At 38.1% G+C, this 144,179-nt stretch overlaps 1 protein-coding gene across 4 annotated transcripts; it reads left to right on the top strand.

The window, feature by feature from the left end:
• Positions 1–69,119: 69,119 nt before the first annotated feature.
• Positions 69,120–133,989, top strand: CLINT1 (clathrin interactor 1). 4 transcript variants are annotated; one of them, XM_082649869.1, is made up of 12 exons: positions 69,120–69,340; positions 105,586–105,690; positions 106,228–106,324; positions 107,881–107,989; positions 108,941–109,105; positions 111,946–112,123; positions 115,691–115,937; positions 118,002–118,071; positions 125,306–125,380; positions 129,151–129,443; positions 130,917–131,067; positions 132,266–133,989. In XM_082649869.1, exons 1-12 carry the CDS (start codon positions 69,300–69,302, stop codon positions 132,610–132,612), a joined length of 1,878 nt encoding a protein of 625 aa, XP_082505995.1. In that variant the 5' UTR covers positions 69,120–69,299; the 3' UTR covers positions 132,613–133,989. The 4 variants fall into 4 exon arrangements, with proteins under 4 accessions (XP_082505995.1, XP_082505994.1, XP_082505997.1 ...); XM_082649868.1 differs by having other exon boundaries at positions 130,863–131,067; XM_082649870.1 differs by lacking the exon at positions 69,120–69,340 and adding an exon at positions 92,397–92,450 and having other exon boundaries at positions 130,863–131,067.
• Positions 133,990–144,179: the final 10,190 nt, after the last annotated feature.

Raw genomic sequence — 144,179 nt, 5'->3', positions numbered from 1 at the left:
AGTTCTAACTCAGAACAGTTAGGCAGAGCTGCCAAAGATAAAAATGCACATATACCCGTACAGCACTATGGAAGTTTATTCATCCACGTCATTCATCTATCCATCCAACGAATATTCATGAAGCATCTACTTTGTGTGCTGGGGATTCAGTAGTAAAGACAGAAATGATCTCTGCCCTGATGGAGCATTCAGGCTACTGTGGGTTAAGAGAGACAATGAAGGAGTAATTCATGAGTGTTACAAAAGGGGAAGCCCAGGATGCTTTGTCAGATAATAAGTCAAATGTCTTTTCTGGGAATTTCTTAAAGATACATTCCCCTTAATTAGTAAGAGTCTTTTAGATTCTGGCTCTGTTCCAGACATACAAAGCAAAAGAAAAGATATAAATTTACAGGTTCAGCAAACACAGGCTTCTCTGGGTTACAGGGGGTTTTGGTGGCTGCTTTCAACTGTGGCAGTCAGCTGTCCTTTCTCTGGATCAAACATACATAGACAAGATGCTAATTGTATGCTTTGTTCTGCACCTACTTTGAAATTAGTTATAATGAAACTATACGTCATCTTGTCTAAGAAACATTGCTGTTCAGAGTGGCCATAGTTTGGTTGCAAATCGAAATTACTCACAAGATCTATATCAGAAGCTAAAAGCTTTCTCATCAGGCTGCTGATAATGAAGCTTGCTAACTATCCTGGTGCATAAAGTAGAATTATGAAAACTGATTCAGTCTAATTATCAAAGTGTTGGAGTTTTTCCGCTATTCTCAAAATGTAGCCATTGAAGCGGCTTGAAAACTCGTTGTCCAGAATTTAAATTGCCTATTGCCAAGGCTCAGTGACTGCTCCAGGAGTGAACGAAAGTGCTTAAAATCTCCGGACTGTTTGATTACAGGTACCCATCCATCGTTTGCTCAGTCATGTACAACTGTGTAATTAAAACAAATGGTGGCACATAAAAGGCTGCCTGAGGTAGATCTGGCCTGTGGGCAGAGTGCCAGCCTGTTAGAAGAAAGTGCCAGGCAGAGTGGGGGAAACAGTGAATAAAAAAGACACAGGCCCCCATGCAACATGCATGCCTTCTTGGAGCTCACAGTCTAGTAGGGGAGAAAGACAAGTAAATGGGCATCAGTAACACAATGCCTAAGAGCTGTGTTTCAGGATAGTGTGGGATCAGGGAAAGCTAACCCAGGGATGCAGCCTCTAAGCTGAAGGTTGTGTAGGAGTCAGCAAGGCCAAGGTGGAGGGAACATGGGGAAGAAGAAAACATGGTTCAGGCTGAGTCAGGTACTGCTAAGACACTAGAGAGACAGAATGTCAGAGGAACTAAAAACATTCAGAGTGGTTGAAATATTAGGAGGTAAAATGATGAGAGATAAGGCTGGACAGGTAGGGAAAAGGGTCAGTCAGGTCATGGAGGGCTTTATAAGCCATTTTAAAGAGGTTCAACTTTCTATTTCCTAGATTTTATTTTTAACACAAAAGAGACATGTTCAACTAGCCTCAGAAATGTTTTTAAGAGATTCACTTTTATGAAGATCTAGAATAATGAGAGAATCAGTTCTTCCCTGGTCTTACATCAAGAAGACAGAGAACATGGAGTTCCCATTCTCATGCTCAAGTGTTTTTCTTCTGAAGACCAGTAGCTATTTACTCATTTACCCACTTAGCCCTGATCTCTCTGCCAGGCAGATTGGAGAGGGAGGGCACAGAGTGAAAAATACCATTGTTCATTCTCAAGAGAGAATTATCCGGCAAAAAGGATAAGGATTACTGTTTCTAACAAGCACCAGAGGAGGTAAACATTGAGAGTTCAGAATTGTCAAAGATTTTCTTTTTAATGTAAGAAAGATTCCTGTGTAGAACATTTATGCCTTTTCTCCAAGTCTCAGAAAAATCACATATCTTATAGTTTAGTAATGGGCACATGTGACTACACTACCAGCATTTGGTAGTGACTATTTTTACTATAGACGAAGTGGTTACACATATGAAAATTTACTAAGTAATAGAATGACCATCATGTCTAAAAGTTGCCCTGTTTCAGAAGGGACACAAGCCAAGTATAGGATGTCTCCTAGATTGAGTGCTAGGCATTAAGTATACCCAGCATGGTGACAGGGGGTGAGAATTAATGAATGAATTATGATGGTTTAAATAATGATGAATTAATGAATGAAATATGATGGATTAATTATGATGAGTTAAATACAAGTTACAGTCTGTTTAAGGTCCGGCACAGGCCTGATGACATGAGGCAGGCAGGGCTTCTAGAGCAAACACAATTCTGTGTTCTGAAAAAACTTCACACTTTCCTGAACCAACCAGGCAAAACTCACAGTTAAGGAACCCCTTAACTTAAAACTGACTAAGCAAAAAGACAAGTGTGTTAGTTTTCTATTGCTGCTATAACAAATTACCACAATCTTGATGGCTTAAAACTACCCAAATTTAGTATCTTACAGTTCTAGAGCTCAGAAATCCAAAATGAGTCTTACAGGCTAAAGTCAAGGTGTCAAGAAGGCTGTGTCCCTTCTGGAGACCCTAGGGGAGCATCCAATCCTTGCCTTTTCCAATTTCTAGAGGCTGCCCACATTCCCTGGCTCATGTCCCCTTCCCATCACTCTGTTCTGTTGTATCATCTCTTTTTCTGACTCTCCTGCTTCCCTCTTTCCCTTATAAGAATGCTTGTAATGACACTGGGCCCACCCAAATAATCCAAGATAATCCCCCCATGGCAAGATCCTTAACTTAATCACGCCACAAAGCCCCGTTCTGCCATGCAGGGTAACACAGTCACAGGTTCCAGGGATTAGGACATGGACATTTTGGGGGGCCCTTATTCTGCCTCCCACAATAAGAAGAAAACAGACTGTAAGATCTGAAGGCCAAATTTCATCTGATTTATTCAACATCATCTCCAGCAGAGTACTGGCTCATCATCAGTACTTAGTCACTAGCTGTTGAATAACTGAGTAAATGAATAAGAAAATATAAATGATGTGCTATTTCTGCGATAACTCCTCATGTGAATAAGGTATGGATGGTTTCAAAATCTGTAATTTGCTGTCTCTTACAAATGAAGGATTGAATGGATACCAAGTTTCAGTTTGGGAAGATGAAAAAGTTCTGGAGATGGACGATGGTGATGGTTGCACAACAATATAAATGTACTCAATACCGATGAACCGTGCAGTTAAAAATTGTGAATGTTACATAATATACATATTTTTACCACAATAAAAGAATCTAAAGGACTAATTCAAAGAGTATATAAGTCAAGAAAAAAGTTATATAATGGCCCTTGACCAGAACCATACATCTGACTTAAATAAATATCCTTCTAATAATAATTCCCCGAAGAGAAAGGTATGGAATATCCTCAGTCTTAGGGCTGAATCCTCTTCTCATTATTTTATTTGCCTCCTAAAGCATTAGAATTTATCACGGGTTATGTTCATTAAGCCAAAATGTTTTCATTATGCTTTTTAAGTTAAACTGATGCAGGAGAGATCAGTCAAGCAAGCAGATGTCTACTTGGGCCTTTGGTTGGTTTATTTTTCTAAGTGTCCTCATTTGTCTGCATCATGGTTTTAAACTCTCTCTAAAACACATTCTAACACACATACATGCACACATGCACACACCTGCATACAAAGTCAGCATCCACATGGTGCCAAAATACTCTGTGGGTTCATAGATGAAATCCAGCCAGACTGCTTGGGCGGGCTTTCCGCAGACTCAACAATCAGGATGTGGAGTGAATCTTTCACTTATTTATCAGTTCATTTGGGCAAACTGTGGACACAGACTCAATCAGATCGCTCTCAGAATAGAAGGTCAACTTTTAACCCAAAGCAACAACTAGGAACCAATTAGAGCCATTCTCTTCAATGGAGCTTATTATTGGTGCTAACCTGTAAATAGAAGAGTCCAATTGTGAGGAAGGTTAGCAACCCCAAATAACACTCCCATAAGGTTTATTAGGCTTCTGCCAACAACCTTCGGGCTGCCTTAATTGCTTCTTCAGGGCTGGTTTCGCACAGAGAATGGAGTCATTTCCAGTGCTCTAGTCTAGTTCTCCCAGCATCAAATGTAGGAGATGGGAAAGAGCACAGAAAACTTGGGTCACTCTACTAAACCTAGAAGAGAGATATTTTTAAGTAACTTACACAATATTACACAACTAAGATCAGTAGAATAGAACCTGGAGCCCAAATCTGTCTTAAAGTCTACCACGTTTCTAGATTCACCACACACTGACCCACAGCTATAGAGGCAGTCCTCAGGAAAAGAACTAGCCAATATTTGTCTTTAACAAATATTGAGCAGTTCTTCCTGTACCCTGCCCTCCTTTCAGCAGCCATGTCTCTCATGCTCTTAAGGGAGTCCAGTCCACACACCACACACCCCTATTAAGGAAGAAAGCATTATGGGGAACAAACTTTCATGCCAACTACAGCTAGAATTTACTGGGTGCTTACTCTGTTGCCTGGACCTGTGTCAAATGTCTCACGTGCATTATGACATGAAAAATCTTTTTCTGAGATATGATTGGATGAGGCTGAAGACTGAGAAGTCATTAGCAAAACCAAAGCCTGAACTTATGATGTCAAACTGAGTTCCAGGCCTTTGGGGCCATGACTGCATCTTCCCTACCTTAGTGAATGTCAGTAAGTGGAGTACAATATTGACTTTATCATCTAAACAAAGCAGGGCAGAAAGGCAGTGGGGATAGCAAAAGAACAAGGAGCCCTTAGCCAAGGGAAGAAAGGACTTTTCTACAAACAATGCTCTCTTACATTTTGCTTTCAAAGAATTTCTTTATAGCAGCAAGGACTCTATGAAATACATTTGTGTTGGAAAGCCCAAGAATGCATCAATATTTCTTCTGTGTTTTCTATGCCTTGGGTTGAAGGAGCTTGCTAGAAATTGTTCCTTCCAGGGTAAAGCTAACCCTGATGCTGAGAGATACGGAAGGAAAGACAAATCCAAAGTCAGTCTTCATAGCATCCCAGGGCCCTCTCACTCCTCTAATCACCATCCAACATCTTAGAAAATTAGGCTATATGGTTCCTAAGAGATTTGCTCACAAGAGGTTCATTATTTTTTGAATGAGCGTGGAGTAAAAATCCTCTTGTGAAAACTGCCTTCCCTTGGACAGCTTAATGTTTTTTCCTGTCTCAAGATCTCCAGGGCAGAGAGCACCCCTTTGCAAAGTCAGGGAGGGATGTGGAGTGCAGGGAGAAAAGACTTTTTATAGAGACTCAGGTCAAAGAGCAAGAGAAAATTCAAGCTGGATCTTGATTTTTCTTCTTTTCTTTTTGTTTTTTTTCTCAGCCAGTAAAACCATCCAAGACATTGCTGAAATCCTTCTACAGACCAAAAGACTGAAGTTTAAAAGGAGGGATTCTACACTCTTAATTTTTAGCTTTCTGAAAAGAAATCTTTTTCTCTGAAATTAAGCAGAGAAGCAAGGTAATGCCACACAAACAGTGCTAAACAACCTTGAAAGAAACTGGGGCAAATCAGTGTGGCAGGGATATTTCTTCTCCTTTGAAAGGAACAGAAAACCATACAGTTGTCAGATAGTAAGTCTCTAGCCTCCAACACAGGACAAGGGAGGAAACTTCTCATGGGTGAAATTAATACAAGAAAATCCCTTGGTGGGCAGTACATACTTTCCAGGGAAGTTGGTGCCTGAGCTTAGAAAGAAGCAGAGTCAAAAGCAACGAACAGCTCCAGGACAGAGCTAAGCTGATCAACAACATGGCTTTTGCTTGAACTTGTAAAATTTAAAGAGTTGAAGAGTTCAGTCTTCCAGTGGCAAGTCTCCTGGAGAGCTTATTTCTGTTCCCCTGTTGGTTACAGCATTTGAAATCCCCCAAGTTGAGTGGTCCTAATGGGATGTGCAAAGAAAATTCCACTTCATCTAACTGACACCAGGCTAAGGTCAAGTTGTGAAGTTAGCCAAAGAGTTATGGTAAGTCTAGAAAATAAGCCACATGGGTTTCCTGCCACCACCTCCACAGGGAAATCAATTCTATACCTTAATTTTCTCCTCTGCAAAATGAGGGTTTGATTAGATCATCTCTAGCATTCCGTTAAACCTTCACAATCTAGGTTTCTAAATTTATCTCTGGTCCCTTTTTATTTCCATTTCAATTCCCTCTCCCCCAGTTTTGTCACTTGCCTACACATTCCAAGGCAAAAGCCTGTTACAGGCACTTCTGTAAATGACAATGTTTGTAAATATTATCCAATTTAAAATACACACACACACACACACACACACACACACACACACAGTCAAAAGGATAAAGATGAGTACCTTCATTTAGTAGATGCAGAAACTGAGATTCAGAGAGATTAAAGCACTTGCCTAAGATCAAAGATCAAGAAGAACTCTTGTGTCTAGATTTGAATCCAGGACAATCTGACTCTTAAACTCACATTGTTGCTACATTGTGCAGTCTCCCTGTGGGCCTGGATCTCTTCTATGAATCCCATGGCAAATGGCTCTTTTACTCAGCTTGAAAACCCTAAGTAGTGAGCCTCTGTTCTCCATCAAAGTTTACTTGTCCTAACTCTCATTTCCTCCAATGCCTATCACTATTGCATTTTCTTTCTAACTGACAGAGGACTTAGCACCTATTCCAATTCACCTATAAAAAAAGAGGAAGAAACCAAAGACAGAGGGGGCAGCTTGCACAATCTCACAGAGTATTTACAGGTACGGCCCAAATATAGCCCATTAAAACCCACCTCTTTTTAAGCTATCACATAAAATCATTGACAACTAAAATATCACTGAATTCTCTTAATGTATTAACTCTCATGGATATTTTCTTTTAACAAAAAAATATGTTTTCTTCTTAATAAAAAGAATATGAGTTTATTTTGGACAATTTTGAAACTAAAGCAAAATAGGACAAGAAACAAATACATTCATAATTCACCCAGAGAAGAGCACTATTAATTTTATCAAATTTACTTCCAGTACTTTTTCTTTTTCTTGTCCTTGGCATCATTTCAGTTTTATTTGTTTTTAAATAAAATCTATTATTTTATCATGATAAATATGTAGTCCACAATGAGATACCACTACATACCCATCAGAATGGCTAAAATTTTTTAAAAGACTGACACCATCAAATATTGGCAAGGATATGGAGCAACCAGGACTTGCTTACATCGTCGGCAAGAGTACAAAAATAGTACAGCCACTGCAGGAAAATGTCTGGCAGTTTCTTCTTTTTTTTCTTTTGAAAGAGAGATGGGTTTGGGGAGGACCTTTTTTTTTTGTAAATTTTTTGGTTGCGTTGGGTCTTCTGTTGCTGCGCGCAGGCTTTCTTTAGTTGTGGCGAACGGGTGCTACTCTTCATTGCAGTGCATAGGCTTCTCATTGCGGTGGCTTCTCTTGTTGTGGAGCACAGGCTCTAGGCGTGCAAGCTTCAGTAGTTGCAGCATGTAGGCTCAGTTCTTGCAGCACACGGGCCCCAGAGCACGCAGGTTTCATTAGTTGTGGCACATGGGATCAGTAGTTGTGCCGTGTGGGCTCTAGGGCGTGCGGACTTCAGAGGTTGTGGCTCAGGGGCTCAGTAGATGTGGCTTACGGGCTCTAGAGCACAGGCTCAGTACTTGTGTGCACGGGCTTAGTTGCTCTGCGGCATGTGGGATCCCGGACCCAGGATCGAACTTGTGTCCCCTGCATTGTCAGGCAGATTCTTAACCACTGCACCACCAGGAAAGTAGTTCTGGCAGTTTCTTACAAACTAAACATACACCTACCCTATGACCCAGAAATCCTACACCCAGGTATTTATCCAAAAGAAAAACATCTACACAAAAAAGAAAAACTATAACATCTTTATTTATAACAGCCAAAAACTGGAAATAGCCCAGGTGTCCATTAATAGGAGACTGGAAATACAAACAGTGGTGTAGTCATACCATCCCCAGCAACAGAAACAAACTACTGATACATGCAACAGACTGGGCAAATCTCAAAAACGTTATGTTGAATAAAAGAAGCCCTACATAAGACTATATACTATATGATTCCATTTACATGAAATTCTATAGCAAGCAAAATTAATCTATGCTGGAAAGAATTAGAACAGAAGTTGATTTTGGGATAGGGATTGACTAGGAATGAGGGAACTTTCTGGGGTGATGACAATGTTTTTTATCTTGATAAGGATTTGTCAAGTGGATGCGTATGTCATCACCCACCCACTGAATGCTACATAGGATTTGTGTATTTCATTGTAAGTGAATCTCATAAGAAAAAAGTACAGAAATATTGAATTTTAACAATATGTATGATGAAGTAGTTGGGAAGAAGTGTACTGATGTCAACAACTTATTGTGAAATACATCAAAAAATAAGAAGAATTGGGCTTCCCTGGTGGCACAGTGGTTGAGAGTCCGCCTGCCGATGCAGGGGACACGGGTTCGTGCCCCGGTCCGGGAAGCTCCCACATGCCACGGAGCAGCTGGGCCCGTGAGCCATGGCCGCTGAGCCTGCGCGTCCGGAGCCTGTGCTCCGCAACGGGAGAGGCCACAACACTGAGAGGCCCGCGTACCACAAAAAAATAAAAATAAAAATAAGATGAATTAAATAAAAGACTGGATAGATATGTGATAAAGCACATGTAGTAAAACGTTGATTGTAGAATCTAGATGGTGAGTATATGAATACTCACTGTAAAATTTTTCCAAATTTTCTGTAGATTTTGAAATGTTATAATAAAATGTTAGGGAGAAAAGTTTAAAACATTATAGAAAGTATGGAAAATTCGAAAAGTTCAAAGAAAATGAGACTCTCCCAAAACACTACTGCCTAACAGCAATATTGAAAACAATAGTGAACTGCTTTCCAACCTTTTTTTCTATATTTATGGGTGTGGGTGGGTGTTTCACAAAATTAGTATCAAACAGATTTATATCTTCCTATTATGAAGTAGCGTTTTATCAATGGTCCTTTTCCAGATGATTAAATATTTTTCAAAAGTATTATAATTTATTTAAACATATTTCAAATATTCTAGGTTATAACACTTGGATGAACACACACAAGTAAATATACATTTTGCCCAGGGCCTAACAGCTACCTAATGCTTTTACCAAAGGAAGTGTTTTTTTAGGTCAGTACAGCATTGTGGTTTAAAGAGTGCGTATGAGCCCAACTCCCGCACCTACTCCACTGTTACCTTGGGAAATTTGCTAAATGTTTCTAGATCTATTTCTTCTCCTGCTCTCTGAGGTAGTTTGTGGAAAGTGCCTAGCACTGTGCCTGGCACATAGCTCCCAGTAAATGGCAGCTATTATTATTTCACCCAGCCATGTTACTTGTGTACTGTGACAGCTAGTGAAGAATATTTCGGACAAAGGAAATATTCAGGGTTACAAAGAGAACCATAGATATAACAAGGACCATATCTAATTTGACTTAGTATCACTATGCCTTGCATGGTTTCAATCACATAAGAGGTGCTCAATAAATATAAGCTGAATAAATAAAGAATGAATGTATAAATAAGAGGATAGCTACCTGGCTTTAATTCATCTAGGCATGAGGCCAGCCTCAACCTCCCTTGTAATTTTATCCTGCCCCATCCCCTGGAAGCAGCTGAACACATCTCTCTTTTGTTAGCTGAAATTGTATAATACACAATTAACTAACTGGGAGACCAAGGTTCAAAGTCTTGCTCCATCTCTAACCAGTGGTGTGCCAGTGAACCAAAACATTAGTAACAACATTCCCATTATTCTATTAGACTCTTAAAATAGTCTCCAGTGAGGGAGGGGAAGCAGAGCATGTCATTCTACCCCCTGTTCAGAGGAAGAAACTGAGGCCCAGAGAAGTGAAATGATTTGTCCAAATACCCTCCTCTAGACCAGGAGGCAGTCAGGTAAAAAACCTCTACTGGCTGGTTTGGCTCTATGGGTCTTAAACTGCAACATTTCCTCTTGACCACCACCTGACTGCAAATAAGTTCCCTGATTCTATTGTCCTTTCTGCTACATCCTTCGTTTTTAACTCCCCTCGGGCCTCCCTTCCCCAAAGCCAGCTGTGCCAAGCTGCGCTAGGGATTTTTGACAGCAGAGGGGGTTGCTGAGCCAAACCGGGCTTTCTCCAAATAAGGAAGCGAAAGAAGTATGCTTGCCTGCTGAGATGCACCCTGACTTCCTCATTCTAACCTGAGTGCTGAGAAGACTCATAGGTCGCAGTAGTACAAAATACTCTAGGGATCTGTAGTACAAAATATAATCCATGAGGAACATGTGCTCTGGTCCTAGCTCTGCCAATAACAATTTGTCACCCCAGGAAAGTCCCTTCATTGAAATATAAAAAAGTTCTGGCTCAGGGGTTCTCAAACCCTGAGCTGCACATCAGGATCTCCAGGGCTGCTTATTGAAAATACACAATCTGGGGCTCCAAGCCAGACCTACTAAACCAGAATCTTCAGGGGCGGAACCAAGAAATCTATCATTTTACAATTTAAGATCCCGGGATTTTCTAAAGCACAGACATGTTTGGGAACCACTAAACTAAATACATTTGAAGGTTCTTTTTTTCATTCTAAAACTAAAAACTCAAAATGTGTTGATCTCCTTCCCACTTCCATAAAACATGACTGCTTTTATTTCTGGTTTATTGGTAATTGACTGCCTAAAGAACTGTCTTAAGAATGATTTGAAAGCAGGACCGTACTCTAGTAATAAAACACGAGCCACAAGTGTGAATACCACATACAATTTTACATTTTCTAGTAACCACTTTAAAAAAGTTTAAAGAAACAGGTAAAATTAATTTTAATAACATATTTTGTTTAACCTAATACATGCAAAATATCATCATTCCAACATGTAATCAATATAAAAATTATTGAGATATTTTATATTTTTTCTTTTGTGCTAGGTCTTCATGATCTGGTATGAATGTTACCTATAAAACATACGTCTATTTGGACGAGCCACATTTCAAATGTTTGATGGCTGCATGTGACCAGTGGTTACCAAATTAGACAGAGCTGTGAAGCCACATCAATAGGAGAAAGTGGGGCTTCCCTGGTGGCGCAGTGGTTGAGAGTCCGCCTACCAATGCAGGGGACACGGGTTCGTGCCCTTGTCCAGGAAGATCCCACATGCCACGGAGCGGCTGGGCCCGTGAGCCATGGCCGCTGAGCCTGCACGTCCAGAGCCTGTGCTCCACAACGGGAGGGGCCCCAACAGTGAGAGGCCCGCATACCACAAAAAAAAATTTTTTTAATGAAAAAAAATAATAGGAGAAAGTGCAATAATCAATTAGAAGCATCCACAATGAGCAGGGAATTGGAGGGGAGGCACTAGTGCCATATCGTTGTCATCGGCGGGTAGTGGACACCAAATGGCCTAATTACTAGTCCTCTGAAGATCAGGAAAAAAAAAAGAAAGATCAGGGGTGACTCGGTCTAGGATTCAATCATGAGGAGGAAAAAGGAAATTCCACACTAGTAATTAGTGGTTAGGAGCACTGTAATTGAGTATAACGTTAAAATAAGAAAAAGATTTAACCAAAACAAGTGTAGAATAGACCCAAGCACCAGTACTTGAGAATATATGTTGTATTCTTTCTATGAAAATAATCTTCCTGACTGTCAGTGTCAATATAACGGGCCTATTCAAGGGCTAATATAGATTGATTTATAAGGAGCATTCACAGTGTGGTTGAATCTCCACTATGAGAAACAGCCAGCTGATGTACTACAGAAGAAGTAGGGGAGGAGGGTATGTATGGCCATGAAAATAATCATGTAATCAGTAATAATAATAGGTCATATTTAAAATTTATGATTTTAAAAAGCACTTTATCCATTCTCATTTGTTCCTCATGACATATGGGACAGGCAGGTGAGATGCATGCCCCCTTTTAGACTGGGGAACTGAGATTCTGAGTGTTTGCCTAAGTCTCATAGGCAGAGAATGAGTAGCATAGTTTCTCCACATGAAGCTCTCTGGTCCCTATGGGAATTCAACCTTGCCTTCATTATCAGCGAGCTCTTTCCAGCTACTTACCTGATGCAGCTATAAATATCGTTAATTCACTTTTCAAAGGCCTTTCCTCTTCTAACAGATTAAGTTCCTGTTAGCCTCCTATCCACCCCCTCCTCTGTGTCTGTGTCTGCATCTCCTCTGCCAGTCTCTAATCATATGTGTCCCTGGAAGGTGTAAATGCCTTTGCCTCGGGCAAGGATGCCTTTTCTAAAGCACCATGTGGAGCCGCCAGCAAGCTTCTAATGCGGGAGCAGCACTTTTCTCTGATGGCATAGTCCAGATAACAACTTGCAAAGTCACTCAGGAGGCATGGAAGGGTTTCAAGCTTGAAAGTGATGTGATGAGATAGGATGGTGCGTGAGGCAGGTGTGTTCACCTGCCTCACATACCTATATAGCACTAGAGCACTGTTGTTGAAGTGGAAAGAGAGAAATGGAAATAAAAAGAGGAAGAAGAGAATCATATCATCATCATCAATATCGGCTCATCTTTCAGCTCTCAGTTTATATCAGTTCCTCGAGTCCCATCTACCTGTCCAACCTACCTAAAGTAGCCATCCTATCACTCTCTATAAGATCATCATCCTTTACTTTCTGCACAGCATCTGTCACTCTCAGATGTTTTTGTTTGTTATTATCTGTCCCCACTCCAGGTTGACTATCGGGTCCATGAAAGCACAAACTCTGTTTTATTCACTGGTCTTTCCACAGATAATACAACTACACCTGGCCCTAGTAAACACTAATTAAATATTAGTTTAATGAATTAATGAGGGGCTGAGCTAAGTACTTAACATGGTTTACAGGTTATATCACTGAATCCTCACATTAATCCAGGGAATTACGTCTTATCATCTGCACTTTACAGGTTCCTAACCTAAGTGTGAGATGATAGGAGTTTATAATCTGCATACTGTAAAGTCACAAGTAATTGTCTAATCCCCAAATCTAAAATCCTTTTCTCAATGAAGCCTTTCCTCATTCATTCCAGCCTTGCTTCAACATTGGAGACTGTCAACCCTAGGTTTCTCCTAGAAAATCTCTTTTGGATTCTACTCATTCCGTCATTCAACAGAAGTTTGTTAAATACCAATTATGTACCAGTCACTATTCTATCGGCTGTGTATGCAAAGTTTTGATGGCCAAGCAGGAATGGGGAAGGGTCCCAATGTGGCGATGCTGCTTTTCTCCCCATCGTTTCTTCTCAACCTCCTCTATTTTTCCTCTATCCCTCAAATGTGAGTGTCCCCAAGGTCCAGCTGTAGGCCTCTCTCTGTGTACATTTCCACCTGTGATGGTGATTTCAATCTACCATAGCCTCTTAAACAGTCACCTATGTGTAAATGCCTCCTAAATCTATAATCTCTAACATGGACCTGTCTCCTAAACTCCAAATCTGCAACTCTTTTCTACCTGGAGATCCCATTACCACCTCATCTCAACTCAACGACCCTAAAATGAAATCTATCCATGTACCTCACCCTCCCAAACTAGCTTGCATTCCTGGCACCTATTCTCTCAGAGAAGTCACAAGAAAGAAACCAAAGGGGCAAACTATCGGTAGGAGTATTGACCTCACAGGATGACAGATTGGGAGAGTCTGAAGTAGAGCGCCCTAGAAATCAGGGCTGTAAGTACAATGGACATATTTTCAGCTGCACCTAAGGGTCAGCAAAAGGTCTAAAGGCTTCAGTGTAGAAGGTGGGATCAAGGGCTCCTACAAGAATGTTCAAATCCTTGCAATTAAGTCATTATACACTATTTAAAGCTCCCATTGTATTGATTCCACTTGAATCTGCATGCAGGGACGGGCTAGAGTCAATAAGGAAAACCTTTAACCAAATACACTTTCTTCAAACGTTGCCCAAAGCGTTTGAGTTGCAAAAACAAATGGAATATCCTTGGCCTAATGGATCCAGGTGAAAGGAATGCAGAGATTGCATAAGACTTTAGCATAAGAAGTCAACTCAACCCCCATCAGTGGTGGAGGAATTCCCTATGCTGCAGAAAAGACAAACTGAATTCATTGAGGACAACCGCTAACCAAAACTCAGTACCTGTGTGCTGCACATTCTTTGAGAAAGAATGCTGTGGTTGATGAATGATTTCTGCCATGGTGGGGAGGAAGACACAAGGTAATAACAGGATTATTTCACATATTTGCCATCTGGGTGGTCAGACAGTTTTTAGACGTATTCTGCTAATCATACTCAACAAACATCAACATTTTCTTTTTGTACAATGCAAAAAAGTAGATTTAATTTTGACCAAACATGTTTTATTTGAATTAAGCTAAGGAATAACTGCTAACAATACCATACTTCTAATGTCAAAGCCATGAGTTCAGTCCCTGTGGGCAAGATAACTTTGCTCTATGAGCAATTCCTAATTTCATCCCTTTTCAAAGTCACATATTTACTTATAACTACGCTATTCAGTTATGTAAAAACCAAATCAAAATGAAATGCACTGTTGGTATTTAGACGTAAATTCTCCCCAAATTAACCTATAGATTCAATGCAATCCCAGTCATAAATCCCAGTTTCTTTACAGAAATTGACAGAAGTTGATTTTTAAATCTAAACAGAAATGCAAAGGATAAGCAAAATAATTTTGAAAAAAAAAACCAAAGTAAGGGAACACACACTACCTGATTTCAGGAGTTATTATAAAGCTATCTTAAAAAGAAAATGTGGTATTAATAAAAAGACATACTTACAGATAAGTTGAACAAAACAGAGACTCCAAGAAGAGATCCACACATACAAACTCAATTAACTGATAACCAGAATGTCAAGGCAATTCAAACAGGAAAGGATAATCTTTTCGACAAATGATACAAGGGAATAAACCTCATCCTTCCTTTATACCATACACAAATAATAAGTCAAAAGGAATCTTACAGCTAAATGTAAGAACCAAAACTACAAAACTTCAAGAAGAAAACATAGGAGACTTTGGAGTAAACATTTAACTCAGACCCATGAATACAATCAAAATGAAAAACTTTTACTCTACAAAATAAAAAAGAAATTATTAAGAAACTGAAAAGGCAAGTCCCAGACTGGGAGAAAATATCAGCAAAATAGTTACCTGATGAAGGATTGTAACTAAAAAATATAAAAAACACTCAGAACTCAATAATAATAGCTTAAAAATGATAACATATGTAAATATTTGAACAGTCATTTCACCAAAATAAAAGATATACAGATAGCAGATAAACACACAAAAATGTGCTCATCATTATTAGTAATTAGGAAAATGCAATTTAAACCACAATGGGATGTCATTACACAATTCTTAAAATGGCTAAAATTAAAAAGATTGACACTACCAAGTGTTGATAAAGATGTAACTGAGGGCTTCCCTGGTGGCACAGTGGTTGAGAGTCCGCCTGCCGATGCAGGGGACACGGGTTCGTGCCCTGGTCCGGGAGGATCCCGCATGCTGCGGAGCGGCTGGGCCCGTGAGCCATGGCCGCTGAGCCTGCGCGTCCGGAGCCTGTCCTCTGCAACAGGAGAGGCCACAACAGTGAGAGGCCCGCGTACCACACACACAAAAAAGATGTAACTGAAACTTGCATGCATTGCTGGTAGAAATGCATAATGGTAGGACAACTTTGAAAAAAATTTGACAGTTTTTTTAAAAAGTCAAATATATACCTACCATAAAATTCAGACATTTCTCTCTCCTAGGTATATACCCAAGAGAAAAGAAAGTATATGTCCAAAGAAAAACATATGCAAATGTTCACAGCAGCTTTATTTGTAATAGGCAACTGGAAACAACTCAAATGTCTACCAATATGTGAATGGATAAACAAATTGGAATTCCATACAATGGAATACTACTCAAAAATAGAAATGAACAAACTGTTGATACACATGACAACATGGATGGACCTCAAAATCAAACTGAGTGAAAGAAATCAGACAAAAAAGACTAATACTGTATGATTCCATTTATACAAAATTCTAGAAAATGCAAAATAAACTATAGTAAAAGAAAGCAGATCAATGGTTGCTGGGGAATATAGTAGGGGACATAAAGAAACTTTTGAGAAGTATGAATATGTTCATTACATTGATTTCAGTGATGCTTTCACAGGGGTAGGCATATGTCAAACTCATCAAATTGAGCACTTTATATATGTGCGATTAATTTTATGGCAATTATACTAAACAGTTGTTTTTAAAAGCATGAGAAAAGACTAGAAATTTAAATAAAATGTTTAAGAAATTATATTTGATTACAGAAGTACAGACACTATACATTTTCCTTTGCCCTATTTGTATTTTCCAAAATTCTAATATTTATTATTTTTGAAGGTTTTTTCCCTCAAATATACCTTTATATTTGCTCATTATAACAAAGTTAAACAATAAAGGAGTTTAAAAGGCAAAATCTATTCATCACTCTGACTACCATCATCAAATCCCAATCCCAAATTAACCACCATTAACAATGTGGTGTGAGGCTTTCCAGACTTTTTTTAATGAATGAATTAACATGAATTGTGTGTGTGTGTGTGTGTGTGTGTGTGCGTACATACACATATATAGATTTTTTCCCACTTCTGTGGGAAGTTAGATCATGTAGTTTTAGAGATTACTGAACTAACACTAATTCTTGGAAATGCATGATGCATGATTCTACCAGTTAAAAAAGGGACTTATGACTCAAGTCCATTTCACAGTGAGTCCAGTGGTTCCTTGATTCCACCCCATGTTAAATACAAAATTTCTTGTGCACCCAAACTTATAAATGTGACTGGATCTGGCATAATATTCCTTTTACCCTCACCCATCCAGATTCATTCCCTAACATATTCCCTGGATTTCCATATATAAAAAATATAGAGAGACAAAATCTTCCACAATTTTTGGCACTTATGATCCTTCCCCATGAGTTACACTTTGTACCTGACCTCCTGGTACCTGCCAAAACTAAGTCTGGGTTAAGTCTATAGGCAATGAGAGTGGTGAGAGGTAGGTATTGAGGAGGATCAGTATTCCACTGTAAAGCTACCACCTCAAGAGAGGCTCTTACAAGTTCTTCAGTCAAGGGAAACTAGACTTCTCCAATATGGAAGGTCACTGCTACTGACCAAAAATGTTCAGCAAAATTTGGAAGTTCAACAAATAACAAATGCTGGCAAGGATATGGAGAATAGGGAACCCTCATACATCGTCAGTGGGAATGTAAATTGTGGAAAACAATATGGAAGTTTCTCAAAAAAACTGAAAATAGAACTACCATATGACCCAACAATTCCACTCCTGGGTATATATCCAAAAAAACAAAAATGCTAATTCGAAAAGATACATACACGCCAATTTTCATAGCAGCATTATTTACAATTGGCAAGATAGGGAAATACCTAAGTGTCCATCCACAGAGGAACCGATAAAGAAGATGTGGTATATATATATAACAGAATACTACTCAGCCATAAAAAAGAATGAAATAATGCCATTTGCAGCAACATGGATGGAACTAGAGATTTTCGTACTAAGTGAAGTAAGTCAGAAAGAGAAAGACAACCACCATATACCACTTATATGTGGAAACTAAAATATGACACAAACGAAATTATCTATGAAATAGAAACAGACTCATAGACATAGAGAACAGACTTGTGGTTGTCAAGGGGGAGGAGGGATGGGGGAAGGAAGGATTGGGAGTGTGGGATTAGCAGACGTAACCTATTATATATAGAATTGATAAACAACAAGGTCCTACTGTATAGCACAGGGAACTATATTCAATATCCTGTAATAAATCATAATGGAAAATAAAATAAAAAGGAATATATATATATGTATATCTACATATAACTGAATCACTTTGCTGTACACCAGAAAGCAACACAACATTGTAAATCAACCATACTTCAATAAATTTTTTTAAAAATTAAATTTCGCCATTTGCAGCAACATGGATGGACTCAGCGGGCATAATGCTAAGTGAAAGTCAGGCAGAGAAAGACAAATACTGTATGATATCACTTATATGTCGAATCTAAAAAATATGGCAAACTAATGAGTATAACAAAAAAGAAGGAGATTTACAGATATAGAGAACAAACTAGTGGTTACAGTGGGGAGGGAGGAAGGGGTACTATGGGGACCGGGGAGTGGGAGGTACAAACTATTGGGTGTAAGATAGGCTCAAGGTTGTATTGTACAACACGGAATATAGCCAATGTTTTTGTAATAACTGTAAGTAGAGTGTAACCTTTAAAATTGTATTTTAAAAATAGTATTGTAGGGCTTCCCTGGTGGTGCAGTGGTTGAGAGTCTGCCTGCCGATGCAGGGGACACAGGTTCGTGCCCTGGTCCGGGAAGATCCCACATGCCGCAGAGCGGCTGGGCCCGTGAGCCATGGTCGCTGAGCCTGAGAGTCCGGAGCCTGTGCTCCGCAACGGAATAGGCCACAGCAGTGAGAGGCCCGCGTACCGCAAAAAAAAAAAAAAAAAAAAGTATTGTACCAATATAAAAAAAAATTTTGGAGGTTCAAAGTGCTGAGCTTTACTGGAATCTACCCATATATCCCCATCTTAATTTTCAGGATCCCACTCCTGCCAACACGAAGCATAAATTTAACATACGAGACCTTGTGAGACTTGCGAACTCCATTTGTGTTGTAATTCAGCCACTCACAGGATTAGACTTCGGGTCTGATTTTCAAAAACCTAAGCCCATGGCTACAAAAGATAAGCTTTTTTCTTTTTTTCAGAGAAGTCATAGAAGATTTGTGTTTCCTTACTTGGCCTTTGCGCTAAGAATTAAAATCCCTGAGCTTATTATTTTCTTTCTCCAAATTCTCTGGTGACCTTGAAGTAGTTAATCAACTGCAGTCCTTAAATTTTTACTTCCACTACAGTGTTTTATGGTAGCAGCTACTTGGTTATCTTGCCTTCCATAGGCACTTGGCTCCAGGTGACTACAGGTGATCAGTAAAGTAAGTGATTTGCCACTATATACCACATACTATCAGTGACCCATTTACCACTGGCAACAGGCTCATTTATGCCATAAAATCAAATCTGATCAAACAGCTAATTCCAGACTCCAATCTTTATGGTTTGATTTCCTGGAACCATTCCAGTACCAATAACCGTATCAGAAAGGGTTCGGTCGGGGAAGCAAAATCACTCTGAGTATATAAAATAAATACTTTATAAAATAAATACTTTAATATAGAAATCGGATCTTACACAATTGTGAAAGAAATAAAGGTCAAGTAGGGAAAACCAGATGATCAGAAGAACCACTAACCTGTTAATCTGGGAAGCCAAGAGCAATCAGCCTCTGAAGTATGACCACAAATAAGAAGCTTGTGGAAAGGTCTATGGAAAGTTGTTGTTTCTGTGTTACTACTGCCTCTGTGGGTCCACAGCCAAGCATCTAGTGCTCAGTCTGGGACCCACAGTTAGGAAGACCTGAGAGCACCAACGACAAACTGGAACCCTACCAGCACCTGTCTGTCACCACGACTGACCACAACAACCCTCTGAGAGTAATGGCCACTTCTTCACTGCCACCTGCCCAATCTCACAAAATCTCCTCTTTCAGCCAACTCTTAACACAGAACCATACAGGGAAGGGAAGTCTGGGAAATGATTCCCAGTTAAACCAAGCTGACCCAGCATAATCTAGCACGTATAGTATACTACAACATAGGCGTATCATGCTTTCTTTGTTCCTTTATTGATTATATGTACTTAAGTTGACTCTATTAGGTGTTTAAAAGTGCTCCAATAAATATCCTTGAGTATATATCTATATCTATATCTATCTATCTATCTATATCTATCTATCTATCTATATATTTTTTTTAACCAGTATTTTTTTAGGTAAATTCTTAGAATTAAAGTTGCTGGGTCAAAGGACATATGCATTTCAAGTGTTTATGGATGAGTCCAAATTGTCCTCCAAAATGGTTATGTCAATTTATACCCTTTTCTGCCTTCTTTCCTTGTCCACACTGAATATCATTTGCCAATATGATAGAGAAAAATGGCATCTTGCTTTTTTATATCTTTCTATCTTTCATATGTCAAGAGATTTACATTTCTTCTTTCAGTTATGATTATAGTCTTTGCTCTTTTTATACAGAGTTATCTTTTTCTTGTTGATTTTAGGAGTTCTTTATCTTTTAATATATTTTAGGTAAATATTTACAAATATTTTCACTCAGCCTGTAGTTTACATTTTAATTTGGCTTATACTGTTTGACTTTTTGTTTTATTTTGTTTTGGTTAGGATCCTATCACTTAATAATGAAAAATGTCAATGTGTGCTTGTGGGCTTAGTGAAAATATGACTCTATCAGTGTAAAAATTCCCCACTTCAAGAAAAACCACAGATGTATAGATCCAATTGATGGCAGGTTAGAAGCAAAGCTGTCCTAAATGAAGCAAAGAATTATAGCTATTTCTCTGCTCTAAACAACCCAACTGTAATTTTGAGAAAGTTCACAGAATCCCAATTCTGAATACAGAAAATCTCTTTGAATATTTAACAAATAATCGCATTAGGTTTCAGAATTCCAGTTGGAATTTCTTAGAGCCTATTTGACCAAGGGATATTAAAAATGAGGCACCCATGCTATCATCACCACCACCGTCCCTTTTTTTCACCCATGGTAGACAGTGCTAATTGATTATTCTTTCTTTCGGAGCCCAGATGTGTTCTAAAAAGCTTTCTCTATGAAGCGTTCAAGGGAGCTGTTCCAATCAGCCAGATAAAATCTCTTTTGCCACCCTTTTCTAATCTACCCATTTTTAGAGGAATAAATGGGAGTCCAAGGCAGGGATGTGACTTACAAAAGAACATTCAGCAAGTTAGTTGCAAAGCCAGAGCTCAAAGCTAGCCTTCTGCCTCCCAATCTAACACTCCTTCCATGGGACCACTGTATCTTGCCACCACTAGCAAAAGCCCTTCACGGAGGATTTGGTGAAGACCTTTTCAAAGAATGAACACTACATAAATGGTTAATCACAGTATATGTGTCAATAGTATCCTGATAGCTTTAGAGCTGGGTTAACAGGGGACTAAGTTGGGCAATTAATAATCTATAAGAGGCACTGAAATACAATGACAAATCAAAGAAAGTGGAGACCTTGTCTCACTAAAAGCTCCACATGGAATTGGTTGAAACATTGAGGATAAGTTGCTTGCAGAGGGCAAAGGGAGCAAGGGTCCCATCAAAGAGCAAGCTCAGTACCAAAAGATCGTCTCTAAACTACTGCTCTAGGGACTTCCCTGATGATCCCGTGGCTAAGACTCCACGCTCCCAATGTAGGGGGCCCAGGTTCCATCCCTAGAACTAGATCCCACATGCTGCAACTAAGAGTTCGAATGCCACAACTAAAGACCCTGCATGCCCATCCTGCATGCTGCAAAGAAGATGCCGCGTGTGACAATTAAGACCCCGTGCAGCCAAATAAACAAGTAAATATTAAAATAAATAAATAAATAAACTAGTGGTGTAATTAACTTTTGTTTTGCAAAGTGGAGCAATAATAAATTGTTGGGGACAATCAAGGAGAGACTAAAGGCTAACAGAAGCCAGCCTCCTCTGATCCTCCCCCATGGCATGTTCCACTTCACCTCTGAACTGATCCTGAATAAATATTTAAGGACTATCAATTTAAAGGATCACCATATTATTGGTCTGCTCTGAGCACCAAATCACTGATCCTCAGGAGGCAGTCCCAGGTCTCCAGCTAACTCCGTTTACCCCCGCCCCAAACTCTACCCATCCTTGCATCTTAACTACTCTACAAAAGCTTTCCTGATTCCCACCCTGCCCACTGTTATCCGTTTCTCCTTTTGCTTATCATCTGCATCTTGATTAGGCCCTGGGAATGTGCCACCTGTTATCAGCAAGTAGCCCTCTATGGAGGGACAACCTGCTTCTTCTTCTCTACCAGGCACAAACTGTGCCTTTTCCTTATTCGTATGCCATGCAGCACCTGGTTGACACAGTCAGTGCTCAAAAACTGTCTGTTGATTAAATGGCAAAAAGGAAAATTCACAGTGACTCCTGGGCTTGACTTTCAAAGGGTCTGTGGAGACTTTGGAAGCACACAGAGTTCCATTTCCTCAAAGGCCTGACTGGGTCCTGTGCCATTTGTGGAAGAGTTCTGCTTGGAGAGGAATGATTTTGAATTGCCTACACTGTTTTTTTGACTGACTCCCATTTTATCATAATACTACACATACAGTAGTAATTTGTTTCTATTTGCTCTCATGCCTAAGTCTAGCAACAATTTGTCGTGAGACCCACAAGGTAATTTATGTTATCGTGTATCATAAGGGCTGGAATTAGGGAGAGAGATGAGAAAGAAAGAAAAGTGGGGCAGGAATAAGAAGAGGATGAGGTTGTTGGTAATGTGAGTTCACTGATAAATGCAAATCTTTATCTAGAAGAGTGGCTCTTAACTAGGGGGAGACTGTCCCCCCAGGTAGGTTACCACATTAAATATAGTATCCAGTTAAATTTACACATTCTAAAATTTATTCACTGTTTCTCTGAAATTCAAATTTAACTACGCACCCTGTATTTTTATTTGCTAAATCCGGCAATCCTACCCAGGGGACACGTGGCAATGTCTGGAGGCATTTTTGATTGTCATGACTTAGGGGTTGTTAAAAGATAAACTGAGGCATATTAAAATTCTTAAGAGTTTATTTGAACAAAAATCAATTCGTATTGGGCAGTACCAAATGGGAAGTGATTACGAACCTCCTCCAACAGGAGCTGGGGGCAAGACTTTCAGAGATAAGACCACAGAAGCAACACAAGGAAAGTATTTGATTGGCTATGGCTTAAGTGGTTGCCCTATTTGGGAAAGCCTAGGTTAGCTGTTTGTGCTTGGTTAGCCTTAGGTTTTGATACCTCAACCTTGGGGCACTTACAGCCTTAGTCGTGGTTGCTTACATAGACTAAGTAAGGCATTAGAACCACCTCAGTTTAACGGCTTCCTTGTTTAATTAATTTCACAGGGGGCCACTGGCATCTACTAGGTAGAGGCCTGGGATGCTGCTAAACAGTCCCCCCCATAGCAGAGAACGATCTGGTCCAAAATGTCAACGCTGCCACTGCTGAGAAGCCATGATGTAGAAGAATAATTTTCATCCCTAAAAAGTACCTAGTATGGCTAAAATAGCACCGTAGGAAAACAGTATGCATATGTACACATAAGCATGCATATATATATATATATAGTACACAGAAAACATGTATGCAAAGCTTTTCTAATTTAAATCTACAAGCTGTGATGTTCTACAGTTTTATCACAATAACTTCTCCAATTTCTCCCAGGGGAGATAAGACAAAATTCAGATCACATTTGGGGGAAGAATACTTAGAAATAGTAAGTGATTCTCCAGGATCCCACAGAGCCCCAAGGAAAATAGAACTAACGCTCACAACTGCTAAACACACTACTCATTCCAGTAAAGCCAGCCTCTCTGCACCTCCCCTGTTCAGCTCTCACCACGCTCAGAATAAGGCAATTGCAACGGGGTTTTCGTTTCCAAGAGATCAAAAGTTTTCACAACTGATTAGTATCCAAAAAGCAACAGCCTCCTTTAACCTTGAGATGCAAATAGCCCAAGATTGTCAAGGGATCTGAAGAGCTGGAGGATCTGATTAGTTTCACATGCAGAGTCACAGGATGGTCCTGCCTACTCTCCTCGAGCAGGAAAGCTGTAATAAGACTCTGAGCTTTATAAACTTGGACTAATTGGTCTGTACCCATCCAGCAGAGTTCATTATTGTCATCCCCATTTCATAAAACACAGAAGGTGGGTAGAAATCTTTTTACTCCACCACCACTGGGCACGGGCTTCTTTATTTCCCTCTTTGGATCACTATACATAAACTCCAGGTACCAAAGGTGGGGATTGCTCTGCTAATTATTCCTACTAGAAGGAAGGAAAGGTCTAGAATTAAGTCAAATCTCATTGCATGTGCCTCTTAACATTCCACTTGAAGGTGAGTCCTGGCCTCAAAAACGTTTAAAACAGTTCACCACTCTTATCTAACAGTTCAGGAAACCAGGGAGGAAATTGCTGTCAATTACAGCCCGGACTTTGGAGCATGAGCTAAACTGATTTTGAAAGACCTGATTGCTGAACCACTTCCCGCACACTGGCGGCCAGGACTGGAGCCACGGCTGACTTCTCCAGACATGCCGTGGCAATCAAGATCCAGCCAGTTGGCCAAGTCCATCCTGCAGCCTGTTGTCACAATGGATTTTCCACTCACATATGTACAGTTATGTCTGCATGTCTTTTGTCATCACCTCGCTCTCTGAAGGGCAGCATGTCAGCCTGCTCCAGGACCATTTAATGGCTGGAGAATCTTCTACCAGGAGACCCTGCCTGACCAACGAGGTTTATGACAATCCCAGACTCTCTAGGGTTTTCACCTTGATGTTTCCCTTCCTCCGGCACTGCTGAGGCTTTATCTTATGCAAGCTGGCAGCTCGCTTTCTCAAATCGGCCAAAGGATACTGGTGGCAAAGACTTGCCCGGAGAGAGTGTGGCCAGCCAAAGATGCTGGTGGTATCCTCGCTGCCAGCATTGACTCCGACTGAACAGCTCGGCACTGACTCCCTCACCCTTTAGGCTTTTCCCTACCTATCAAGAAAAAGGCAAGCCTGATAACAGGAGGTCCAGGCCCTAGAAAGATTTCTGTCCCCCCTTACCTCTCGGGGATGCTTTTAACAGTAAGGTGTGGTGGTTAAGAACAGGGCTCAAGTTTCTGCCACTTTGCTAACCTCATACAAGTTACTTTTTAACTGCCATTTCCTCATCTATAAATAGGGGATAATGATACTGAGACCACAAAGAGTTGTAGGGAGCAATAAATGAACCATGGGCACATGGCAAGGACTCAATAAATATGACCTTGTATAGTGGCGGTGGCGGTGTGGGCTCCCCCTGTCAACCAAAGTCATAGGCAAATTTAAGCCTCAGGCCCACTCTATGACACCCACGAAAATCCATCACTCATGGAAAAAACAAACTCCAAGTGGCCTCATTTTCTTGTTAGCCTGTTACACTCTAAAACCACTCTCTATCCCCACCGAGTCCCAGTGCCCTACTCCTGCCCTGTTTTTAACAGAAATCTACACCACCCTTTGACCTTCACTCAGACAGCCCTTTTACATGCACCCTGGCACACATTAAAATCCTGCTGCCCATTCCATCAAAACTCCTGTTGTCTCCATCACTCTAGTCTCCTCCAGCATCACAGCATACACACTGGGCTGGCCCTGGGCACTGGCAGGTCACACCACTACCTTCAAAGGGTGACTTGAGGAATGTCAGGAGGCCATGCTTGTCCAAGGACCTCCCCGCAGTGGTCAGTCTCAGAGCCTTCCTTCTTTCCTTACTGGCCTAAAAGGCCCAGTGTGAAACTTCTAGTTTAGACAACATCAAGTAACCCATGAGTTACTATGGAGATGTTCATTTATTACATGAGAGGTGAAGGAAAGCCACTTCTCTTACTAGGTACCCAGTAAGTCATTAGTTCACCAAAATTGATCAGATTAGTGCATTGAAAAGAGAGCAGACTGAGAGAGCTGGGGCACAGATGGGGAAGTTTTGCTGGGATCATCGGGGAAAACATTTTACTGTATGAAGAACAGGCAGCTCTGGAGACCATAATTATTGGGGGAAGAATGAGGGCTTGATATCTAGGAACTTAGGAGGTAAGAGGCCCAAGACTGTAGGACAGAGATGTAGGAAAGGTCAACTTCTCCCACTTCGTGTCCTGTAGCCTGAGTCCTGCCTCCCTGAACCAGAAGGCAACAGCTGACTGGCTGGATATGCATGTTCATGAACCCATGCTGCTGCGGACAGAAAGGCATGAATATTTTAAATCTACATTTTCTGTTTCTGTCAGGAGCTTCAGAAACTTTTGCAATCAAATTGTGGAAGGCAGGAAATCTGAGGGTAGAAGTCATTACCTTATTGGGCTTAAAGAACGATAAACTTTTTTACCTGCAGCGTCTGTTGGGTAACATATCAAAAGAAAGGGGTAGCACAGGGAACTCTACTCAATACTCTATAATGGCCTATATGGGAAAAGAATCTAAAAAAGAGTGGATATATGTATATGTATAACAGATTCACTTTGTTGTACACCTGAAACTAACACAACATTGTAAATCAACTATACCCCAATAAAAATTAAAAAGAGGGGCTTCCGTGGTGGCACAGTGGTTAAGAATCCGCCTGCCAATGCAGGAGACACGGGTTCGAGCCCTGGTCCGGGAAGATCTCACATGCCACGGAGCAATTAAGCCCATGCGCCACAACTACTGAGCCCGTGTGCCACAACTACTGAAGCCCGTGTGCCTAGAACCCGTGCTCTGCAACAAGAGAAGCCACAGCAATAAGCCTGCGCACCACAACGAAGAGTAGACCCCACTCGCCGCAACTAGAGAAAAGCCTGTGTGCTGCAACAAAGACACAGTGCAGCCAAAAATAAATAAAATTAAATAAATTAATTTTTAAAAAATTAAAAAGAAAGGAAGGGAGGGAGGGAGGAAGGAAGGAAGGAAGGAAGGAAGGAAGGAAGGAAGGAAGGAAGGAGGGAAGGAAGGAAGGGGTAGGGAGGAACTCCGCACTTCCACTGCAGGAGGCGCAGGTAATATCCCTGTTCAGAGAACTAAGATCCCACCTGCATGCCGTGCAGCGCAAAGAAAGGGTCAGGGGAGGGTGCTCCATGTGGGGCTTTTATCATGTGCCTGTGGTGGGTCACTTTATATGGGAAAAGAATCCAAGAGTAGAAAGAGCAATAATAAATGCAGGTGAGAATAGCACATATTGTAAAGCATCTCAATTTATAAAGTCATTACTTTAGGTGACCTGAAACACTTGAAGTATCAAACGTAATTTTTTTGACTTCTACAGATGCCATTAATATTTGGCATCTAACTCCCTGATGTCTGCACACCTAAAACTAGAGGAAAAAAAGTAGGCAGACACAGTAGGGTAAAAACTCTCCCCCCACCTCCCCAAATCTCAGTGATTTGAGAGGTAAAGGTTTATTTCTCATTCCCATCACAGTCCAGTGTGGAATGCAGTTCCTCAAGCACCCAGATCCTTCCAGTGAATTCTCTCTTTGGAGCTGGTCAAGAAGGGAGAAGGAGAGAGCCCAAAGAAGGCTTCCTTGTGCTTAACCGGCTCAGCCCATAGATGACTTACATTACTTGAGCTTATATTACATGGGTGGGAACTAGTCACATGGCCCAGACTTAATACAAGGAGCTGGAGAAACATAGTCCAATATATGTGCCCAGGCAGAAGAGAAAACGGATTGGCAAGCACCTAGTCTCTACCATAGCAAGCGACATTAATTTTAGCATCTAGTCAGTTTCACATTTGGTTTTCCCTTCATTAGCACAATATATAGTGCAGATTATGGTTGGGTTGAGCAAGATTCTAATTCAAAGCAGTCAGAGGAATCATCTTTCCCTAGATTGCCACATCCTTGGCAGGTTTGCTGTCACTTCCTATTTCCTGACCATAACAGACATAGCTCATTAATCATGACATTCTTCCCTATAACTCTAGTCACAGCCCCACAATCCTTCTCAGTATAGAACTACAGATATTCAGGACCAATGGATCAGAGGCAGCATGCAATACAAAACGTATTTTCATCAAGAATCATTGGATTCTTTCCACCCCTTACATTTTATAGATGAAGGAACAGAAACTCAGGGAAGTAAAATAACTTCATTCACTGACAAAGTTCTCTTTTGTCCCTACTATATATTACACATGCTAGGTTTAAACAATACTCCTTCAAACAAGATACAGCCCTGCCTCCAGGAATTTAAAGGACAGTGGGAAGTCAGATGAGAGGAGGGTAATTACAATACAGTGTGACAAGTGCTACAAAAGAGGTAGGGGCAGGATGCTATGGGAGAACGTGACTGACATCTAACCTGCTCTTGATGAGGGTTAGGCAAATCTTGCTAGAGGAAGAGCCATCTACGCTAATCATAAAAATGAACAGACTCTAGCCAAGGAAAGGGTGAAGCTGAAGGATAAGAACATTTCAGGCAGAGGAACCAGCCTGTGCAAAGATCAAAAGGTAAAAATCAGGGCTTCCCTGGTGGCGCAGTAGTTGGGAGTCCGCCTGCCGATGCAGGGGACACAGGTTCGTGCCCCGGTCCGGGAAGATCCCACATGCTGCGGAGCGGCTGGGCCTGTGAGCCAGGGCCTCAGAGCCTGTGCGTCTGGAGCCTGTGCTCCACAATGGGAGAGGCCACAACAGTGAGAGGCCCGTGTACCACACACACACAAAAAAATCAGGATGGCAATATATAGAAAACTGCAAGAAATTTAGCCTGACTGGACCCCACAATACAGAGAGATTAAATTAAGGGTGTATCAATTAGCTGCTGCTGTGTAACAAACCACCCAAAACTTAGTGGCTTAAAATAATAACATCATTATTATTGCTCATGAGTCTGTAGTTCAGCTGAGCTGTTCTTCTAGTCTTGGCTGGCTCATTCATGTATCAGCAGACAGCTGAGAGCTGGGCAGGTAGTCTCTCTCTCGCATGTCTAGGCATTAGCTAGCTGTAGACTGGTTTAGGATAGCCCTGGCTGTGACAGCTGGGCTCTCCTCCAAATAGTCTCTCATCCCCCTGCAGGCTAGCCTGACCTTGTCCACATGGCAGTGGCAGGATTCCAAAAGAAAGAGCAAAAGCACTCCAAGCCTCTGATGCCTGGGCTCAGAAATAACACAGTGCCACTTCCAGTGCATTCAGTAAGCCAAAGTGACAAGGACAACTCAGAGTCAAGAGGTGAGAAAACAGACTCTACCTCTTGATGGGAGAAGCTACACAATCTTTTTGCAAAGCATGCGCATACAGGGAGGAAGAATTTAGTCTATTTTTTAAAAAGTCAACCTGCCACAGAGGGAGAGCAGTGGCAAGAGGTAAACCTGCAAAGATAGACAGGTCCAAGACATAAAAAGTCTTGTTTTTCAAACTCAGGTGTTCAGAGAGGCAATGGAGAAACAGGGAAGGGCAGCATGTTCAGATGTGAACTCTAGAAAGGTGTTACTTTAACCCAAAAGATAGTTGATGAAGGCCTGGATCATGGCAGGAGAGATGGATTGCACAGTGATTAGATTCAAGAGAAAACTACAGATACTACCTGTTGTGGGCATGGAAACGAGGGAAGCACCTAAGGTTTTATAGCTGGTGAGCAGAAGAGCTCAGATTAAAGCCAGGCCTTCTACATCCCAATCTCATGTTACTGCCATTCTTCCCACGAGTACAGTATTTTAATTAAGTTCATGGATTTTTCCATCCCTCCCCTACCAGTCACCGTGTTTCCTTGGCTGCTTTCTGAATCCATTACCAGGAAACAGAGGCACCAAGGCCATTCTAAGAAATAAACCTCATTGAGATATGAAGCCCTGCTTATCAGAGCTAACTATCAGCGGTAGAAAGCCTTTAGAGATAGGGAAATAACAATAGACCCTAATAACAAGGGTGTCCACCTGGTGTGGCCTGGAAAATCATTAACCATTGTTAAAGAAATCCTGCTTATTGCTTACCCAGGAGCATGCTTCTCAAAGTTGCTTATGTGATAAGCAGCTCAGTTGCAAATCAGCACCTGTCATTAGGAGCATTCACCCTTTTGACTTTCAATTTAGGACTCATATTTGAAACCATTTTGTTTTTTTCTCTGCCTACAGCATCTCAGTCCTTTGGCCTGTCTCTCCCAGTCAGCAGTCTGCAGGCCTCAGTTCAATTTTAACTGCTCTAAAGAATGGCTTCTTTAGAGAGAGCTCCTCACAAGTGAATCCCATGCATGCCAAATCAATATTGCCCATATTTTGTCTGATCTTTGCAAACATACCCTCCAAACCTGATGAAATCTACCTAATTGATTTTGTAGGTCATGGTGACAAACAGAAACTACTTCTGCTTATTTATAGTGGATAATTGCCCATACACTGCACTTTTCTAGCAAGGGGCTCAAATCAGTTTTTTTTTGTTTCGTTTCGTTTTGTTTTGTTTTTTTGCAGTACGCGGGCCTCTCACTGCTGTGGCCTCTCCCGTTGCGGAGCACAGACTCCGGATGCGCAGGCTCAGCGGCCATGGCTCACGGGCCCAGCCGCTCCGCGGCATGTGGGATCCTCCCAGACCGGGGCACGAACCAGCGTCCCCTGCATCGGCAGGCGGACTCTCAACCACTGTGCCACCAGGGAAGCCCTCAAATCAGTTTTTGAATCTTCTTTCATTTAATATTACACCTTGACAGGTATGAATCAGCTATCATTATTCCTTTCTCTTTTTCAGGTCCATTGTGACAGTTGATCTCCAAAGATGGTCTCAATAATTCTGCCCACCCTTTATATTGCATACCCTTTTTCAGCAATTCCCACCAAGAAGTGGAATCTGTTTCCCCACCTCTTGAATCTGATTTGGCCTCATCACTCACATGAACCAACAGAATATGACATAAGTGACACTGGGCAACTCAATTGGCCTTGCAGCTTCTGGTGTGGCTCTCCCGGAGCTGCTGCCATGTTAATTAATGGCAGCCTGCCAGATAGCCTGCTAAGCTAGCCAGCTAGCCAGCTGGAGGATTAAACAAGAGAATGGGTACTAAGTCCCTAGCACATAGTAGGTATTCCAGTACATGTGAGTTTCTTGCCTCATTTTCTATAGTAATCAGTTCCTATCTAGGTAAGGCTTGAATTAAATCAGTAATTTCTGCACATTTCTTTTTAAGAGTGGGAGAATGGTTTTTCCCTCTTCCTTGTTCAGATATGTACTAAGAACCTGGTGTGATCGTGGCCAGTTGAAGCGTGTCAAATATGATTACCATCTGAAGGACAACAGCAGGGTTCTTCAGAAACCCTCTGCCCCTTAGTGAGAGAAAGGGTTCACTTTGTAATATGTTCTCATCAATGAGCACAGAGAGGACTTTGAGTTCTGAATACTAAGTATAGTTCAAAAATCCAACTTATTGGAAAGGAAAAAGGAAAATCACAGGTTTTACAACAAAGTCACCCTTCAGGTTCTCGGAATCAGTTTAAAAGACCAATTCTACTGTTTGCCTGCCAAACCTGAGTATTTTCGTCCTATGGCTGCTAACCGCATAGGTCTCCATGGGTCACCAAGGCCTCAGAGACTGGGCTGCTGTAGCAGGAAAAACCAGTCAAACTGGTGGAGGGCAGTGCAGGAGGTGGCAACTTACCTTGGAGTCCTTTGAGGTTTACAAGGAGAAAGGGGCGTGGGAGGTGGGCGGTGGCAGTGGTGAGGGTAGTGTGACATTTTCTTGCCAAGACTGTGTGGCAGCAGCAGTGGCAGAGCTGATAACAGTCCAAAATCTGGAGAGTCATTAAAAGAAAAAAATACAGTGCCTGCTAAAACCTCCTGACCACCAGCAGGAAATACGATCAACCAGGGTCTGTGGTCTTTCAAAAGCACCCATCCAAGACTCCAATGCATGCTCTTCCATTCGCGGAGGCTGTGCCCATATATAGGGTGCTGTGGGTGCTAGGGACTGAGAACAGAGAAGGGAGAAGTGAGAAAGTCAATAAGCCCCACAATCAGGCGGGGAAGGTTACTCCTATGCCAGTCTTCTTTGGCATATGAGTCGATGCTTGCCAATACTTGCAATGAATTGAAGTCTGTATGAAAGTTATTTTAGTGAGTAGAAATTGTGACCCGATTTGAGCAATGTCACATTTTTTTTTTAAATAAATAAATTTATTTATTTATTTATTTTTGGCTGCCTTGAATCTTCGTTGCAACATGAGGGCTTTCTCTAGTTGCGGTGAGCAGGGTCTACTCTTTGTTGTGGTGCGCAGGTTTCTCACTGCGGTGGCTTCTCGTTGCTGAGCACAGGTTCTAGGTGCGCAGGCTTCAGTAGTTGTGGCATATGGGCTCAGCAGTTGTGACTCGCAGGCTCTAGAGCACAGGCTCAGTAGTTGTGGCACACGGGCTTAGTTGCTCCGTGGCACATGGGATCTTCCCGGACCAGGGCTTGAACCCGTGTCCCCTGCATTGGCAGGCGGATTCTTAACTTGCCACCAGGGAAGTCCCAATGTCACATATTTTTATTTTTATAAACCACACAAAATCCACCTTCATGTCCCAGACGACAAGGTCAGTGAGAAGATGACAACTGTCATCAGTCATTTTTGTGGCTTCTCTCTGTCTTGGTTTGTATCAGAGCATGGGTGTGGTGCACTTCTGGAAAAAATGGAGGTAAGAGCTCTGTTCAGTCCCTGCTGGTCACTATCATCACCACTGTGCCTTCTAATATGTGCGCAAGGGTTGAGAGCTGCTCCCTCCATTTGTTGGTACTGGCCACTCTGTGTGCTTACTCCTTCAGCCTTCCTCTCCCTAAGTCCCTAGGCCACAGGGGCTGAGACATTCTTCCCAAGAGCACAGCAGCTACACAACCACCTGCTGGCCAAGGGCCTGTGATTTTTGAAGGGTTTTGTACAAGAGGCAGCCCAGATTTCAGACACCCTACACAGGAGTCTACAATTCCCATCCCGCCCCCGTCTTCAGGACAGAACTTCAGCACAGCGCTCTTATCTGGAAAATAAACAAGGTGGTCAATGCACCCGTGGACCAGGAACCTGAAACTCAAGGCTGCCTGACCTTCCTCAGATGTGAATGGAAAATCTACCTCCTTATTCTTTGGCTCAGAGTCCACCACAATGAATAAAACAAAGCATAAACTAAGTAATTATTAATGACAGCCTCCCTGATGCTGAACCATGGTCATTTCTCTGTCTTTCCACTGTTGGTAAATAACAGTAAACCTTTCCTGATAGACAAAGAAATGCAAAGTCACTTACACAACGTGTCCATGCTTTCTCTGTCCAAGCTACTGTGGTCTCTAAGACAGTCAATTCCCAGGGAGTCATCACCAATTGTTTACTTTCCAGTATAATTACAATATGATGCACAACTAGGCAGTTATGTATAATGATCCCTTCTAATAATCATCATCATCATCATTATCATTATCATATATTATCATTTATTGGGAGATTATTTTGTAATAAGCACTATGTCAAGAGATATACTTGCATTACCTCATTTTATCCTCAGAACAACCCATAGAAGCAGGCATTATTATCCCCATTTTCCAGCTGTGAAAATCAAAGCTCATAAAGATTAAATTGCCCATGATCACTAGCTAATACATACAAGAAGTGGGGTCAAGGATACATTGTCTGACTTGAGAGCCCAAGCTTTGAACCTCTAGGATACGTAGTCTTCCTACCACATACAGGATATGCCCAAGCGTGGCTTACTAAGCCCCCGCCCGCCTCTCCGGACTTTTGTACAGCCACACATCACATTTCAGGTCCAGCAAAGAACATACAACTCCCTGAACACGACCTGCTGTTTTACACCTTGGAGCCTCAGTTTCTATGGATCACTCTGCTAGGATCACCTGCTCCCCACCGCTTTTGCTCATTCATCTCACACAAATCGGCTGAGACGTAAGTTCCCCAGGAAACTTTCCCCAGGCTGGGTTTGTGTCCTCACTCTGTTGTCCCCTAGCACTCTAGGCATTCTTCTGTCATTGTCCTTACCACATCATGTTGTAGTATTATATTTCCTTTTTATTTATCTGTCCTACTAGACTTCAAAAACAGGAGTTATGTAATATATGTTTTTATATAATATATAGTCATATATAATTTATATAATATATATTATATTATATATAATATATATGAGTCCCTTGAGCCACTGTTAACTAAAGCACAGATGAAATGACAAGGTAGCTGTGTCAAAATACTAAAGCATATCTGTATATCAATCAGGTAAATGGTATTTATATATATATACATATGTCCTGTTATATACATTAATGTTATATTTTATGATACATTTGTATTTTATACATATATATATATATATATTTTTTTTTTGCGGTACGCAGGCCTCTCACTGCCGTGGCCTCTCCCGTTGTGGCGCACAGGCTCCGGACGCGCAGGCCCAGCAGCCATGGCTCACGGGCCCAGCCGCTCCGCGGCACGTGGGATCCTCCCGAACCGGGGCACGAACCCATGTCCCCCGCATCGGCAGGTGGAGTCTCAACCACTGCGCCACCAGGGAAGACCCTATATATATTTATATATATATATTTTTAATCTCCAACACGTCGTACATTCCCTATTGTGTATGAGATACTCAATAAATATTTGCTGACTTGTACTTCCAACAATGTTAAGTGAGTTTCCAGATGCTTATCTAAAAGTATTACCCACAGCTTTGAAACAATGTTAAAAATGACCACCATTTAATTCAACCAGTATTTATCACAGTCACTAAAAGAGCACAAAGAGACCTTGGAGAAAATTTAGTTCACAATGGCATATAGATGAAAGACTCTGTCTGGAATGGGAAGCAAGGAGCTGAGTTCAAGTCCCTCTTAGCTACTTTCCAGCTCAGGCACTCGTGACCTCCCTGAGCTTTGGTTGGCTCATCTGTGGAACAGGGTGAATCGTACCTTATCTACCATGAGTGGTTGGTGTGAGGATCAATTAGAATATTTATGAATGCTGAAAACATTATATAATTAAATAGCTTTGTTTTGTTTTTGCTTTGCGTAGAGCCTGGGACATAGTAAATGTCCAATAGTTGCCAATAAAAGGAATTAATGATTAAACTCTTCATTCTCTGGTTAAGATATCAGAGGTCAGATTAAATAACTTGCTTAAGTTTCCCCCTAAACTATAAGCTCACAGAAAGCAAGACATTTTTTTTATCCCCAGCACCTAACACCTGGCCCATGGTAGATGCTCCATGCGTTTGTGGAAGGAAGAAAGGGAGGGAAGGAACATCATACAGCTGGGAGTGACTGAAAAAAGGCACTTCCGCCTGATTATGGCATTAGGTACTCTAGGTCAGTGGTTCTCAAAGTGTGGTCCTGAGAACCAGCAGCATCAGCATCAAGTAGAAACTTGTTAGAAATGCTCATACTTCATCCTAGACCTTCTGAATCAGAATCTCTGGGGGTGAGTCCCTGCAATCTAGGTTTTAACAAGACCTCCAGGAAATTCTGATGTGTGCCAAAGTTAGACATCATTGCTGGAGGAGAAACTCTTCATCATCCGCTTATATTTGACACTAAATGGACAGAAAAGGGTGAATGTATTTATGGCTTTTAAATAATGTCTTCAAAAACCCTAATGCATATTATTTTCATTGTCATTTCCTTCTGACTTGATATATTTATGATACAAGGGGGGTACATTGCTGGAAAGATTGCATCAATAATGCAATATGTTTTTGGTTAAAAATAACATTTACTGAATTGTTTTCTAAGTATAGAAGACTACATGATCGTTGCTAATAATATGGATAATACTGAAAATTGTAATGATACTTACATAGTGTTACTATATACCAAGCACTATTTTATGCACTTTTCCTATCTTAAATAACTTATTACTCAAAACAATCCCATGAGGCAGGTATAGTTTTTATCATCCTCATTTTACAGAGGGAAAACTGAAGCATGTAGAGGTTATGTAACTTGCCAAACAAAGGTCACATGGCTGGTAGAGCCAGGATTTATATCCATGCGGTCTAGCTCCAAAATTCTTGAGATTAACCATGTTATACCATAAATAACCCATAATTTAGAGATAATCACTGATTATTAATATTTACAGAGAATTCAGAATTTTCCTTGAGGTTGGTAAAATATATATATATACATATATAAATATACACACATATCTGTGCATTTACTTATATGTATATAATATATTGATAAACTATTTACTTATTTATAATTTATTTATTTACATGTAACTAATCGTAATACTTTTTACATTTTTAACTCATTTTTATATTTTTTACAAATACATTTATTTACAATTTAAAAAATAAAACTGGCTACAGATTCAATGCAATCCCTATCAAACTACCACTCCATTTTTCACAGAACTAGAACAAAAAATTTCACAATTTGTATGGAAACACAAAAGACCCCGAATAGCCAAAGCAATCTTGAGAACGAAAAACGGGGCTGGAGGAATCAGGCTCTCTGACTTCAGACTATACTACAAACCTACAGTAATTAAGACAGTATGGTACTGGCACAAAAACAGAAAGATAGATCAATGGAACAGGATAGAAAGCCCAGAGATAAACCCATGCACATATGGTCACCTTATCTTTGATAAAGGAGGCAGGAATGTACAGTGGAGAAGGGACAGCCTCTTCAATAAGTGATGCTGGGAAAACTGGACAGGTACATGTAAAAGTATGAGATTAGATCACTCCCTAACACCATACACAGAAATAAGCTCAAAATGGATTAAAGACCTAAATGTAAGGCCAGAAACTATCAAACTCTTAGAGGAAAACATAGGCAGAACACTCTATGACATAAATCACAGCAAGGTCCTTTTTGACCCACCTCCTAGAGAAATGGAAATAAAAAGAAAAATAAACAAATGGGACCGAATGAAACTTCAAGGCTTTTGCACAGCAAAGGAAACCATAAACAAGACCAAAAGACAACCCTCAGAATGGGAGAAAATATTTGCAAATGAAGCAACTGACAAAGGATTAATTTCCAAAATTTACAAGCAGCTCATGCAGCTCAATAACAAAAAAACAAACAACCCAATCCATAAATGGGCAGAAGACCTAAATAGACATTTCTCCAAAGAAGATATACAGACTGCCAACAAACACATGAAAGAATGCTCAACATGATTAATCATTAGAGAAATGCAAATCAAAACTACAATGAGATATCATTCACACCAGTCAGAATGGCCATCATCAAAAAATCTAGAAACAATAAATGCTGGAGAGGGTGTGGAGAAAAGGGAACACTCTTGCACTGCTCGTGGGAATGTGAATTGGTTCAGCCACTATGGAGAACAGTACGGAGGTTCCTTAAAAAACTACAAATAGAACTACCATATGACCCAGCAATCCCACTATTGGGCATATACCCTGAGAAAACCAAAATTCAAAAAGAGTCATGTACCAAAATGTTCATTGCAGCTCTATTTACAATAGCCCGGAGATGGAAACAACCTAAGTGCCCATCATCGGATGAATGGATAAAGAAGATGTGGCACATATATACAATGGAATATTACTCAGCCATAAAAAGAAATGAAATTGAGCTTTTGTAATGAGGTGGATAGACCTAGTCTGTCATACAGAGTGAAGTAAGTCAGAAAGAGAAAGACAAATACCGTATGCTAACACATATATATGGAATTTAAGGAAAAAAATGTCATGAAGAACGTAGGGGTAAGACAGGAATAAAGACACAGACCTACTGGAGAACACACTTGAGGATATGGGGAGGGGGAAGGGTGAGCTGTGACAAAGCGAGAGAGAGGTATGGACATATATACACTAACAAATGTAAGGTAGATAGCTAGTGGGAAGCAGCCGCATAGCCCAGGGAGATCAGCTCAGTGCTTTGTGACCGCCTGGAGGGGTGCGATAGGGAGGGTGGGAGGGAGGGAGACAGAAGAGGGAAGAGATATGGGAACATATGTATATGTATAATTGATTCACTTTGTTATAAAGCAGAAACTAACACACCATTGTAAAGCAATTATACCCCAATAAAGATGTTAATAAATAAATAAATAAATAAATAAACTGGGTTATATGCTGCTATAGCCTAATTATTTTATTTAATAATATATTGTATACACATTCCAATATTACTACAACTCTACAGTAATTGTAATGGCTGTACTGAATTCTCTTCTAATTTATTTAATCAATTCTCTATATTGAACAATCAGATCATATCCAGTGTTTTGTATGGTAACACGGTAATGAATATTTCTGAACTTAAAGTGTGACAATCGTGCACTTCAGTTTTGAATCTCTGAATCACTCTTCTTTATTTATTTATTTTATTTTATTTATTTTGGGCTGTGTCGGTCTTAGTTGCAGAATCTTCGTTGTGGTGTGGAGGCTTCTCTCTAGTTGAGGCGTATGGGCTCAGTAGTTGTGGTGTGTGGGCTTAGCTGCCCCGTGGCATGTGAGATCTTAGTTCCCGGACCAGGGATTGAACCTGTGTCCCCTGCATTGGAAGGCAGATTCCTTCCCACTGGACCAACAGGGAAGTCCCTGAATCACTCTTAAACATGGGCCCACATAAATAAAGAAAAATAACTCTATCCAAACAGAACATACAGTCCATAAACTTTCTCACTTTAATACTTTATGACAGCAAAATCTAATTATGCCCCACTGCCCAGCAGCAAGACTATCTAATAATTGTACATGTCATTTAAAAATACTCTGAGTGACAATTTTATTAGCTTTATATTAAGGAAACCACAGGCACTATCTTCAGAGATTCACAGATGCAGTAAAGGAAGAACTGAATAGCAATAAAAGGTCAAAATATTTATGAAGGAAAATAAAAGCTCTCCTTGCATCTAGATTCATCCCAAAGGCTAGACAGTGTCTAGAACGTAGCAAATGTTTTGTGAATGAGTATCCATCTAATACCAGTAAGTAGATGAAAACATGAGAGAAACTAGAGAAAAGGAGAAAATAGGCCCTTTTTCCAGACTTCTCTGTAAAAGGCTCTTGATTCCATTGTGGCAAATAATTTGGATATGATTCATACACCAACACTAGAGAGAAATATAAATAGCAAAGTGATTCATTTACATACCACCACATTCCTGGTGCAGACTTCTAGGGCCTCGATGTGTTTGGATTTGGCCTGAGGTTTCTCAAATCCAAACTCCCAAGGAACTTGAGGGAAACCAAAATATTTAAGCCCAGGATGTCTGCTGCAAGCTGGTAATAATAGGATCTCTGGGTCCACACCTGTTACAGTGGGAAGGGGAGATGCAACTCTACTAACCCAGATTTAACTGGAGGATTGGAGAAGAAAAAATAATGATTGAAATAGATGTATACTGCCAGGAGTGAGTCAGTCATTTCAGTGTCAGAACCTACCGAGACCTCGTTTCCCATCATTATCTCATTCATACTTTCTTGCCAAAGTAAAATTTCGTACTGTGGAGAGACAGGTTCTTCTGGTATAACTGATCCTTTTGGATCATGTAACTAAATTTTAAAGGCATACTGTTGGCTTAAATATTTAAAAAGCTTAAGATGCTGAAGTTGGAAGGACTTTCATGTTCAACAAATCTCAGTCTAGCATTTCTCAGATGAGAAAATTAAAACCTAAAGAGACGAAGAAACTTCCAATACCACAGAGCAAATTAGTCACAGCCAAGATGAGGGCCACAATTTTGATTTCTATTCCCATACCACATGGCCACTACTCCATGCTTGTGGCCTCAGTGTAATGATATTACACTTCCTCAGACCATCAGCCAACAAATTTTATTTTACCCCAATACTGCTTAATTCCTTTGCATTCTTTTATTCAACACCTATTTACTGAACACTTTCTAGATGTCAATGTTCTAAATGCAGGTGAGAAAGTAAGCAGCAAGATGTGTCCTTGCCTTCACAGATTTAGGGGGATACAGACAAGGAGCAAGTAAAGAAGATAATTTCAGGTCATGATAAATGCTATGAAGACAACATAATACTGTGGCAAAGGGTGTCTAGGATTGGAAGAGGCTACTTTATAGAGAGTAGTCAGAGAAGGCTTATCTGAGCAGGTGACAATTGAGTCAAAACCTGAAATATGAGTAGGAGTTGGTCAATCAAAGATCTGGGTGAAAAGCATTTCAAGCAGGGAAGAAAGTAAGTGGAAAATCCCTGAGGCAGGAGTGCCAGTTCCAGGTAAGATGATGTAAGCACATTCTCTCCCAGTAGATATGGCTAGAAAGCCTGAAGTTTTCTTAACTTAAACCATAGAAGGCAAATTAGAGAAGATCAGAATTTGAAGTACCACCAAACCAGCTGTGAATTTCCCCTTTTTTCCCTGGTATCCCCAACCTGGTTTCTAGACATCCTGATATCCAGAGCTTGTCAGGAGGCAGAGAAAGAGAGGTCCAGGAGAAGTCTTCTAGAGCTGGGCTAATGCTAAGGGAGAATGGAAATTTCTTGGGGGTGGTCCTTTTCTCTGTGCTCTCAAGCACCAGCCCTCAGGCAATCCCACAGTAGCAACGACAGCAACAGTAACAGCAGCCAGGGCCTACAGGTGTCTACTTTCTGAGGAGGGGAGCCTTTCTCTCTCATTAGAGGGACTTTGAGCCTAAGGAGTTGGGGAGAACACCTATTGCTTTTTACTTTCTTACTGTTCTCCCACCACTGATGCAGGCACAGCTGTAGGAAATCCAAGGCTGAGTGTTGTACCTAAAGGCCTGAGGACTGAACAGGGGAACACCAGGAACCTGGAAACTACAGGGAGATCATAGAAAGGGAGGAGTCAGAAAGAATTCTTTCATAAAAAAAAGGAAATGCCAATGACTCTTAAACATATGAAAAGATGTCCCATCTTGCTCATAGAGAGAGAAATATAAATTAAAACCATGCTGAGATACCACTTCTTACCTATCAGATGGCAAAAAGTCCAAAAGATTGACCACATATTCTGTGATGTTACTTTGGGGAAACAGAACTTTTCATTCCTTTATGGTGGGAAGGCAAAATGGTACAACCTCTGTGGAGGTTAGTTGGCAATATCTACAAAATTTTCATTTTCTCTTTGACTCAGAAATTCCACTTCCAAGTTTTGATCCCAAAAATACACTTACAAAAATAGGAAAATTTCTGTGTATGCTGTGCCAAGTGCAAATTGCATTACTTGGAACAGAAAAAGACTGGCTACAACTTAAGTGTTCATCGGTAGGAAGCTGTCTGCATAAATAATAGTCCATGCTCACAGTGGAGTTCTCCAAGCTATAAATATGCTATGAAGTGATTTCCAAGGTATAACAATGAGTGAGAAAACAAGACAGAGAAAAGTTATTGCAGTAAGCTCCTGTTTAAATACATATAGGCTTATACATACATGATATCTATGGTATGTATATACACACACACATATTATATATATATTTGCATATATATAAAAGAGATTACATATATTTAAAACAAAATGTTACCTGCTGGGGAGAGAGTGAACAAGATAGAGGGAATAAGATGAGAAACTAGACTCTGCATATAATGTGTTTTATAGATTTGACTTTTAACCACCTAAATGTCTACATGATTAACTAACAAAAATAAAGGCACCTCCTAAGAAATAAAAACAAAATAAAACAAAAACTAACAGTATATTGAAAGGAATTACTTCACATGGTTTTAAAACATAGTACTTTGGCTATGTATCCCTAGTAAAGAAAAGGAACTGCAAAACTATCTTAAAGTATGTTTAGTAATCATATTGTTAGTAATAATATTGCTGTTATTATTCTGAAACTATTATATTCATGGTAGAATAAAGCAAATAAGTAATTGTTAATGTTGTTAGGAACCAAGATTTTCAGATTAGGAGAAAATAGATACAAATACTATGAAAATCAAAGATATTACATAATACCCTGTAATAATAAATTTGTATTATTATGAACTCACGATGTCTTTCCTTTTTAAAATAAAAAAAGTATTGCCAAGATCTCTCCACTGCAATGTCATAAAAACAATAATAAACCCAATAGAAATGAGCACTGCTAATCTTCAGATCATGGCCTCCAAATACCATTTCCTTGGTAAAATAGTTGACTTGAGGTTGAAGCAGAAAATGTAAAAGACAAGTCTGGATATCGTGTGATAATAAAAAGCGAGGAAGCAGTTAAAGAAGTCTGGTGTTGCGTCAAAAGGACTCAGGAGCCATAGTGAAAAAGTTCCCCTTGGCCAAAGTTGGAATAATCTGAACATTAAATAGAATAACAACTGTAATTAATTCAAACAAGTCAAATGTACTAAACTTCATGAGTTCATTTTAAAAAAGAAGCGTTTCTGAAAGATGCTAGGGAACCAACTCACTATTCTGAATATTGGTGAATACAGAGAAAATCAAGCATTTATTTTTGTTCTCAGAGTTTCCAAACAATTGGTGAAGGAAACATTTCTCTTTAGAAAAACAAATAAATCCCAGTTGAATGAAAAAGTAATGATAGAATTAGAATGTGACCATTTTTGCAAACCCTGAATGAAATAATGGATCTAGTCAATAATCCTCAATGGGGCTTCCCTGGTGGCACAGTGGTTGAGAGTCCGCCTGCCGATGCAGGGGATGTGGGTTCGTGCCCCGGTCCGGGAAGATCCCACATGTCGCGGAGCAGCTGGGCCCGTGAGCCATGGCCGCTGAGCCTGCGCGTCCGGAGCCTGTGCTCCGCAACGGGAGAGGCCACAACAGTGAGTGCGAGGCCTGCGTACCGCAAAAAAAAAAAAAAAATCCTCAATGATAGCTTATATTGCCATAGAGGGAGACGACCTCTCACTATGTGCCTCGTGATAGAAATTCCCAACACCACCTGTGTTCGTTTTCTAGCCTGGGTGGCTGAAACAAAAGAAATTCATTTTCTCACAGAGGCTAAAAGGCTGAAATCAAGGTGTCAGTAGGGTTGATTTCTTCTAAGGCCTCTCACCTTGCCTTGCAGATGGTCCATCTTCTTGGGTTTTCACTCTGTAACTGTCTGTGTCCAAATTTCCTCTTCTTATAAGGACACCGGCCATACTGGATTAGGGCCCACCCTAATGATATGATTTTAACTAAATTACCTCTTTAAAGATCCTGTCTCCAAGAACAGTTCACATTCTTAGGTACCGGGGATTATGACATCAACATACAAATTTTGGGGAGACACAGTTCAGTCCATAACAACATCCATGACATATTCTTGCCAAAAACTAGAATCTGAATTAGATCACAATTAAACACCAGTTTACAGGGAATCCGGGGCGGGGGGAGGGTGGCAGTGTTGTGGGGGTGAGAAACATGTTAAACAACACAATGGGAATGCAGTCCGCAAAATTCAGAATTTGGAAAACTCCAAACTTCCAAGTGACCTGCTTCTGCAACAGATAAATTGCAAGGACAAAAGAAAAGGTACCCACAGATTATCAGAGACCTAAGAAATACATGGATCAAATGCTATCTATGTGTCTCATGGATCCTAATGAAACCAAGCAATTTTTCAAAAGACATAGTTGTGAGACAATTGGGAAATCTGAACATTAACTGATTCTGAGATTTTTTACATTATTAAGGAATTGTTTTTAGGTGTACTAATGTAGGTTGTGTTTTTAAAACAGTCCTTATCTTTTAGAGATAACATACTAAAATATTTACGTATGGGTGATATGATGTCAGGGATCTATTTAAAAATAATCCAGTGGGGAAGGAGGCAGACAGAGTGCAGATGAAAAAAAGAGTGGCAATGAGTTAATGCTCACAACTAGGTGATGGGTACATTGGGCTTGCTTATACCACGCTCTCTACTTTTGGGTATGTTTGAAGTTTTCCATAATAAAAAGCTTATAAATCAATAAATGAATGAACGAATGTGTGGTCATACCACGCATCCCACTGGGCAAGAGCAAAACAACTGAGATGAAAACAGGGAAGATTAACATACTAAGGGAAGCAATTGGGAATAAAATGTAACTAACACATAATAGCAACTGCCCTTTGTTGAGCAACAGGTAGATTCCAGGACAAGCACTAGGCAACATCATACATCTACACGTATAGTCACAAATCTCTACTGCTTTTCATCTTTATAATGTTCCTGGAGCAGGGGAGAAACTGGGTCATTTTACAAATAGAAAATCCAAGATTCAGAGATGCCTGAAACCATACACTGGTAAGGACCTGAGATAAACCAGCACCCAAGACTTTGGTCTACAATGTGTATCCCCTTTCCCTTATCCCACTGTACCTTGGGGGTTCAAAAGGGAATGAAATAATGGCCAAAACTTGAGTCAAGAGGGAGTGGCTTCAATCTGGAAATAAAACTTTGTTTTCTTTCTTTGTTCTTAAGGAAATTAGTTTTAAGAGCTTTCTTAGCTTTGTCCTCTATTAGTACTCTTCATTTTTTTTTTCCAGAAAAAAAAAAAGTACTTTAAATGGTCCTCATCCAACAGAAATGCTTGCAGTCACATTTCTCTGCAGGTTCACTTTTACAGTAATGAATACAAAGCCTTTTCTTCACCCCCATGATGATATATGGAGAGCTATGACACCAACGTGGAAATATAAAGAAAACAGAGATAGTGTGGAAAATATGTGTGCATTTTTTATCTTCTGCTATGAGTTTCTAGGTATTCCTCTCTGCCAAAATAAAACTCTTCAGACATGATTCACAAGCACATGGTATCTCAAATAAAATGTCATCCATCTTTTTCATTTGTAGACTATGTTTTGGTTCTGTTTTTTATTTTCAGTACACTCTTTTTAATAACGTGGGGAAGTAGACTCCATTTTAGAAAGATTTCCATCAAGACAGATGACAGTGAAAGGATCAGTCCATGAAGCTGAAGCCTGGCTCACCTGTGATTCTATACAACCAGCCATTACTCAAGCTACTAGAATGTCAGCTTCTCTCTCCCCTTAGATTTTTATCTTCCTCATGAATGTTAGGGGAAGAGTTGAGGTGGAAGTGGACGTTAATGATTTGTCCCTTCCAGAATCATCTGCTTGACTGCTCCTTCAGGCTACTTGGTCTTTGGCCACTTCTCTCTGCAAAGGTGGTGGGAGGGGTCTGGGGAGAGAGGGCCCTTACTTCCCTTTATGAATCTGCCTTGAGCACAAGGATTGGGAGTAGAGGGGTGCAGAGGGGGCTTTTGGTCTGGCCTCCCATTCATGAACGGACTAAAGTTCTCCTGTAAAGATTTTTCTCAACGGGCTTATAAATAAAGATAGGAAGATAAGGTGACAGGACTGGAAGATACTGATGTTTGCTTTGCCTTTCAGCTTTAGGCTTGTATCCTATCCCTGAGCTACAGTGTCCACAGTACGTAATTTGTATACCATTGTAATTACCGCATAAAGAGCGCAGTTTTACTGCTTGTATTTTTCGTGTGTGTGTTGCAAAGCATTAATTTGTCATATATAAATGTTTAAAGCATACCAATATTTTGCAATCATATTTTGTAATTTCCTTATTTGTTAATACACTGGTAGCCTCAAAAAATGGAAGTAGCTCTGGCTACTTTCGCTGTCTGAAAGGCCTTAAGAGGGACTTCCCTGGTACTCCAGTGGTTAAGACTCTGTGCTTCCGATGCAGGGGCCTCAGGTTCGATCCCTGGTCGGGCAACTAAGATCCCACATGCCACATGGTGTGGCCAAATTAAAAAAAAACAAGAAAGGCCTTGAGAAGAGGAAGAGGAGAAGGTATGGTAACAATAGGCACAACAGTGAACATATACTGAGCATTTTTATGGGCCAAGTGCTGCTGGGTATCCTAATTTAACTCGTTAATTAGCACTTTTTTTAAAAAAATAAATTTGTTTTTTTTTTTTGGCTGTGCTGGGTCTTCGTTGCTGCATGTGGGCTTTCTCCAGTTGTGGCGAGCAGGGGCTACTCTTTGTTGCGGTATGTGGGCTTCTCATTGTGGTGGCTTCTCTTGTTGTGGAGCACAGGCTCTGGGATCACGGGCTTCAGTAGTTGTGGCATGTGGGCTCAGTAGTTGTGGCTCGCAGGCTCTAGAGTGCAGGCTCAGTAGTTGTGGCGCACGGGCTTAGTTGCTCCACAGCATGTGGGATCTGCCCAGACCAGGGCTCGAACCTGTGTCCCCTGCATTGGCAGGTGGATTCTTAACCACTGCGCCACGAGGGAAGCCCTAATTAGCAGATTAATTAACATGTATTAATTTAATCCTCACCTAAGAGGTAGATATTATCTCCATTTTACAGATAAGGAAATTGAGGCACAGCTAATAAGAAGCTGTGTATCAAACTTTACTGAAGGGTTGGAAGAAGCCAAAGGCAATTACAGAGTATGAGGGAAATAGTATACAACTAAATACTAAGTATAACTTTTCGTGGTTAAAAGGAAAAGCACCTAAGAGGTTAAACCCTCCATAAAGGGAATTTCCTTCCTGGAATCCCCCCAGATCCTAACCTTGTTTCTGGACCCTCATATTCTCATATGACAGCACCACCCTCCTCTCTAATCTCTGGAAAATTCCACCCTTTCTCACAAGGACTGTTTTTGCCCCAGCGCCATATCTCTTCCCCAACCAGGGGACGTGTTTCCCCTAGGGAAAATATCTCAAATTCTGAGTTACTCAGTCTGACATAACACTCAGATATTTGTCGAGGAGGTGCGCTGTAGGGGAGGGGGTTGTTGATACTCCAGGTGTCCAGTCCTCTTTTGGTGTCTCTCTTGACATGGTAGGTGACAAAGATCTTCTATCTTGGCCTGTCAATAACTTTTGGACCTACTTGTATCTTCCAAAACTTAACATTAATCATCAAAGGCAGTTAAATCTAAACCAATCCACAGGGATATAGAGAATCATACCCAAATGCTTCATAATTTGCAAATGTATCTTTCTCAACACTGGAGTTAGTGCTCTGGATTACTACGGTTCCTTTATTTGGTTCACTGTCCCCCTCCCCTCAAATAGGGTTCCCTTGAGCAAACTATCTTCCTCCCCATAACTACTTGGGGTGGATGGGAGGTGCGTGGACGAGGGTATGAAGACTTAGGTCTTCCAGCTGCACCACAATGTAAATAAGGTCATCTGAGACTTTTTTTTTAAAACATACTTCCTCCATATTCTAAGTCATCAATAAAAGACTATAGTTGATACTATTCAGTCACATTTTACCCCAGCACCAAAAGTATTCGTTGAGAGTTCCCTGAGAGCTTGGTTGTTAATAAACGCTGTATAACTACTTTCTGTGAGGCAAGTACCAGGGCCTGGCCCTTACCGAGCTAAGTTGTAAGAAATCTCATATTAATGTTTTATTATTGTAAACATCAGTTGGGGCTGGCCCCAAGCACAGGGATAAATTGGTACTATAAACAATTCAAGGGTAGTTTTTAGAATGAAAGCAATGCCTAGAATAAGAAGTTTTCCAAAGCACTTTTACACCTACTGCATTGTTTCAGTCTCAACGATAACTCAGAAAGGTCCTTATACTTGTCATTATTACCTGCGTTCATAGAACAGGAAATTGAGAGTTTAAGTGATTGGGCAAGGTCACCCAGTTAATTAATCAAAGTGCAAAGCTTGCTTTCGGACAACCTAGTCCAACTTTTGCCAAAGCATTGACATTTGCCTTCTTTATATCTGTAATGCATTTCACAGGATTAAAACTCATTTAATCCTTGTGATGGTTAATTTTATGCATCAACTTGTCTTGGCTAAGGAATGCCCAGATAGCTGGTAAAACAGTGTTTCTGGGCATGTTTCTGAGGGTGTTTCAGAAGCGGTTAGCATTTGAATTGGTGAAACGAGTAGAGCAGATGGCCCTCCTCAATGTGGGTGGACATTATCCAATCTGTTGAGGGCCTGAATAAAACAAAACGGTAGAGGAAGGGTGAATTCACTCTCTCCCTGTGAGCTGGGACATCTGTCTTCTCCTGCCCTTGACATTATAACTCCTGGTTCTTGGGCTTTCAAACTTGGACTGGGACTTACACCATTGTCCTCCCTCAGCCACCTCCCTTAGTGGGTTCAGCATTGTGTTAATCAAGAATACAAGTCTGGGACTTCCCTGGTGGTGCAGTGGTTAAGAATCTGCCTGCCAATGCAGGGGATACAGGTTCAAGCCCTGGTCCTGGAAGATTCCACGTGCCACAGAGCAACTAAGCCCATGCGCCACAACTACTGAGCCTGTGCTCTAGAACCTGTGAGCCACAACTACGGAGCCCATGCACCACAACTACTGAAGCTTGCGTGCCACAACTACTGAAGCCCGTGTGCCTAGTGCCTGTGCTCTGCAACAAGAGAAACCACTGCAATGAGAAGCCAGCGAACCGCAATGAAGAGCAGCCCCCACTTGCCACAACTAGAGAAAGCCCGTGTGCAGCAAAGAAGACCCAATGCAGCCAAGAATAAATAAATAAATTAAAAATAAATAAATAAAACAAAATAAAAATTAAAAGGTAGATATGGGGGGAAAAAAAAAGAATACAAGTCTGAGATCCTGGAATGACCTCTGAAACAAAAGTACCCAAATTGAAGGAGACAAAAATTCTTCATGGAAACTAAGAGCCAGCAATAATTCTAGTCATTATTATTGACATTAGGAATAACTTCTGACAGTTATCATCAATCAACTAAAATAATTCATTGGGAAAAGAATAATCTTTTCAACAAATGGTGCTGGGACAACTGGATATTCACAAGCAAAGAATGAAATTCACACCATATACAAAAATTAACTCAAAATGGATCAAGGACCTGAATCTAAGAACTAAAACTACAAAACTCTTAGAAGAAAATATAGAGGTAGATCTCTGTGACCTTGGAATATGCAGTATTTAGGTACGGCACCAAAAGGACAAGTAACCAAAGAAAAAAAATTAATAAATTGGACTTGATCAAAATTTTAAAATGTGTGCTTCAGAGGACATTATCAAGAAAGTGAGGGACTTCTCTGGTGGTCCAGTGGGTAAGACTCTGAGTTCCCAATGCAGGGGGCCCAGGTTCAATCCCTGGTCAGGGGACTAGATCCCACATGCACGCCACAAATGAAGAGTTTGCATGCCGCAGCTAAGAATCTGCATGTCAAAACTAATTAGTCTGCATGCCAAAACTAAGAAGTCCGCATGACACAACTAAAAGACCCTGCATGCCACAACTAAGGATCCCACATGCCTCAGCGAAGATCCGGCATGCCTCAATGAAGATCCCACGTGACAGAACTAAGACTCGGTGCAGCTTAAATAAATAAATAAATACGGACTTCCCTGGTGGCGCAGTGGTTAAGAATCTGCCTGCCGATGCAGGAGACATGGGTTCGATCCCTGGTCCGGGAAGATCCCATATGCCACAGAGCAACTAAGCCCATGTGCCACAACTACTGAGCCTGTGCTCTAGAGACCATGAGCCACAACTATGGAAGCCCACACACCCTAGAGCCCCTGCGCTGCAACTACTGAGCCCACACACCACAACTACTGAAGCCCGCGTGCTCTAGGGCCTGCGAGCCACAACTACTGAGCCCGCATGCTTCAACTACTGAAGCCCATGGGCCTAGGGCCCATGCACCGCAACCAAGAGCAGCCCCTGCTTGCCGCAAGTAGAGATAGCCTGCGTGCAGCAATGAGGACCCAACGCAGCCAAAAATAAATAAAGTTAAAAAAAAGGACTCAATTGACTGGTCTTAAATCATTATTATAAATAAATAAATAAATAAATAGGTTTTTCTTTAAATTTTTTTTTTTTATTTTTAACTTTTATTTATGTTTTTTTTTTTAACATCTTTATTGGGGTATAATTGCTGTACAATGGTGTGTTAGTTTCTGCTTTATAACAAAGTGAATCAGTTATACATATACATATGTTCCCATATGTCTTCCCTCTTGCGTCTCCCTCCCTCCCACCCTCCCTATCCCACCCCTCCAGGCGGTCACAAAGCACCGAGCCAATATCCCTGTGCCATGCGGCTGCTTCCCACTAGCTATCTACCTTACTACGCTTGTTAGTGTGTATATGTCCATGACACTCTCTCGCCCTGTCACAGCTCACCCTTCCCCCTCCCCATAACCTCAAGTTCGTTCTCTAGGAGGTCTGCGTCTTTATTCCTGCCTTATCCCTAGGTTCTTCATGACATTTTTTTTTCTTAAATTCCATATATATGTGTTAGCATACGGTATTTGTCTCTCTCTTTCTGACTTACTTCACTCTGTATGACAGACTCTAGGTCTATCCACCTCATAACAAATAGCTCAATTTCGTTTCTTTTTATGGCTGAGTAATATTCCATTGTATATATGTGCCACATCTTCTTTATCCATTCATCCGATGATGGACACTTAGGTTGTTTCCATCTCCATGCTATTGTAAATAGAGCTGCAATGAACATTTTGGTACATGACTCTTTCTGAATTATGGTTTTATCACAGTACATGCCCAGTAGTGGGATTGCTAGGTCCTATGGTAGTTCTATTTGTAGTTTTTTAAGGAAACTCCATACTGTTCTCCACAGTGGCTGTATCAATTTACATTCCCACCAACAGTGCAAGAGGGTTCCCTTTTCTCCACACCCTCTCCAGCATTTATTGTTTCTAGATTTTTTGATGATGGCCATTCTGACTGGTGTGAGTGATATCTCATTGTAGTTTTGATTTGCATTTCTCTAATGATTAATGATGTTGAGCATTCTTTCATGTGTTTGTTGGCAGTCTGTATATCTTCTTTGGAGAAATGTCTATTTAGGTCTTCTGCCCATTTTTGGATTGGGTTGTTTGTTTTTTTGATATTGAACTGCATGAGCCGCTTGTAAATTTTGGAGATTAATCCTTTGTCAGTTGCTTCATTTGCAAATATTTTCTCCCATTCTGAGGGTTGTCTTTTGGTCTTGTTTATGGTTTCCTTTGCTGTGCAAAAGCTTTGAAGTTTCATTAGGTCCCACTTGTTTATTTTTGTTTTTATTTCCATTTCTCTAGGAGGTGGGTCAGAAAGAATCTTGCTGTGATTTATGTCATAGAGTGTTCTGCCTATGTTTTCCTCTAAGAGTTTGATAGTTTCTGGCCTTATATTTAGGTCTTTAATCCATTTTGAGCTTATTTTTGTGTATGGTGTTACAGAGTGATCTAATCTCATACTTTTACATGTACCTGTCCAGTTTTCCCAGCACCACTTATTGAAGAGGCTGTCCCTTCTCCACTGTACATTCCTGCCACCTTTATCAAAGATAAGGTGTCCATATGTGCATGGGTTTATCTCTGGGCTTTCTATCCTGTTCCATTGATCTATCTTTCTGTTTTTGTGCCAGTACCATACTGTCTTAATTACTGTAGGTTTGTAATATAGTCTGAAGTCAGGGAGCCTGATTCCTCCAGCTCCATGTTTCTTTCTCAAGATTGCTTTGGCTATTCGGGGTCTTTTGTGTTTCCATACAAATTGTGAAATTTTTTGTTCTACTTCTGTGAAACATGCCAATGGTAGTTTGATAGGGATTAAATTGAATCTGTAGATTGCTTTGGGTAATAGAGTCATTTTCACAATATTGATTCTTCCAATCAAGAACATGGTATATCTCTCCATCTAATTGTACCATCTTTAATTTCTCTCATCAGTGTCTTATAATTTTCTGCATACAGGTCTTTTGTCTCCGTAGGTAGGTTTATTCCTAGATATTTTATTCTTTTTGTTGCAATGGTAAATGGGAGTGTTTCCTTCATTTCACTTTCAGATTTTTCATCATTAGTGTATAGGAGTGACAGAGATTTCTGTGCATTAATTTTGTATCCTGCTACTTTACTAAATTCATTGATTAGCTCTAGTAGTTTTCTGGTAGCATCTTTAGGATTCTCTATGTATAGTATCATGTCATCTGCAAACAGTGACAGCTTTACTTCTTTTTTTCCAATTTGGATTCCTTTTATTTCCTTTTCTTCTCTGACTGCTGTGGCTAAAACTGCCAAAACTATGTTGAATAAGAGTGGTGAGAGTGGGCAACCTTTTCTTGTTGATGATCTTAGTGGAAATGCTTTCATTTTTTCACCATTGAGGACGATGTTGGCTGTGGGTTTGTCATATATGGCCTTTATTATGTTGAGGAAAGTTCCCTCTATGCCTACTTTCTGGAGGGTTTTTATCATAAATGGGTGTTGAATTTTGTTGAAAGCTTTCTCTGCATCTATTGAGATGATCATATGGTTTTCCTCCTGCAGTTTGTTAATAAGGTTTATCACATTGATTGATTTGCATATATTAAAGAATCCTTGCATTCCTGGAATAAACCCCACTTGATCATGGTGTACGATCCTTTTAATGTGCTGTTGGATTCTGTTTGCTAGTATTTTGTTGAGGATTTTTGCATCTATGTTCATCAGTGATATTGGCCTGTAGTTTTCTTTCTTTGTGACACCCTTGTCTGGTTTTGGTATCAAGGTGATGTTGGCCTCGGAGAATGAGTTTGGGAGTGTTCCTCCCTCTGCTATATTTTGGAAGAGTTTGAGAATGATAGGTGTTAACTCTTCTCTGAATGTTTGATAGAATTCGCCTGTGAAGCCATCTGGTCCTGGGCTTTTGTTTGTTGGAAGATTTTTAATCACAGTTTCAATTTCAGTGCTTGTGATTGGTCTGTTCATATTTTCTATTTCTTCCTGATTCAGTGTTGGCAGGTTGTGCATTTCTAAGAATTTGTCCATTTCTTCCAGGTTGTGCATTTTATTGGCATAGAGTTGCTTGTAGTAATCTCTCATGAGCTTTTGTATTTCTGCAGTGTCAGTTGTTACTTCTGCTTTTACATTTCTAATTCTATTGATTTGAGTCTTCTCCCTTTTTTTGTTGATGAGTCTGGCTAATGGTTTATCAATTTTGTTTATCTTCTCAAAGAACCAGCTTTTAGTTTTATTTATCTTTGCTATCATTTCCTTCATTTCTTTTTCATTTATTTCTGATCTGATTTTTATGATTTCTTTCATTCTGCTAACTCTGAGGGTTTTTTGTTCTTCTTTCTCTAATTGCTTTAGGTGCAATGTTAGGTTGTTTATTCGAGATGTTTCCTGTTTCTTAAGGTAGGATTGTATTGCTGTAAACTTCCCTCTTAGAACTGCTTTTGCTGCATCCCATAGATTTTGGGTCGTCGTGTCTCCATTGTCATTTGTTTCTAGGTATTTTTTTATTTCCTCTTTGATTTCTTCAGTGATCACTTCGTTATTAAGTAGTGTATTGTTTAGCCTCCATGTGTTTGTATTTTTTACAGATCTTTTCCTGTAATTGATATTTTGTCTCATAGCATTGTGGTCGGAAAAGATACTTGAAACAATTTCAATTTTCTTAAATTTACCAAGGCTTCCCTTGTGACCCAAGATATGATCTATCCTGGAGAATGTTCCATGAGCACTTGAGAAGAATGTGTATTCTGTTGTTTTTGGATGGAATGTCCTATAAATATCATTTAAGTCCATCTTGTTTAATGTATCATTTAAAGCTTGTGTTTCCGTATTTATTTTCATTTTGGATGATCTGTCCATTGGTGAAAATGGGGTGTTAACATCCCCTACTATGAATGTGTTACTGTCGATTTCCCATTTTATGGCTGTTAGTATTTGCCTTATGTATTGAGGTGCTCTTATGTTGGGTGCATAAAAATTTACAATGTTATATCTTCTTCTTGGATTGATCCCTTGATCATTATGTAGTGTCGTTCTTTGTCTCTTGTAATAGTCTTTATTTTAAAGTCTATTTTGTCTGATATGAGAATTGCTACTCCAGCTTTCTTTTGTTTTCCATTTGCATGAAATATCTTTTTCCATCCCCTTAATTTCAGTCTGTATGTGCCTCTAGGTCTGAAGTGGGTCTCTTGTAGACAGCAAATATATGGGTCTTGTATTTGTATCCATTCAGCTAATCTGTGTCTTTTGGTGGGAGCATTTAGTCCATTTACATGTAAGGTAATTATCGATATGTATGTTCCTATTCCCATTTTCTTAATTGTTTTGGGTTCGTTATTGTAGGTCTTTTCCTTCTCTTGTGCTTCTTGCATAGAGAAGGTCCTTTAGCATTTGTTGTAAAGCTGGTTTGGTGGTGCTGAACTCTCTCAGCTTTTGCTTGTCTGTAAAGGTTTTAATTTCTCCATCAAATCTGAATGAGATCCTTGCTGGGTAGAGCAATCTTGGTTGTAGGTTTTTCTCCTTCATCACTTTAAATATGTCCTGCCAGTCCCTTCTGGCTTGCAGAGTTTCTGCTGAAAGATCAGCTGTTAACCTTATGGGGATTCCGTTGTGTGTTATTTGTTGTTTTTCCCTTGCTGCTTTTAATATGTTTTCTTCGCATTTAATTGTTGACAGTTTGATTAATACATGTCTTGGCATATTTCTCCTTGGATTTATCCTCTATGGGACCCTCTGTGCTTCCTGGACTTGATTAACTATTTCCTTTCCCATATTAGGGAAGTTTTCAACTATAATCTCTTCAAATATCTTCCCAGTCCCTTTCTTTTTCTCTTCTTCTTCTGGAACCCCTATAATTCGAATGTTGGTGCGTTTAATGTTGTCCCAGAGGTCTCTGAGACTGTCCTCAGTTCTTTTCATTCTTTTTTCTTTATTCTGCTCTGCAGTAGTTATTTCTACTATTTTATCTTCCAGGTCACTTATCCGTTCTTCTGCCTCAGTTATTCTCCTATTGATCCCATCTAGAGTATTTTTAATTTCATATATTGTGTTGTTCATCATTGTTTGTTTTATCTTTAGTTCTTCTAGGTCCTTGTTAAATGTTTCCTGTATTTTCTCTATTCTATTTCCAAGGTTTTGGATCATGTTTACCATCATTATTCTGAATTCTTTTTCAGGTAGACTGCCTATTTCCTCTTCATTTGTTAGGTCTGGTGGGTTTTTATCTTGCTCCTTCATCTGCTGTGTTCTTCTGTCTTCTCATTTTGCTTATCTTACTGTGTTTGGGGTCTCCTTTTCGCAGGCTGCAGGCTCGTAGTTCCCGTTGTTTTTGGTGTCTGTCCCCAGTGGCTAAGGTTGGTTCAGTGTGTTGTGTTGGCTTCCTGGTGGAGGGGACTAGTGCCTGTGTTCTGGTGGATGAGGCTGGATCTTGTCTTTCTGGTGGGCAGGTCCAGGTTTGGTGGAGTGTTTTGGGGTGTCTGTAGACTTATTATGATTTTAGGCAGCCTCTCTGCTAATGGGTGGGGTTGTGTTCCTGTCTTGCTAGTTGTTTGGCATAGGGTGCCCAGCACTGTAGCTTGCTGGTCGTTGAGTGAAGCTGGGTGCTGGTGTTGCGATAGAGATCTCTGGGAGATTTTCTCCATTTGCTATTATGTGGAGCTGGGAGGTCTCTTGTGGACCAGTGTCCTGAAGTTGGCTCTCCCACCTCAGAGGCACAGCACTGACTCCTGGCTGCAGCACCAAGAGCCTTTCATCCATGCAGCTCAGAATAAAAGGAAGAAAAAGTAGAAATAACGAAAGAAAGGAGTTAGGGAGCGAGGGAGGGAGGGAGGGAGGAAGGAAGGAAGGAAGGAGGGAAGGAAGGAAAAAAGAAAGAAAGAAGATAAAGTAAAATAAAATAAAGAAAATATATAATAGTTATTAAAATAAAAAATAATTATTAAGAAAAAAATTTAAAAAAAAATGAAAACAAAAAAACGGACGGATAGAACCCTAGGACAAGTGGTGGAAGCAAAGCTATAGAGACAAAATCTCACACAGAAGCATACACATACACACTCACAAAAAGAGGAAAAGGGGAAAAAATCATAAATCTTGCTCTCAAAGTCCCCCTCCTCAATTTGGGATGATTCGTTGTCTAAAGGAGGGAAGGAAGGAAAGAAAGAAAGAAGATAAAGTAAAATAAAATAAAGGTATTAAAATAAAAAATAATTATTAAGAAAAAAAAATTTTTAAAAACAAACAAAAAACAAACGGACGGATAGAACCCTAGGACAAATGGTGGAAGCAAAGCTATACAGACAATATCTCACACAGAAGCATACACATACACACTCACAAAAAGAGGAAAAGAGGAAAAAGTCATAAATCTTGCTCTCAAAGTCCACCTCCTCAATTTGGGATGATTCATTGTCTATTCATGAATTCCACAGATGCAGGATACATCAAGTTGATTGTGGAGCTTTAATCCTCTGCTTCTGAGGCTGCTGGGAGAGATTTCCCTTTCTCTTCTTTGTTCTCACAGCTCTCAGGGGCTCAGCTTTGGATTTGGTCCCGCCTCTAAGTGTAGGTCGCCGGAGGGCGTCTGTTCTTCGCTCAGACAGGACGGGGTTAAAGGAGCCGCTGATTCGGGGGCTCTGGCGCACTCAGGCCGGTGGGGAGGGAGGGGCACTGTGTGCGGGGCGGGCCTGCGGCGGCAGAGGCCAGCGTGACTTTGTACCAGCCTGAGGCGCGCCGTGCGTTCTCCCGGGGGAGTTGTCCCTGGATCCCGGGACCCTGGCAGTGGCGGGCTGCACAGGCTCCGCGGAAGGGGGGTGTGGATAGTGACCTGTGCTCGCACACAGGCTTCTTGGTGGCAGCAGCAGCAGCCTTAGCGTAGTATGAGTTCTTTAAATCCCTTGAGTGTTAGAATCATTCAGAGAGCTGTAGTTTTTAACAGCTAAATGTCCTGGATTTTTGAGCAAAATCCATTGTCCCTGGGAGTATACTTGGTACTTTTGGTACTTAACCAGAGTATATATCCTAGATTTGGGTTCATTTATGGCCCTTGAATTTGAGACCCCAATTTATGATGAAATGGCCAGGAAGGGGAAATACCAGGCAATTCTAGAATTCCAGTCTTTGTGAGATATTTAGAACCCTTGCAGTAACCTTTCCAGTTGGCAGGTGTAACCATAGAGTAGAGAAGTGTGGCTTCACTAGGCTTAGATAGCTTGCTGTGAATGTGGTAAGGATTCTTAACATAAACCTGCTCCCTTCCCACCTCCCCACCCCTTTTTTGAAATTATAGAATTTTTTTTGTTTGTTTTTGTTGATATGTCTCCACATCTTTTCCTTACAACTTTATTTATTTATTTTATTGTGAAGAAATTACCATAAAATTAACCATTTTTAAAGGGAAAAAAAATGAGAGAAAGTACTTGCAAATCATATATCTAATAAGGGACTTGTATCTAGAATATATAAAGAAGTCTTACAACTTAACAACAAAGACAAAAAATTCAATTAGAATATGGGCAAAGGACTTGAATATATAATTCTTCAAAAAAGATATATAAATGGCAAATAAGCACATAAAAAGATGTTCAACATCATTATCCACCAGGGAAACACAAATCAAAACCGCAATGAGGTAGCACTCACACCTACTAGAATGGCCATTATCAAGCTCTAAAGAGGATGTGAAGAAACTGGAACCCTCATACATTGCTGTTAGGAATGTATAGTGGTGCAGCCACTTTGGAAAACTCTCTGGCATTTTCTCAAAAAGGTAAACATAAAAAAAAAAAGTAAGCATAGAAGTATCATATGACCCAGCAATTCCACTCCTAGGTTTATACCCAAAAGAATTAACATATGTCCACACACAAGTTTGTACACAAATGTTCATAGCACTATTTATTCAAGGTAACTGAAAAGCAGAATGAATGTGCATCAACTGATGCACGGATATACAAAATATGGTATATTCATACAAAAGAGTAATATTCAGCCATGAAAGAGAAATGAAGCACTGATGTATGCCACAAATGAATGAACCTTGAAAACATCATGCTTAGTGTAAGAAGCCAGACACAAAATGTCACATATTACATGATTCCATTTATATATATTGTCCACAGTAGGCAAATCTACAGAGACAGAAAGTACATTAGTGGTTGCCAGGGACTGGGAGGACAGGGAGATGGTAAGTGACTGCTAACAAATACAGGTTTAATGATAGTGTTCAGGAATTAGTGCGATGTGAATATGCTAAAACTCACTGAATTCACACTTTAAAAGACTAGTATGATATGTGAATTATATCTCAATTAAAAAAATAAATTCCAGCTTCTTAGAGGTGCTACATTAAGGAAAACAGATAAATCAATTCAGGGCATCTAAGCCCATCATCAGGGAACCCAGTGAGGAAAGAATAATGCTCAGAAAATCACCAGGGAGGTCAGATTGGTTGTTATGACTCTAAAAGTATTCTAGTAGCACTCCATGTCAGTCTCTAGGAAATTTGCATCATGCTTTATACGATGACTAGCCCCAAAGTGAAGCTATGGCCTTAGGACCAAGCTGTTTTCATTTCTCATTAACCTCTATCTTGCCATCTTTCAGGTGTTTCCTCTGCAGTATCAGAAACAAGGACCATCAAGTTTATGACTCTCAGATAACTGAACTCAATTCATTCAACACATTTTATTGAGTACCTGGAAAGTGCCAGGCACTTGCTATACGCAGGGAATCAGATGTGATCAGGATAAATGCTCCCTTCCCTTGATGAAACATATTCTAATATGAAAAATGGATAATAAAATATATGCTGCTTCTCTTCAATGGCTCTCCCATCCCCAACCTATTCAATGGCCTTTTCTGACCTGCTTCTGGGGAGGTAGGGTTCACCTCTGAGAACTGTGTAAACCAGGCTTCCTTTTACTAGCAAGAAATTAGGCAGCAGGAAGAGAGAGATGAGGGTATTTCTTCTCCCTGCCTCAGCCTCTCAGTTCTGGCAGTAAATTTCAACTACTACATCTCCTGTAGGATAGACTTCCTCTATAGCACCAGATCTCACTGGAAATTTTACGTTCTTCCTCTATCTTTTCATACTGAAGCATGTGTGGCAGATTATCTGAAAAGACAGCTACTAATGATTCATTTCAACCTATATGTTCAAGCTGATCCTCCCCTTAAAAAGTAGTATCTAGTTCACCTCCCCTTGAATCTGGACTTGCCTTGTGACTCGGTTTGACCAGAAAAATGTGGCAAATGTGATGCTCTGCCTGTTCTGGGACAAGTCCTTAAGAGGCCCAGCAGCTTCCACTTTGACTTTCCCGGGACCCAGCCACCTAATAAGCGCTCAGGCTAAATTATTAAACAGGGAGAGATCACATGGAAAGAGAGACAAGTCTAGCCCACCACTCACCAGTCCAGCCACCCCAGCACAGAGGTACCAGATGTATGAATGTACCTATCTTGGACCCTCACTCAGCTCCAGTGGAATTTTCCCAGCCAACTCTACCAAGTACAGAGCGGAGATGAGCCATTTCTACCAAGCCCTGCTCAAACTGAATAATCGTGAGCAAATAAATGGTGGTTGCTTTTTTTAAGTCACTAAGTTGTGGGCACCTTGTTACATAGCAATAGAGACCTTAAACTGATGGTAATGGGTCCTCAATGCTGCTTAGTCCCAGATGCCTCGACATCCTTATTAATACCCTTAACCCTGACCTTGGCTCCATGAAGGGTCCACTGGCTTCATTCTCTTCAATTAAACCCTCTTGAGTTCTGTTTTATGTTCTGTTTTGAGCTCTGAGACACTGCCCAACACAACAAGTAAATAAATGAATAAGACAATCACAGATCCTTGTTGGTACCAGGATGAAAATAAGCAGGCTGCACGATAGGCAATGGCAGAACCAACTTCAGGCAGAGTATTCAGAGAAGGACTTTCTAACTAACTCTGCTTAAGCCAGCTAACATCTGCAGCAAAGAGGCTGAAGGAAATGCAGTGCTAGTGGAAGCAAGGTTGGTGACAAACTCAGCTGAGGAATACACTTCAGGTTCAAGTCACTTTTTCTGGTGTCTCTGTCCTACGCCACAGAGCTAAGGCTTGCAACTGCTTTCATATCTCTGGGTATATCACTCATTTCATTCATCCCATTAGGCTGAATATTTGAACTAGAGGAAAGACAAACAAAAAGAATGGGAATGGCTCCTTCCCTGCCATGCTTGCCTCTCATCTCCCAACATACCTGAAAATACAAGTTTGAAGGGTGTGAGCCATAATGCCTAAGAAGAACCAGGACTAAAAAATGGGAGGGATGTTAAAAAGGACTTTTACATAAGGTATGAAAACATATTTTTTTCCCACAGTTAGGAGTAATTTGAAATTAAGGCAACATATTTTTACCAATACAATTGGCAAAAATTCTAAAGAGCAATAGCATCTAGTGCTGGTGAGGATGTGACAAAATGGGCTTTTCAATATGTTGCTTGGTGAGAGAAAGAACTGCTATCCTCTCTTTGGTATACAATTTGCCAACATCCTTAAATAAAAAAACATATAACATATCTTTCCCTGGTCCCACTTTTGAGAATCTACTCTAAACACCATATGTAAAGATAGATGTGCAAAGATCTATTTTATTGCAATATTGTTCACAGTGGCAAAAATAAAAAGTAGGAACAACCTGATTATCCATCAATAAGAAAATGGTTCAATAAATTATGGTACATTCATATTAAGGAATCACACCAGTATTAAAAAGAATGAATTAGATCTATATTTATTGAACTGGAGGGCTATCCATAATATATTATTAAGCAGGTATTTTAAAAAGCAAGCATCATGTATAGTATGATCCTAAAGCAAAAGTTACATATGTGCACATATATTTGTTTATATTTATAGGAACATGAAGACAGTGTGGAAAAATACATTTGCTTTTAACAGGATTACCATAGAGGGGTGAAAATAAATGGAAAAGGATCAACTTTTCTTTACATATTTTTGTACTGTTTCATTTATTGAAATGAGTGTATATAACTTTCATTTTTAATTCTGCTGTCCCCACCCTTCTTTCCACCTCAGGCAACCAGTTCTGACTTACTTCACCTTAGATTAATTTTAACTGTTCTAGAATTTTATATAAATGGATTCATAATTTTTTGTGTCTGGCTTCTTTTGTTCACTGTTGTGCCTGTGAGATTCATCCAGGTTGTTGTATACATTGGCAGTTCATTCCTTTTTCATTGCTAAGTTGTATTCCATTCAAATGGTGTATCACAATTTGTCCATATCCTGCTGATGGACATTTGGGTTGTTTCCAGATTTTGGCTATTATGAACAAAGCTGCAGTGAACATTCCTGCATGAGAATTTTTTTTTTTAATTGAAGTATAGTTGATTTACAGTGTGTTAATGTCTGCTGTACAGCAAAGTGATTCAGTTATACATATACATACCTCCTTTTTTATATTCTTTTCCATTATGGTTTATCAAAGGATACTGAATATAGTTCTCTGTTGCACAAGAATTTTGACATAGATTTCCATTTCTCTTGGATAAATACCTAGGATTTGAATTGTTGGGTCAAAGGGTAGATATATGAGGATGTATGAACATATTTTACTTTTGGTAATTAAAAAAAAAAAAAACAGGCTTCCCTGGTGGCGCAGTGGTTGAGAGTCTGCCTGCCGATGCAGGGGACGCGGGTTCATGCCCTGGTCCGGGAAGATCCTACATGCCGTGGAGCGGCTGGGCCTGTGAGCCATGGCCACTGAGCCTGCGTGTCCGGAGCCTGTGCTCCGCAATGAGAGAGGCCACAACAGTGAGAGGCCCGCGTACCGCAAAAAAAAAAAAAAAAAAAAATTTGAAGGAAGAGGATGAATCTGTACTTTAAAAAGATAATAATCCTTGCTATCTTTTTCTCCATCTTTCCCCTCCCAATAGGTGTTTGCATCTGTCAGTTCTTAGGCTTCCCAGGCCAGATCAGTGACCCACTACTTTTCAGGATGAATCATCAAAGATGGGGAAATTCTAATGTTATACCTGCCCAACAGGAACTAGGTTTAGATAACGCCCACCAGAAGCCTTAAGATTCAAATGATAATTCAAGAGAACTGCTAACACACAGGAAAAGCGGCTTCTATAGTCGGAAACTTATTGCAAACCAAACAAAACTCATGACACTCCTTTTCTATAATAACAAGTTGTCACCAGAATAGATACTTAGCATGAAAAAGAAGAAACGAGTCAAATCAATACATCAACAAGAGTAGCAGAAGTAACCCTACTGCAAGGGAGGGTTTACAAACAAATTGTGAACCAAACCTTGGCAACTTTCCAAACCTAAACTGACAGTCCAAGATGCTATAAAAATCCAGTCAATACCATGAAGACCTATTCTAGGAAGGATTGGCTGGAATAAACATATTTTTTAAGTGTATATATATATATATATATATATAAATAAACATATTTTTTAAAAAAAGGGGTACTGCCACACTGTCAATGACAGATTTTAGCACCCTTTTTCTCAGAACCGGCCTTGAGTCTTAACCCATAAGAGGGTCACAGTTTCAGTATATCCTCCAGGATACAGCTGTTTAGACCAGGGATGGACCTCAGACAGTTCAAGTTTGGATTCGAAGTGCCATGGGAAGCCAATAAAGTATTTTGTGCAAGTAGTAACATGGTCTGATTTATGATTCAAAAAGATCTTGGAAGAATAAATTAGCAAGCATTTGCAGTAGTTCAGATGAGAAATGATTATGGTTGACGATGGCAGTGGAGAAGGAGAGAAGTCCTAGGCAGCCCCTCAACATCTACAAGCCAGGGAGAGAAACAAAGGGTTTCTGAAGGTGTCGACATGTAGACCTAAAAGACTGTGGGGTCATGAAAGCTAAGAGAGAGGGAGTTTTTGAGAAGGAAGAAGTGATCAGCTGCAGCTTCAGAAGTACTGACGAGGAGCCGGTTTGTGAAGAAGACAGCCTTCTGTTAAAAGGAGCAGAGAAACGGGGAGGTAGCAGGAAGAAGATAAAGTGACAAGGAAGTGACTAAAGCATGTTTGTAGCTTCTTTTGCACTGCAGATAGAAATCTAAAAGGCCATGTTCTTAACTTGCCATACAAGTCCCTCCGTAGCGAAAACTACTTTTATCAGTCAGGTTCCCAGTAGCAGACACTGGCACACTCAGAGTTTAGCTGAAGAGAACACCGTAATGGGACAATGTACAGCCATGCAGGCAGGGTGAGGAAACACATCATTTGGGGAAGCACCCAGGTGTTAGCTTCAGGGTGAAAACATTGCCACACAAAGCCTGAAGAGAAAAGGGAAGGAAACTTAGAGCTGGAGCCATGGAAGGGGGGCCACCTGACACCAGCAGTGGCCACAGAGGGCCAGAACCCTGTTGCTAAAGCAGGAAGGAAGGAGAAAGAAATATCTCTCCCCCTGTTTTCTGATCCACCCTCACAACATTGAACCCAACTGGAAACCAGAAGCCATGAGAATGCAGATGATGTACTCCACAGAGGTCAGGAGGGCACAGAGAAAGGCAGAGAAATCCCTGGGAAGTTGATTGAGCAGTTGATTCACCAGCACACCCTTGCTCACCTCCCCAGCTCATCTCTGACCAGTTTCCCTCCCCTCACTCCCACACTGAGCCTTCTTTCACGTCCAGGAACATGCTGAGCTGTATGCTACCTTAGGCCTGGGTACGGGCTGTTCTTTCTATCTGGAATACTATTCCTCTCTCTGCCTTGTTAGCTCAAAATTATCTTTCCACCTTCACTTTAGATGTCACTTTCTCAGAGAGGCCTTTCCCTGCCCTTGTCCCTATCCCATCTTCAGGAAACACCACTGTTACATTCTCTCATAGCACCCTGTTCTTTTTCTTCTACAGCATTCTTCATCGTGTGCAATGATAGCTTTACCGCAGCGTTATTTGTTTAACATCCACCTACTCCCTCAGACTAAACATCATGAGAACAGGAATTAGTGTCTGTTTTCACAGGATGATTTTGGCAGTGGGGTAAATGCCCAAACACATATTTATTTAAAGACTTAATGAACCTGTTATAATACCCTCTCCACGTCACCCATGATCTCTGAACACAAATGGTTTAGCAATGATAACAGATCTTATTTAATCCGTCCTTGTTACATGTCAATCAGTGTGCTAGAAATTTAATGTATGTCATCTCATTCACCACCCACAGCAAAGTCCTAAGAGTCAGGGACTCTTTTCAGCCCCATTTACCCAGAAAGGGCGCCAAGGCATGAGAGGTCAAGGAATTCAGTCAAGGTCACACAGCTATGGGTTGTGAACCAAATCCCACTGATATCACAGCCGGTGCTCTGACCTTCCTCCCCCCACCACTCCCACATTAAACATCTCCCTCTGGTTTTTGCTTGTTTGTTTATAAGTCTATCTTCCATATTAGACTATAAGCCCCTTGGGTAACAACAGGTTTTAGTCAACTATTTAACCCCACTGCACATTGCAGATGCTCTATAAACACTGAACGTCAACTCTTTCCTACCAGAAAAGCATGTCTTGCGCTGACTGACCTCTCCCCTCACCTCCAGTCTTTACCCACATTCATTCTGTTTATTAAAGAACAGTGGTCTCTCAGTCAGACTCTTTTGATGTCCACTGCAGTGAGCTCTTCCACTACAGCACAATTCTTTTAATGAACTGATAAAGAGTTCAAGGACCAGCAAAGCCTCCTGTGAACTCTGAACACCTGGGGGCTTTCCCAGGACGCTTGCCCTTATGCAGAAAGACCTTGCCTCAGAAACCAGCCAGCCCATCCTTTCTGACATCCACCCAATTCAGCCCTGAATCTCACTTGACAAAGCAGGATCAGTTCCCACAGTCACAGGCTGCCTAGTTGCTTCACTGACGGCAACTTGGATTCCTGTGAATAGAGCTTTCAGAGGCCCAGCCACTGGGAGCAGCACATCTACTCTGGGCTCCCCTGTGGTCAGGGGACAGAAGGAGGGAGAGCATTCCAGGAGGCAGAAAAATGATTCCAAGAGCACTTCTGCCTCCATCTCACCTACTGCCAGCACCTGCGCATTCTTGCAGAAGGACTTGGAATGTGTTAGCCCTTTAGAGAACCTACCAGGCTCTCTGAATAGGTTCACCCAAGCCCTCTAACAGCCCTGAAAGGAGACTGAATTTCAGCCAAGAAGAGCCCAACTGTCAGCAGAACAGAGAGTTAGGGAGGGCATGCCCTCCTACCAGCTTACCTGCTGCACAGTGCTGCGGCTCCACTTAACTCCTTACTTCTTCATCGCTTCTTTTTCTTTTCAATTATCCCCATGGCACTCTTTTCTCTTTTGCTCTCCACAACCCAACTTCTGTGTGATGTGGACCAAAAAAAAAAAAAAAAAAAGTCAGAGCTAGAAAGAACCTTGTGTCATCTAACCCAAGGCATCCCAAGTCCTGGCAAAATCACTTAAGAGGTTTTTTAAAATACAGATTTCTAGACCGTACCTTAGACCTGCAGTAGTAAATAACTATTGCTTTTGTCTGTCGAGGCATGGCTTTCTTCAGCGTTTCTTCAGAGAACTTTTCTTTCCCCAGTCTACATGGTTCTCCTAGGACTAGCAATTCCATAATGCATGGCCCCAAGATAGGTACATGATCCAAACTGGGCTACTCAGTCATTCCCAGTGCTATCAGACTCAGTGGAGGAAAGATTAACGTGTCCCTTTCCCACTGGTTGCCTAATCGAAAAAAATGCAACCCACTCTCCACACAGTAGTAGCCCTATTTCCTGCCAACTAGAAGAAACTTATCTGCAATGAAGGAAAATGAAAATCAGAGAGAGTTCTGACCATATCTGCTAAGTTCCTGAGGCAAGTTCTATCTCCGAACTCCTCTGTCTCCTGGGTCAACAAATTCTCTTGCTTTGCTTAAGCTAGTTTTGAGAGTTTCTATCATCTGTGACCGAAAGTATAGGGATTAATACATCTACTGAGTCAATAACTCAAAGGTTAAGAAAGAGAATCTGAAATTTTGAAAGATGTGCAGGGATTTCTGATGTATGGCTAGGTTTAGGATATTCTGATAGACTAACCCCTCACCTTATAAGGATAAAAGCTGAGATCCACATAAGGGATTTGATAATAATGATGAGGTAGAATTTAGTGAGCACTTACTACATGCAGGACTCAATGTGAAATGAGTTATATGTATTACTTCATTCAATCCTCAGCACATCACTTTGAATTTAGTATGTTTACCATATCTATTTGCTTGTTTACTGTGTCTGTTTTATCTACAATTATACATCTACCTCCTTACCACCTAGCACAGTGCCTGCAACATAGTAGGAGCTTACTAAATACTTGCAATATTGAATAAATTTTACAGATTAATACAATTACTAGCAGCAGCAGTAGTAGCAGCAAGGTTACTAACATTTACTGAGTGTTTATTTTGTGTTAGATTCTATTCTAAGTTCTTTTTAAACATTAGCTTAATTGTCTGAAAAAGCTTTTAAGGTAGGTTTCTGTTATCCCCATTATGATAAGAAAACTGAGTCACGGAGATGTCAAATAATTTCCCCAAGGTCACATAGCTAGTAAGCAGCAACACTAAGATTCAAACCCAGGCAATCTGGCTCCAGCGTCCCAGTTCACAACCACTATGCTATACTGGTTTAATTAACTTATTCAGAATGGCCAAGCTACTGAATAGCAGATACAGAATTTGGGTCTAGGTTTGTCTGAGTCCAAAATCTGCACTTTTAAACCACTACTTTATACTTCCTGCCTGTGGTTAATTGTCTGACAGTTCATGGTAGTCCACATAAATGGTCCTGGGGTCGTGCAATATACAATCTGCATAGCTCTTGTGGCGACCCTCATAATATGATTCGAAACCAAGTATCCTGACTTCTAGAGAGGAATAGTTAGGTGTGATCAGAAACAGTCCTCGCTGGGCCAAATACTGAAACCAAGGTACAACTGTTTGCCTCTTGTGTCAGTTTGGATACTGCAAGAAGCAAAAGCCAAGATGGAATTAGAAGTATAAGAGATTTATTGAAGGATAAATGGAAGAAGGAACAGGAGTATGTGGGAAGAGTTTCAGACTACAAGGAAGTTCTGTCAAGAGAGAAAGGAGAAGGAAGATTGGGTTGGAAGAGAATCTGTCCAGTTGCAGCAAAGCTCCGAGGAAATGTGGGCCAGGTCAGTGGGGAGCCCAAGGCAATGCTGGCCCAGCAGAGGAGTCCTGCTTTGGGCAGAAACAGCCTCACTCCAGAACACCTTGCTCAGTCATTGCTTGGGAGCAGCCCAGTGACAGCACAGCCTTGGCATAAATGCTGTGGCTGATCCCCAAGAAGTGGCTGTCGGAGCTGCTGGTCATCCACACTCCTCTCAACTGGTTCTCTTAAAGATAGATCTGGCCGGAGCCTTCCCATGGCTGCCACAGCCCTGTACTAGGAATCAAACTCCTCTGGAGGAAACACCAAGGAGCCAGTCATAGGAGAGAAGCAGTGTTTACAATTGCTCCTGTCACATAAATAACACTGCTGAGTACATTTGCTTTCAAACCTTGTGTTGGTTTGGCCTTACTAAAAGCCCATTTAGTGAAAAATATGTTTTCCTGAAGAGGGGTAGGTGGGACTTTTTCTTGTTTATTTTTCTGTGGACACATTTAAATTGCCACAAAGAAGTTACTATGGAAACTGCTCCCAAACTTGCAAGATAAAGGGTAAAAATGGAACACTTTGTTAAAATGCAAATGATTAGTCTTTAGAGACCAGAGCACTTTTTAACAAACTCTCCTTGTCTGGCTCTTCTGAGTCCATTAAGGGCTCTCTTAAATCAAAGGTAGACAGGCAGGTTTTTTGTGTTATATTCTAGATGGCATTGGTCAACTGTGAAAACACCACAGGTGACGACTCTGGAATAAATCTAGACACTTTCAAACTTGTTGGATCAGGCAAAGTAGATAACAGTATTGTACTCTCTGGGTAACTCTGGTGAAGCTGACTATGAATTACTATGAATGTGCAAACAGGCCGAGGGCAGGGAAGGTGGTTATTTTTATGCCAGGCCCATTCTGCTGGTGTACCATGAACCCGCTTGTTTGAAAGTTAACTTGCTGAGCTCTTATTTATGGGAAGCAGTTTCCCTTTCTTATCTCCCCAGGCCACATTCCACCCTTTGAATCTTGAGCTGGACAGTCCTTTCAACACGAAACACAAACTTCTCATTCGAAAGCCCCATTTCTCTGCCTATCTCTTTACCTGCCCCTCCCCACCCACTCTCCAACTCACTTTACTTCTGTCTGCCTGAGCAATCCTATCTTGACAAAGCTCTCAGATAGCTTTGTCCTGATTTCTGCTTTTTGTACTTTTCTGCCTGGCAATTCTTTCAACTTGCTTGTCTTGTTGAAATCCCGGAAGTCTTACTGAAACCCTTTTTCAGAGCTGCTTCCAGTTATTAAGTGGATACAATATGAAGGGGTGATTTGACCTGAAGAACTAACTAAGGGGTCACATGTTCTAGATTCTTGATTTGAGATCATTGTTACCTAGCTTCATGACTAGCAGCAATCAATTTCAGGTCTCCTTTGTGAATCAGAGTCATCATCTGTTCCCTTCACCAGGAATTCTTTTCTTGCAGTTGTTTGTTTTGTTTGTTTGTTTGTTTTTTGCCAGCTCCTTTTTATCATTCAAGTTTCAGCTTAAATAAAATGTCATCAGGGAAATTCCCTGGCCGTCCAGTGGTTATGACTCCAGGCTTCCACTGCAGAGGGCACGGGTTCAATCCCAGGTTGGGGAACTAAGATCCTTCATGCCAAAAAAAAAAAAAAAAAAGTCCTCAAAGAGGCCCTAAATACTCCCTAATGTTATTTTCCTCTAACACCATTCTTCATAACATTATCTTCTGTTTTCTTCAAGCACTTTCTATCTGCAATTATCGTAAATGTTCACTTGATTACTATGTTTTCCTCCAGAGGACCTTTAAGATCCAAGAGAGCTGAGGCCTTGTCTGTCTTCTTCCCAGCTGTATTCCTCACTCCTGGCACATAGAAAATGCTCTGTAAAAATTTGTAGAATGAAAAAAACTATAAAATTTAAGCAGTTGGACCAAATGAACTTTAAGGTTGCTTGTGGCTTTAACATGAACACTGTCAAAAATGAGTAAGTTAAAAATAAAATGACAACAACCATTTAAATAAAACAATGAATGCAGTGTGGATGTATACTTAGGCTTTAAGAATATACACCTGCCAAGTTCTTGGGCCTGTCATAGTGTTGTACTGCTGTTTTTATACAGTTTCCCAGGGAGTATGAACGGAATTTCCGAGCTTTATAATACAGTATTTAACAAGGATATCAAATAGCTGTCTAAATATAAGAGCCCCGTAACACAGAATTAGAGTGGGATAGGTTTTAAAATACAATCTCTTCAATTTACAAGGATGTAAACTAAAGCCCTGGGAAGGAAGTATATTTGGACATTTGGAACCAAATTCAGCGTTGCTTCTGTCAATGAGGAATACATATACCAATCACACTTCCTTATATGTAATCATTATTAATAACATAATAATGCTTTATATTGGAAAAACAAGTTTGTGTGACGAGATTCTATACCGGTGGTTCTGAAATGTGAGCATGTAGGATTTGTTAAGGCACAGACTGCCGACCTCACCCCTAAAGTTTCCGGTTCTGTGGGTCGGGGGCTGGGGAGGGGTGCGGAGAACCCCGAGAGTTTAAGAGGAGCCCTACTAATCTTACCTCAGGAACTCTCTCAGCTTGACTGGCCCGCTTGGCGCGGTGAAAGAACTACAAGTCCCAGCGTGCCCCGCGCGCAGCGGGAGGAAAGTCGGGCACTTCCGCTCCACGCAGAGCCTCTGTCCCCGCGTCTCGACGTGTCACTGGCGGCGCCGCGGCTGTGGCACGATAAGGCGCTGACTGGGGGAGTTTGAGGCGGCGGCGACCCCGGCCTGGATCTGTCCCGGCGCGGAAGGGTTCTGGGGTCCGTGGGGAACAGGAAAGGGAGGTGGCGGCTCAGCCCGCTCGGGGCACGATGTTGAACATGTGGAAGGTGCGGGAGCTGGTGGACAAAGCGTGAGTATCTGGGGTCAGTTGTGGCCGAGGCCCACGCGGGGGAGGGGCGGGGGGAAAGGGGAGCCGGGTCTGCGCGCGGGGCCTCCCGCGTCACGCCCCCCGTCTCGGCCGGCCCCATCATGGCGGCGTCCGGCTGTCTCCTCGGCCCCGGGCCGCGTCCCGAACCGCCAGTCTGGGAAGGGACCCTTCCTCGTTCGAAACATCCTCTTAGCCCCCTTCTCTCCTATGCAGGCCGTCCTCACCCTGCCCCTACCCCCACCCTTCTAGGCACAGACACTTTGGTCGGGGAGGGGGCGGGGTTGTCTAGAGATGGGTCAGTGCCCTGGCCGGAGAGCTGTCTTGGCCCCAGGCTTTGGGCTTTGACACCTGGGCAGCAGCGAAAGCTTGTGGGTGGAGGACTCACTTCACTGGCTCTCTGTGCACCTCAGAGTGTGGTGCAGAGACCTTAGGCCTGGTCGGGAGGTGTTCTTTACCTTGCTGGGTTTCTTTTAATTCCTAATGAGCCTGAAGTGTTGGAGTGGGTGGTAGGTGTAACAAGTGGCCACTGTGGTCAGAGTGAAGTTGCTCAAGAGGAGACTCATCCTTCGCTTTTCTAACATCAGTGAGAGTAGATCACCACATAGCTTACTGTGATTCTTTTCCTCTGTTTCCTTTTCCACTACACTTCATTTTTGGAGGACCACTTGTTCCATTTGGTTTAATTAAGAAGTCATTGAATTAACAAGAAATTTCCCCTAAAGAAGGAAACAACCCAGGTTTATATCCTGTTGATCTACTTTTAACTTCCCTGACAGGTAAAATGACTAATATATGGTTGATTTTCTTTAAGATTTAAGTCGTAACTTTAGTATCTTACACTTAATTGAGTGTATCAGATAGATATAACAGTGGTTAAGTAAGGTCTGCTAGGCCAGCAGGAAATAAAGTTTAAGAATTTTCCCCTTCCTCTCGGGTTTTAGTGACGATACAACGTGTGGTGACAAAAACATTTCATTTGTGCCACTCACCCAACCTAAAATCAGGAAGTGTAGATGGCAAATTCTTGAGGCTTTCTTGACCCCAGAAAAAATAATTCATTAAGAGATACAAACTACTAGGTATAAAATAAATTGGATCCAAGGATGTAATGTACAGCACAGGGAATATAGCCAATATTTTATAGTAACTTTCAACAGAGTATAATATATGAAAATATCTAATTGCTGTTGTACACCCGAAGCTAATATTATAAATCAACTATACTTCAATAAGAAAAAAATTCACAGTGGCTTGGGTAATACGTCAGATAGAATTTAGAGTCTGACCATATTTTCAAGTTTTCTGTGCTACCAAGAAGGCAGTAGAGTGCCTAAGGAGCACAGGTTTGTGAACCTGCAGAGCTGGATTCAAGCTCTGTAACCTTGGCAGATTACTTAACCTTGAAGTGCCCCAGTTTTCTCAGGTGCAGTATGAAAATAATGATAGATACTTAGAGTGTTGTTGTGAGAATTAAGGGCTAAGGACTTAGATAGCATATAAAGCCCTTAATACAGTAGGTTTAGATCAGTATGCTTTTGATAACTATAGCAGATGTTCTGCATCAAGAGTAAGATTAAACTTCATTAAGAGAGAAGCTCCACGTTTGGAAAGTGATTTGGTGATTTTGCTTTATCAACTATTTATTTGACCGTTAAGTTCTCAGTCCTTTATTTTAGGTTTGTTTTGCTATTTATATAACCTTTGCTTTCCAAAGATAAAATAAAATCATGTTGCTTATTTTTTCAGATCCAGGTTCGTTGGTTTTTTAATATTTGGTGTAAGTCTAGGATACCAGCTTAAATAGTCTTTAAAAATCCAAAAGCCTCTACAAAACTATCTATTTCTTAGCCAGAGGACAGTGGAAGAAAAACCACTAAAAAAACACGTTCTTATCTTAGGGGACTAAATCTGTAGTACTCAAAAATTTGAAGAGACTGTACATTTTTCAGGAGACAAATCAAGGCAATATTTCTGCTTTAATTGTTCATTTCATATTGTTTTTAACACCTTTGTTACTAATTTTCAAGTGCTTCAGGTTAAATTTGTCACATAAATAGTTAGCAAGTCAATCTAATGGAAGAGCTGCTGTTGAAAAATAACTTCTCTCTTCCTTTTTACTACCCAATTTAGAATGGAGACTTGAACCAAGTTATTCAAGAACATGTAAGAACGTTGCCACCAAGGACTTTTTAAAGATTTCGTGGGTGTCTGACACATGATATTAGGATTACAACATGAGGTTATTTTACTGATGAATACTCAGAATTTAATTTTCATCTTTCACTGGCAGGAGAGAAGAAATTGTTCCCCCCAAATGAAAGCATTTTACAGAACCAGTACCTGTGGTACTGTGTGCATTTAGACTCTTCACCTTAAATTGCCATAATGAAGGTGAAGCAGATCCATAGAACTGCTGTTCTGATTATCAAGGGGATAAGGTGATGAGGAAACTTGCAAATGAGGAAACAATGAAGTGACTAAGGACTGCTCTGAGAGCTTTGTTGAATAGAAATGAGGCTTTATATGATAGAGCACTGGCTAGAGGTTTAGGAGACCTGGGTTCAGATTCTGATACTGCCTTTTAAATTAGCCGTATGTCTGATCTGAGGCAGACTCATATGACTCTCTAGACCTTGGATTCCTTATCTTTAAATTGATGGGATTGGGCTAGAGTAAGACTTTTGCCAACAATATGCCAATATGCCAACTGGCATATTGGAGGCATGAATTTCTATCAGGGGGCAAAGAAACAGCAGGTATTTCATAAGAGTAGATAAATTTTAGGAAGTCATTATCCTCCAGAGACAGTTTCAGCTGAAAAAGGAATTTTGTTTAAATGTGGCAATCAATAAATGTTATATTTAAATGCTTTATGCAGTAAATAAGTGCAACCCATGACTCTGGAAAATTAGGACTTTCATTTAGCATATATCCCTACCCATTAAGGTTTACTTCAGAAAGAAAAATGTGGTCTTTCAAAATGTGTCCTCTGGAGCTACTGTTAGATCCAGCATGGTGGCAGTTCTTAAGTATAATGATATATTTCAAATACTGGCTTTTGAGATTTTATGGAAGGTTGGGGAGGTATTTTCCACAGTTGTTGCACCTACTGGTGGTATTAAATGGCTCTGTTTTGCAGAACATTGTGGAACTGAGGAAAAGCAGATAAAACCATAGGCCAGCCAGAGCTTGGAGTGCCAGTTTCCTCCCACTTGTACTCGAGTTGCATTAAAGAGAGCTGTGGCAGGAGAGGATAAGTGGCACCACTCCCACCAACTGGGAAAAGCTTGACCATTGTCATCCTTTGACCTGCCTCCCTTTATTTGAGGCTGTAATAAAATTGAACACTTTTATATTTTGTTATCCTGTTTTTGTATATTGTTTATTGTATATTGTATATATATACATTTATTGTATATTGTATATATATACATATACTGTATATATATTGTATATTGTATACAATATACAATTTTGTATATTGTAATTGTTATCCTGTTTATCGTATAAATTTATCGTATAAATTGCTACAGTTCTGTTGTCTTTTTTCTTCAGATTTTGGAAATGCAGTGAAGGTAACCTGGTAGTGGTCAATCAAACTGCTACTTACTGTTCAAGCCCAGCCAATCCTTCTCTTTCATGCAGGGAGTAGTATTAACAGTAAATCTATTTCATCAGTGGCCCCTGTTTTTTTTATGATAGTGATTCAAACAGGGCTGGCCAAGGTCCTAAGGCAACTGCTATAGATACTTCATTTTAAGTTATTCTCTTAAGCATAGCTTGCATTTTTTCCCCCCATAAGTTGATTTTTTTGGTGTTATTTGCATGATTTTAGTTTCTAAATGGTCACATAATGTAATAGAATTGTGGAAACTACTGATCTAGTCTAGCTGACTCCAGAGGGAGGACCCTTTGCTTTACAGAAAATATTTCATTCAGTTATTTCAACAGATAATACATTTATTATTTCTTGGAATAGTACTGTATTTTCTGAACTTGAAAAATACAATACCTGCCTTCAAGAAATTTGCCACTGCAAATTGGTGCACTTGAACTTATCATTGGTTTTCCACTTCAGTCCTCGGATGTGTTCCCCCTATTTCCGTATCTTACCAGTAAATCTCTGTTCAGTTTGCTTCTTAGAACTTGAAAACAAAGGTGATTTTCAGCTTTCTAGTTTCCCCCTATCAACTTTTCTTTAAACCAGTTGTTATTGCTGAAACAGTAAATTCATTATCCTTCCTTCCTCTCTTCTAGTAACTGGACACAAGTAGATATTAAGAATTTAATTGCAAAGAAAGATGATTTTATCTTTGCCAGCATTTCTTAGGAGTGATTTTCTGTAGTTCAAATTAGTCTGTTTAGTACCATTGCCAAGGTGCTTTTAAAAAGCTCTTAGCTGCCTCTTACATTTTCCTGTGCCCTTCCTGTTTTCAAGTAGTTTTTCATTTGTTTACTATGCATCCACTCAAAGTATTTGGCCTTTTTAATTTTAAGTACCACTTAATAGTACTCACTCCTAGGTTTTACAGTATGACTCCACAGTTGAACCTTTTTCTATGCTCTTGTATTATTTTCTTACTTATTTCCAATGTTTATTTAATATTTCCTTTAAGAAAAAAAGGAAGAGTATAGGCAGCTTAAATAACTTTTTTTAGTTTTGAAGAAATTTTATTGTTTAATATTTAGATCTGTCTGGTTGGAATTTACTTTTTGGCTTTTATTATGGAAGATTTCAAATATATCCAAAACTGGAGGGACTGTTGTAATGAACCTCTGTGTACACAGACCTAACTTCAACAGTCTGACTAGTCTTGCTTTATCTGTGCCTCTGCCTCCTACCCCCACTCCGTATTATTTTGAAGCAAATTCCTCACACTGTATCATTTCATCTATAAGTATATCAATCTACAAAAAGTAAAGAGTCAACTTTTTTTATCATAACCATAATACCATTATCACACCTTTTAAAGAGGATGATTACTTAATATCAAATGCCCAGTCAGCATTTGTTTCTCATTTGCCTCATGATTCCTCTTTGATGTTTCTGAGTTGGTGGGTATATCTCTTGATTCTTTTAATGTGTAGGCTCAATCTCTGTCTTCTTTTTTTCCCTCTTAAGGTTTACGTGTTAAAGAAACAGTTTTTTGTACTTTCCTCAGTTTTTGCTAATTTGCTAATTGCTAATTGGATCCCATAGGGTTTTTAAAGTGTTTTTCTAACCTCTGTATTTCCTGCAATTTGGTGATTTTATCTACTCACTTGATAAATTCAAGTTCCAATTTGGGGGGCAGCAAGACTACTTCATAGATTCAAAGTACATTTTTAGTACTTGTAATGGGTCTTATGTATAAAGATTTAGCTCTCTTTAGTCTCAGCTGACATTACTTAACATTCTGGGACAATGTATTTAACTGTTTATTCTTTTTTTTTCCTAACGTGTCACTGCATATGAGCTTTCATTGTTTAGTCTAATTATGTGATTGTGTGCATATATATATATATTTTTTTAAATATATTTATTTATTTATTTTTGGCTGAATTGGGGCTTTTTTGCTGCGCGCGGACTTCTCATTGCAGTGGATTCTCATATTACAGAGCACGGGCTCTAGACGCGCGAGCTTCAGTAGTTGTGGCACACAGGCTCAGTAGTTGTGGCTTGTGGGCTCTAGAGCACAGGCTCAGGAGTTGTGGCACTGGGGCTTAGTTGTTCTGCAGCATGTGGAATCTTCTCGGACCAGGGCTTGAACCCGTGTGGCCCGCATTGGCAGGTGGATTCTTTTTTTTTTTTTCTGACTGGTGACAGTGTTCTTTATTCTTCTCCTTCTTTTCTACTAATTTTTTTTTTTTGCGGTACGCGGGCCTCTCACTGTTGTGGCCTCTCCCATTGCAGAGCACAGGCTCCGGATGCACAGGCTCAGCGGCCATGGCTCACAGGCCCAGCCACTCCGCAGCATGTGGGATCCTCCCAGACTGGGCACGAACCCGTGTCCCCTGCATCGGCAGGAGGACTCTCTACCACTGCGCCACCAGGGAAGCCCTCTACTAATTTTTTTTTTTAACATCTTTATTGGAGTATAATTGCTTTACAATGGTGTGTTAGTTTCTGCTTTATAACAAAGTGAATCACCTATACATATATCCCCATATCTCCTCCCTCTTGCGTCTCCTTCCCACCCTCCCTATACCACCCCTCTAGGGGTCACAAAGTGCCCAGCTGATCTCCCTGTGCTATGCAGCTGCTTCCCACTAGCTATCTGTTTTACATTTGGTAGTATTTGTAAGTCCATGCCACTCTCTCACTTTGTCCCAGCTTACCCTTCCCTCTCCCCGTGTCCTCAAGTCCATCCTCAACGTCTGCATCTTTATTCCTGTCCTGCCTCTGGGTTCTTCATTACCTTTTTTTTCTTAGATTCCATATATATGTGTTAGCATACGGTATTTGTTTTTCTCCTTCTGACTGACTTCACTCTGTATGACAGACTTTAGGTCCATCCACCTCACTACAAAAAACTCAATTTTGTTTCTTTTTATGGCTGAGTAATATTCCATTGTATATATGTGCCATATCTTCTTTATCCATTCATCTGTCGATGGACACTTAGGTTACTTCCATGTCCTGGCTGTTGTAAACAGAGCTGCAATGAACATTGTGGTACATGACTCTTTTTGAATCATGGTTTTCTCAGGGTGTATGCCCAGTAGTGGGATTGCTGGGTCCTATGGTAGTTCTATTTTTAGTTTTTTGAGGAACCTCCATACTGTTCTCCATAGTGGCTGTATCAATTTACATTCCCACCAACAGTGCAGGATGGTTCCCTTTTCTCCACACCCTCTCCAGCATTTATTGTTTCTAGATTTTTTGATGATGGCCATTCTGACTGGTGTGAGGTGATACCTCATTGTAGTTTTGATTTGCATTTCTCTAACGATTAGCGATATTGAGCTTTCTTTCATATGTTTGTTGGCAATCTGTACATCTGCTTTGGAGAAATGTCTGTTTGGCTCTTCTGCCCATTTTTGGATTGGGTTGGTTGTTTTTTTGACATTGAACTGCATGAGCTGCTTGTAAATTTTGGAGATTAATCCTTTGTCAGTTGCTTCATTTCCAAATATTTTCTCCCATTCTGAGAGTTGTCTTTTGGTCTTGTTTATGGTTTCCTTTGCTGTGCAAAAGTTTTTAAGTTTCATTAGGTTCCATTTGTTTATTTTTGGTTTTATTTCCATTTCTCTAGGAGGTGGGTCCGAAAGGATCTTGCTGTGATCTATGTCATAGAGTGTTCTGCCTATGTTTTCCTCGAAGAGTTTGATAGTGTCTGGCCTTACATTTAGTCTTTAATCCATTTTGAGTTTACTATTGTGTATGGTACTAGGGAGTGTTCTTATTTCATTCTTTTACATGTACCTGTCCAGTTTTCCCAGCACCACTTATTGAAGACACTTTTTCTGCATTATATGTTCTTGCCTCCTTTATCAAAAATAAGGTGACTATATGTGTGTGAGTTTATCTCTGGACTTTCTGTCCTGTTCCATTGATCTATATTTCTGTTTTTGTGCCAGTACCATACTGTCTTGATTACTGTAGCTTTGTAGTATAGTCTGAAGTCAAGGAGTCTGATTCCTCCAGCTCCGTTTTTCTTTCTCAAGATTGCTTTGACTATTCGGAGTCTTTTGTGTTTCCATACAAATTATGAAATTTTTTGTTCTAGTTCTGTGAAAAATACCAGTGGTAGTTTGATAGGGATTGCATTGAATCTGTAGATTGCTTTGGGTAGTATAGTCATTTTCACAATGTTGATTCTTTCAATCCAAGAACATGGTATATCTCTCCATCTGTTTGTATCATCTTTAATTTCTTTCATCAGTGTCTTATAGTTTTCTGCATACAGGTCTTTTGTCTCCCTAGGTCAGTTTATTCCTAGGTATCTTATTCTTTTTGTTTCAGTGGTAAATGGGAGTGTTTCCTTGATATCTCTTTCAGATTTTTCATCATTAGAGTACAGGAATGCAAGAGATTTCTGTGCATTAATTTTGTATCCTGCTACTTTCCCAAATTCACTGATTAGCTCCAGTAGTTTTCTGGTAGCATCTTTAGGATTCTCTATGTATAGTATCATGTCATCTGCAAACAGTGACAGACTTACTTTTTCTTTTCTGCTTGGGATTCCTTTTATTTCCTTTTCTTCTCTGATTGCTGTGCCTAAAACTTCCAAAACTACGTTGTATAATAGTGGTGAGAGTGGATAACCTTGTCTTGTTCCTGATCTTAGTGGAAATGGTTTCAGTTTTTCACCATTGAGAATGATGTTGGAGTGAGTTTGTCTTATATGGCCTTTAATATGTTGAGGAAAGTTCCCTCTATGCCTACTTTCTGGAGGGTTTTTATCATAAATGGGTGTTGAATTTTGTCAAAAGCTTTTTCTGCATCTATCGAGATGATCATATGGTGTTTCTCCTTCAATTTGTTAATATGGTGTATCACATTGGTTGATACTAAAGAATCCTTGCATTCCTGGGATAAGGCCCACTTGATCATGGTGTATGATCCTTTTAATGTGCTGCTGGATTCTCTTTCTCAGTATTTTATTGAGGTTTTTTGCATCTATGTTAATCAGTGATATTGGCCTGTAGTTTTCTTTCTCTGTGACATCTTTGTCTGGTTTTGGTATCAGGATGATGGTGACCTCACAGAATGAGTTTGGGAGTGTTCCTCCCTCTGTTATATTTTGGAAGAGTTTGAGAGGGATACATGTTAGCTCTTCTCTGAATGTTTGATATAATTTGCCTGTGAAGCCATCTGGTCCTGGGCTTTTGTTAGTTGCAAGATTTTTAATCAGAGTCTCAGTTTCAGTGCTTGTGATTGGTCTGTTTATATTTTCTATTTCTTCCTGGTTCAGTCTTGGAAGGTTGTGCTTTTGTAAGAATTTGTCCATTTCTTCCAGGTTGTCCATTTTATTGGCATAGTTGCTTGTAGTAATCTCTCATGATCCTTTGTATTTCTGCAGTGTCAGTTGTTACTTCTCCGTTTACATTTCTAATTCTATTGACTTGAGTCTTTTTCCTGTTTTTCTTGATGACTCTGGCTAATGGTTTATCAATTTTGTTTATCTTCTCAATTTTGTTTATCTTCTCAATTTTGTTTATCTTCTCGGCTTTTAGTTTTGTTTATCTTTGCTATTGCTTCTTTCATTTCTTTTTCATTTTAATTTCTGATCTGATCTTTATGATTTCTTTCCTTCTGCCAACTTTGGGTTTTTTTACTTTTTCTTTCTCTAATTGCTTTAGGGGTAAGGTTATTTGAGATGTTTCTTGTTTTTGAGGAAGGATGTATTGATATAAACTTCCTTCTTAGTACTGCATTTGTTGCATCCTATAGATTTTGGGTCGTTGTGTTCTCGTTATCATTTATTTCTAGGTATTTTTTGATTTCCTCAGTGATCTCTTGGTTATTAAGTAGTGTATTGTTTAACCTCCATATATTTGTATTTTTTAAAGATATTTTCCTGTAATTGATATTTAATCTCATAGCATTGTGGTCAGAAAAGATAATTGATACTATTGTAGTTTTCTGAAATTTACCAAGGCTTGATTTGTGACCCAGGATATGGTCTATCCTTGAGAATGTTCCACGAGCACTTGAGAAGAAAGTGTATTCTCTTGTTTTTGGATGGAATGTCCTATACACATCAAATAAGTCTGTCTTGTTTAATGTATCATTTAAAGCTTGTGTTTCCTTATTTATTTTCATTTTGGATGATCTGTCCATTGGTGAAAGTGGGGTGTTAAAGTCCCCTACTATGATTGTGTTACTGTTGATTTCCCCTTCTATGGCTGTTAGCATTTGCCTTATGTATTGAGGTGCTCCTATGTTGGGTGCATAAATATTTACGTTGTTATATCTTCTTCTTGGATCGATCCCTTGATCATTATGTAGTGTCCTTCTTTGTCTCTTCTAATAGTCTTTATTTTAAAGTCTGTTTTGTCTGATATGAGAATTGCTACTGCAGCTTTCTTTTGATTTCCATTTGCATGGAATATCTTTTTGCATCCCCTCACTTTCAGTCTGTATGTATCCCTAGGTCTGAAGTGGGTCTCTTGTAGATGGCATATATACGGGTCTTGTTTTTGTATCCATTCAGCCAGTCTGTGTCTTTTGGTTGGAGCATTTAATCCATTTACATTTAAGGTAGTTATTGATATGTGTGTTCTTATTACCATTTTCTTAATTGTTTTGGGTTTGTTATCGTAGGTCTTTTTCTTCTCTTGTGTTTCTTGCCTAGAGAAGTTCCTTTGACATTTGTTGTAAAGCTGGTTTGGTGGTGCTGAATTCTCTTAGCTTTTGCTTGTCTTTAAAAGTTTTAATTTCTCCGTCAAATCTGAATGAGATCCTTGCTGGGTAGAGTAATCTTGGTTGTAGTTTTCTACTTTCATCCCTTTAAATATGTCCTGCCATTCCCTTCTGGCTTGCAGAGTTTCTGCTGAAAGATCAGCTGTTAACGTTATGGGGATTCCCTTGTATGTTATTTGTTGCTTTTCCCTTGCTGCTTTTAATATTTTTTCTTAGTATTTAATTTTTGATAGTTTGATTAATATGTGCCTTGGCGTGCTTCTCCTTGGATTTTTGCTGTATGGGACTCTCTGCGCTTCCTGGACTTTATTGACTATTTCCTTTCCCATACTAGGGAAGTTTTCAACTATAATCTCTTCAAATATTTTCTCAGTCCGTTTCTTTTTCTCTTCTTCTTCTGGGATCCCTATAATTCAAATGTTGGTGCGTTTAATGTTGTCCCAGAGGTCTCTGAGACTGTCCTCGGTTCTTTTCATTCTTTTTTCTTTATTCTGCTCTGCAGTAGTTATTTCCACTATTTTATCTTCCAGGTCACTTATCCGTTCTTCTGCCTCAGTTATTCTGCTATTGATCCCTTCTAGAGAATTTTTAATTTCATTTATTGTGTTGTTTATCACTGTTTGTTTGCTCTTTAGTTCTTATAGGTCCTTGTTAAATGTTTCTTGTATTTTCTCTATTCTATTTACAATATTTTGGATCATCTTTACTATCATTATTCTGAATTCTTTTTCAGGTAGACTGCCTATTTTCTCTTCATTTGTCAGGTCTGGTGAGTTTTTACTTTGCTCCTTCATCTGCTGTGTGATTTTCTGTCTTCTCATTTTGCTTAACTTACTGTGTTTGGTGTCTCCTTTTCGCAGGCTGCAGGTTCGTAGTTCCCGTTGTTTTTGGTTTCTATCCCCAGTGGCTAAGGTTGGTTCAGTGGGTTGTGTAGGCTTCCTGGTGGAGGGGACTAGTGCCTGTGTTCTGGTGGATGAGGCTGGATCTTGTCTTTCTGGTGGGCAGGTCTATGTCTGGTGGTGTGTTTTGGGGTGTCTGTGGCCTTATTATGATTTTAGGCAGCCTCTGTGCTAATGGATGGGGTTGTGTTCCTGTCTTGCTAGTTGTTTGGCATAGGGTGTCCAGCACTGTAGCTTGCTGTCGTTGAGTGCAGCTTGGTCTTAGCATTGAGATGGAGATCTCTGGGAGAGCTTTGGCCATTTGATATTACGTGGATCCGGGAGGTCTCTGGTGGACCAGTGTCCTGAACTTGGCCTTCCACCTCAGAGACACAGGCCTGACACCCAGCTGGAGCACCAAGACCCTGTCAGTCACATGGCTCCGAAGAAAAGGGAGAAAAAAGAAAGAAAATAAATAAAATAAAGTTATTAAAATAAAAAAGAATTATTAAAAATAAAAGAATTTAAAAGTAATTTTTAAAAATGGACAGACAGAACCCTAGGACAAATGGTAAAAGCAAAGCTGTACAGACAAAAATCACACAAAGAAGCATACACATACACACTCACAGAAAGAGAATAAGGAAAAAATATATATATATCTTTTTCCCAAAGTCCACCTCCTCAATTTGGGATGATTCGTTGTCTCTTCAGGTATTCCACAGATGCAGGGTACATCAAGTTGATTGTGGAGATTTAATCCGCTGCTCCTGAGGGTGCTGGGAGAAATTTCTCTTTCTCTTCTTAGTTCGCACAGCTCCTGGGGTTCAGCTTTGGTTTTGGCCCTGCCTCTGCCTGTAGGTCGCCTGAGGGTGTCTGTTCTTCGCTCAGACAGGACGGGGTTAAAGGATCAGCTAATTAGGGGGCTGTGGCTCATTCAAGCTGGGGGGAGGGAGGGGTACAGAATGCGGGGCGAGCCTCTGGTGGCCAAGGCTGGCATGATGATGCAATGGGGCAGGTGGATTCTTAACGACTGTGCCACCAGGAAAGTCCCATCTATATATTTTTATAGTAATTTGCTAGCTATCCACACTTTTTTTATTAAATTTTTTTTGGCTGCTTTGGGTCTTTGTTGCTGCATGCAGGCTTTCTCTAGTTGTGGTGAGCGGGGGCTACTCTTCATTGTGGTGCACAGCCTTCTCATTGTGGTGGCTTCTCTTGTTGCAGAGCACGGGCTCTAGTCCCATGAGCTTCAGTAGTTGTGGCAGGCGGGCTCAGTAGTTGTGGCTTGCAGGCTCAGTAGTTGTGGCACACAGGCTTAGTTGCTCTGCGGCATGTGGGATCTTCCTGGACCAGGGCTCGAACCCATGTCTCCTGCATTGGCTGGCGGATTCTTAACCACTGCGCCACCAGGGAAGTCCTATACACACTTTTATATTTAGACACCTCCATGTGATGTTTACTGGATCTGGGAAGAAGTGTGGTTCAGAGATCGGAACTGGATTGAAATCTTAGGTCCACCGCTAAGAAATAGTGATCTTGGGGATTGGGACAGTATCTCCAAACTTTCCCATCTATAAAATAGGATGGTATTTATTTTACAGGGTTCTTGTGAGGATTATATTTATGTGAAACACTTAGCATAGCACTTGACATAAAGTCTTGAAACACTGTCATTATTGTATAATTAAAAAAGTAATTTATAACAATTTATAACATGTAGAGAAAAGTGAAAGGAATATAGTGTTTGAAGGAGTAAAGAAAATGTCAAAGTAGATTATTTACAAGTATATAAGAGCTGTGTCTTAATCCATAAATCATCATTTTCAATGTATATTCACCTCAATAGACATGTAAGCAATGTATAGGAGAACTTATAAAAATATCTGTAATATGTGCCTTATGTTGTGTTCACCAAATCACAAATGCCTTTAATATTGTAAAGCATATTACAGAAATAACTCTTTCAAAAGACATAAGTAAGGAATAAAGTCTTTGGAAGGACATATTGCATTTCCATCTGCTAATTTTTATTCAGCTTGTTTTGTATTTTCTCAAGATTTTAAAGATGCTGCTAATCTAAAATATTTCTTCTACAATATAAAAAGATATATTTTGTGAGGGCAATTTGAAGTTGACAGTCTATCCTTAAAAAAACTGAACAAAATCAAGAAAAAGAATCCTCTAAAATGTGATATCCAATTCATAATCTCTGATAATGGATGAGCAGTATATATAAGGAAAGCACATTGCAGTGTGCTTTCCAGTTTTTCGGTACACTCTCCCAAACTGGCAAGAAATTCTTTTGGCTTACCAGAGCCCTTTAGCCAGGTAATTTCATACAGGTGAAATAACATAATGCATTCCCATGTATTGATAGCTCCTCATGACTATGACTATAGTAAATATGAGTGATTTTGTTAATGTGCAACAATAGCCAAGAGTGTTTTGTACTTAAGAGAAGTCTAGTTAGCCAATTATTTTGGAGTGTCTTCTCTTGACATACGAATTGTATTTAGTTTAGAAATTCTTAGGAGAGTAAATTCTACCTAATTCTAATATAAATAATTTTTTTATAACTTCCACACAAACTCACCATTATGTGATAAACGTGTATGTATGCATTTAAAAATGTTTCACTCAAAAAAATTCTCGTCCAGATAGGGTTTTTTTTTTTTGGCCATGCCACATGACTTATGCAATCTTAGTTCCCCGACCAGGGCTTGAATGGGACCCTCTCAGTGAAAGCATGGAGTCCTAATCACTAGCCTGCCAGGGAATTCCCTTAGGTAGCTTTTATTTTTATAATAGAAAGAAGACATATATTTAAAATTCAATTTCTTATTTTTCTTGCTATTTGTTTCTATGCAGTTTTAGCAGTTTTAGCAAATCATTAAAGAACAGTGCATATTCATCACTTGTAATTTTTAAAAGTGACTTAAGATTGTATGATTAAAACTTTTTACTTGAAGTTAAACCATAATGGTTAAAAATAATATCCTTAGTTTGATATGTTTGGTTTATAGTTATAAGTTTGGTACTGAATGGGTTTCTGAAGTGTGGCTCATTTCTCATGAAGCCAAATAAAAATTTTAATCCTATAATCTGTTCCGTCTGCTGCCTCTGGGATATAAGCTCGTTGAGGGCGGGGACTTCGTTTTGTTTACTGCTATATTAGTTACTCCAAGTACAGTGTGTGACGTACAGTAGGTGTTCAATAAATATTTTTTTGAATGAGTATGTTAAATTTGGTAAGTTTTATATTACTGAGGAAATCTTTTAAGTACAGATATTTCTAATAAAAACAAATCGTTATTGAGCATTTGTCATGTGCCAAGAACAATAGTGACAACATTATTATTATTCTGAATTTGTGGTTGAGGAAAATGACCACAGAGAAGTCCAGAAACTTGCCCGAAGTAACACATCTAGAAAATAGAGTCTAGATTTAAATCTAGTGTCTGCTTTCAGAACATATATTTAACAGTTTTTGCTAACTTGTACAAGACATTATTCACTGTAATAGAGGTGAATTACTAGTGTATGCTTTAAACAAGTTAAAAATTACTTGAAAAAAGTTTATAATAAGCTTCTGAACCAAATTCAATGAGTATTTATTCCTTTCTTCCGTATATGTACCAGTCATAAAAGAAAATTTTTCTGGCCTCTTTTAATACTCTGAATAATGTAAGTAGGATGCCCCTCAACGATCGAGAAGCAAACAGTTGTAGGTGAAAAAGGAAATCTTTTTTTTCTTGTAATGAACTTGCTCACTGTAATTAATCCTAAAAAAAAATGTCATGACAGTCATGAGCTGTAGTATGTGTTTCAGAATTAGTCCCCTGTAGCCAGCTTCCACAACTTTAATAAGTTTCACACAATTTTTTGATCTTTATATTGTGGTCAGTTAACTGTGCCTGTAGTGCTATGTCTTATTACCCTGATTTATGTACAACTTTTCCCAATTTTTCTTATGCTCAGATTGAATAATTTGGGAATAATTTTCCTTAGTTCGTTATGTACCTATCCAAGGAGTATGTTTTTGGCATAGGTTGTGTTTAAATGGTATATAATAACTGAAAATACATTACTGATACCCTTACTAATCTTCGCCATATCTTATAAGGATCTTTCAGTGAGTGCTTATTAAATATCTACAACAAGCACTGTACAGTACTGTAAACTGACTGACAGACCTTATGGTTCCAATAGCAGCTTATGATTCTGTGAAGTGGATGCACATGACAAGCACATGAAAAAGAATAATATAAGATGATATGATATCTGAATTTGGGGTATAGGTATATATACTGTAGAAATTCAGAGAATGGAAAGAACAATTCAGACAGAGCAAAGGCTTAATGAAAAAGATAGATCCTGGTATTTCAAAATATGTGTTTGCTGAAAGGAAGATAAGGCCAAATAAGGAATCAAACATGGAGTGAAAAATCTTAAACACAGGTCAAACGATGTGGGCTCACTGATAAGAACCTACTCCCAAATGGTTCCAAGCAGAGGATGACATTACTGAATACTGTCTAAGAAGCTGTTCTGTTGCAAAGGGAGGTCCCCCTTCTACCCCAATCACATAGTCCAGATTAAATAATTTAAAGTGTAGATGTTTGGTGGTTTGTGTTTGTTTGAGTTTGAGAGGAAATAAATTATATAGGCTTCAAAATTTTAGTAGTGAGGTTCTGGAAACAATTTCCTTCATGTCAGAAAAATTGAGCCTAGTTTTTGGGATTTGGAAATGCATTTGAGTAAATCTAAGTTTAATCGATCGTGGATGAAAATGGAAAAAAACTATTGCTGACAATATTTTTAAGTTTTAAATTTTATTTAAAATTTTTTAATTATTTGAGTTCACTTACAGGTAGTTTTACAAACTTATCACTGCTGAGGTGCATGATTTCTCATTTTATTATTCTATTGATAGGATTTCTTAGTTATATACTTTCAGTTAGTGTTTGATATTTGGCAGTGCATCTGAACTTAATCACATAGAAGTGAAAACATCTATAAGTGATGTGATCAAACTACAACGTCAAGCATTTGTGTCTACAAAGATGTAGTTTTCACATATTGTCCCAGTGCAGGATGTTTCATAATTTTGTCATTCTCTTAGAAGGGTTTTATGCTTTTTTTTAAGCTTAAGTAATTTTAGTACTTTCTTTTAGATTTTTTTCCTGAAGGAGTCTCATAATACAGTTAATAAACTTACCTTAATAGGGTATTTTAAATAGGGTGCCACATATTTTAAAAGATAATTTGTTATGAGTATGCCCAAGCTGAGCAAACTTCTTTGGGTTTCAGTTTTATTTTTAAATGAGGGGTGGGAGGAGTAATTTGAGGGAAGACATCATAAGTCAAGAGACTTTTTGTGCATTTCTGTATGAAATGGGCATAAGGTCTACCTTCCAGGAATGTTGAGAGAATTAAATGAGTTAATATATTGTGAAAAGGTTTACCATTGTGTTCTCAGTAAATTCTTGTTCTTTTGTTTTGTTTGGTCATTATGAGATAGCTTTAAAAAGGTGTAACCTAAAATTAAAAGATATAGGTGAACAAAAACTGTCATTCCTTAGATTAGTTCTAAAGAGTAGGAATTTAAAAGTTGGCAAATAATTTTAATAAACTAAACCCCTTTAACAGTAAAATTTTTACTGTTATTTTAGTAGCTACTCTTTTATTATACCTGTAAAAACTAGAATTGGGATTTATAATGCTAACAATTCTTATGCTATACTCTTTTTTTAATACACTGGGTTATTTGATTTGCTTCTGAAACCAGTTTAACATATGACATCTCTTGATAAGAAAAACATCACACTGTCCTTTCTTTTTTGGAAAAAAAAAATTGATTTACTAAGTAACCTGAGCAAGTGACCTTAAGCAACTGTCGGCAATAGGAAAGATTGTTTCGCAATTAAACTTACACACAAAACAATGCAAGTCTGAAGCTGCTTAAAGTAGAGAAGGACTGTTTCTGGTTGTTGAATAGGAATAATATTCCCATACTTTAAAAAAAATATGGACCTCAGGAGCTTACGCTTTCAAAATTTATTAGAAGTTGCATTTGAGGAACTTGTGCTTGAATTGTTAACGTGTGTCATAAGATATACAGTTGAATTTGAAATGACTGGTATTTCCAGAGCAATTTTCAAATAAATATGTTATGCTAAATATTTAACTAAAAGTTTTTCTAGCAAGTGGGAATGGGTGTCCTAGTTATTTAGAGTCATAAATAGAACATGGCTGTTGTATCTAAATATAACATTTAGCTAGCTTTTATTAACTTTTGTTATTAAAAAAAATGGTAATAGATTACTGTTTTTCATGAGAACTTTGTAACTAGAATAATCCTAAGAGAGTCCTTGAGGGTGTGATTGGCCTATTTATAAGTTGTGTGAAATGTTTAACCTTGAGGATTTTTTACTCATATAAGTACTTAACATTGCTTGACATGTTAACGTGGTTTGGGGGGTGTGTGTGGTAGCTGGTGTACCAAAAGAATGATTTGCATATGCTATGCTACTAATTGTTCTTTTTTACTATAATTTAATTATAAAATAGAATGATACTAATTATAAAAAGTCAGGTGAGCCTAAATTTCATAATGCATTTTAACTGTGATAAACTTCCTTTACGTTAAAACTGATGCATTCTGTATCTAAAAGCATAATGTATAGTGTTCACTCTATCAAAACTCTTCGATGCTTTAATGGAGGAATGATTGCACTTGAAAAAGCTAGTTACTGCCTAATTTGACACTGAAATAAATGTTCTCCAAATTATAGAATCAAGAAAATGACAGCTTGAAATGAAAAAGAAATAAACCAATCAATCCTTTCATGAAGTTTGACTTTGTTCCAAGTTATTTGTGTTACTTAGAGGGGTAGTTTTAGGGAAAAAAATGTTTTTTATTGCTGTTAAGATTCATATAGCATGAAATTAACCATTTTAAAGTGTTGAATCCAGTAGCGTTTAGCACATTCACAGTGTTGTGCAGTGAGGCAGATTTTTAAATAACTTTTTATTTTGAAATCAAAGTTTTAAGAATAGTAAAGAGAATACCTGTATACCCTTCATCCATATTCACCAATTTTTAAGATTTTGCCATAATTACTTGTCATTTCCCTCCTTTTCTACTCTCTATTTCTCTGCGCACGCACGCTCTCTCTCTCTCTCTCTCTCTCTCTCTCTCTCTCTCTCTCTCTCTCTCTCTCTTCTCTCTCTCTCACTCACTCACTCACTCACTCACTCATCTGATCCATTTGAAAGTAGGTTACATGACCCCTTTGCCTCAAGTGTGTATTTTCTAAGAACAAGGTTTATTCTCCATATGGCTATGATATAGTTAGCAGATTCAGAAGATTTAACGTTGAAACAATAATTTTATCTCCCTGTAGCCCATATTCCAATATTGCCAGTTATCCCACTCCAGCACAGGATTCTATCCGGGATCATGTATTTAATTGTCATGACTCTTTACTCTCCTTTAATGAAGAGTTCCTTAACCTTTCTTTCCTAACAAAAATGACACTGGCACTTTTGAAGGTTATAGACCAGTTATTTTATAAAATATTCCTCAATTTAAGTTTAGCTGATACTTCCTCGGGTTATGTTTTCTGAGCTGGAAAATTACATTAAGTGATGCTGTGTCCTTTTCAGGGGGAAAACAATTTCTGTATGTTGCTCAATAGTGATGTTAATTTTGGTCACTCAGTCAAGGTGCTGTCTGACTCCTCTACCATATAGTCACTATTTATCTAATTGCAAGTAATAAGCAATCTGTGGGGAGATACTCTGAGACCCCCTCCTCATCAGACTCCTCCCTGGATTTAGCATCTACAGATGATTGCTTGAGCCAGTCTTTACTATAATGGTTAAAAATAGTGATGCTCATCCCTCCCCTTCTCTTCAGAGTTATCAGTTTACTTTAAGCAAGAGCTGTTATTTTTTTTCTTTCCTCCATCCCTCTCTCATGGATTTTCATTTTATTCAGTGGATTGTAATCCATTACTGTCTGCCACTTATTTCAGGACTCAAATTGTCACTGATGTAGCCAGTGAGAGCCCCGTGAAGCTGGCCTGTATCCTTTCGTCATGCCGTTTTATTTTTTTTCGCTCTTTCTGGCACAAGGTGTTTCAAGCTTGTCCTGTATTTTCACTGCTTCAGCCCTGGAGTCAGCCATTTCTGCAAGGACCCCTGGCTTTGGTTCTTTTTAGCAGTGGGACAGATTTTAAAAAGAGATTTTTTGGTAGATTAGAGAGATTTTTGTCATAATTAAGATGTTGCTAGAACTTCTTACATGTAGGAACACCTACAGTACAGAGAGGTGGCACATGGGATAAAGACCTCTTTGGAAATGTGGTGGTGGTATTTTTCTTTTGGATAATTAAAGTTTAACATTTTGTTTTCGTATTTTTAAACCTTAAGAGAATAAGATTTGTGAAGGATGCTGCATTGCTATTCTCTCCTGCTATTCCCACATCCAGCAATGTAATTTGCTTTCAGTGAATCAATTAAGTATGAAAAGACAAAAATCAAAGCACTTGCTATACAAGTATATACATTGTAGATAATCTGATTATGTCAATAAAATGCTGTCACAGAGTACACTTTTCCTAATGGTATTTCATGTTACAACCATCTACCTGTACTTCACATACTTTTTATTATATCTCCTGTTTGGCTTTTGAATTGTTTATACTAGCAGCTGATTACTGAGTAATTTAAGTCTCACTTAATTATGGCAGTACTGTTCTAATTAGAATGCTGGATGTTGGTGCTTTATTTAGCTAGCAAATGTAAAATACTTATGTTTGTGATATTTGTAGAAATAAGTATTGAAGATTAATTTCCTGTAGATAATCTTAGGATGTATAGCTTAAGTGTAGACTTATGCCTACTTTACCCCCAAACCAAATAGATAACTCATTTGGAATATGAAACACTTTTGACTTAAATTGGAAAAAACTGGCCATATGTTGAGAGTCTCATTTTCTGAACAATTAAAAAAATAACTATATATGCATAAATGTTAAAATGCAGCAAAATTACACAATTTTAAATAATTAAATAAAAGTAATTTGAACATTAAGAGTTAGAAGAGCTTGAGAAATTTGCTGGAGATACAACACTGGTGTTTGAATTTAACATAGGTAATATCCCTTTGGTCATGTTGAGATTTATAAGGAATAATTTGAAAATAATAACTACATAATTAACATTCCCTTTAGACTGATAATATTTTTCAGATGAGTTTTTTAGAATAAATGGTGATGATCATCTTTTAATGAATGAATTATATTCTTAATGCTTAGATAATCTCTGATAGAGAAAACTCAAATTATAGGTATGCTTCTCATGTCAGATACCCATACAACAAAGAGAATGAGGTGTTGTACTAAGGATTGCAGGAAGCCACAGGACAACCTGGCTCATTCACTTAATGAATATTTACTGATCATCTGGAACTCTTGCAGATACTTGAAGTATAGTTGTAAGCAAGTTTTGGTGGGGAGAGATAAAAAGAACAAGTAAGCAAAATAATTACGTATTTTTTGAGAGTTATGAAGAAAAGGGGCTGAAGTAGAGAATGATGAATGGGGCTGTTTTAATTAGGGTGGTGAGATGAGACCTGAGAATATGGTATCTACATTAAGACTTAAAGAATTTAGAGCACACAGAGTAAAGGAGGAGTGTTCCAGAGAGAGGGCATTATGGAGTGAGCAAAGACCCAGAGTGGGGAAAGAGCTGGTGAGAAAGTTAGAGAACAATATGGTAAGAGCATGTGGAAGAGAAGTGATAGGCTCAGGGACTTGTAGGCCACTGCATGGAGTTTGGATTTATTTTAAGTGTATAAAGCCAGTGAGGAATTTTGATAAGCAAAGGAGTGAAATGATCTCACTTATGTACCTTACTCTTGGTACTGAGTTGAATAATAGATTGAGGGTGGGGACAAGAGTAGAAGGGGGGCACTGGTTAAAGTCATGATTATAGCATAGCAGTTAGGAGTGTAAGCTCTGGACCTTTATCTCTGGAGTCAGATCATCTAGGTTCAAATACTGAGTCACTAATGGTTGTGTGGCCTAGAGTGAGATAACCTCTTTGTACCTCAGTTTCCTCATCTGTAAGATGGGGATAATAATACTGTCTCATAGAGTTGTTAGGAGAATTAGATGAATTGTTTTTAAAGGGCTTAGACATTGCCTGGCCTGTAGAGTTACATAAGTGTTTAAGAACCAATAAACAAATATATATGGCCATCTTATGGAATAGAATGTGAAGCAGGCAATAAAATGTCCTCATTTAGCTCTGCCATTTGTGTTACTTTGGAAGGAACACACAAGAATTACTGCTATGCAGTCTTTGCTTTGCTCAGTTCTTCTGTGGTAATAGATTGTGCCAAGTGAGGGCCTGGCCCAGTATGTATGAGTTCCAGTTAACAAGGCTGCAAAGGGAGGGCTGCTTGTATATTAGAATTCCAGCATCTAGAGAAGTGAAATTCATGATGCGCTCAAATTCGTAGTTGATACTGAGCATGAGTAGGAAGTTTAAAGTGTTTGAAGTTTTTTGGGGGGTTTTTTTAGCCTTCAATTTCATATTTAGCTCTTTACATGTTTCTGTGGGACACAGAAGTCCTTTGCCAAGGTATCTTAACTTTTTAAGTCTTTGCTAGGGGTCAGTAAGCTAATTTTAAGGGATATAGTAAATTAACAAGTCTTTCTTGCTGTGATTCCCAAAAGCCTGAGATTGAAACATTCTATGTCAGCTTTTTAAAAAAGAAATTTTGTGAGGGTAGTATTTCTTATGTCATTCTCTTTTGTGTATTTGTTGGTCAGTGGGTGTTTATTTTAGTCCTCTCTATTCATATCTTAATCTCAGCTTCCTTATCTTCCATCCGCCCCTCTCTGTTACCAGGAGATCATAGATTTCATTTATGTATTCACCGGTCAGTTATTAAATACCCGTTTTATGTGAGGCATTCATTGTTAGGCACTGAGAGGGAAACAAAAATGCATAACATGGAGTACAGTCAATTCTGATTATTTGAGGTAGTTATGTTTTAAAAAGTCACTGCGAACACTGAACCTTTGTTCATAGGGGAAGTACAGGGTTAGTTTCCTGTGTAGGCCTCTGGTCACATTTTCATCAACCAATTAGTAACCTTCTTTTACGTGTGTTTCTGTTTAAAGTCACCTTCTCTAATATTGTTGATTCATTGACATTGAACTCAGGGCCAAGTACACTATACTTCATGTCTTATTTAACATAGGTATATTCTCTGTAAGGCACATCATAAGCCTCTTACTTTTAGAAACACTAGACAGCTCTTCAGCAGTCAGCTTGGGGGCCATATTAAACAATGAAATCAAGAAAAATCATAAAGATGTGAAAAAGCAGTACTGAATAGACCAGAGAAAGGACGTTTGTTTATAGTACAAGAACTCAAACAAGAAGACAGAGCATCAACTTTTTGACCTCATCTGGGAATGCATGACAGATGACTCTAATGTTTTGCTGCACTCTTCACAAATGACCACAAAAGCACTGTGAATATTGATTTTGGTGTTAAAAATACATTTCAGTGAGCAAATATAAACTAACAAATACAGAGTCCTCAAATAATCAACTCTACTTGCTTTTTAAAAACTTATATTTTATTAAGGGAATTAAGATAAATTCATACATAGCCATTGTACGGGCAGAATATAATTCATAATGTTTATTTCTTCATAGGAAAGGGAGACTATGGGCTGGAAAGAGTCAGGAAGTCTTCATTTTTGCATCTTTGTTTAATACTAGGCTTGATTTTAACTGAAAGAAGAGGTGGGGATTCCAGGAGTGAACAGTTACTCAGGTAAGAAAGTAAAGGGCATGTTTAAGTTCCAACTAGTAATACAGTATGATTATCCTGTAAAGTAAATGAAACAGAAGTAGTGGGAGAAAAGGCTAGACAGATAGGTTGAGTCCAGATTATGTAGGTCCTGATCACCTGCATGATCAACAAGGACTTTTTTTAGTCAGAGGAAAGAAGCTATAAGGATTTTAATCCTTTTGTTTAATTAGTCAATAAATATTTATTAAACATCTGCTGTCACCAAGCCTGTTCCTGGTACTGGGGATTTTAAGTGAGTTAGAAAATTTGTGTCCTCTGGATGTTTTCAGTCTAGAAGGGGAGACAGGCAAGTAAACAAACACGTCCATTATATAGTGCACTGGTTTTAGTTTTAGTTCAAGGTAATAGAAAGCACATAATGTGCTTTGCTGTGTAGAGCACATAGGCAGATCCCCAGAGTTGAAGGAAGATTTCTTGGAAGAAGTAGCATTTAAGCTAAAATCTGATGATAAGGTGGGATTAGGTGGGGGAGATGGGATGTTTGGGCAGAGGATTTAGAAACAGAGGGATAGCATGTGCAGAGACCTGGAGAAAATAACAGTGATGGGACTGAAGAAATAAATTGGTATCTCATATGAAGGAATGTGGACTTCATCTTGAAGGTAATAAGGAAGACTTTGCTGGATTTAAAATGGGAGCTGAGATAGATAGGATTTGTATTTCAGCAAGAGTTCACTTTGTTTCTAGCCTGTTGGAAGATAGAGGGGAAGCAGAGAGACTGGTTACAAGGTTGTTGGCAGGAATCCCTGTGAGAAATGGTGGTCACCCTGGACCAAGGTAGTGGCAGTGTGTGTAGCTGGAAGTGGATGGACATATTTGAGAGAGACTTAGAAAATGGGGTTGAAAAGACTTGGGAATGGATTGGATGCTAGCTAGAAGACGGGAGAGAAGTAATCAATAGTGATCTTCAAGCCATAACCCAGGATGGTACTGTTCACTGTACAGGAGGAGGAAGATGTTTCAAGGGGAAGGTGGTAATGAGTTTGTGGTAGACTAACATGATCAACACTAAATATTAGGAAGATTAATCTGATTGTGCTTTGGAGGATGAATAAAAGGAGAATACACCTGAAATGGAGAGATTGTTAAATGCTTTTGTAGGAGTCTAGGCTAGAGGTAGTGCCTGTATTTTTAATGCAGATTGAACAGGTTTTGGAAATTAATGGGAAGTAGACATTGAGGGAAAAGACTCCTGAAGATGACTCCAGACATCCCAACAACTGCACCCAGCCTGCCCAGCTTTATGATGTGCCCTGAGATTATATATCAGGATGCAAAACAGTGAAGCTACCTTCATGTTGCTACCTCTCAAATACATAGGAACTAACATTTTATTGTTAAAAAGCAGCACTAATATGTAAGAATAATCATTTTTTTCCCGCTCTTGGGACTTTCTTTGGGGGTATCTCATATATGTATTTAATTGATCCTTGTGAAAAATGTTAGCTCTGCATGAGGGAGCCTAGAAAAGCAGCTACCAGTGTGAGAGTAAGGGGCCATGGGGAGAGGCCATCCATCGCTTTTCCTGAGCTCTTTGCTGTGGTTCTTCTTGTTCAGCTGTGCATTATAAAATATCATAAAATAAGTAAAATATATAGGAAATAAAGATGTTTAACATATGGTTATTAAATGAGGATTAAGAAATTAAAACTTGAAGCTGAAATAAAGTGAGAACTTTGAAGGGGTTGGAATAAAGTTTTAAAGTTTTTTAAAACCCAATGCAGAAAGGACTTTACAAAAAGAGTAAAACAGATGAGTCTTAAAATAATATTGAGGGAATTCCCTGGCGGTGCAGTGATTAGGACTCAGTGCTTTCACTGCCAGGGCCTGGGTTCGATCCCTGGTCAGGTAACTAAGATCCTGCAAGTTGCATGGCACAGCCAAATTAAAAAAAAGGAAAAGTATATGTATAACTTAGATCAACAATAAAGTTCAATCAGGAGTTTTTTTTAAGTGTGATAAAAATAAGAAATAAAGCACGGTAAAAGGCTGAAAGCCAGTCAACAGATAAGAGTTTAAAAACATAAAAGGTTTTCATTAGGTTAAAAATGAGAAATAACAGATACTAAAAATAATGGTAAGGTAAAAGGTATCAACTGACAATATTTTTGGAAGTTTGGAAAAAAGGGCCTTTTAAAAAAAATACATCAAAGTGGGTTTCTTGGGACACTTTCAAAATGTCCCAAGGGAAAAGGTGTCTTGTCCCCAAATTTTTAGAAATGTTTAATATAGTCCCTGTTGGAGATTCATAATACACTTGAGAATAGTAAAGCCTCCAACAAGTGTTGCAGTAATAAAGTTGCCTTTGTTTTACATAACATTTCCTAAACCTTACCATGTAACACATTTCTCACACACCTATTAACGTCTCCCAGAGTATTTTTCACAAAACACTAGAGTACTGTTTCAAAAGAAAATAAAAAATGAAAATCTCAACAGTTACAGAGTTATGTGATAAAAAAAAAGTCAGCTGGAAATAAGAAAATGGTTTTGGGTTGGGACTGGCATTCATTCCTTGGGTATGTCTCCTGTTGAGGCAGCAGTGTTCTGCAGGAGCCAGGGGGCAGAGAGCAACCTGATACCTTTACCTTCTGGCCCTCCATCCATAGCTGTTTTCTTAGAAAGCTTTTTATCTGTGCAGACAGAGCATTGCTATAACACACAGGCTGCTGAGGCAGGGGAGTGCAAGCTGATCCTCCTCCAGCCAATGGACACTTACCTAGCAAGTGAAAAGAAGTTTTATATACAAGTACTGTTTTTCTTTTCTTTAAAAAAAGATCATGTTTTTTCATTGTGTAAGTGAAATTTTAAACAAATGTGCCTCCACCCCAACACTTCTTATGGGCTTTTTTCCTTTATGCTTTGTCCACATGCACATGTGTTTTTATATAGTTGGTAGTGGTTAATGTTCATACAATTTTGTGTTGTGAGAGCTTTTTTTCTATGGCCATGAAAGGAAGAATTTCCTAGTGGTGGCTGCCTCTGCCTGTTCTGTTGCTACATTGTTCCAAGCACCATTTCTGCAACATCTTGGGAGCAGCTTTTCATTCTGCTTCCCTGAACCACTCAAAAAGTCTTCCCTTTTTCCAGCCTTCCCAAACCTTACTGCTGCCAGAGTGCCTCTCTGGAAAATAATAACTCCTTAGCATTGTGGGACTAGCCTATGTTGGGACAGCTTTTTTCTAAGCCTATCGTCTGCTGCCCAGGTCATGTTAGCAGTGCTTATGCTAGAGAGACATTAGAAGGGCTTCCATATAAACCATCAAGACCTGTGAACATCCAGACATTTCCTAGTATAATGATTTTGCTGTTACAGAGGAAACAGGATAGAGAAACTGGGTGTCATGGCTTTTCTAACATCCTTTGTTCAGCTAGACACCTCATGGAGTTAGTTACATGGGCCTTATTTTTGGTACTTTGAAGCTCAGAATTCTGCAACTTTTTCAGTATCCCCAAATTGTAGATATAAACTTCATGCTAAATATGTTTCTTCTTATAATAGCTTAAAAGTCTTTGTTTTTTGTGTAATTTGCTTTGGGATGTGTGGCTTCAGTAGCTGATATTTATGAGTTAGTTTAGTGAATCCAAAAAAATTAGAGACATTATCAGATGATGTCAGATTACCACTACAGGAGAAATTGCTGCTTAATGTAAAAATAAAAACCTAGCTCATGGTTGGTGGTGTACCAAGATTAAGGAGAGTGAACTTCAAAATACAAACTCTGTTAAGCATAAAATGGCAGTTCTGTGCTAGGGCTTGTATTGATACTTGTCCTGTCTCTTAGTGAAACTCATTTCCAGATCTTTGGCCATTTTTAAATAATAGCCATCCTGCCTTGCTGTATAGTTACAATAATCTTCATTTCAGTGTGCACACCGGGGTCAGATAGGCTGCCAGTTACCATGACTGTAAAGTCCCACAGCAGTGAATGAGATGGGTAAGTAATAAGTATTAATACCAGTGTACTCTAAGGAGCCATATAAAGAATATCTTCAAACTAAAAATGATAAATACTGGCAGAAAAGTAACGATGTGTGCTAAATGCTTTACATGTCATTTCATTTAATCTCTGTAATACATAGGAACTACCTTTCAGATGAGGAAACTGAGACACATCAGTGGTTGATTTGTCCAGGGATCAGAGACAAGATATGGGCCCTATTCATTTCTAATAAATTATTGATCAATTAATATACATATTACTTTGCTTTTCTACAAAATAACCATAAAAGATGAACCAGATCATGAAAATACATAGATGTGCAATGTTTTCCTCTAGTGTGGCCCTTGTGTTTTGGAACAGTTCCTGGAGTCAAGGCTCATTTTAATGTCTGAATAAGGGCTGCTATAAAATGGGTTATGTAATTTGCTATTGCTAACCACTGAAGTTGTAAGGAAAGGGAAATAGTTTTATAGTTTCTCCCACAGGTCATAATTTAGTTGTGGACATCAGGATGTTTTTCTTGGCTTATCTCATCCATGTAGTTTTCCTTTGCACATCTGTTACATAAATTACTAAACTATTTTCTTGAAAAGTTGCCAGTTTAAGTCACACTTAATAGTGATCAAGGAGTTGGTACCTTTTGGAAAAATGAATTAAATGACAGACTTGGAGGGGCAGAAATCCAACTACTATCCCAATTTAAGTATTTTTTTGTTTTGGATCAATTCCTGTATTTTTTGAAAATTGAAATAATTATATGTGGTTTCTAGTGTTTCCCAAAAGACTTTATGTTGGACTATAAATATTTAATGATCTTTCATATAAAATGAGGTATTTTAGTTACTGCTTCTGTAAATTATCTTTCCAGTGATCAATTTATGTATACATTCTAGTCTGGTACAAAGTTTGCCATTTGAAATTAAATTTGGAGTATTGACTTCTTTAATGATTATTCATCTTATGTACCCTTACCTTGAATTCTACATAAACCATAAAATAATGATTTTTCTGGGGGGGTTTTTTGGGGGGGAAAATTCATAAGATTTATTATGTCTGCTAGTTACATGTTAGGACTACTTTATACTTAAATGATGAACAAGTCAGTTAGGAATCTCAGAAATTTTAGATGTGGGTCTGGTTAATTTTGGCTTGTGCAAACTGATACTGAATCAATACTGGAAATTTTCATGGAATGTTTGGTAAACTGTTACATAAGCAAGGGCCCAAGTATTTTTTTAATGCATATTGTGAAATTGTGTAGACTTGGAATGCTGGTTTTTAAGCTTGAAATCTTTAGATAAAGATATCATTTAGAATACTGATAATCTGTAATGGCTGTTTTTAGAGACGGGAAGAGAAAGTACGTTATAAACCGGTGTCAGTTACTGATAAAAGTTCTTAGATAAAATTTTTTTACATTACATTTCCTACTGTGTAACCGTTCTCCTTTCTAAATTACGGTAGAGTCTTGATAGATTTTTCTATTCAGAGTTTTGACTTTTTATAACAGATCTTAGAAGATTTGTTAACAGAAAATAATGTATAATTTTGTCATGATCCAAATCTGACTTGCAGTATGGGAATTAGTCACTTAGCTAATAAGCCAGTCACTGGCATCCACCTTGCAGCTCAGCCCTGTTGTGCTCCAGTTCTGGGGCTGTGGTAACACCTTAACTTTTTGTGTGTGAAAAACGACTCAAAAGAAAGCCAACCTCTGGTACTGGTATTGAATGTGGCAGAGCCTAAGAAAATGATGATTCACAGGCAGAAAACAAGTTTTACGCGTATTTAAAGAGGAACACATTTAAGGGTTTGGTAGTACCTTGGACTGATGACACAATCAAATCCATATGGAATCAGTAAAAGAAATGTATGGAAAGTGTTCTGCCATGCAAAAGTTTCTCACCTAAGAAATAAAATTTAGTGAACCTAAATATTGGTTACCCTGTGTTAAGGAAGTATAATATGCACAGGATACTTTAATTTTTTATTGAATCTGGGAGATTGTCAGGAGTCTACATTAACATTTTTATTTTCACAATTTTAAAGATACACAAAGGTCTTCAGCTCATCTTTCAAGAATGCTAGGGGTTTATTATAGTTCCTTCTACCTGCAGAGTAGTGTTTAGTGTTTATTTTGCTCTCTGTTTGCCTTGCCCCCCCCCCCGGAATGAAAAATACTTTTATAGAAAACAGTTTTGTACAATTTATCTTTCCACTTTATCTGTAAGTAGTACAAATGCAGTGTAAAATTTTGAGTTAAGATTACGAGAATATTGAGCCATATCTATCAACAGTGTTCAGTAATAGTAAAACATCACAGGTGATTAAAATTCTATAGTTTATTTCTCCACCCCATGATAATACTGGTCTGAACTATTTATTGAAATTGAAGGCCAGCATCACTCAGAATGGATCAAAGAATTTGGTAGTAGAATTGATGTGAGAATAGCTTTTGATTAAGAAAAGAGTATAAAGTCCTTAATTTTCTTACAACTTAAAACAATTAGAATTTCAAAAATAGTTATGTCAGTTAGGAGTACTTTTCATAATAATATGTGGGGAGGGAAAAATTAAAATGGTGTTTTGAACATTAATACATTTTCTGTGGTTTTAATGTCATATTTTAAAAGTTAGAAGCTTTAAAAAGGACTATGGGACCCCCTTCCTCCCTCAATAAAACCTGGCAGCAGATTGCTCTTTAATATTTATTTGGGTTTATTTATTTATTTTTTTACTGTGATAGCTAAAGGAAGAGGTGTAATATTTCAGTGCATATTCTTGTTGATTATTTTTAGAAGTAGCAATTAAATATTGTAGCATTTAGCATTTTAATGTTCCCTCTTGAAAAGTGAAGAAGAAAACAGAAGGTACATAATCCAGCACAGTCCTCCGTGTAAATAGGTGAAGTCATAAATAATATGCACATGAGCATACTACATACCTATAAGTGGATTGAAATAGGGTATTTTCTTTTAAGTAAGCAGGTTATTCTTTTCTGAAATCTTGTTACTGCAGAAGAATGGTTGAGAGCCTCAGGTTTTAGATGTCTTCAATTTCAGTTCTTTCCTATTTAAACTGTTTTCTTTACCTTGCTTTTAAGAATATGTATGTTTAAGAGGGGGTACATTGATTTCCTTCTTTTCAACTGGATAGTTTGTTTTTAATTTTACTAAAACCAAAGAAAATGTAATTTCCATGACCGAGAATATATCTTTTTAAACATTAATTCAGCATTTAGTTCTTTTAGTAGCACAATTTGTGATGTCATCTTATATATTAATTAGTAGACTTTTAGCTCAGATGATACTACTAATTCTCTGATTTTAGAGCATTATGGCATAATAGAAAATGGGCTACATTTAATTAGAATTAGAAAGCCTAACAAAATTTGGACATCTATTGCTATTTACTAGTCATGTGATCCTGAGTGTAAGTTTATTTAAAGTTCTCTACTAAGGAGATGCTATTAAATATTTTTCCCTCTCTCCTCACTCAAATTTTTAAATTATTTATTTTTTGGTAGGGGGGCTTTTGCTAGTAATGGCAGCGTGGTAGCACTAGAGAGAAAGTGGCAAGCATCAGATTTGTTATTTGTTTCTTCTGTACTTATCAATATTTCATTAGTTTTCTTTTTATGATATGGATGGAGTACTGTAGTTTTTTCCTTGCTTTAGCACTCTAGCTATATAACTATGTTACTGTATAATCAAATATGATAACATCTGCTTTAGCAACATTAATTCTTCTACTGAACCATTGCTTGTGTTAAGACATAATTCATTGCTTTGTGTTTCATTTTCAGATCAAGAAAAAGCTTTTTTTTTTTGGATGGGTAGCAGTATGAGTATTGAACCTGTAAATGTTCACCTTGCAGATAAGGGTAATGTGGTGAAGACCATCATCCCCTGATGAAAAATGAATGTCACATGGTCCATTATCTAGCTTTTAGAGCAAGTATTCTTAAAACTGTTTCTCTGCTCTTTTGGTTAGAAACATTTTTAAAAAGGAACAGATTTTTCTGGCATAAGTAATTTGTTACCTGAGAAAACTGTCTTTTTCACTGTTCATTTTAAGGGTGTTTTGTTGTTTTTAAAAAGTTTCTTAAAGATTGATATTTTTAGAGGGAGCATAATAGTTTTACCTATATCGTAAAAGTATCTTCTGAAATCTGTGGCATTAAGATCAAGAGGTCACTTTTAAATATAGATTTTAATGTTGGGAATTATTCTTCCCTAATACAGTTTTTTTTTTAATCACATTAATTTCAATATTATGTACCTAAGTTGTCCCTGTGGTTTTACACACAAAGCATTTGGTATACATATTTTAGTTTGTATACATATATTTTAGTTACTAGTTTGCTACACTTACTAGCCTGATAACAAGACATTGGAAGTACAAATAATACTAATTTGGTCTACCATGATGCTTATTTGCCTATAAATAGTTAAAGTGTTGCTAATGATGATATAGTACTCGATTTGTATTCTTAATGGCATTTTAATACTTTTCCCTTGGTTACAATATAATGTTCATAGGGGAAATTTTGGAAAATATAGAAAAAAAGACAACACAGTTTGAAGAAAAAAAACACATTATTTAAAGCCATTACTTTGAATGCTGTATTTGTCTCTGTCTCTTGCTGCCTCTGTTTTTCTGACTCTCCTGTGTTTGTAAGTGTGGATGGTTGTATGAAAAAACACAAGTTTAACCATCTAATAGAAAATACTGCTGAATATTTTTTCCTGAGCTCGGAATGAATAAAGTCTTTACAATAACTTTAAAACAAAAAGAAGGGGCTTCCCTGGTGGCGCAGTGGTTGAGAGTCCGCCTGCCGATGCAGGGGACACGAGTTCGTACCCTGGTCCGGGAAGATCCCACATGCTGCGGAGCGGCTGGGCCCTTGAGCCATGCCCGTTGAGCCTGCGCGTCAGGAGCCTGTGCTCCGCAACGGGAGAGGCCACGACAAGTGAGAGGCCCAAATATCGCAAAAAAAAAAAACCAAACAAACAAAAAGAAACCATATTAAAAATACAGACCCATTTGATTCCATTTTGTTTAGAAAGAAGTAAAATTTAAAAGGCAGGCTAGGAAAAAGGCTTCTTACTAAATCTGTTTCAATTTTCGTATTCCTTTGTTAGCAGTTAAGACTGGATTATACCTGTACTTTACCTTTTCTCCTGGTCTGTCGTTTTGTTTAGCAAAGCATATTCTTGAACTTTTGGCAGGAAAAAAATACCATAAGACTATTCAAGTTTTTTCTTGTCAGTCATTTTACTGATTATTCTTAATGCAGATTAGAAGAATCACTGACCATCTGTAGGTAAAGCTCCATTTTAGCTTTTACTTTCAACCAATTTTGCCTCTAAAACCTGGACCCAAACTGTTACTGAGTAAAATAACTTGATATTTATCAGTAGTGACCAGTGATACAAGCAGAAAATGGGGAATAAAGAGGAGGGCCCAAATGAACACTAATCATTAACATTGAATAATCAACCCTTGACTTATTATATTGGCTGTGTTCATATAGCCATAGAAGCATGTGTACAGGACTTGAGGATGGTAACTTTTAGTAGTTAGCATTAAAAATCCAACTGAGTGCGTAGGTAGTGCAGAGTTAAGTACTCTCTTTGGGGACTCTTAGTCTTGTCCTACCTGCCTGTTGCTGGGGTGCTGTGAGGAGCACATGTGAAGTGTGTGAAAACACTGTGGTTTGATTTTAATTGTGGATTTTATCCTTATAAAAAAGCAGTGGTTCGGGCTTCCCTGGTGGCACAGTGGTTGAGAGTCCACCTGCCGATGCAGGGGACACGGGTTCGTGCCCTGGTCCGGGAGGATCCCACATGCCGCGGAGCGGCTGGGCCCGTGAGCCATGGCTGCTGAGCCTGTGCGTCCGGAGCCTGTGCTCTGCAATGGGAGAGGCCACAACAGTGAGAGGCCTGCGTACTGCAAAAAAAAAAAAAAAAAAAAAAAAAAGCAGTGGTTCAATATTACTTTAAGGTAAAAATCTTCAGAACATGAGCAGCTTCTCATATTTTTCACTCTGGTCACTCCCTGGTAATTTCCTTTAATTTTGTTTGCAGAACAGATCCTTGACCTTTGTCTGAATTTTGTGTGTTTTAAAAAACTGATGAGAGATCCCCCTCTAGTGTCTGAATTATCCATTTTAAAACATTTATGTCAATCATAAGAAGTTTTAGGAATTAAGCTGAATGTTTTTTCCTTTCACATCTGGACATAACTTTTTTTTTTTAACTTTTCTTTTTTGGGGGAGAGGGGAGGAGTTATTTTCCTTTCTTAAAAAGGGCACTGGAATTATGGGTAGGGTGTGGATTGAGGGCAGTAGAAAACATGGGAAAGGAAGGATCAAAATGCCATTTCTACCTTTTTAGAAACAGTTATTTTTAAATGACCTGGAATAAGGCCAAACTATACAGTGTTGTTTTGTTTTAGTTTATATTTGTTTCTGAATTAAGTGCAGCTTAAAAATACTTTGTTTTGGAATTCTTTATGCCATTGGATCTCATCTTGAGCATTCCAGTTTCTGGAAAGCAGCGGTATTGTTAGAAAATGGTTTTAAAATAGAGCCTGATACTCTTCATGGAGGTGTTCTAACTTTGTTACTTTTTGTTACTATTGTTGCCATAGTTTTCCATGTTGTTGCCATTTTATATTTTATGTTGTGTGTTTAATGGCAAGTTGTCCTTTTACATAGTTCCCATTGTTTCTCAACCAAGGAAATAGGGAGATTCTTAAGCAATTGGCTCTCTGCCACCTCTTCCTCTTAAACACACAGCACTCAAACACATATAGGCCTTCAGCTAAGAATCTTGCGAAGGGTTAGGGAAACAGGACCTTTCTCATTTGACCCATGGGTTTTTGTAGCTTGAACAAGGAAAGTAGTGTTCGGAAAGCTACAGCATTTATGAAGGCTCTAGTAAAAATATTTCATGTACATGAGCTAGAGATTAACTCTTCATCTTGTTCTCCAACAAATTAAACAGTGCAAACAATTTCAAGTGCATTCTTGGTCATGAAATGCTTGGATGAATTATAATTCTAATTGCTATTGTTCATTCCCACAGCTACACTTTTAACTGCCTAAGCCGTGCATTCTTCAGCCAGTAAGATAAACAACAGCATTTTGAAATCCATTATTTTGTGGCATCTTAAATTGCAAATGTGTCATTGCCCGCCTTAATTTTATTTTGATTCAGTTGTTAACAAAATTAGAAAAAAAGTTACTATTTCTTTATATTTATACATAAAATTTTTAATAGAATGATTATGGGGTTTTTATAAAAATCCATTCATTAATAGTCTTAAATTTTGAAGGAAGCAGTGGAGACCAGGGATTTATTTTAGTGCCATGGAAATAATTTGTATTTGTTATCAAACAGTTGATATTTTAGGAGAAAGAAAGTAATAGGATTTCGCTTTTCTACCTTAATAGAACAGTATTCTGAATGTAAATCTAGAAGCCATATTTATTCTGTGATTTGTCAAGTCATATATATGCATAATGGTTCCTTTAAAATTTGAACTGTTTATTAATTGAAGTATTTGTAATAAATTTGAAATTTATATTTGAGAGATTCGAGTGCCAATTATAATCAAACCTTCCTTATTTAAAACAACTTTTTGATGACTGAAAAACCGTACAGCAAAAGTGGGGTAGATATAACTAATAAGAGTTACCAAATTCTTATTTTTTCACTATTTCTAAAACTCAATTTTAAGTGGAAGATGTGAATTACCATATTTACAGGCATCTGTTATAACAATTGTTCAGTAATAATTGGAGTGTTACATGTCAAATGAGTACTACTATAATGTGTCACATTTCCATAGTATGTATTCCTCAGAATGTCTTTGAATTCTTCAATCCATATAAGCATGAGAAATTCTTTTTTAACAACCACACATTTTGCCATCTCATCTCTTAATTGTAAGGTATTCTTTTCAAAGTTAGTTCTTTCTTATAAAAATATTACTTAATATTGATATTTTTAAATTCTAATAGGTGATATTATCTCTAATAATAATAGCTAACTTTTATTGAGCACTTCCTGTATATGTCAGACACTGTACCATTGTGTATCATTTGATATGTTACCCTTTGAGATAGTAGTAGTTTTCTTCCTTATTCCCATTTTACATTTGAGGAAACATTAAGAGAAGTATTGGGTTGGCCAAAAAGTTCGTTCAGATTTTTCTGCAAGATCTTATGGGAAAAACCCGAACGAATTTTTTGGCCAACCCACAAAATAATTTTGCCAAAGATCACAACGTAAGTTAATTGGAGTCAGATCTTTCTGACTCCTAGAATCCATGTTCTTGACCACTGCTGAAGTCTTAAGTGAAAGTTAAATACATTATCATACAGTCTCCAGATGGAATATTATGTAGCCATTAGAAATGAGGGCTGAGACTTCCCTGGCGGTCCAGTGGTTAAGACTCTGCGCTTCTACCACCGCAGGGCCACGGGTTCGGTCCCTGGTTGGGGAACTAAGATCCCACATGCTGTGCAGCACAGCCAAAATATAAATTAATTAATTTAAAAAAAAACAACCACTGAGGGTTACAGTGACTACACAGTGACATAGAAAACACATGTGGTACAGTAAGTGAAAGAAGACAAGGACTACAGTTAAATGTTCATAGTGGTTCTAAACATCTTTAGACTTATCTTTGATTTTTCATTGCTTTTTTTATACAGTATAAATAACATTTAGCTTTTATATAATTTTGCTCATTAAAGAATTTCTGTGAACAGGAAACCTAAGACTGCATGTAAACCAGGTCTGGTCAGCAAAATGACAACTTAGCTTTATAATAGACTGTAGCATGTTCAATTTCCTTTTTAATTTGACCTAAAGCCATTTTTTACTGGACTTACGCCAGCTCTAATGTAATCTCTCATCTGTATTCTTGAAGCCTAATGGAATAGTAAAATCTTCTTAAAGATAACTTAAATGTGTTATATAGTGTCCTCAGGGTAGCTTGGGCACAAAAGATGTTTTCTTTCCCACCCTGTAGAGGTATCTCATTAGGACACCCAGTAGTGTCATTATTAAGTTTTCATGTGTTTCTCAGTTTTGATGCTAATCTTTGTGCGTATGTGCATGCATTTTTTTTCTCTGCAGCACCAATGTGGTTATGAATTATTCAGAGATAGAGTCTAAGGTTCGAGAAGCAACGAATGACGATCCTTGGGGACCTTCTGGGCAACTCATGGGAGAGATTGCCAAGTAAGTGATAATTTGACTCAGCAGTGCAGAAAGAATGCAGCTATCTTCACCCAGAAATGTGAAATTTGCTTTCAGTTTTAAACTGTTTAGCTGCCAGATATAAATTTTGCATATAATCATTCATATATTAGTGGGGGAAGTTTTACAGCGGATCCATTCCCCTTAGATATTAGCTCAGAAAAGTAAAACAAAATTTTTCTTTTTCAATGAAGTTTAGACAAACTTTGTTAAAATTTTGACAAATGCATATAAAATGACTTAAAATAAAGCTAGGAAAATTTTTTCCTGATGAACATCTGGACGATTACGCCAGTGAATGAAGGGCTTGTAAAATACGATATTAATTAGTGGGACTTATGAATGTGCTCAATATTGTATAAAATATAAGAAAGACATTTTTAAGGAAGCATATCTAAAGTTTTTTGAATTAAGCTTATTAATTTTTTAAAGCTCTTTAGGAAAACACAGAACAAGCCTGCCATCTACTGTCAGAATTAACACACTGCAAACTCTTAAGGAAAATTATTCTTTTTTCAGGGCTACATTTATGTACGAACAATTTCCAGAACTTATGAACATGCTTTGGTCACGAATGTTAAAAGACAACAAAAAAAATTGGAGAAGAGTTTATAAGGTATGGGTTTTAGTCTGTATTTATTATTTGACATGTTGAAGACAAATGCTTGAAGTTTTAAGGTGTACATACATAAGTGATTATGAAGGATGTTGAATCCTAGAATAGAATATTCTAAAACAGGTAAAAGAAGTATATTTGCTGTTTGTGTTCTGTTTTCTAGTCACCATAAACCACTCTTCATATATTTGTCCATATCGAAAGTAATGAATCTATAGTAGTATGCATGTTTAGTGTATGAGCAATTAAGATGAAAACCACCCTCTAATATGCTTTGTCATCTCTACATAAAAATTTGCCAGTATTATTACAGTATTGTACACCAAAAGTATGTGTTAAATTTAACAGGAGATTCTAAAGCATTAAAATTCTAACTTTTTAAAATTTGCAAATATGTACTCTTTTGTTAGATTCCTTTCATTTAATACTGATCTCATCATATAATGTAGAATTCTAAAACAAGATAGTAATCTGTTCTTCCATCCCCACGATATTTTCTTGCTGCTCAGAAAGTTTTTCTGTGCTTTCCAAAATGGTGTTATTATATTTATATTTGAAACTTTGAAAGAAACGTTTCTGGCTTTCAGTATTGAAAATCAATGCTTTATTTAGTTCCATGTTTTTGATGTTGTTTGTCTCTGAAAACATTCACTGTCATTCCTTTAGCTTATACAGTAGTAGTGATGAAATAGTTTAAATTTCTATAAATTAATTTTTTTAAATTAGAGCTTTTTGTTTGTTTTAATAATTCTTGGGTAAACTACTTTTTTAACGAATAAACTCCTGGTAGAATGAGGGTTTTTTGCCCCTCAATTTCTTCAACCTAACTAGATCTAATCATCTTTATGTGAGGTTTGTTCCAAACAAAGTTAAGTTCAGAATTCATAATTCATTGGTTTTTAGTGCATTCACAAAGTTGTGTAGTAGTTACTAATGTCTAAACCAGAACATTTTCATCACTTCAAAAAGAAATCCCGTAAACATTCTTTTCTCATATTTGTTGGCAGCGAGTTTTTTTTTCCTTTGATTCTTCTTTTTTACGTGTCAGCATAAATCACCTTTTTAGCAGAAAATATCTATATTTTCCAAAGCAAGCAGCAAGTTTTTTAAACAAAAGCCACATCATAAACCTCCCAAATTAAATTTTATCTGAGGAAAAATGCTGTGAGGTCATGTAATTACCAAATAATTGTTCTCTTTAAACTGATGCTTCTAACACTAAAACTGAACCAGCTTTCTAAAAAGCTTAGTGTTCATTTATATCATACATTCAGATATTTAACATCTAAGTTTTTTTTTTAATCTTTTGACACGTGTATCCAGTGGACAGTTTATAATTACTTAGTACGCTTGGTATAAGAGGAACTTTAAATTGATGATAAGAGTTTTTAAAGGTACTTTTAAAGTCTAATGTAAGGTAAAGAACCCACATACACATACGCACACAAAGATTATTTATTTGCTAATGTTAGAATTTTTTTTTTTTTTAGCCATTTACCAGAGCTCTACCAGAATTTATTTCATTAAATCTCATTTGGTGCTTTGTATTTTTACAGTCATTGCTGCTCCTAGCTTACCTCATAAGGAATGGATCAGAGCGTGTTGTTACAAGTGCCAGAGAACACATTTATGATTTGCGATCCCTGGAAAATTACCACTTTGTAGGTGAGCAATGGAAAAACCTATAAGCAAATTAAAACAGTAGTTGGAGTTGTCAGTCACCTGAACCAGCTTAGAAGCTTCTCCGCTCTAATTAGAATGTGACTGTTGCTGGTTGTGTGACGAGTGCAGAATCCAAGACGTGGGGCCCTAGAGTATTAATTAGTGAAGACAAGAACTTGCAGAAAATACTGGCTAATAACAACAGAACCAACACAACGTGAGTGTTCGGGTTTATATTAAAATATGCACTAGAGACTGGTCCCCTGTGGTGTCCATAAAGGAATAGCTTTAATCATATGGGAAGAAAAGGTTAGAGCTCCAAAACACACACATCTGTTTGAAGCTGGGGGTTTTTTTTCCTCCCACCAAATAATATTTACTGTGCAAAGGCAGCAAGGCCAGAGTGTGTTTTGAATGTGAAAGAGGATACAGAATGAACCACATTTCATTTTGTAGCATACCCCAGTTGAAAGCATTTTAAAAATTCAGTTTTTCAGCTACACTAAATCCTGGTAATTAGTGTTTCCAAACTTGTATTGGGGAGACGAAGGCGTTTGGGTGCTTTTCAGTCATTAAAATATACGTTTCGTTTTGTTTTGTTAAAATACCATAGAAAAAGAAAATAACATTTTTGGATATTAGTCCATTTTGTATGGTTATTGTTAGTAATCCTTTTTAGTGGATCTTTAATTGATTTTGCATAGAACTGTTATCTGTGGTCCTTTTTAGTTCATCTTTGCACTCTCTTATAAGCCAAAATTGCATCTCAAGACTTAGGATTTGATGAGGAAATGACAAAATTCAGTAACACAATTTGCCTCTTTTTATTCACTTTAAAATATTGAACTTGGTTTCTTGTGTTGAAATTTTCATGTCTTTTTTGTGTGTGTTAAAGAGTTTGATACATATTAACTGAATTCTTAAGGTTTTGTTTCTCCCTTACCATCCTCACAGATGAGCATGGCAAGGATCAAGGTATAAATATTCGCCAGAAGGTGAAAGAATTGGTTGAATTTGCCCAGGATGATGACAGGCTTCGTGAAGAGCGAAAGAAAGCAAAGAAGAACAAAGACAAATATGTTGGGGTTTCCTCAGACAGTGTTGGAGGATTCAGATACAGTGAGTATCAAAGACAGACTGGCACCTAAGCATCAGTTTAGCTTCTTGGGTGTATTTTAAGAATCATTGAAATACAGGAGACAAAAATGCTATTTTGAATACATACAATACTGAGATATATGTAATACTCATTTTGGCTCCTGTGGATCTTAGGAATCTTTCTATTTTTTACTTTTGTGTTTCAAGAATATGATTTTAACCATTAAGCATTATTGAATGACGAAACTTTGAGTTGACATACAGAGAATAAAATAGATATATGCCCTTTCCTCTTGGGGTTCCCATTCTAAGAAAAAAAAAGGATTTCTGTAACTTACCATGTAGAGCATTAAAAAAAAAGTTTGATGAAGAGATTCATCCTCCTAATTCAAAACCAGTTTAGTTCTATTTTTGGCCAAAAATAGAGCTACAGTTTAGTCCATCCTGAGTCTGTTCCCTTAATTAAGCACTGCATTAATTTGATGTAGAAAAAGGTAACTGACAATACCATCAGTTTTTCATCTAGGCCTACACTGTATTGTTCCTAACATATTTAAGAACAGCTAGAACATTCATCTCTCATGTTTATTTTTAATGTAATAATATGGCTTTCCTAAAATAGATCACTAGGCAGGTGCTTGAAACAGATACAGAAAATAAGAACTCTCTTTCATGTTCCTTTGGACTCGTTCTGTCTTCTCTGAACACTGACAGTCCCTTGTCATTTTGTATATACACAGACAGGCCAATGCCACGTATACTTAGCAGCTGCATATTGGGGATCTCTAACTGCCCCCCAACTATATTCTAAGTTTGTTTATATTTGAATTATACTGAGATCTCGTAACTCCTTCATTGTAACTGTGTAAAAATTTTCTATTTCTTACCTTGCGAGTATCTATAAAATGTCTTCGCTCCTTTTCTCCTCTGCTTTCTTGCCCTCAAATTAAAAATACTGCACTTAATTGGTTAATGTTTCTAACAGCAGAAAAATTCCTTTTTTTAATGTCCCATATCACATTTAAGTCAGTTCTTGAATTGGGCAAAAATGTTTCTCTTAAATAAATCACAAAAATATGTTTTGGAGTTTTTATTTGTTTAGGGGAGTAAGAAGTCTTTCAATTATTTACCCAAGTAAATATTTTATTCTTTAGATTTTTCAAAGTAGCTTTAGCAGTTTAATGTGTTTTTGAGTAGAAAGAGCTGTTTGCCACTCCTTTCCTCATTCTACTTGCTAGTAGTCCTTTTTTTAATCAGCACAATATATAATTAGATAAATTTAGACAATTGAGTAAGTTTTTAGACTTAGAGTGAACGAATTACATCATCTGCATTAGAGATAGAGCTGAATGTCCTGTGCATTGCCTTCTTTTATAAATTATTTTTAATGTTATATATATTATTCAGAGACTTAATCAACTTTAACTATTTTACATGCTTTTTATTTTGACATTAGATAATGTTTTGCCAATATCCAGTATCTCTGGCACTCATTTAGTATGATGTCCACCGTGCTAATTTAGTTTTCACCTGCTTTCATTTATCCTGTAAATTTGTTTCTTTTCAAAGTCTAGTTCATCACATTGTTATTGAAGTGTACATATACATTGTTGGAGAGCCATTCATTTTTATAATACCATCCTGGCTTAAATTTTGTCTAGAAAACATTTTTTTCATGTTCTCTTTAAGTTGGTGGTCACTTTCAGATTTAGTAGACGTATTTTTAAATCCTCAAACTCTCACAGAAAATTTTGGCTTTGCAGTTTTACTGAGTAATTCAGCAAAATGGTTTTGTTCGATCTCCAAAGGGCATGTATGCCATCAGAACTTGTTAACCAAAGTTTAAACAAAAGCTCAGTTATCCACCTTTTGATTATTTTGCTGTTTCTCATTGGTCTTCCTTTTTCTCTGCACCCTGCCTTAATTTTCGGTCTTCTTTTTAACCACGCATGATTTTTCTGCACCTTGTACTCTTGCCTCTTTTGTTGAGTTTGGACATGAAAATGGAAGAGGGTCCATTTAGCGCCTGTAATTCCTGTCTCTTCTTTAGGCCCTCAAAGTCAAGGACTAAAACAAATCTTGACATTTTGGGGCTTTTTATCACTGCCAGTGATCTACTATCTCCATTATCAAATTCACACAGAGGCTCCCTAGGTTTTGCCAGTCCCCGCATAATGTTTGGACTTGGTGTTTGAATAGATCATCACTGTTCTGAACTGCCTGAGCATATTTCATGATTCTAGTCTGTATAGTTTTTGGTAGTTAGAATATTCTTTTCTTTTTAAAATAATTGAAGGATGCTTTCCCATGCCATGAATTACATTTATTTTTCTAGTTTGATGGTAAAGAATGACAGTTATGAGTCTTTACAGTATATTGGGATATGTAGCATTCAGAGTAGTGTTTCCTGTAGTTTGTGTTTTGTAAGAGATTGTTGCTGTCCAGTGCTTTTCTAATAATTGAAAAACCATTAAGAAATGGGAATGAAATATAATGCATTAAGTGACTTTTGTGAAAACAAAAGATTTCCATTTCTCTTTTGCTTATATAGCTCGTGTTGGTTTTTGTGTTTTCCTCTACTCCTTTCAGCAGCCCTTAAGAACTTCCTGATATGCTGTGCTGTGCATTAAGGTTGTGTTAGTTTTCATAAACAAAAGCTTTTGAATCTGCATTCCTGCCACTTAATGACTGGCACTACATGCTGTGCCTTGCTGCAGTTGTGTTGATTCAGCACTGCGGGAGCTTTCTGTTTTCCTTTGAAAACTATTTTATTATGAGGAAAAGTTTCAGAAATAAGGACTATAGACACCTTTTGAATTTAATGTCCTTAGAGTTGCTTCTTTTTTTAATGCTTTATATAGGTGAACGATATGATCCTGAGCCTAAATCAAAATGGGATGAGGACTGGGATAAAAGCAAGAGTGCTTTTCCATTCAGTGATAAATTAGGTGAACTGAGTGATAAAATTGGAAGCACAATTGACGACACCATCAGCAAGTTCCGGAGGAAAGATAGAGAAGACTCTCCAGAAAGATGCAGGTATTATTAACACTTTGTCTCCTGGGTCTCTTGGAAAGGGAACTAAATTGACACAGCTGGGTCTTGGGTTTTTTTATTTGTTTTGGGTGTTGGCATTATCTGAAATTCAGCTTTATTTGTTTGTTTCTTTAATTTATTTTTTAGAGCAATTTTAGCTTCACAGAAAAATTGTGCATAAAGTACAGGGAGTTGCTGCATAACCCCACCTCTCCAAGTGCAAGAATGCATGCACACACACACGGTTTCTCCTGTTATTAACATCTTGCATTAGTGTGGTACATTTATTAACAATTGATAACCAATATTATTAACTAAACTCTTCAGTTTGCATTAGGGTTTACTGTGTTGTATAGTTGACAAATGCATAGTATCCACCATTACAGAACCATACAGAGTAGTTTCACTCCCCTAAAAATGCCTTGTGCAAAAATATGGAAAAATTCATGAATTTGCATGTCAGCCTTGCATGGGGGCAGGCTAATCTAGTTCCCTGACGAGGGATTGAACCGAGACGATGGCAGTGAAAATGCCAAGTCCTAACCACTGGACCGCCAGGGAATTCCCAGGTCATGCGAATTTTCACTGTATTGTTCCATTTTTAGTATATTTGCTGCTGATTTATACATATATATATATAGTGTGTGTGTGTATTTACACACACATATATACAGTGCAGCTGTTTATAAGATGCTGTGTCAGACATTTGCATTTAGTATTGACACACTTTCCTTGTCTGTGTCCATTTATTTCTAAAATTGATCACATTTCCTGTATGTTTTTATTCAGGCCATTTATTGGAATTTTTTTTCCCAGTAAGAACTTGAATAGCTTATTTTGCAATTGGGCATCTGATGATCCAGGGATCTAAGGTATTGCTGAGGGATAATGAAGTTTATTATTTTATTAGATTTAAACAAAAGTTAGGGGTTTGAAAATTCTTCCTGTGACATTTCATTAAGATTCTGTGTCAGTTTATACCAGAAAAAAAAAACTCCAGATGGATATTTGGACTAAAATGTTTTCGAGTATGACCTGTATTTTCATAGATTACATTTTCTAATGGTGGGGTATTTGTATTTAGTTTTACATAGAACAGTACTAGGAACCTTTTAGCATTCACTTTTTCTTACCTACCAATATAGCTATTAACTAGTTTTTCTGCCAGTTATAAGGGCAATATATGTAGCACTTAATGTGCAAAGCAAGTTTTATAAGATCTTTGTCATTTGTGCCTCACTGTATCTCTATTAGATAGTCTAGAGCAAGGATTTTACCATTATTTTTGGGGAGTAAGAACTGAAGCCCAGTCAGGCTGTGTGGAACTTGCCTAAAGTAACGCAGAGATGCGACCAAAACTTCAAGTGAGTTCTTGTAACTAAGTACCATCTCTTTTTCTCTTATTAAAAAATCTTAACAGTTCAGATTTAGGGGTCATTAAAAAGAAATAAAAATAATAATTTTGAAACTATTCAGATTCTAAAATATTTTAGTGTCTTCTCATTACGTTTCCATATTTATTAAATCTGTGGAATTCCTGTCTGTTTCTGGAATATGACCTTTGAAGAACCAGAATTTATTTTTAATACTTTGAATATATTTTACAACTATATTTCTAGCTCTTTTATACTGAAGGTGTATGCATATGGTAATAATAAATAACTAAACTATGGAAAACGATGCCTACCTCAAATACTCTGTGCTGTTTTTCCCTCTTTAATGTTCTTGTGGCCTTTGTGTTCACACTTTTGGTTTGACTTAGAAAACATAGTGGCCACATATTCTGTTGCTATTTCCTGAAGAAGTATGGGAATCAGGTAGGTAGGCTGGTTAGAAATCTAACTATGTACCTTCTTGTTTTGTTTTCTCTTCTTTGCCCTCCACCCACAATTTTTCTTTACTTGCTTTGTCTTCCTATTCTTTTTTTCTGTTTCTTCCTTGATTTTTTCTTTTCTACATTTGCCTCTAAGACAGGATCTGCTAGAGTTCCTAAATCTTTTATATATTCAGGTTTAAAAGAGTGAAAATGTAGTGTATGTTATTTGTTTTAGTAACTAAAGAGCAAACCAGGGACTTACATCTTGGAGTATATGTGAGAGAAGAATAGATTTTTAGACAAAGTTGCATGGGACCTATCTGGCATGTTATCAGAATTTTAGACTTAATAGCTCATTATTAGATTCAGGAATTCTTGAACACTGATCATATCTGAAGCTTTCATTTCATTGTGTGCTAGTAAGGTTTATATTCTCACCTTGTAAAGAAATTACCTTGCACTATAATCAAATTGGACATCAGAAAGGTAAGAAGTTTCAGTCTTAGATATAGGACTGATGGTGGTAATTTTTAGGTCATTTGTTGCTGAGAAATTAGTAAGTGACAAGGGGTTTTGAACACTTGATCAGAACTTGTAGATTCCCTAAAATGTTTATAGATAAAAATACGTTTAACCCCTTTGCTCAGTGTGGGAAGCCATTCTTCTTGATTCTTGATTTATACAGGTTCCAAATTGATTTATATTTAAGTAGAAATTGCTTTAGATTAGTCCGAGTTAAATTGCATCAGTAATAATAGTCATAGTTTTAAGGAGAATTTTAAGTATTTTACTTCAGAATATTTATAATTTAAACCACCTACTCTGAAATTAAGAAATAATAGGTAATGGAATGTATTTCAGGCAATTTCTCTCTCTGTCCTACTTGCACCAGAAAAAAAAACCCAATGCGTCATTACTGGAGAGCACACTAGTACTGACATATTTAATTTGGGGCATATGAAAAACACAGTTCTTTTACTCGTTCTGTATTTTTTTCCTTTCGCATGTTAAGAAGAAGAAAAAATCTTTGAATGTGCCTGAAAAGGAATTCTTTTAAAATATTTTAAGTATATTTAAATTTTCTGTGAAGCAGTTTTCTTAGTTTTGTGAAAGTTTGATCTCGCGATTCTATATAGTAAAATAGAGCACAGTTCTTGTAAAGTGCATTACCTCATTTTTCTGCATTTACAGATGAGAGTTTAATCATTTGAATGCAGATAGGATAATATTTAAAAGATATCCATCGAAATTATAGTATTTTATTATATATTTGCATTAGTATAGGAGAGTCAGTGACAGAATCATGTTATATAAATGGAATTGTAGTTGTTGCACAGTCCATTTCAAGAAAATGGTTATCAAATGCAGCTATTTGAGCTCCTAGACTCTAATCAATTGATTCTGATATGAGAATAACCCTGCTATTTTATTTTTTAATTAAGCTTTAAATCTATAATAAATAAGCACTTGAATTATTTCAGGCTTTTTTATTTGTACACATTTATGTAAATACTTTTTTGTAGCAGTGTTTTAGACTTACCTGGGGAATTTGATGGGTTCCCACTTCCGCTCCCCAGTGCATACATATGATTATTCAGATAGCTTAGATAACATTCTCTTGATCCCTGTCAAATAGTCAAAGTATGGAATTTTGGAGTTACTACATTTGAAATTCTTTAGCTCAAATCACTGAGGGCTCCATTTTAAAGTAATCCCTAGTCTTATTATTTTCCTTCTTTTTTAATATCTTTTAGTGACAGTGATGAGGAAAAGAAAGCAAGAAGAGGCAGATCTCCCAAAGGTGAATTCAAAGATGAAGAGGAGACTGTGACGACAAAACATATCCATATCACACAGGCCACAGAGACCACCACCACAAGACACAAGCGCACAGCAAATCCTTCCAAAACCATTGATCTTGGAGCAGCAGCACATTACACAGGGGACAAAGCAAGTCCAGATCAGAATGCTTCAGCTCATACACCTCAGTCTTCAGTTAAGGTGGGAATGGCACGAGTTTACACATTATACACAGTTTTATTCTTATAAATTACTTTTAGAATTACTGCATTAGTAGTCTCAGGCATTTCTAGGTAATCATATTAATTATAGATCATCTGGCATGTATTAGTCATTAATAATAAGAAATCTCTTTGGAGGAAGAAACCTGTCCAATTGCTGAATGATTATCTATGTACTTTCTATGAAAATAGTAATAACACTCTTGGTTCATTTGGGAAAGGCTGTGAATCAGAATGTAGTGCATCTGTTTCCTTCTAGACACCACCACTGGTACCAAGTGTGAGATTCACTAAGGAAAACATGGTAGTGTTTGGAAATTGTAAGAAATGACCACTTGTATATATGACAAGTAGTTATATAGCGGAACTGGTCTTGTTTAATACAGAGATCGTTCCTCTGAAAAGGAGGTTTATTTGCCCTCTGGTCAGTATTGATTAGTAGCAGCACTAATTCTTGTAACTGTCTTCACTTTTTATTCCGCACAGAAATGAAATCCACCTGATTGATAGATACCTGGCTGCAAGCTAGTCTTTTGGACAGAAATCTGCCTAAGAGGGAGGTTTGCCCTGAAAGCCTCAATAGTTGTTTTGTTACTCTCCCCCCACTAGTATTCACCTAGCTTGTATCTTTGCATCAAATGTAGCTGAAAGCTAGGGAAAATATTTTTCTAATGTATCTTGCAAATTGCAGGTGACTCTAAAAATAAAGCTAGTCCTACTTAGTGTCAAGAACTGTGTCAAGTTTTCCCACATATCTTCTGGTGTATAATTTCACCCATATTGTGCTCTTTTTAGTTTTGAGGAAAACCTCAAAATTACAACTCAACTTTAGTTGTAGTTAAAAGGGGGAAATGGATGTGTTATTTCCTTGTGGTCTTAGTTTTCCCCTGCTGTGGATACAGTTGCTTACTGATGACTGTCTAAGATCTGGTAGATAGTCATAATTAACACCCAAATAATACATGATGGCTGTTATATGAAGAGTTCATTTATGGTTGCATGGGGAAAATCATCCAACCTGTATAATTTTTTTTAACAGTAAACTGAGACTTTTATATCTTAAAAGGATTTTAAGTATCAATATGTAGTACAGCCTGAATGTATGTCCCTGCCATAAATACTTTAAATTTATAGTGTAAGCTTTTTGACTTTGTTTTTATTACCAAAAAAATGCATAGAACTCTGAAGTTCTCAGCAAGTTACTCAGCTGCTTCAGATCTCTTTCAACCTCAAGGCCTTTTTGAACCACAGTATATAGTGTTTTAATCTTCAAAGCTCAAATTAACATGCCTAGGAATTTACAGTGTTTTCCTGTTGCCTAGCACTTCTGTTCTAATTTAACATGTATGTATTGAACATTGAGGACCTATGCATTAGGGTGCTTAGAACTATGTATAGGAGAAAAATCATATTACAACTCCAGCCCCACAGTTTAATTTGGGAACTAAATATAAAACAGATGTCAAGGTATATCAGACCAACATAGAATTATACTGACCTGAGCTAGATAGGATGTTGGCCTCCAGTCCAGTAGATCTCAGACCTTCTTATGCATTGGAATTACTTAAAGGAGCTTTCTAAGACTGTACAGACCAAGATCCCAACCTGGGCAATTATGATTCAGTATGTTGTGATGGAGCTGGGCGTATATATTTCTTTAATGCTTCTCAAGTGATTCTGTGTTAAGATTTGAGTGGGATCTGGAAGGTATGTTTTTTCAGAGTGAAATGTAGTAAGAAATGAGAAAGTAACCCAGGAGTAGTGGACATGCCTAATCTTGTCTGATCTCCGAAAAGAAGTGAGTTAGGGAAAAGAGGAGTGTGAATGTTAGGGACTTTTACAATGGTAGGCATTTAAAAATACTGTCTCTCCATAAGGATTCAAGGTCACTTCTCTTTTTTCAGAAAAGGAAATCTACCTTTATTAAGATAATTACAGGTATTTGTGTCTCAGTTGGGAATTAAAGATGAGTAGAGCAGATTTTTTAAAAAAAAATAGTAGAAATATGTTTTCTAAGCTTATTTAGTTCTGTGTGTGTTTTCAGACTTCAGTGCCTAGCAGTAAGTCATCTGGTGACCTTGTTGATCTGTTTGATGGCACCAGCCAATCAACAGGTAAGCTTCCATATTGGCTTTTTCTTTTTATCAATAGTATTCTTGGTTTCAGAGTAATTTTTTTTAATGGCAAATAAAAGATGGAATGAAAATTTAAAAAAAAATTTTTTGCATTAGATTTATTTTTAATGTGAAATTAATTCACTTTGAGCATTATTTGGGAGGAAGTGTTTAATTGCCTTAAATAAGGAAGGTGAGCACTTAAATATTTGACTGGTAATTCAGTAATCTCTCTCAATTTCTTTAGCACTGAGTATTTGGGGTCCCTTTGCTTTTTCTATAAGCAAAATGGACTGCTCTGCCCATTTCACTGTCTTTCCATAAATCTTAATTCTGGCTGTCAAACTACCCACGCCTAGAGTTCATTTAAACTTTTCATTCATTTATTCACTAAACATTTATCGAACCAGACACTGGCCTGGGTGCTTGCAGTATAATGCTTAGTAAAACAGTTCTTGCCCTCACGGTAAGGTCAAGTGGAGGAAGTAATCATTAACCAAAGAGTCACAAATAGTTACCTAGTTACAAACATACAGAGTGCTTTGGAGGAAAGGGGCATTCTGTGAAAGTGTGACATATTTTAAAGAGGGCTGCAGCAAAAGAATAGTCCATTTACCAAGATTTTCTCACAGAGAAGATTAATGGTTTCTTCAGTTTGATGTCCAGTATGTGCTAGATTTTTTTGAGTAATTCCCTATAAATTGTTTTCAAGAAAATTGATTATTTTAGGTTGCATTTGATGATTATGGAGTCGTAATAAACTGTACTGCAAGTCAAAACAGCTTAAGAAATAAAACTTATGTTTAAAGTTCATTTCACATTAAAATGTAACTGGCGAGATTGGCATAGAAATAATGTCAAAGTAAATCTGTTGTTTCTAGTTGTGTGTAATAATTTTTCAAAACTGAATTGTTTTAAAATTTACATTAGTGTTTATGATGAAAATTACTTCTCACTGATAGTTTAGTACATATGATTAAAGTCTCCTATTATTTTCTCCCTGTCCTTGCCTACTATCATAAAATTAATTCTTAGACTAGGTGTGAACTTACTCGGGTGTCTGGTTCAATCCAATTTCTGAGATTCTTCAGTTCCCACTCCCTTTTTTCTGTAAATGTAACTACGTAAAATTATTCCTTAAACTCTATTGAACTGTCATGCCCAAGTTTGCAAACAACTACATTAGTTGTTTAACAATTTATGTGCTGTCTTTTTGTACATTGAAGATTTTCATAGTAGTATTAACTGGTAGTTAGCATGTAGTCATATAATACAGACTTAGTGTCACAGAATATCAACTATTTTGGATTTCCTGGTATGAAATATTAAAGAGCCCTTTTCATGCATCTGTGAAAATTTTTAATGGAGCAATCAGAGAAGAATTAACTAGGAAGGTCAGATGAGTGAATCTAACTTTTTTCCTTGGTGTTAGCCAGATTGCTTTGAACAGAGAGAATTATTAAATACCAGCATGCTTCCTTTGCTTGGCAAGAAACCTTTGAGTGGTTTTTCTTCTCTAGTGCAAGCAGTAGATTGGCTAATTAAATAGAAGTAGCAATTAATATTAATACAGTAATTGAGACAAAGTCTGAATGAAATTTGGAATATTTCTTGCCTTAATGTTTTTATCTTAATAATTTCTAAAAACCAACCGAAAATGGGTTGACATCATAAATTTTTTTTTAATTGTTCACTGTTTATTATCACGGTCACTCTTTTTTTTTAATTATTATTATTTTTTTTTTTGGCTGCGTTGGGTCTTCGTTGCTGTGCGCGGGCTTTCTCTTGTTGCCACGAGAGGGGGCTGCTCTTTGTTGAGGTGTGCGGGCTTCTCGTTGCATTCTCGTTTAAGGTGGCTTCTCTTGTTGCGGGGCACACGGACTCTGGACGTGCGGGCTTTAGTAGTTGTGGCACAGGGCTCAGTAGTTGTGGCTCATGGGCTCTAGAGTGCAGGCTCAGTAGTTGTGGCACATGGGCTTAGTTGCTCCGCGGCATGTGGGATCCTTCTGGACCAGGGCTCGAACCCGTGTCCCCTGCATTGGCAGGAGAATTCTTAACCACTGCACCACCAGGGAAGTCCCCATAATTATTTTTTAAAGTTCACTCCTGTTTGAAACAGTTTAACCACTTTGTGTAGAACCCCCTCCAATCAGTAAGATGAATTTCATTACTATGAATTTCTATTTAAATATTTTAGTAGTAATATATTTTAAATTGAATTCAGCAGTGGAAAAAAAAATTGGATGTTAAATCTTTAGCACCTACATGTAAGAAAGTCTAAGAATCTACCATATCAGCATTGCTATTTGGTATGCCATTTGGGTGTCATTTCCAATATGTGCCTATATTTATAATACTGCTGTCATGCAAGTAATATGGACATGAACTGTAAACCTAAGCAGATACAGCTTCTGTACCATTCACCAGATAAATGTCTCCTTGGAGAAAATGCTCAGATTTTCTTTTTTTATGTGTTATTTCATCCTTTTTGTTAGCATCTTCAGAAGTATATGTGGTAAAATCATTGTGGAATATCAACCAAGTTTAAAAGTACACATGTGAAACCCATTCATCAAGATTTTCTTGAGACTCTGATGATAAATGTCCCACTCTGGTGATGTTCTTTTAAAATCTGTACTCAAATGATATTTTGGTGACATTTATACATAGTATGTCTCTAAGTAAACATTTTTTAAATGAATAATAATGTATTTAGAAAATAAGCCAGTTACAAATATAATGCCAAGAACCATTCCATTTCATTTTTAGTATATCTCGTCTTCAGAGTTTCCGTTGTCTCCTTTTGTCCCTTTTGTAATTAAGGAATTCAGATCTTGATTAACATACTACTACATAAGTTGTTTCTAGTACAATGAATGAGGTTGAAGAGAAAATATAAAGACTTTACAAGGCTTGCAATATCTTTTGATTTTTTGGTTGTTAAAAAATATCTTTTAAGATTAACGTGTATAAAATCCAAAATGTTCATTACATTTACATTTGAACCTGTTGCCTTGTACTCCGTTATCACTAAAGTTAGTTGAGGATATTTACATGGATGTGAACCACCTTGTTATAGCCAAGTTACTGGTTATTACAACCCAACTTACATATTAGAATTTTCATGGGCGTTGTCTCTAGTTTAACCTAAGTTTACTAAGAATGAAATGTTTTACCATATTCTGTTTTCACTAATATAAAAGTAGTGTGTGCTCATTTTAGAAATTTTATGGAAAAAAAGTAATTCACCGTAACTTAGGTGCATAAAGTTAACTATTAATAATTTTGGTGAATAGTCTTTCTTTAAACATTTTCTATATAATCAGTCAATATATTTTATTTAAGCATTTATTTATTTATTTTTTTTCCACAACTCACACACGCTGTATTTTATTTTTACAAGAGATAAATAAACTGACACCAAGCATTGTAAATAAAGCATTTATTATGTTGCAAATCTTTTTCAGGCTTCTAGATAAAGATTTTATTGTTATTATATTTTTTTGTAAACTCTTTTTCATCTAAAATCTCATGACCATTTCCTTATTATAGTTGGTATTTTACAGACCTTTTAATTGCTTTACAATCTTAACATTATGTAAATATGCTGTAATTTACTTGACCAGTCAGCCTCTTATTTTTTGGACATTAGGTTTTGATTTGTTTCCAAACTTCTCTCTGTTATAAAGTAGTGAAGTAGCATCTTTCAAAATCTTCCATTTTGGTAAGGAGAAAATAATATTTCATTCTATTTTGCATGTGTTTGATGACTGACTTTGAAACTTTTCATGGTTTTATATTGCTAGTTGTAACTTGTCTATTCATGTCCTTTGTCCTTTTTTTTTAAATTGGGGTTGTTTATCCTTATCGATTTTTTAAAAACTTATTTATATTAGTTCTTCATCATATATTTACAATTTTTTGTCATTTCTATTAATTTTGTATTTATTAGAACTCCTTGTGCAAAAGTTTTCATAACGTAATCTAGATTAAATTCTTCATTAAAGAATATTTCCATTTATAGTTAAAGCACTGTCTAGTTCAACTATATTTTTCCTGTTCACAGTGTTGCTTTGGAAAATACATGTTCCCAGCTGGTGATTGTAAATAACCTCCTTGCTTCCCTGAAAAGGCAGATGGAAATGGTTCATTTATAATGACACCTCTCATGTGGGAATCTTGAAGGATAGCTCTTATTGTGAAATTTAGCAGTCTTCCACATGCAGCAATTTTTGGTAGACTCTTACTTAAATTCCCTTAGATAGAAGTTACCTGGGAAAAATGCTTAAGTATAGAAAATATCTGTTAAATTTAAGGCATTGGTATGAATAACATCATGCATATAGGTTTGGATAGTCCCTCCTAGGAGGGAGAAACTTTTCCTAAATGAAATAAGAGATTTTTAATTTCTGAGATAGTTTCCAAAGTTGAGGATCACATTATGTAAAACACAGTATAAGTATAATCTGTGGCACTTCAGAAGATGGAGAAAAGTTAAATCCTTTTCAAGGAAAGGTGGCTTCTATTTGTTAAATTCTTATGTGTGTTTCCACTCTTTTACCTCCAGTGTTGTTAAATTAGTCATGTTTGAAATTAAACTCCCTGCAGTGTGGATGGAAAGAATAATATTTGCTATAGACAAGTTATGAACATAGTATAATTTTAGCTTAGGTGTTAGAATGTAGAGCAATAGAATAACAAAATAATTATTTGAAATGTTAAATTCAGGATAGGACAAAAATAAAATATGTCACCCAGTTTGAAGATGTGATTCACAGTATTCAGTGCTATACTCCACAGCATGAATTTTCTTTGTAGCCCAGACTGGATAAGATTTGAAAATTCCGAACTCATTTGGCATAATAAATTACATATTGATGTTTATTCACTGCTTGGATGAAGAAAATGAAAATAATCCCCTATTTTCAAATCCCTTAATGTTATAATAAAAGATGAACTATCATTCTGTTACCTAACAGTATATTTTGATCAATATTTTTAACATGAAGGAATATTACAGAAGACATACTTATGAATATTAAGCAGCAACTGTTCACACCATTGATTTCCCTGCTAGATTTTATTAATATATGTGCTTGTTTATATAGTTTAAAAATATAGCTCATTGATCTTTTGTACCTGTTGTCACATTTATTATGACATATGTACCTTTAAAGAAGAGAAAAATCACTGTGATATTTTCCTTTGGATAAAGCAAAAGCAGACATATAAGCTGTAGTTGTTGCTAGGAGTAGAGAACCTTGGCCTTGGTGGAAGTTAGTTCACGGTGAGTGAGTATATATGTGAATATGTGCATCTGTAATGAGGTGAAGGAATAAGGAATTTGTTAGGCCTGCTGATAGTTGACTACAGTAAATGTGCATTAAAAAGAAATACCAAGTTCACCTGTGTCAGAAACTGATTTGTTCCTTTTATTACTGCTGGCTATTTATTAAGAAGGGGAGATGGTTCTAGTTTAATTAACCCAGTTGAGTGTAGCAGATGGGACAGAATGTCTTGCAGCGATAAGACAATTCAGAAATGGCACCAGATGTTGGAAGCTGTCCCTGGTGGTATTTGAGTGCAGCCCAGATGTTCCAGTCCCACCTGGCTAGTTTCTAAGCACTGCAGGCTAAGCAGCTGTGATGTAACCTATATAATGTTCACATAACAGTAAAAGCACTATAATTGAACTGCCGCTCTAAATTTCTAAGGTTGTGACTCTTAAGAGGTGAAATCTTTAAGGACAAAAATAAGGGCAACTATTTAAGGTTTTAGATCCTTTGACTATTGCTGTTTCATTGATAACTGAATTGAGGAGAAGTGGAATATAAAATTTAACAATGTTACTGTTCAAATTATAGATAAAAGTAAATATTCGTACCTATTTAGTGTTTACAAATGAAAATTTGTATGAGAATGTGATGTTATGCATGCAGATTGATCTGCAGCCTTATGATTTGACTCTCACCCCTTTAAAAACACCAGTCTGGAAGTAGCAAAAAGCTACTGGTTTTTTTTTCAAGGATTAAAAATGCAAGTATTTTGCAAATATTTGCAAGTAAACAATAGGAAAAAATAGTCCACGTAAATCATTGCATTCATTTTTCTTCCTATAGCTATTAAAACTGATTACTATGCAGATCAACTTCAAGGGTTTTTGGGGTTTTTTTTTCCCCTTTTATTTAAAAAAAAGTCAAACTGCAGAAAATTTGTCACATTTTCTTTGTCTCTCTCTAGTTCTTTTTTGGTTTTGTTTGTTTATTGTGCACCGTTTGAGAGAATTGCAAACATCATGACATTTTGCCCCTAAAATACTTCAGCGTGTATCTCCTTACAACAAGGACATTCTCCTTCACAATCACAATATAATTATCATACTTGGGGAATTTAACAGTAAAACAGTACTGTTGTATAATAGACCATATTCACATTTCCCTGGTGTCTCAATTACGTCATTTCAGTATAGCACTTACTTAAATATCCAGAGTCCAGTCAAGGATCACCCATTTCATTTACTTGCCATGTTTCTTTAGGCTTCTTTAATCTGGAGTGGTCCTAGTCTTTTTCTTTTATGATGACATTTTCTGAAGAGTCTTGAGAGCTGTTTTGCAGAATGTCCCTCAATTTGTATTTGTCTGATTCATTCTTCATGACTGGAGTCAGGTTAAATATTTTTGGGAAGAATTTGGGTGATGATTTCTTTTTTAGTCCCTTTATATTAGAAGACCCATGAGTGCTATTTTGTCCGATTATTAGTGACATTAAGTTTGAGCACTTGTTTAAGGTGGTATCTATCTGATTTCTGCACTGTAAAAGTAGCTTAATCTCTTTTTATTTGTAATCTGTGGAGTGATGATTTGATTACCCAGCAACATTTTACCCAGGTTTTAGCATCCATTGAAGATTCTTATAAAGAGCATAATTGGCCAGATAAACTGCATGCCTACATTATGTTCGTGAAATGTGAGTAAGGGGTAACTGTAACCACAGTTGTAGTATCTATTATATTACTAGTTATAGAACTGAGGGATACTGTAAGAGCGTCTGTCCTGTGGTAGCTTAAAGGGAACATGGTGACATGAAAAGCTGGATCAACTAACTAGCTGTTATGATGGGTCTTGGGGCTCTAGTATTGGGTATTTTTTGAGTGCAGTGCTAAAATGGCTTCCTAAAAGTGCTATCAGTTGTGCTGTGGTTCTGACAGTTTTTTTTCCTCATACTTAATTTCTAGGAGGATCAGCTGATTTATTTGGAGGCTTTGCTGACTTTGGCTCAGCCGCTGCATCAAGCAATTTCCCTTCCCAAGGTACGATATGATTTGATTGGCCAGAAATCTAGGGGCAGTGGAAATGTTACCAAAACAAAACAACCCTTCACCACCCCACCCCCATCTGCTTCTTTTGGCCATTTTCTACTTGTAGTAGTATTTATAATTCCCAATTCCCAAAGAATTTATTCACAAAGGTACCTTATTGGGCCAGTATCCTAAATGTGCCAGACGAATTAATCTGGTTGCAGACTACTCAGGTACACCTAAATAAAATTGCCCTCACTCATAAGTGACTCTTGTTTTATTTTAGGGGGCGGGGGGGGGGGCAGGGAGTAGGTGCGTAGGGAGTGTGAATAAGTATAAATCTCGTTTTAGCAGCAAGAATATTATGGTTTATGTTTAGCTTATATGATTTTCTTGAATGAAATTCAGGGACATTGGAGTTGGGCACACCATCTTACCAAAATTCATTTCTTTATAATTTAGACATCTTAAAAGAATTTCTATGAAAAATAACTGAATTTCATTTTGGCATATCCTTAAATGTGAGCAGTTGAACCTCAGGCAAAAAAGAATTCCTCATTCCACGTTAAATTAGAAATTTTAAAATACTCTAGATTTGTTGTGATCATTTCACAATATTTGTAAAGATCAAATCACTATGTTGTCCACCTGAAACTAATATAATGTTATGTGTCAATTAACACCCTCAATTTTTTTAAAATGGCAAAAAAAAAAGCTAACATCCAAGCAGAATATAGGCTTAAACATAATGGACTGAGGTGAAGGGCTTGTGTTTTTCCCCCTTATTATTAATATTTTTATCTTACTACCTCTGCCATATACTTTGGTAGCTATTTAACTTTATGAAAGCCTCTGAGCCTCCACCTTTCTAAAATTGGGAATAATGCTACTTGTCATGGTTCTTTATAAGGATAGAGTAACGTCTGTAGAGACGTGTAGAATAGGGTCTGAGTTCATTATTAAGTGTCTTTTAGGTTGTAAAGGGGTTGTTTCTAATGTTTTTTTCCATAAAATTTGGTCAGTCTGAAGTTCGAGAGATAATATAAAAAATTTAGCTATAAAAATCATAAACATGAGGTGAGGCAAGGAGGAAATATTTAACTGAATTAGTTTTATTATTCATTTCAAGTAGAGTCATCTATCCCCATTAATTGGATTAAAATTTATATTTAGTACCGTCTAGTTTAGGTTAGTGAGGATTTAGGAAGAAAGACGCATAGGTTTTAATGTGATTTGGGTTATTTGGACCACTTGTGTAAATTCCAAGTATTTCCCAGAAACCAGGATTGTGGAGTAATGAACTGCTTCATTTTAGAAGTGTGGTTATACCTTGTAAGGGTTAATACCTTGCTATAGGCAAATCAAAGTGGAAAATGAACATTGCCCTAATTTTACAGACTGCCTGTGTAATTCTCAAAGTTTTTATGTATATAAAGTTGGCTACTATGCAAATAATTCAAATATGTTAATGTTGCTAAGTGATAACATCTCTTCATCTTATGTGATTAACATAACCTGATCACCATTACGCAAGGGGCTGAAACTGTTGCAACAATGATTAATGATTGCTGAACAATATATGCCTCACTAGAAATCTCTTCCTCCCATGATTAATCATCTCAGATAAAGTTTTCAGATGGGGCAACACATTTTGCCCCAGTTTCCATTCTTATTCTGTTTTCTAGATCAAGCAGATAGAAAATCAGCATAAAGTTTACCTTTATCCAGCAGTCTTCCTTAAATTAGTTTAAATTGTTTAATACATAGAACTAATTGTAAAACTCTTAATTCAGTCTTTTTGTAAAGAAGATCAAAGACATTTTAGCAAAACCCGGAAGTAATGAATATCAGCCCAGTTCTTATATTAAATTGTTGGTAGAACATGGGGTTTCTAAGTGAATTATTTTCTCTTTTGAGGGTGCTTACATTACAAGATGGTAATAGAACATAGAATTTTAAAGACTTAATGTTATTGTTCTCTTGATATTTAGCATAATGAGACACAATATCATAGTGGGTGGTTACCTTTTAGGCTAGACAAAATGTATTTCCTAGTTGTAAGTGAACATATAGTGCAAAGAAATTAACTTGAGCTACATACTGTTCGCTTTCAGATGACAGTTTATATGTAGCTCTTTCTTCACCTTTGCTTTTTTCACCTTCCATTAATTCATATTTATCTGTTTGTCCCTTTCTTAAAGCAAGGTTTGTTTACTTAGTATAGCCTAGTTTAAAAAAATTTTTTTGCAAGTATCACTTGCCTTTATATTTATTGTGTTCCAAATAGTTAGTATTATGTATGCAGAATTTATAGAAGCTTGACTTATACTTTTATATGGCATACCTAAAGGAAAGAAAGTGTGATGCTTTGCCTCTCCTCTGTCTTCTCACAATTAATCCAAAGTAACAATAAACCTCAAATGGCACTTACTATATATTAAGTTATTCAGTCTTCGTAACTTAGATTTTTTAAAAAGTATGGCACGGGGGACTTCTCTGGAAGTCCAGTGGGTAAGACTCCATGCTTCCACTGCAGGGGCATGGGTTCGATCCCTGGTTGGGGAACTAAGATCCCGCATGCCTCACGGTGTGGCCACATAAATAAATAAAAGCTCTCCTTTAAATAAAATAAAAATACAAAGGCACAGAGAAGGTTAAGTAAGGTCACACAGCCAGTAAAATACAAAATCCGTTCTCTTAAATATTTCAGTCTATTAATTAACCTATTAATTTTTTTTTTTTTCCACGGTACACGGGCCTCTCACTGCCATGGCCTCTCCCGTTGCGGAGCACAGGCTCCGGACACGCAGGCTCAGCGGCCATGGCTCAGGGGCCCAGCCGCTCCACGGCATGTGGGATCTTCCCGGACCGGGGCACGAACCCACGTCCCGCACATCTGCAGGCAGACTCCCAACCATTGCGCCACCAGGGAAGCCCTAACCTATTAATTTTTATATTATTAAATGCATTAAATCTTTTCTATGCATTAAATCTTAAACTTGTTATAATTATACTTTGAAGCATAGTGATAGTTTTGTTTCTTTTTTTAAATATTAGCATGAGTTCCCCTCTTAAGACTATACCTCGCTTTTTACTTAAATAGATTGAACAGTCCCATTTGAAGTAAACAATGTACTAAGGTTATATATCATGGCTCTCTGTAGCCTTTGTGTTGTCAGTGGAAGCATGGCCAAATGGGTGAGAACTTCTTACAGAAATTTAGTAATCCTAGTCTTAATTTTATTGAGTTTTTGGGTTTTTCTTTTTAATGAATTTGGGGTTTTATTTACATGAGATGGTATAAATCATAGTCTGATTTCTCTTTGAACCTTTCCAAATAATGATTGAACAAAATGAGCTGAACTGTCTGATTTTACTGAGTTACTCCTTGCATGAAGATTCTGGATCTCCCAGCAAAGAGTTTAACCAGTTTAGAGGTTTTTTTCTTGTTTTTTGGGGATCTCAGGCTAGTTCATATTTGTTTAGCTAGAAACTTATTTGATATGCAAACTTAGGTTGAAGGAAAGTTTTAGTTTCTGTCATTTCTTTGTGTCACCTCAGACCTGCCAATGCCAAGAGATGGATTTTACTTTATATGTGGAAGTTTTTTTTCTTTGCCACCTTGTTAACACTGGTGGAATATTCATGAGAAAGAATAATGTCCAGATGGAGATGGTACCTGCAGATGTTAATCTGGATGGACACAGATCAGCTCTAATTTGTTTCAGTTGGAAGATTGTCTGTGCATTTCAGAAACTTTCTTACCCTTTTTTCTTTCTCAGTAACAGCAGCAAGTGGGAATGGAGACTTTGGTGACTGGAGTGCCTTCAACCAAGCCCCGTCAGGCCCTGTTGCTGCCAGTGGTGAGCTCTTCAGCAGTGCCTCACAGCCAGCTGTAGAGCTTGTCAGTAGCTCACAACCAGCTTTAGGCCCACCGCCAGCTGCCTCAAATTCTTCAGACCTATTTGATCTTATGGGCTCATCGCAGGCAACAATGACATCTTCCCAGAGTATGAATTTCTCTATGATGAGCACTAATACTGTAGGTCTGGGTTTGCCCATGTCAAGATCACAGGTAAGTTGTCTGCCTCCCTTGGAAACTGTGATTCATAATCTTTGAGATGCTCTAACTATCTAATGGCAGATTAGCATAAAACAGAAAAATAAGCAAGTGACACATAGATTACTTTTGTACATTGCGTTTACCTTGTGTCCCTACCCTGGAATAGTCATTTGGGTTCTCCAGGGCAAGGCCTTCTCACTCTTCTTGCTGTCCATGCAAAGCCAAGTGTGATGCCTTGCACAGAGGAGGCATTTGTTGAAAATTTATTGAACTAATAAATTGGAATTTAATAGTTTAAAAAATTGTTTTTAAGATTAAGGAATAGAGGAGTTCCCTGGTGGCCCAGTGGTTAAGACTCTGCGTTTCCACTGCAGGGCATGTGGGTTCGATTCCTGGTTGGGGAACCAAGATCCCATGTGCTGTGCTGCACGGCCTAAAAATAAAAAATTAAAGACAAATTCAAACAAGTGCAGAATATATGTCTGAGTTGTATCAGGAACTTGCTATTTTTGACTCAGGCTATTCTGAATATTTGTTTATGATGCTAATTATTCATTTTAATATGTAGAATCTCCTATTTTGGGTGTTAGGATGAAGGAAGAGAAGAAAGAAGCAGAAAGGTGACTGATCTGTATAACAGATATTAGACCTAACATTAAGAAAAAGGACATGAAAGCCATACCAGTACCGTTAAATTGAACTGAACAAACTCAAGCCAGTTCACTGTTTCTTTCATATGGTCTAAGCATAAAGCCAATCTACTAATTTTCAATCTTAATTGCAACTGTGTTGTGAGTCTTTGCATTGGTCCATTTTAAATTATTCTTCCTATTTGTATTTATTTCCCTTTTTCTGTCCTTGTTACAATTATTCTGGTAGTAACTACCAGGCACCTCTGCTGCTTTTACCTGAATTTCTCCTTTCTTCTGTATTGGTCCGTACTGTACCAAATTCAACTAGTGTTGCTTGCTTTAGGCAATAGAAATATACATGGAGCAGGGATATGTCAGGTTATGTGGAATGTAATTTGCTGTTTTGATGGTTTTGTTTTTTTAACATGAGAAATCATACCCCGAATTCCATTTTGTAAGAATAAATTTCCACTTGTATATTTCCTTAAAGTTGTACTAACCCGAAGTTAATAGTTGCCGCAGGATTGTGGCTTCTAGACTTGGGGTGATGGGAGGATAACTGTTAGTGTACATATGTTTTTTCCCCACCCCAAACATGATTTGGACTTCAGAGGAATATTATGGGAAGCTGGTGATTCAGGATATTGAAGACCTTAATGTAGAACATTTGTTGTTCTTATTGGTTTCAAGAATTTATTACAAAGTCTAGTATATATTTGGAGTTACTATGATTAAATTGCCGTCTGGTAATCTTTATAGAGCAGATGCTTAATTTTTAGAGCATTTTTCTATTTTCCAGCCTTTGCAAAATGTTAGCACAGTGCTGCAGAAGCCTAATCCTCTCTATAATCAGAATACAGATATGGTCCAGAAGTCAGTCAGCAAAACCCTGCCCTCTACTTGGTCTGACCCCAGCGTAAACATCAGCCTAGACAACTTACTACCTGGTATGCAGCCTTCCAAACCCCAGCAGCCATCACTCAATACAATGATTCAACAACAGAGTAAGTTACTGCAAGACATCCCATTTCTTTGTGTATTTGTAATCCTTTGCCCTTATGCCAGGACTACTTCAAGCCATGAAATAAAACTGTACTGAAAGCAACTGTGTATTCACTTAAGATTGTTTTCACATAATACCTGGTATCCCTCCTGGCACATTGAATTGCTTTGTATTCTGCTCTTGACATGTTAACATTTATTGTATGGTGGTGAGTTTGGGGAGCCTGATCACTAAAATAAAAGTATTTGTTGAGAAAAAATTTTTAATATAGGCAGATATGTCAAGAAACAAAAATCATCTGAACTCCATAATCCAGGGATAATCACCATTAATTCATATTTCTTCACAGTCCATCTTTTCTAACCACATTTTTAATACTTGAGATCATTCTGTCTATATTTTGTTTCTTGCAGTTCATATTCAACATTATTGTTTTTTCTGTGTTGAATATTCTTAAAGAAAGAAAGCATGGGGCTTCCCTGGTGGCACAGTGATGGAGAGTCCGCCTGCTGATGCAGGGGATGCGGGTTCGTGCCCCGGTCCGGGAAGATCCCACATGCCGTGGAGCGGCTGGGCCGGTGAGCCATGGCCGCTGAGCCTGCGCGTCCGGAGACTGTGCTCTGCAACGGGAGAGGCCACAACAGTGAGAGGCCTGCGTACCACAAAAAAAAAAAAAAAGCGTGATTTTTGGATCTTTATAGTTATCCATCATATTAGTGTGCATTTCCTCTCTTGCTGGTTATTTCAGTTGTTTCCAGCTTTTTTCCTATTATAAATAACTCCATGGTTTTGTATAAATCTTTTTACTTGTGATTTTTTCCCTTAATATAATGTTCTAAAAATAGAGGGAGTCAAAGGATATAAACTTTTTAAGGTTTTTGATACACAGTAGCTCTTGACAACTTGTTAGGTCGGATTCAGTAATAGATTTTATAGGAATGGTTTTAAAGTGCCTGATGTTTTCTGCCAGCCCACTCTTACTGTTTCTACATCTTGGGGAAATCAGAGCTAACAGCCACTGAATATTTCTCAAGAGTAAACAATACAAGTTAATTGACTTCTCTTATAAAAAAATCACTATAAAGTAATTTTATTGGAGCTTACAAGTATTGATGGTCAGGAAGATTGTATTATTTTTCTGCTCTGTGAATCTAAGAATTCAGTGTGATAAAGTTCTTTTGTCTCTTTTCTGCTGTTAGATATGCAACAGCCTATGAATGTGATGACCCAAAGTTTCGGAGCTGTAAACCTCAGTTCTCCATCGAACATGCTTCCTGTCCGGCCCCAAACTAACCCTCTGATGGGGGGACCCATGCCTATGAGCATGCCCAGTTTGATGACTGGCACCATGGGAATGGCCCCTCTTGGAAATAGTCCAATGATGAACCAGAGCATGATGGGCATGAACATGAACATAGGGATGTCAACTGCTGGGATGGGCCTGACAGGCACAATGGGAATGGGCATGCCCAACTTAGCCATGACTTCTGGAACTGTGCAACCTAAGCAAGATGCCTTTGCAAATTTCGCCAACTTTAGCAAGTAAGAGATTGTAAAGGAGCAGATTGAATGAAGGATTTTTAGTGGTGCAGATAGGTGATGTTGGGATGGAAAATGCTAGTCAACTCCCCTTTCTTTCATCAATTAATTAAAATAAACCTACATTAAGAACCAAAAAGGTTGTTTTATAAAAGCAAAATATCTAGTATTTCAGATGGCCAGGCAAGGGCGCTTCAGATGAGGCAGTCAGAATCATTTTTCCCAGTGAGACTTAGACCACAAATGGGGCAGTGAGACCACTGAAAGCCTTTATAAATTGAGGAGCCCATTTTAATATCATAATATGTGGGAATACTAGAATAGGGCTGAATAAATGTGTTTGAATCTCTAATTTTATACTTTTCTTTTCCTGAAGAACTTGATTTTTCTGTCCCTGAATTGCCTTGTCACAATTGGGTCTGTTCCTTTTACTACCACTCTTGAGTCCATATATGAAATCATTAAAGTTGGATGATCAGTTTTTTATAAAAATATATATTTTTGTCCAAAAAAGGCATACATATGTGATTATGGCTAAATCAAAGGTAACTGGAATGTATATACTTTTGCTAATGTTCCAGCAATACTGCTATTATACTATCCAAATTTTTATTGTAACAAAACCTCTTTAAGCAATTGGTGATAGCTATGGGACTTTTCCCATTTCTTCTGCTATAATTATCCTGTGCAGAACTCGGAAAAATATTTTTTTCAGGACTGCTCTATGGTTTCCTTTAAAAGAAAAGAAAAAACAAACCTCCAGTATTTTTATTTGTTCTTAGCAGTCATTATTTACACTTTGCAGTGATAACTTGGCAAGGCTTCCTTCTGTGTTTATCCCTGTAGCCACCGTGTAATAGTCAGGAACAGTCAAAAAGAAAAATATTTATTTTTTTTTTTGGTGTCTTCAAAAAATTTTTGAAAAGGGTAAAAATCCATTAAGACCTTCAATATAAATGTTAGAACTCAACAATGTTGGCTTTTAGATTTTATACAGTATTGTTTTGGTTTTGAGTGTATATAATATGGCATTAGCAATATGGTTCCAATAGAGAGGAGTTAAATATATATATATTATTAAAGGAGACCTGTAGCAGTCAAAGATTTTATCGATTTAATGGCAAATAAAGGAAATTAATTAAATTGTTTTCCTGCTATAATTCTGCATTAAGGTCACATGAAAATCATGATTCTAGAGTTTGGAATGCAAAATTGTTTCACCCTTAAGCTGGGAATATTTTTTAAAATAAATACTATAATATAGGCATCAAATTATTACCTCCCCACTTTGTGTTGAAATTTTTTTTATTGATAAAACTTTGTTTCCATTGTATTCATAATATAGTTCTGTTATACATAACATTAAAATGTTCATTAAAATCAATGTGGAACTGCTTTTTCTTTCATTATGTTAGACATTAGAGACCGTTTGGGGAAGAAATAATTATAATTTGGGCAAAGTAATTTTTATAAATAATTTAAAATTATTTAATGACTTCTCTATTCCTTCCTATCAGACTGCTGTTAGGAATTAAAAATGAAGCAGCAAAGATATCCTGACCTGCTCCATTCTTGCTAATGTTCCATCTACAACATTTCTAATTAGGCAGAAATTCATGTACTTCAGCTAAGTGGTAATGAAAAGTGATTCATTTGCTGAATAAGAGATGAGAGAGAGTGTAATTAGCTGACTGTGGTTTTTAATCTTTCAACAATTCAATGTGTTTAAATTAGTTTCAAAGAATAGGAGCTTTCAAGTGTTGTTACTTCAGAGCAATCAAGCCAGGCTCTGGTGGCAGTTTGGAGAATATCTTCACTGATATTTAAAACCCGCAATCTTAAATGAATTTTTTCTTTAAATTGAGAGGTATGGCATCACCTTTTCGAATATGTATGGTTCTTAAAGGAAATAAATATTTTGTTTCTAAACTTTCGTGTTTAAAATTTCTTTCTAATAAAACTGATTTATTTCTAAAGCATTTTCTTTACTACTATGCCTTCTTCCAATGTTGTATTCTGAAGACAGAAGGGAACCCCTACCTTAGTTATTACAGCAGACTGTATGTTGAGGTACAGTCCTACCAGTGTTTTTTGTTTCAGAGCCCTTGAAAGAAGAAAACAAGAATTGCCTCACTGGGGTTCCATTCAATTTAATGACTTGTCTCTGAAGGGGTTATTAAGTGATACCTAAAGAAAGGTCTGTATACCCCAAAACAGTTTGGAGCTGGCAAGAAAATACTCTTCTTTAATAGTCTTTTGGCCTCCCTTTTGCCCATCCTGTACCTCTTTCCTTTTTCAATAGCTTCTCTGTTGTATCTGTTTTTCATTTTGCCTACTATTTTGTGGAGGGAAGGAATTAGTTACTCTTCTTGCAATTTACATATAATGTGTGAATCTCCCCTGCCATTCCAGATTCATTTTTTTCCCTCTTAAAATGTTTTTTACTTCTCTGATATGATCTTCAGGAACCATAAATAGACACAGTGTTCTTGTACAGTACTTGGGATGTCTACTTTTTTGTTTAAAATAAATTGCGTGAATGATACCCCATAATGCCATTGGTTAGGAGCTAGTCACTAATAAGTTGAGGCCTATAGTTACTTATATTTGGAGGGAAGGCTTAATACCTTTTTCTTCTCAAATATTTTTGAAACACTAGAATAAAGCTAACTGTCCTAAGCACAGAACATACCTTACGGTAAATAGATTTCTGAAATAAACTGGCTTTGTGTTTCAGCTCTCCTGGGAGATAGCACTGCATTGTGGAAAGAGCATGGACTTGGAAGCAGACAGATCTAATCCCATTTCAAGCCCTCACTGTCTGTGTGACACCTTGATCAATTGACCTGACTTTTCTGGGCCCTAATACATTTTTTCTAAAATTAACTTAAAATATGGAAGTGTTGGATAATTAAAATAAGTGAGATCAGCAGCACTGACATATATATGCTGTAAATGTTTCTCTGCCTCTCATTTTTATTATTTATGCAAATGTGCTTACATATCAGGAACTTCCTATGTGCCAGTCACTGTGCTAACCGTTTCACATGCACGTCATTTAATCTGCATAGCAAACCCCCAAACCTAATACTCCTAAAAGGAGTGTGTAGTTAAGAAAGCCTGAGAGGGACTTCCCTGGTTGCAGTGGTTAAGAATCCACCTGTCAATGCAGGGGACACGGGTTCAAGCCCTGGTCCAGGAAGATCCCATGTGCTGTACAGCAACTAAGCCCGTGAACCACAACTACTGAGCCTACGCTCTAGAGCCCGTGCGCCACAACTACTGAGCCTGTGCTCTAGAACCCACGAGGCACAAATACTGAGCCCGCATGTCACAACTACTGAAGTCTGCACGCCTAGAGCCCGTGCTCTGCAACAAGAGAAGCCGCCACACCACAATGAAGAGTAACCCCTGCTCGCCGCAACTAGAGAAAGCCTGCGCGCAGCAACGAAGACCCAATGCAGCCAAAAATAAATTAAAAAAAAAAAAGTTTAAAAATAAAAGAGAGACTGTTACTAAGCTGATTTCTAATTGAGGATTTTCCTATCTGCCTGTATTTAATTCTACTTTCTTTTTTTAACCGACAAGCAAATTGTAAACGAACTGCTTTGTGAATGTATTGAGTCACTTATAACTTACCACATTAGTGCAGATGTGAGGGAGAGATCTATGAAAGTGAGCTCTTGACTTGCCACACAAATAACCCTCAGAATGTTCTCAGCTTTTAGAAGCAGTAGAGATCTCAATTTTTCTATTGACTTATTGCAATTTTCTTGACTAAGATCTTGTTATTCTAATATCCAGAGAAGCAATCTGATATAAAAACTAAAAGAACAAAAACATAAAAGAGGATTATTTTCTTTCTTTTTCTTTTCTTTTCTTTTTTTTTTTTTTTTTTTTGGCTGCTTGCAGGATCTTAGTTCCCCAACCAGGGATCAAACCCCATACCCCCTGCAGTGGAAGCACAGAGTCCCAACCACTGGACCACCAGGGAAGTCCCTAAAAGAAGATTTTATGTTTACTCTTAACTCATTATGACCTTAATTCTTATGTGTCTTCCTTCTATGAAAATGGCAGCCTTGCTAATGCACTGCTCTCACAGACATAATAAGTAACTCCTAGCACCCCTTCACACTGCACTGGATTACCCCAGTGGGGGAAGAATCAGCATGCAGCCAATTCAGATGCTAAGCTTCCCAGAGATTTTGAATGGATTTGAAAGTCCTGATGGGCAAACATAATTTTCATTTGTTACCCTTTAAAACAAGTGTCAGGAATTCCTTGCAGGTCCAGTGGTTAGGACTCGGCGCTTTCACTGCAATGGCCTGGGGTTCAATCCCTGGTCAGGGAACTAAGATCCTGCAAGCTGTGCAGTGCAGCCAAAAAAATAAAAATCATAAATGTCATTACTTTAAATAACTGAGTTCTGGACTATGGAACCCTACATTTCCATTTGATTTTTCTTAACTGTCCATCTGTGTTCTTTAAATGCTCCAAGCACATTTCTTCCATTTGAGATAAGAGTGCTTAGAGTTGGTATATGGAACAGTTTGACCTCAGGACGCCCTTAATGCCATTAACAACTAATGAGGACCCCAAAGAACTTTTGTTTATGTGGGTCATATCTGTTAATACTAACTGAAATAAAAGGTGAGAAACTTTAAAATTTGAAATAAAAGCTGAGAAACTTTAAAAATATTAATTGGTTTTATAGTAACCAAGCCCATCACCTGCCAAATTACAGTTTTATTAAAAAACTTTTTCAAAATAAAAATCTGTGAGAAGAGTGGCATTGTTTTACATTTCTGAAAATCTCTTTATTACCTGGCTTAACAGAATACAGCTGGATTCTCTTACCTGCTTCTGCATTCGATCTGCTGTGCCATGTTGTTTTGGTGGAAATACATGAAAAAAGTCCGGCCTCAGAAATATGTGGTTGGAAAAGGTGGAACCTCGCAGGTCCCCTGAATGGGTCTCAGGGGTCCCCAGTTGTCCTCAGGCCACGGGTAACTGCTCCTGTCGAGAATTAACAGATAAGTATTTCTTAGTAACTATGTATCCATTTACTTGATTTATTCTGTTTATAAGGTGATCTGCTTGAGGTACAAAAAATTTAGTTTTGCCTTTCACTTCAGTCACAAGCAAAATGCCTGTCATGAACTTGCTCTCTGGACCCTGAATATTAAAAATTGGTGACACCAGAGCTCTTGCTCAGTTTTCAACATTATTTCTTCTGACACATAGTGCATATTTACTAGCTTTTTATAATTATGAAGAAGTGAGTTTCTTACCCATTATAGGTTTTTTTAGGAAAGCTTAGCTTGAGAGACTGGGTGTTGAGTGCTTTGTGAATTATAAACCTTTTGAACCTCCTTTTCTATCCTTTGAGAAGGGAGAGTAAAATGGGTCAAACCTGAAGGCCTCTGAGTTATTTGCAAGGGGGCCTGGCAACTTTGTACACTATTCTCTGTCAAATACTTCACAGAAGGATATGGCTATAGAAATAGTGCATCCACATTCATATGCATGTGAATCCTTATGAATCCTAGATAAATTTTATCCCTAACAGAGGAGGAATCCAGCAAAATTTCCATCCTCTTCATGAAATGGCGGTAGCTAGCTCCGTCCTTATATACATCAGCTCCCTTCATTGTCATAACCTATGGAACAATGACCTCCCTCTGATAAATAAAGAACAGGCATGTCAGAAACAAATTAACCAAAAGTAGCTTTGCAAAGATTGTTGTGCAGGGTCCCCAAAACAGATTTCCAGTAACTGATCACCCTGATCAGCCTTCAGTAAGTATGCCTGGCAGAGTTTTTTTTTTTTTTTTTTCTTCACGGTACGCGGGCTTCTCGCTGTTATGGCCTCTCCCGTTGCGGAGCACAGGCTCCGGATGCGCAGGCTCAGCGGCCATGGCTCACGGGCCCAGCCGCTCCGCAGCATGTGGGATCTTCCCGGACCGGGGCATGAACCTGCGTCCCCTGCATCGGCAGGCGGACCCTCAACCACTGCGCCACCAGGGAAGCCCCTGGCAGAGTTTTAATCATGGAAATAGGAAGGAAATCCTAGGCAGAATTCCCTCCCATATCAGAAGAGCTCTGTTTTAGAAACATGCATACAGTAGTCACAGAATCAGCTTTTGTTAATGAATGAAGTGTTGAAGATTTTGATCTTTTGTGTCTGGTAATTTAAAAACCAGTTTTATTGGACTGTATTTTCTAAAATGTAGCTAAAATATTAGGTAGTAGACTGAGTTCCAGTATTCCTAGATTTTTTTCATGATATTTCACTTCTCTGTCATCAAAATTTTAAATCTAGGAAAACAATCACAAAACAGTCATGATAAAAGTGTAGAAAGTCCAAACACTCCCAGCTACGAAACAAGACTACAATGTGGTAATAAGCCACTAAACCAGAGGACCACCACCCACACGTTCTTCCATGTGTTTATGCACGTGGAGATCTGAAGAATGATGAGAAGGAGCCATCCCTGTGAACTACACATGTGAACACCCCAAGTGGACAAGAAACATCAGAAGTTTAGTAGGGTGTGTCCAGAGCTTGATGTAGAAGGAGTGGGACTGGGGAGATAAGCAAGGACATGGTAATAATAGGTGCTTTGGGCAATCTACAGATTTCATGCAATCCTTATCAAATTACCCATGACATTTTTCACAGAACTAGAACAAATAGTCCTAAAATTCATATGGAACCATAAAAGACCCACAAATGCCAAAGCTATTCCTGAAGAAAAAGAACAAAGCAGGAAGCATAACACTCCCAGAGTTCAGCCAATACTACAAAGCTACAGTAATCAAAACAGTGTGGTACTGGCAGAAAACAGACATATGGATCAATGGAACAGAATAGAGAGCCCAGAGATAAACCCACACACCTATGGTCAATTAATCTTCGACAAAGGGGTCAATGGGAAAAAAGTCTCTTCAGCAAGTGGTGTTGGGAAACCTGGACAGCTACCTGTAAATCAGTGAAGTGAGAGCACACTCTCTCACCATACACAAAAATAAACTCAAAATGGCTTAAAGACTTAAACATATTACATGACATCATAAAACTCCTAGAAGAGAACATAGGCAAAACATTCTCTCACATAAATGGTACCGATGTTTTCTTAGGTCAGCCTCCCAAGGCAATAAAAATAAAACAAAAATAAACAAATGGGACCTAATCAAACTTACACGCTTTTGCACAGGAAAGGAAACCATAAACAAAACCAAAAGACAACTTACAGAATGGGATAAAATATTTGCAAACAATGCGACGGACAGAGGCTTAATTTCCAAAATATATAAACAGCTCATACAACTCAACAACAAAAAAACAAACAACCCAATCCAAAAATGGACAGGTGACATAAATAGACATTTCTCCAAAGAAGATATACAGATGGCCAGCAGGCACAAGAAAAGATGCTCAACATCACTAATTATTAGAGAAATGCAAATCAAAACTACAGTGAGGTAACACCTCACACCAGTCATAATGGCCATTATTAAAACGTCTACAAACAACAAATGCTGGAGAGGGTGTGGAGAAAAGGGAAACTTCCTAACCATTGGTGAGAATGTAAGTTGGTGCAGTCACTGTAGAAAACAGTATGGAGGTTCCTCAGAAACCTAAAATTAGAATTACCATATGATCCAGCAATCCCACTCCTGGGCATATATCTGGATAAATATATAATTCAAAAAGATACATGCACTCCTATGTTCATAACAGCACTATTCACAATAGCCAAGACATGAAAATAACCTAAATGTCCATCAACAGATGAATGGATAAAGAAGATGTGGTACCTATAAACAATGGAATACTATTCACCCATAAAAAAGAACAAAATGATGTCATTTGTAGCAACATGGATGCAACTAGAGATTATCATACTAAGTGAAGTAAGTCAGAAAGATAAAGGCAAATACCCTATAATACCACTTATATGTGGAATCTAAAATATGACACAAATGAACTTATCTATGAAACAGAAACAGAATCACTAACATAGAGAAGAGACTGGTGGTTGCCAAGGGGGAGGGGGTCAGAGGAGTGATGGAGTAGGAGGTTGGGGTTAGCAGATGTAAGCTTTTATATATAGAATGGATAAACAACAAGGTCCTACTGAATAGTACAGAGAACTATATTCAATATCCCATGATAAAACATAATGGAAAAAAATACATATTTTAAAGAAGGAATGTATATATGTGTATAACAGAATCACTTTGCTGTACAGCAGTAATTAACACAACATTGTAAATCAACTATACTTCAATTTTAAAAAAGGAGTCACAGTCCCTCCCTTTAAAAATGCAAACACTTTATACTCTTTTCTTTAAACATCTTTATTGGATTATAATTGCTTTACAATGGTGTGTTACTGCCTTATAACAAAGTGAATCAGCTATACATATACATATATCCCCATATCTCCTCCCTTTAGCGTCTCCCTCGCACCCTCCCTATCCCACCCCTCTAGGCAGTCACAAAGCCCCGAGCTGATCTCTCTATGCTATGCGGCTGCTTCTCACTAGCTATCTATTTTACATTTGGTGTAAAATGTGTATATATGTGTATATATGTCAATGCCACTTTCTCACTTCGTCTCAGCTTACCCTTCCCCCTCCCCATGTCCTCAAGTCCATTCCCTACATCTGTGTCTTTATTCCTGTCCTGTCCTAGGTTCTTCAGGACCTTTTTTTTTTTTCTGTAGATTCCATATATATGTGTTAGCATATGGTATTTGTTTTTCTCTTTCTGACTTACTTCACTCTGTATGACAGACTCTAGGTCCATCCACCTCACTACAAATAACTCAATTTCGTTTCTTTTTATGGCTGAGTAATATTCCATTGTATATATGTGCCACATCTTCTTTATCCATTCATCTGTCGATGGACACTTAGGTTGCTTCCATGTCATGGCTATTGTAAACAGAGATGCAATGAACATTGTGGTACATGACTCCTTTTGAATTATGGTTTTCTCAGGGTATATGCCCAGTAGTGGGATTGCTGGGTCCTATGATAGTTCTAATTTTTAGGTTTTTAAGGAATCTCCATAGTGGCCATATCAACTTACATTCCCACCAACAGTGCAAGAGGGTTCCCTTTTCTCCACACCCTCTCCAGCATTTGTTGTTTGTAGATTTTTTGATGATGGCCATTCTGACTGGTGTGAGGTGATACCTCATTGTAGTTTTGATTTGCATTTCTCTAATAATTAGTGATGTTGAGCATCCTTTCATGTGTTTGTTGGCAGTCTGTATATCTGCTTTGAAGAAATGTCTATTTAGGTCTTCTGCCCGTTTTTGGATTGGGTTGTTTTTTTTTTTCATACTGAGCTGCTTGTAAATTTTGAAGATTAATTCTTTGTCAGTTGCTTCATTTGCAAATATTTTCTTCCATTCTGAGGGTTGTCTTTTTGTCTTGTTTATAGTTACCTTTGCTGTGCAAAAGCTTTTAAGTATCATTAGGTCCCATTTGTTTATTTTTGTTTTTATTTCCATTTCTCTAGGAGGTGGGTCAAAAAGGACCTTGCTGTGATTTATGTCATAGTGTTCTACCTATGTTTGCCTCTAAGGAGTTTTATACTGTCTGGTCTTACATTTAGATCTTTAGTCCATTTTGAGTTTATTTTTGTGTATGGTATTAGGAAGTGTTCTAATTTCATTCTTTTACACATAGCTGTCTAGTTTTCCTAGCACCACTTATTGAAGACGCTGTCTTTTCTCCACTGTATATTCTTGCCTCCTTTATCAAAAAATAAGCTGACCATAGGTGCGTGGGTTTATCTCTAGGCTTTCTATCCATAGTTCTGTTTTTGTGCCAGTACAATACTGTCTTGATTACTGTAGCTTTGTAGTATAGTCTGAAGTCAGGGAGTCTGATTCCTACAGCTCCGTTTTTCTTTCTCAAGATTGCTTTGGCTATTCGGGGTCTTTTGTGTTTCCATACAAATTGTGAAATTTTTTGTTCTAGTTTTCTGAAAGATGCCATTGGTAGTTTCATAGGGATTGCATGGAATCAGTAGATTGCTTTGGATAGTATAGTCATTTTCACAATGTTGATTGTTCCAATCCAAGAACATGGTATATCTCTCCATCTGTTTGTATCACCTTTAATTTCTTTCATCAGTGTCTTACAGTTTTCTGCATACAGGTCTTTTGTCTCCTTAAGTAGGTTTATTCCTGGGTATTTTATTCTTTTGCTTGCAATGGTAAATGGCAGTGTTTCCTTAATTTCCCTTTCACATTTTTCATCATCAGTGTATGGGAATGCAAGAGATTTCTGTGCATTAATTTTGTATCCTGCTACTTTACCAAATTAATTGATTAGCTCTAGTAGTTTTCTGGTAGCATCTTCAGGATTCTCTATGTATAGTATCATGTCATCTGCAAACAGTGACAGCTTTACTTCTTCTTTTCCAATTTGGATTCCTTTTATTTCTGTTTCTTCTCTGATTGCTGTGGCTAAAACTTCCAAAACTATGTTGAATAAGAGTGGTAAGAGTGGGCAACCTTGTCTTGCTCCTGATCTTTTTTTTTTTTTTTTTGCGGTACGTGGGCCTCTCACTGCTGTGGCCTCTCCCGTTGCGGAGCACAGGCTCTGGATGCGCAGGCTCAGCGGCCATGGCTCACGGGCCCAGCTGCTCCGCGGCATGAGGGACCCTCCCAGACCGGGGCACAAACCCCTGCATCGGCAGGTGGACTCTCAACCACTGCACCACCAGGGAAGCCCTTGCTCCTGATCTTAGTGGAAATGGTTTCAGTTTTTCACCATTGAGAACGATGGTGGCTGTGGGTTTGTCATATTTAGCCTTTATTATGTTGAGGAAAGTTCCCTCTATGCCTACTTTCTGGAGGGTTTTTATCATAAATGGGTGTTGAATTTTGTCAAAAGCTTTTTCTGCATCTATTTAGATGATCCTATACGGTTTTTCTCCTTCAATTTGTTAATATGGTTTATCACATTGATTGATTTGCGTATATTGAAGAATCCTTGCATTCCTGGGATAAACCCCACTTGATCATGGTGTATGATCCTTTTAATGTGCTGCTGGATTCTCTTTCTTAGTATTTTGCTGAGGATTTTTGCATCTATGTTCATCAGTGATATGGGCCTATAGTTTTCTTTCTTTGTGACATCTTTGTCTGGTTTTGGTATCAGGGTGATGGTGGCCTCATAGAATGAGTTTGGGAGTGTTCCTCCCTCTGCTATATTTTGGAAGAGTTTGAGAAGGATAGGTGTTAGCTCTTCTCTAAATGTTTGATAGAATTCGCCTGTGAAGCCATCTGGTCCTGGGCTTTTGTTTGTTGGAAGATTTTTAATCATAGTCTCAATTTCAGTGATTGTGATTGGTCTGTTTATATTTTCTATTTCTTCCGGGTCCAGTCTTGGAAGTTTCTAAGAATTTGTCCATTTCTTCCAGGTTGTCCATTTTACTGGCATATAGTTGCTTGTAGTAATCTCTCATGATCCTTTGTATTTCTGCACTGTCAGTTGTTACTTCTACTTTTCCATTTCTAATTCTATTGATTTCAGTAGAATTCTTCT

Source organism: Grampus griseus (assembly GCF_964374135.1).
Source record: "Grampus griseus genome assembly, chromosome: 3".
In the NCBI taxonomy this organism is placed as follows: domain Eukaryota; kingdom Metazoa; phylum Chordata; class Mammalia; order Artiodactyla; family Delphinidae; genus Grampus; species Grampus griseus.
The sequence above is the reverse complement of the archived record's forward strand: the minus strand, read 5'-3'. Positions and strand labels throughout refer to the sequence as shown.

Excerpts from the sequence above, each read along its gene's own strand:
- CLINT1 (XM_082649868.1), top strand. The coding sequence starts at position 69,300 with ATGTTGAACATGTGGAAGGTGCGGGAGCTGGTGGACAAAGC. Across the intron at positions 112,124-115,690 it reads GACTCTCCAGAAAGATGCAG|TGACAGTGATGAGGAAAAGA; the intron begins GTATTATTAACA and ends AATATCTTTTAG. Across the intron at positions 131,068-132,265 it reads TACAATGATTCAACAACAGA|ATATGCAACAGCCTATGAAT; the intron begins GTAAGTTACTGC and ends TTCTGCTGTTAG.